Source organism: Platichthys flesus, chromosome 6 (genome assembly GCF_949316205.1).
Source record: "Platichthys flesus chromosome 6, fPlaFle2.1, whole genome shotgun sequence".
Classification (NCBI taxonomy): Eukaryota; Metazoa; Chordata; class Actinopteri; order Pleuronectiformes; family Pleuronectidae; genus Platichthys; species Platichthys flesus.
In genome coordinates, this window is record NC_084950.1 from 27,985,888 (window position 1) to 28,115,231 (window position 129,344).

At 41.8% G+C, this 129,344-nt stretch overlaps 1 protein-coding gene across 2 annotated transcripts; it reads left to right on the forward strand.

Moving 5' to 3' along the window:
* The first annotated feature begins 4,505 nt into the window (after positions 1-4,505).
* Positions 4,506-119,286, forward strand: bcar1 (BCAR1 scaffold protein, Cas family member). 2 transcript variants are annotated; one of them, XM_062390317.1, is made up of 8 exons: positions 4,506-4,675; positions 94,337-95,077; positions 108,658-108,807; positions 111,874-111,969; positions 113,275-113,658; positions 113,995-114,876; positions 116,261-116,350; positions 117,772-119,286. In XM_062390317.1, the coding sequence occupies exons 1-8, from the start codon at positions 4,664-4,666 to the stop codon at positions 118,315-118,317; spliced, it is 2,901 nt and encodes a 966-aa protein (XP_062246301.1). In that variant the 5' UTR covers positions 4,506-4,663; the 3' UTR covers positions 118,318-119,286. The 2 variants fall into 2 exon arrangements, with proteins under 2 accessions (XP_062246301.1, XP_062246300.1); XM_062390316.1 differs by lacking the exon at positions 4,506-4,675 and adding an exon at positions 63,653-64,000.
* Positions 119,287-129,344: the final 10,058 nt, after the last annotated feature.

The following is a 129,344-nucleotide window of genomic DNA, read 5'->3' on the forward strand; positions in this document are numbered from 1 at the left end:
ATGTGCTTGAATGACAGAGCCGAGGGAGTTGGTGTAAAAAGAGAAGAGGAGAGGACCAAGGACAGAACCTTGAGGGACCCCAGTAGTGAGAGGACAAGGTTCAGACACAGATCCCCTCCAAGTTACCCTATAAGTGCCTTCATTGACGTAGGAAGAGAGCAGGGAGAGAGCAGAGCTTGAGACACCGAGGTCCTGAAGGGAGGAAATGAGGATCTGGTGGTTCACTGTGTCAAACGCAGCAGAGAGGTCTAGAAGGATAAGGACAGCGGAGAGAGAGGATGCTCTAGCAGTGTGAAGCTGCTCAGTGACTGGGAGGGTTGAGGAGTTTGGAAAAGATGGAGAAGAGTTTTTTGGGGTTAGAAAAGGAGGCTTGAATTGCAGTTTGGTAAAAAGTGCTTTTTGCTGTGGAAATAGAGGTAGAAAAAGAGGAAAGAAGAGACTGATAAGCAAGCAGGTCATCCAGGTGTTTGGATTTCCTCTATTTCCTTTCTGATGCTTGCTGCATCAGAAAGGACTGGGGCTCCACCAGTGCAGAGGTTGCTCAGGAATGACAGCAGGCAGGTGTGAGTGCATCTGCACGCACAGTGAGGCATGGACTTTTGGAGGATGGCCTGGTGTCAAGAAGGGCCGCAAAGAAGACACTTCTCTCCAGGAAAAACATCAGGGACAGACTGATCTTCTGCCAAAGGTACAGGGATTGGACTGATGAGGACTGGGGTAAAGTCATTTTCTCTGATGAATCCCCTTTCAGATTGTTTTGGGTATCTTGAACAAAGCTTGTCCCAAAAGAAAAGGTGAGCGTTACCATCAGTCCTGTGTCTTGCCAACAGTAAAGCATCCTGACACCAATCATGTGTGGGGTTGCTTCTCACCCAAGGGAGTGGGCTCAATTTTGCCTAAGAACACCACCATGATTAAAGAATGGTACCAAAACGTCCTCTGAGAGCACCTTCTCCCAACCATCCAAGAACAGTTTGGTGACAAACAATACCTTTTCCAGCATGATGGAGCACCTTGACATAAGGCAAAAGTGATAACTAAATGGCTCGGGGAACAAAACATCAACATTTTGGGTCCATGGCCAGAAAACTCCCAAGACCTTAATCCCATTGAGAAAGTGTGGTCAATCCTCAAGAGGCGGGTGGACAAACAAAAACCCACAAATTCTGACTCCAAGCATTGATTATGCAAGAATGTGCTGCCATCAGTCAGGATGTGGCCCAGAAGTTAATTGACAGCATGCCAGGGCAAATTGCAGAGGTCTTGAAAAAGAAGGGTTGACACTGCAAATATTGACTCTTTGAATGAACTCAATGTAATTGTCAATAATATCTTTTGACACTTATGAAATGTCTGTAATTTTACTTCAGTATACCATAGTAACATCTGATAAAAAGATCTGAAAACACTGAAGCGACAAACTTTCTGAAAACCAATACTTGTGTCATTCTGAAAACTTTTGGCCACGGTTGTATAGTGTCACAGACGGGGCGTAAACTCAGGTACACAGCACGATACACAAATTCTCCCTTAGTTTTAAAATAGACATTTTATTTTAATCTTGGTAAGTTATAGAAACAGTAAAACCTGCAACAGGGCATACAATAATTTGTCACCCCAACCGGTTGAGGCAGATTGCCGCCTACATTGAGTCTGGTTCTGAATAAATTTCTTCAAGTTAATGAGGGAGTTTTTCCTCTCTCCAAAGTGCTTGCTCATTGTGGGAACAGTTGGGGTTCTCTATAAAAAATGTAAGGTCTTGACCACATTACCTCAATGTAAAATGCCTTGAGATAATGTTTATTATGAATTGGGACCAAATACAATTGAATTGAATTAAATCTGTGCTATTCATGGGAAGATGGTGATGATTTTTTTTCCTAACTGGTTATAATTTTGTTTTTAAAGAAGGTCATGAAATCATTGCTTCTCAGAGTTAGAGGAATATATGTATCAGGAGAGCTAAGACTCTGTGTCACCCTGGCTACAGTGCTAAGAAGGGGAACCTGGGGTTGTTCTTATTTTCTTCTATTAATAATGAATAATAAAAGGTTCTGGCATTTCTGAGTGCTTTCTTGTAATTTATCCAGATATATTTCCAGGCTAGGTGAAAATCACATTGGCTGGTAGAATGCCACTTCCTCTCCAGATTCCATGATGTTTTTTATAAAGTAGGTGTTTGAGAATTATACCATGGAGCTCTAATCTTATCTGACTTATTGACTTTCTTCTTTTTTTTGTTTTAATAAAGACTGCTACACTATTAACATAATTATCAACTTGTGTGGGAGTGAAGTTTTGATAACTTAACTTTTATTGAAATGACACGAGTGTGAGGTTAATGTCAAACATTCTTTTAATTTGACACCCTATACCAACTATACTATACAAACTATACTATAATTTCTGTCCAGAATCAGTGTAGTCAATAATTGTAAATTCAATTGTATTTAAAAAATTGTTGGACAGAATAGTGTTTTGGGGATATATTATTACATTTTCAGTTTTATGCCATATTTTATAACGAGTGAGTGGGTTAATGCCAGTTCAAACAGACTGGAGTTTTTGATTAGAGCAAGATACCGGTGCTAGTCTAATACTGAGTTCTTATTTGCGTAAGAAATACATTGTTTGATAATTGCAACCAAGAATAACTTAGCTTCCAACCTGCTTTAAGCTAACTTGCCTATTGAACGTCAAACATGTACAGGAGGGGAAACCTTTACTTTACCTTAAACCCCCCTGTGATGACTTTATTTTATTGTGCCAATCCGTTGTCTAGTGAGGCAAGGTGAAGGTGTAAAACAAAGTGCTACAGGAAAAGCTTTGTTCCAGCTCCAATTGTTAATATCAATAAGTCCCAGTAACCTTTAGCATAGTTATGGAAAGTCTATTAATTTGCCTTCCTTGAAAGACACATACACCACCCGCCTCACCCGGAAAGCTACCTCAATTGCGAGTGACACAAGCCACCCCACACACAATCTATTCATCTTCCTACCCTCTCGTAGAAGGTATAGGAGCCTCTGTAGCCGCACCACCAGACTCAGAAATAGCTTCATACACCTAGCTGTCAGGAAGCTAAATTCTCTCCTCTCACTCCCACCAGCCAAATCCTCCAGTCTGACAGGAAGCTGAAATCCCCCCCCCCCCCCCCCCCCCCTAAAAACACGCTGGACGCTGCAACAAACTGTCTCTTGCACTGTTGCACTTTTATCACTTTACTTTTAATACTTTATCACTACGTTTACACTTTAGAGAAACTTACGCTACTGTGAGAAACTGTACGTAAATCTGTATGTTTACTTAGTATTAGGAAATGTTTCGTGTTATCTGTTGTGCCTGTGCACTTTATATGTTTCACCATGGGAGAGTGGGAAACGTCTTTTCAATTCCTTGTATGTCTTGAACGTGTGAAGAAATTGACAATAAAGTTACTATTACTATTACTATTCCTTTTATTTTTTTGTTTAGCTGAGTCCTGACTATAGATTAGCCCTTGAGACACCTTAATAGATGGTTTTAAATTAATATTATAGTTTCTTTATTTAGACTGGGGTTATTTATGAAAGAAATTGTACATGTTAATATGAATTTATGAAAATATACATTTTGTTATACATTTTCTAAGTAATTTTTTCACAATGCTCTATAACAAATTGGTAATGTTAAGCTTGGCAAGGTTAAAAGCAAGGTTATTTAAGATTTTTTAAATGCCAAATACAAGGGTCACAGATTACAAAGTGACAGTGTGATATCTCAATTCTTTCTTCTGGTTTGGTTTGAAAACATCTTAAGGATTACAGAAAGTTATAATAGGTTGTTCTAACACGGAAAACAGATATCTGAATAAGTCATAAGGTCAAAATTACAAAAACGTATAAATATAAAAAACACAAAAAAGTGATAGAACTGTAAACGTGTGACCTGATCTCTTTAAAGAGGAATGAAAGATATTTTTAATTTTCATAATGTCCTCTGAATCGAATCTACAGTCTTCTGTTTTTCAAATTTTTTTCTCCTATTTATTATATCATTTATTTATGTACTCATATGTGTCATTCTTTGCACACATTTGTTTTGAGCCCTTGCCTTCACCCGTTAACACATTAATGTTTTTTCAATAAAGCATTAAAAAAGGTCTGAAACTGTGGTTCTATGACTCGGGCACGCGTATGTTTGAAACGGGGGAGGGGGCTCTCCAGCGCTGCAGGAGGATGTTTCTCGCGTCAACAGACAGAGGCACAGGTAGAGCGATTATCCCGTGCGTGGTATGAACCTGTCAACGTTACATTGGAAGACAGTTGACCTCTCGGACAACCGCTTCTTCGTTGACTGGCTTTTTATTGAAGCGTTTCCAAAGAGAGAGGTTTAACCCGTGACAGAGGAGAGGGCGGAGTAGAGAGAGTCGGCCCTGCTGAACATTCAGGCGTCAACGCTCCTGCCGCTAGCACTTTTTACCGCAGATACATTTTCAAACGCTCACACTCCAAACTGAACGGAACGCCGACCACGTCTTCTTTCCTGTAGAGCCCAGCATGTCGTGGACAGTGTGGATGATGGAGGAGTGACTGGAGCCCATAAGATAAGCTCGAAGCATCTCTGAAGGAGACCACCGTGCGCATTCATACCAGTATACGCGGACAGTGAAGGCATCAGCAGAATGTCTGTGCCGGTAAGTAAAAAAAAAAAAAAAAAACACATCAAATTCTCCTCCAAGCAGTACCTCTAAAATGTAAACTTTCAGTAGTGCTCTCACAAATATAAATAGTCAGTGAGTGGCGTCAATATTTGTATAATATACATCATACTGGAATTAACAGCTAGTCGTGTGTGTCAGAAATAAGTCGAAATTGATTTAGGAACCCATAGACTAAAATGGTTGAAAGCAGCTATAACTGTGCAGGTGTGCTCATTCACGAAGCAGTATGGCCACATACGCGGTCTGTAGTACCAGCTATTCACAGGCCTGGCCTGTCAACACATTTCCATCTGGTGTGCGTGGACAAATGGACATGGGCTTTACATTCTTTGTATAAATTATATTAATAGGAATACACAACATTGGTATTGCTAATTACATCTGGTAATTTTCACAGATATACACAATAAGGATAATGATAATATTATATTTAATTTCATTATCAGAGCTCTACATCTAATTTTGCAGTCTACTGTTGTGTTATAACTGTCAGGCTATTAGGGTTGTCACAATACTAGAATTTCAAACTCGATAACGATACCCAGAAAAAATACTCGATAGTCGATAACATTTTCTAAACCAAAGGGGAAATTTTGTTTAAAAATATAGATTTTAACAATACAAACAATAAAATCAACATCACTGTTTCTGCCTAGTTAATCGATGACTTTTCTCAGCTTCAATCTGGGACTTAAAGAGTAACATAACACTTTTCAGACACAAACAAGTTTGTTTACCTGTTAAATTATAACTATCTATAAATGTTGAATACGGGCAGGACTGTAACTGCTCCCACATTAACGTGCTTGATTACATTAATGACCTTATTCACCTTTCCCTGGTTGTTTGCCTCGTATGAAAAATGCTTACAAACCGCACACTTACTTTTTTAATTTTCCACTAAAACAGCAACACTGGCCATGTTAAGTTAGCTTTATGGTAGGGATACAAGGCAACTCAGTGTAGTGAAAGTCAACTAGCGTTCATGTGTTCAGCTGCTTGTGAGGGGAGGTGCTGCGTACCTGTCTGTCTGCAGCGGTGCCTTGTGAAGTTTTGTCTCCCGGAGGAGGCGAAGATGCACTGTTGGTGTCGATGCTGTTGAAAATGAGCACCCTATCCGATACACATTTTTTGTATAAGTATCTGAGTTTCAATTTTTCTAGATATATACAATGCTGATGTGCGTCACAGTTTTTCAATTGTGATTTCACTTACATTCACAAGAAACCGCATATTTGCTCATTCAGTTTTTGTTCTGTAAGCTTTTAATGGTTTTTTGAAACATGGTGTCGGTAAATGTCAGTAAAGGGCTGTGATTTATAACCTATTCAGGGCTGTAGTGGTAAAAAAAAAAACAGCTGGGCAAATTATAATTTTTTGGCAGCTCTCTTACGCCGTTATAAAAGTTGTATTCATAATTATAAATATGAATAATTATCATATTAACTAATGTTAAATCATTATTTAAGAATAATTCAGTGATTTAGCTAGTTACCCTACCCAATGTATGGGGGTTGTTGATAGTCTCTCAGCTACAGAATCTGTATTTGACAGGAGTTTTACATGGATGGCAAAAGAGGTTTGTGGTGTCTGAGACTGTTGTGCGGAGACGTTAATGCCGCATTATTTTCAAAGGAGTTTTCTGGGCCATGCCAGACTTTTAATACCCAGATCACTTCCATGGGAGAGAAGTATCCCCTCTTGAACTCCTCATTTTGTCTTGGCAGGTCAGAGACCTTCCAATGTTCTGTGTCACACTCGCCCTGCTCCATTGTAGTTTGTGTTGCTATCATGCAAATTTCCTACCAAATCTGCACCATGTGACAAAACACAAAGCGCCATGCAAATATAATATATTACCATTAAGAATGTGATTTATGTCACAAGGAAATAAACAACTCTAACCAAGTCTGTAATTTGCTTTTTTGTACTCCATCTTGTTCCCTGATCGAAATGAAAGAGACCGAGGACGCAGCATCTGACGTATGTGACCGTTCATCCAGGGCTTATGGTTTGGAAACTTGCTGACTTGTTAAGTGGGCACAATGTTATCAACACAGGTGGTAATGTACCCAGTCACCCATTCAGCATATACCTGTATGTTGATGGAAGAATCCTTGAGTGTTGCTGCAGCTTTAAACACATCCGAGTCTGTCTGTGAGAAACAGTCGTGCTCTCAGTTTCTGAAGAACAGAGTTTAACTTGTTTAGTCACTGGGTTTGTTTGTTTGAGTCTTTGTCTGTAGGCTGGGTACAGGAACAGGGAGATGTGGTCTGAGAGTCCAAAGTGGGGGCGGTGGGCAGCTTTGTATGCACCAAGGATGTTGCTGTAAGCATGATCCAGTATATTCCGATATCGTGTGGGAAGATTAACATGCTGGAAGTATTTCGGGAGCACAGTCCGTAGATTGCAGTGGTTGAAATCTCCTGTGACAATGAAGTCAGCGTCAGGGTGAGCCGTTTCAGATGCGCTGATGACGACATGGAGTTTTCTCACATACGCTCCTGTTATTTCATATAATGGCCTGATATGATGATTTTTTTAAGAAATGAATGTGAACATGAGTGACATTCATTCTCGCTGGAGTGAACGTCAATCCCTTTCACGTTCATTATATGAAAACTGGTCCGTTCAGTTCATCGTTTGACATGTCTTCCTTAAACCATTAACAGTTGGCATAACCTTTTTATAGATGAAAAAATAATTACACAATTACCAAAAAATGTATTCAATCATTACAATAACTATTAACATTATATTTATCCACCATTTGTTCACTTTGACCTATCAGTTGTGCCTCTTGACAACTGACAAAATTGTGTCTTTTAAGTTAAAAAAATGTTTGGGAGGAAAACAAACTTTTAGATTGAAAGTAGTACCTCTATCAAAAACCGGACACTTGACATTAGATCACAAGTGTTTGCTTGCTCTGGGAACAGTTTGGTTTCCATATAATATTGCAAGGTCTTGACTAGAGATGTCTTGATTAAACAGTTTTACTGTAACCACTGTTCCAGAGCTGTTTCGGGTCCTCGGCAGCCAGTCAGTTTCGTTCTCAGTGGGTGCTGGTCCCCGCCAGGGCTGCGCCTTGTCACTAATCCTGTGTGTGATATACATGGACAGGATATCGAGGCATAGTCGTGGTGGGGAGGGGTTGCAGTTCGGTGGTCTGAGGATCTCGTCACTGCTTTTTGCGGATGATGTGGTCCTCATTGGATCATCGGCTTGTGACCTTCAGCACTCACTGGATCGGCTGGCGGCCGAGTGTGAAGCGGCTGGGATGAGGATCAGCACCGCTAAATCTGAGGCCATGACTCTTAGCAGGAAACCGATGGATTGCTTACTCCGGGTAGGAAATGAGTCCTTAGCCCAAGTGAAGGAGTTTAAGTACCTCGGGGTCTTGTTCGCGAGTGAGGGTACTATGGAGCGTGAGATCGGCCGGAGAATCGGAGCAGCGGGGGCAGTATTGCGTTCGCTTTACCGCACCGTTGTTACGAAAAGAGAGCTGAGCCGCAAGGCAAAGCCGAGATGAGTTTTCTCAGAAGGGTGGCTGGCGTCTCCCTTAGGGATAGGGTGAGAAGCTCAGTCATCCGTGAGGAACTCGGATTAGAGCCGCTGCTCCTTTACTTAGAAAGGAGTCAGCTGAGGTGGTTCGGGCATCTGGTAAGGATGCCCACTGGGCGCCTCCCCTGGGAGGTTTTTCAGGCACGTCCAGTGGGGAGGAGACCTCGGGGAAGACCCAGGACTAGCGGATGACGATGAGTGTTGAGTGAGTGACTGTTCCATAACGTCCCGGTTTTATAACCGTAGGAGTTTGAAAAACTACGAAATCTAGCTTTGGTGTCCTGCCTTTCACAAATAACAATTTGTTCCTGCAAGCCACTGAAACGTTAGTTAAGAAGAGGGAATTGAAGTGAGAGCCTTATTTCCACCAATGCTGGTAGAAGAATGCCCGTTTACTTTTTCACAACTATTCAAAACTTCGCTCCCAAAACAGAACAACTTCCGTCTGTGACCCTTCACATTAAAGGTCCCAAACACATACCCTGATTATGATGACAGAAAACACAAATTCCCGGACCCACCTTCAACAATAAGGACACAGAAATGGCAAAACATTACACTGACAGGATATAGTTGATGATAATAATACATATTTTAGTTCATTAGCTATATTATTAGCTATATATTGCTTGTTTGTGTCTTTTTCCTTCTATAGTATTGATAATCATAAAAAAATTGGTTTACAAATTACTTTCAAATAAGACATGTCAATGTATTCAAATAGTAATTCAGATGGATAATGTGCATTAAAAAACTAAAGGCTATTATAGAACTGAAAGCCTGATTTAGAAACTGACATAATCCCATGTAATATTATGCTCAATAAAGAAAAGGAAAAAGTTTGAGAATCACTTTTGTACTTTTAGTGCATGAGAATAAAGAAGGTTTCTCTATACTTTGGCCTTCATGTAACATAAATCTTATCAAGTGTTTTGCATAGAAACTCTCAATAAATGAAATGCACTGACAATATCTCTGAACAGAAATGTCAGTTATTATACACAATTAGCAAAATTATTGTAAAGCATAATATAAACCTGCGCCTCCGGAGCCGCATGGGGCTCTTCAGCCTCTCTGCAGTGGCTCCCTGTACAATGCTGTGCATGTTGCGCATATTTTTCGCGAGCAGTGAACTTTGACGAATCAGTTTTCATATGGTGAACATGAGTGAACGTCACGTTCAGGTACATTTTCCAAATCACCATCGCATCAGGCCGTCATGAAATACCAGGAGCGGGCGATGTGTGTGTGTGTGTGTGTGTGTGTGTGTGTGTGTGTGTGTGTGTGTGTGTGTGTGTGTGTGTGTGTGTGTGTGTGTGTGTGTGTGTGTGTGTGTGTGTGTGTGTTCGCGCTCCCAGATAGCGCACTGGTCCGGGGCTCCGCCCCCCGCCCTTCTCACTCGCCCAGAGAGACACAGTGAGATTAGAGGACGTTAACGTGAAGCAGCCGCTCAGTGACTGACCGGCTGCTTCTTAACAGTGGAAACATTGAAAACACCGAGTTTCAATGGTCTCAGCTGATCAGAGATCAGCGCCGCAGCTTCTTGATCAGAGCAGAAGCTGCAGGTGGTTTGTACCTAGCTTCAGTTCTGTGTCCACAACCCGGCCTGACCTGCTCTCACGTTTTGTTTTAATATTTCGTCAACTAAAATATGCGTCACATCCTATTACGTCCCGGCGCTCTTCCCTGCAGGTCGCTAATCTATAGGGCTTTCACTGCCAACGATGCAGGTTTACCTGTATGCTTGATATGTGGCGAGGAATTAGCAAACAATAAGAAATATAATGTTTAAAGATATTTCCAGACAGAGCAAGCACACAGGATCTGCTGAAAAGTACCCAGCTGGAGATGAGAAAAAAAAAGCATATTTCTGTTTTTCATTTATTTCAAAGTAGGCCTACACATGTATTTTGTTCTCCTATTCATAAGAGTTTGGTGTTTTCCTTTTTTGTAACAGGTTAAAATAGCAGTTAAATGTCAACAGTTTTTTTTATTGTCGTTCTATAATTTAAGAAATGCAACAAACTATAGTTTTTATATATATTGTATATCTATATATATAACTTTATAACCGGTGTTGTCAAATGTGTTGTATATGGCTCCAGACTTACAGAATTTGGGGGAAGAGGGGGGAAAATGGCTCTTGCGATAGTAAAGGTTGACTACCCCTATCTACGCAAACTCAATGGTCTGACACCTGAGGTCCATATGTCTGTGGTAAAACTTACGTAGCATATGTTGACGTTCTGTGTTTATCGGACATTTAATAGGCTATAATTTCCGTTCCGATAAATAAATAATAATATACTATTCCTATTATCGGGCCGAAAATATATTGGGCCGATATATATCGTGTATCCCTAAATTGTTCCCCTGAAGGTTATCATTTTGTTAAGAAGCTCATGAAATCATTACTTCTCAGAGTTAGAGGAATAAATGGATCAGTAGATCTATGACAGTGCTGATGAGGAACCTGGTGTTGTTCTTATAATTTTCTATTAATAATGATTAGGAGGTTATGACATTTCTTTGTACAGTGCTTTGATGTAATTTATCAGGCTTTCTTTCCAGGTTAGGTGAAAATCATCTTGGCTTCTGAAAAGCCACCTCCTCTCCAGCTTCCGTTAAGTCTGTTTTATAACACTTGTTTGAGACTTATACCATATCGCTAATCTCCTCTGATACACTTTCTTTTTTTCAGCAGGGCAGACAGTGTCAAGGGTGATTTTTAATTAGGCTGCTGTGCAATTAACAGATTTATCAACTAGTGTGGAAGTGAAGTTTTGACAACTTTCCTCTATTGTAATGACACATGGATGCGAATTAATTGTCAGAGGAATTATTTCCTTAGATTTGTCTCCAAATTGAATTTCAGTCCAGAATCAGTGTAAATTCAAATTCAATATATATTCCCTTTATCATAATTTACTTAATAGTAGTACTAGACTAAACATTTTGTATATGTAATGGATGATCTGAGAGCTTTGATTAACAGTGTTATTTCATAAGGGTCCTTTGGCTGATAAAATATCTTGTTATTACCTCTTCACTTCAAATTTTACGTAGATTAAGCGAACCAGACATTTAAGAAATTAAAATTGTTGGACAAAGGTTTGTAACTAACAGCTTTAAAAGTAATTGGATTTGGAAAAAATTGGATCTGAAGAATTTCAAAAATGTAATAATTCCATATGAATTTGTTTAGAATTTATTGTAATCAAAGTCACTTTTTTGATTGCTCTCTTAGTATACACATTTGCTGGGACAGTTGCACCCTCAAAAATTAAAAGCCCACAATGTAAAGAATATTATTAATGGAATGTACTGAAATTGTGTCTAACTAAATAGATTTATAAAATAAAACAATGGATGTCAACAATTCATGATGAAAAGGAAAGTAATGCACTCCGAGGTGACAATATCCATGTCATGTCATTGACACATGAGTTTGAACCATATCTGTACGAGTCAGATTCTCATGGAGAGGACTCAGTGATAGTCAGGGCTTTTTTTCTCCGGCTGTGTTCTAACATTGGCTCATTCATATATTCTCAGGAGGTATTATAAAGGGGCTGGCTGGAGAAACTCAGAGGGCACTGTCTCTTACATTTGTGTCCTCACATACAGAGAATGTTAGATTTTCTGGAGATCAGTTCATGTCTCAAAAGGTTATTTTTAACTAAGTTTTTGAACAGGCTTCGAGTTCTTCTCAAGAATTCACTAGTAATTTAAAGGGGCTGGAACTTTAGCTAGAGTTGAATGGTCACATGATGGCAAAACTTCAGCAGCTCATGAACAGCTATTTGATTATAAAGATAGCACAGTTTTAGGGGACTTTTTTATATATATATAAAAGTCCTCTACAACTTCGCTATTTATATATATATATATATATATATATATATATATATATATATGCTCCTCTGGATGGCTCTCATCTTTAGAAATGTATGCTGGTTGCCTGTGATTCCACCTTTTGAGATGCAGATGCAAGGCTGCTGTTAACAGCAGCCTTGTCACTCACTCAACACTCATCGTCATCCGCTTATCCGGAGTCGGGTCGCGGGTGGAGCAGCTCAAGCAGTCATTTTGCTAGAATGTGCTCTGATTTTCTGGCATTAACACACAGACCTGATGCCTCTTCTAATTTAACGAGACATGCTGGAGATTCAGATGTGTGTGTGTGAACCTGATTTTGTTACCCTGATAAACAATAGGGTCTGGGCTTTATTGGCATACTGTGGGTGACAAAGATCTTGTGGGTGACTCCCTCGGTGCATCCCAACTTGATAGTACATATTTTGCTGTTTTCTTGCAGCTGAAGGAAGAGGCAACTTTTATCTGCTGCATCCATTTAGGCTCCCTCATTTACTTATTAATGCATGAGCTCTGCATCAATGCTGGCCTGGGTTGACAACCACAGTCCACAGGGATCAATAGCAGAAGAAGACCCATCCCAATCACCCTTGTCCTTTTTCCTCATGTCAGTGTCATCTGCCATCCTAAAGGCCTGGACTGCAACAGCCTGTTTGGAAGCAGAGATCGAGCTTTAACTATGCAAAAAAGCAAAGTCATGATACTCTGGCTTGAGTGGACTGCAGGCAGTGAGAATTAAACCCCAACAGAACAGGTGGACCAGTCAATATGGGGATACATTTTAAGCCAGGGTTGACCAAACACTCTAGGGGCATGATGTGAGGGAATGACAAGTCATTTCCACAGTGCTTGTCCGACAAAAGATGAAACTGGTCTGTCTTGTGGGTGACTGTGTCCCTTTCTCACTCAGAAGGCAGAGCAGGTTCTGGTGCAGGCTCATCTTATTGACTACACCTTGGATGTGAAAATAAATTATTGAGCAAGAGTGAGGAGGGGAATGGTGATCCCATGAAAAAATAGGCTGGCTTCAAATTGCATCCAGGAATGATAGAGTGAAGTAGTCGAAAAGGTTTGGCAGAGCCGGATAGGCAGCAAGTAAATGGCCTGCCATACCACAGTAAATGCACAAGCCGGCCACCTGCAATGTCATAACTTAGCTAAGGCAGTGAATTATGATTATCTTTTGCTAATATTGGGGTCCAGAACAGTGACAGTAAATATTGGAATTGAAAATAAAAGTTCTTGGCAACAAAACCTAAATGGTCAAATAAAACATTGCCATTGAAATACTGGTACTGAAAAAGTCTTATTGAAAAATGGAAAGGTAAGATATCTCTAGCTCCATTCTGGAGCTATCTATTGATCGTACTTATTGTCACATTTATGGCATACATTGATATTACAATATGAAATAACACATACTGTGAAAAATATTCTCTATCGCTGATTTTGTGGACTTTGTCAAAGGGTGGTGAGAAAGCTGTTGCCAAAAGCATCTTGTTGAGCTGCTTTGAGCAGCAGTTAGGTGGAGGCGATATCAGAGTTTCTGCTGAGTGAAGCTTTAACAAGGACATTTTTGCTGACTGCTCAGACAGAGCATCACACATTATTAAGATGTGTTAGTGTGTGTGTGTCCTGCACATGGATAATAATTAACCTTTTGAGAGGGGAAGAAACAAAATGAGTGCCTGTGTTGACAGAATGTTGACTTAGAGAAAATATACTGTGTCCCTCCTTCCTGAATCCTGTCTGCCATTTTCCTCCTGAAGCAAAAGGGGTCGCCCTGCTGTCTCGCTGCTGAAATCTGCCACACTATGTGGCACACAAAGCTGCACCAAACACGACATCCATGCCAGAGACATTCTGTACCAGTACCATGCTTAATTTGATTATACAGCCAGAGTCGTGCATTTGGGTCCAACTCCTGTTCCACCAGTAGCAATTGTCAGTTCTTAGCTGAAGTTCTTATGTCATAATAACCTATATGTGTGTAGGAGGGATGTCACGATATGAAATTATGGCGCCACATTTATTGTCAGTGGAAATATCATGGTTTCATGGTTTTCAAGATTATTTATATTATAAAAGGAAAAAGACACATGAAAAACAATATGTAATAAGAAGTATTTTATTTGTCCCACTATGGGTAAATTTGTAGTATATCAGCAAGAGTCCCCGTTGGAATGTAACTCATAGTGGCAGGGAGGTTGAGTTCATGTTAGTCCATTTTGGGTAGCTCGCCATCACTGTCAGTGTTTGGGTCCCTCAACATCTGACAAAGGGTGTGGAAAATACCAGGAGTCTCATTTATAACCGTTTCGTACGCACAAAACGGGGCCTGAAAGGTGCGTACGCCACTTCTCACGCCAGCGTTGGGATTTATATAAACAAACTTGACGGGGGAAATCAGCCTTTTTCTACCCAAACTCTGACCCATGTATACGGACGTTTTGGAGACGGGAAAGTGGCAACGCAGACGTGAAGTGGTGAACTGAAGCAGATTAATGATCCAATTCATAATTCACATCAAAACTAACATCTTAGTTTTACTTGCGCGACCTATCTGCTCCACACAAGCCTTTTAATTAAAGAATATATAAAACAACTTAAAGCAAATTACGTTCAGATTCGATTTAACAGCCAAGTTACGGAGCCAAGTCATTAATCGTTTTTAATACACTGTGCGTGTATCATCAAATCACTGAGGTGAACGCGACTGTGCCACCAGGCGTACATAGCGCACAGAGCGCACAGGAGATCACTTACAAGAAATGAAGAAACTTTCCAAATAATATCACAGAGTGGAGGAAAGGATCCACTGATGTGAGGGTTTATAAAGCGAACATTGCGTTCAGGTTTTTGTACGTACATACACTTTTAGTATGAATCTTATGCACTCTTTTATAAATGAGACCCCTGACCTTTAAAAGGTCATGATGAAAAACAAATAATTTCGGTTTGTTCAGTTCAAATAATTAAAAATATAAAAGTAAGGATTATAGATACAACATGCAAACATTTGGCCAAGGCTAAAATGTTTTATATGAAATAACCATTAACAAAGACGAAAACATTCAACCGAAATGCAAACAAATATGTCCAGGGTTATTACGGACAAGTCTTACAGAATGAATGCATGTAAAACATACACGCCAACATCATCACTAATTAATTGATTTCCTTATGGGGGCTTTGTTATTTACATTAGCATTAAGCTAACAGAAGCCAACTGAGGCAACGCTCACAGGTTAAATTTAAAACACGTTATGCTAGCGAGAATTATCTATCGTAAAGATCACACAAATAATGCAGGCATGGCTTAACTCAACAATGATTTGATAAACGTTTACCGGAGACTTTTCACGCCAATGCTTGCTGCTGCACACTGCTCACCATGATAGAGGGTAAAAAGGAAGTGACCCTCATGAACCGGATATTTATAGTTGAGCATCGGAAAATTATAATATTATTATAAAATTCCTTTTAAATTATTTGAAACCTGGGTTACATATAGAAGCATATTAGTGTAATAATATAGCTAATGAACCAAAATATTTATTATTATCATCAACTATATCCAGTTTGTTTTTATTGTGTAACGTTTGGCTATTTCGTTAACGACCTTTTTTCCATGACGAAGACGAAATGAAAACAAATCTTTGAAAATAAAAACTATGACGAAATCTATTTTAATTTTCGTTGACGAGACGAGACAAAATGTTGGTGGTTGACTAAGTCACAATAATTTTTAAAACATCATCGTATCAGGCCGTCATGAAGTATCAGGAGCGGGCGAGTGAGTGTGTCTGTGTGTGTCTGTGTATGTGTGTGTGTGCGCCCCAGATAGCGCTCCGGTCCGTAGCTCCGCCCCCGCCCCACGCACTCGCTCAGAGAGACACAGTGAAAGCAGAGCGCGTTCTCGTGGAGCAGCCTCTCAGTGACTGAGTGCTTCTTAACTATGGAAACAGTGAAAACCAGAGTTTCTCTGGTCTCAGCTGCTCAGAGATCAGCCCCTCAGCTTCTTCATCAGCGCAGAAGCTGCAGTTGGTTTGTACCGATGTTCAGTTTCTGTGTCCGGCTCCAGTCTGACCTGCTCTCCCTTTTTGTTTTCACATTTAAAATTTAATATATATTTTTAAGCTATTAGGCTGCAGCTATATGTTTTTATAGAAAAGGAGTTTAATGTGGCTATTAAATGTGACTAAAACTAGTCTAAAATGGAATTAGTTTTCGTCGACTAAAACTAGACTAAAATGGAATTTGTTTTCGTCGACTAAAACTAGACTAAAACTAAGAAGGATAAAAATGACTAAAAGGTGACTAAAACTAATATGCATTTTCATTAAAAGACTAAGACTAAGACTAAATCAAAAATAGCTGCCAAAATTAACACTGGTGTATTTAAAGACATTTAAGATGTGGGGAAAAAATTGGTTCGAAAATAATAATAAAAAAAATTATTAAAAAAAAATTGTCTAATCAATCAAAGATTTCGCGATCTCGGACCCCCTGTTGAAGACCTCTGGATTAGATAAATTGGAAAAATCTGATATCGACAAATTTGCACCAAAAAGTGTCATTTTAACAATTCCGTTTGGAATTGTTTTACTTCTGAATGAAGCAATAGTGAAAACAAACACACAAACAAGCCTCATAATGACGTCAACGCCAGTTGTAACCCGAGCTGTCAGGTCCAACTGGCCTTCCCCAGATAGCTTCCTCACTCCCAAATACCCTTTTTTAGCCACTAGACGGCAGACAAATATTTTCAATTTATTTCAATTTTCCCACTGGAGTTGGAGTCCTTTTTCTCTGTCAGTTGTTTGACCTTGACTCTTTTTTATCTCCTCCTCTCTTTTTTTCAACACACACACACTCTTTCATTCACACTAGTTCATTCACATGAACTCCCTATATAATATAATCAATAGTAACTTCCTTTTCAAAAGTCTTTAATCCTAACAGACTTCCGTTACTTGTGCCTAATTGAAACAATGGTGTCTCTGGCTTAGGGATGGACCTGTGTAAAGTTGCCCCCCCGTCTCATTCAAAATATTAAAATGACACTGCTGTTCGTTTGTGCTAGGTTTGTGCTGGTTTGTGCCGTAAAAATTATCGTTTGTGCTGGTAAGGATTTTGAGTAATTCAAAATTGCATTTTCTGGCATGTGACGTCACCCAGCCCCCCGTTCACGCCCAAATCTCATCAAAATAGTCCCAAAACTAAGAAGGATAAAAATGACTAAAAGGTGACTAAAACTAATATGCATTTTCATTAAAAGACTAAGACTAAGACTAAATCAAAAATAGCTGCCAAAATTAACACTGGTGTATTTAAAGACATTTAAGATGTGGGGAAAAAATTGGTTCGAAAATAATAATAAAAAAAATTATTAAAAAAAAATTGTCTAATCAATCAAAGATTTCGCGACCCCCCCTGCAGTACCTCCGCGGACCCCCTAGGGGTCGCGGACCCCCTGTTGAAGACCTCTGGATTAGATAAATTGGAAAAATCTGATATCGACAAATTTGCACCAAAAAGTGTCATTTTAACAATTCCGTTTGGAATTGTTTTACTTCTGAATGAAGCAATAGTGAAAACAAACACACAAACAAGCCTCATAATGACGTCAACACCAGTTGTAACCCGAGCTGTCAGGTCCAACTGGCCTTCCCCAGATAGCTTCCTCACTCCCAAATACCCTTTTTTAGCCACTAGACGGCAGACAAATATTTTCAATTTTTTTCAATTTTCCCACTGGAGTTGGAGTCCTTTTTCTCTGTCAGTTGTTTGACCTTGACTCTTTTTTATCTCCTCCTCTCTTTGTTTTCAACACACACACACTCTTTCATTCACACTAGTTCATTCACATGAACTCCCTATATAATATAATCAATAGTAACTTCCTTTTCAAAAGTCTTTAATCCTAACAGACTTCCGTTACTTGTGCCTAATTGAAACAATGGTGTCTCTGGCTTAGGGATGGACCTGTGTGAAGTTGCCCCCCCGTCTCATTCAAAATATTAAAATGACACTGCTGTTCGTTTGTGCTAGGTTTGTGCTGGTTTGTGCCGTAAAAATTATCGTTTGTGCTGGTAAGGATTTTGAGTAATTCAAAATTGCATTTTCTGGCATGTGACGTCACCCAGCCCCCCGTTCACGCCCAAATCTCATCAAAATAGTCCCAAAACTAAGAAGGATAAAAATGACTAAAAGGTGACTAAAACTAATATGCATTTTCATTAAAAGACTAAGACTAAGACTAAATCAAAAATAGCTGCCAAAATTAACACTGGTGTATTTAAAGACATTTAAGATGTGGGGAAAAAATTGGTTCGAAAATAATAATAAAAAAAATTATTAAAAAAAAATTGTCTAATCAATCAAAGATTTCGCGACCCCCCCTGCAGTACCTCCGCGGACCCCCTAGGGGTCGCGGACCCCCTGTTGAAGACCTCTGGATTAGATAAATTGGAAAAATCTGATATCGACAAATTTGCACCAAAAAGTGTCATTTTAACAATTCCGTTTGGAATTGTTTTACTTCTGAATGAAGCAATAGTGAAAACAAACACACAAACAAGCCTCATAATGACGTCAACGCCAGTTGTAACCCGAGCTGTCAGGTCCAACTGGCCTTCCCCAGATAGCTTCCTCACTCCCAAATACCCTTTTTTAGCCACTAGACGGCAGACAAATATTTTCAATTTTTTTCAATTTTCCCACTGGAGTTGGAGTCCTTTTTCTCTGTCAGTTGTTTGACCTTGACTCTTTTTTATCTCCTCCTCTCTTTGTTTTCAACACACACACACTCTTTCATTCACACTAGTTCATTCACATGAACTCCCTATATAATATAATCAATAGCAACTTCCTTTTCAAAAGTCTTTAATCCTAACAGACTTCCGTTACTTGTGCCTAATTGAAACAATGGTGTCTCTGGCTTAGGGATGGACCTGTGTGAAGTTGCCCCCCCGTCTCATTCAAAATATTAAAATGACACTGCTGTTCGTTTGTGCTAGGTTTGTGCTGGTTTGTGCCGTAAAAATTATCGTTTGTGCTGGTAAGGATTTTGAGTAATTCAAAATTGCATTTTCTGGCATGTGACGTCACCCAGCCCCCCGTTCACGCCCAAATCTCATCAAAATAGTCCCAATCGTTAGTGCTACGTTTGTGCTGGTTTGTGCCCTCAAAAGAAATTGTTTTGCTATTATGGTTTCTTAGTTTTTCCCGTTTGATTTTTCACACATGACGTCACTCAGCCCCCCGTCCTCCTTCAAATCGCGTCAAAATGGTCTCTATCGTTAGTTCTACGTTTGTGCTGGTTTGTGCAGTCAAAAGAAATATTTGTGCAACTATAGTTTAAAAGATATTCCAGTTTGATTTTTCTCACGTGATGTAACTCAGCCCCCCTGTGCATCTTCAAATCGCGTCAAAATGGTCTCTATGTTTAGTGCTACGTTAGTGCTGGTTTGTGCTGTTAAAAGAAATGTTTTTGATACTTTACTTTTTAAGTAATTAATAAAACTTAATTGCCCTCTTGTTATGCAACACAGCCCACCGTCAACCTTCAAATCGCGGCAAAATTGTCTCCATCGTTTGTGCCAGGTTTGTGCTGTCTTGTATTCTTGTTACTCGTTGCGTTTATATTAGGTGTTTGCTTGTTTTTTGTGCGTTATTTTCAAATACATTTGAGTTTGGTTCACTTCAGTCTGGTTTTGATTTAGATGTAATATTCTTTATTAGCCACTTGTCACGGTATCTGCTGTAAGTAGCAGGGTCATGAGATGAAACACAAACAAATAGATGCACAGAATGTGCACTCAGCCAGAGCAGCAGGCAACCATACCACTGTACCACTTGACCGGCAAAGCAGAAGAAACTGCCTAGGTATCTATTTTTACCACTTTTCACTCGCCACAGGAAGTTTTTTTTTTTTTTTGTATAGGTAAGACCTTGTGAGACAGTGTTTGAACAATTAAAATACAACCTCATGACATCGACGCATCAATTCTTAATAGGTCTATTCCAATCAAGGCTTTCCCAAATACAAATTTAAGTCACCCATCTCATTTGTATGAACCCAAAGGATTAAAGGTATTCGGAAATGTGATAAGAGGAGTAAAGAGGCAATTTCTCAGGTTGGCAACGCAACTGCGTGTGCCATTTATTAATCAACAAACAAAGTGCAAAAATAGCAACAAATCAGATTTTATAAAAATAGCATCTCTTGCTGAACATGAAGCAGAACATGAATGGAATGTTTTTACTGCTCTTTTGTGTAGAACAAAACATGAGGTTGCACGCTATGTGTTTCCTGTACTGTGGAAACCCCCTTGGTCAGGTCATCATACCGCTCCCATGCCGAGAACGTCCTCCTGCTGAATGCCACATAGTGTCCCATAGCTTGCCAGTCATGCCCTGGAGTAAAATGAACAACGCCCCTAAGGAGGAACTGCTCATTTCCAATGGTGATGTCCATGGGAAAGTCTTGGAGTCTGTAGGTGCACTCTGCAGCAATTTCGACCCACAGTGCTGCACCTGTGGAGTAACCATGGTCAACCATACCAATGCAAAGGGGCGCTGGCATGGAAGGGTCCACTTCCATTGATGGCTTAGCTGCTTCTGTGTTTAGAGGTCTTAGGCATATTGAGGGTTGCAGTTCGACTCCCTCTTTGGGGAGAGCTTGGCCTAGGGGATAGAGCGGGTGCTCTGCAACAAGAAGGTTGCTGGTTTGAATCCCACTCTTTCCCATCTGCATGCCTAAGTGTCCTTGGCAAGATACTGAACCCCTAAATGGCCCCTCATAAATGTTGAGTGTACTTAAAATGTAAGTCGCTTTGGACAAAAGCGTCAGTTAAATGACATGTAATGTAAAGTGCTGCCTGGAGACCTTGAATGCCCTCTCTTTCTATAATGCCCCCATCAACAGGTACTAGGGGAACTGGCCTCCTGACAGGCAAACCCCTCCTGCAGTCTGAATTTGAGCACTGGGTCTCTGTCACCATACTAGGAGCATGGTTCATCAACCTTGTGATGATATGGGCAATGTTACACACAGAATGAACCTGCTTTGCTCCTGAATGCAGTACTTTGTGGTCAAAAATGTTCAGGAGGATTTCTGCCCTCTGTCTGTAGGCATCATTGTTGATTCCCTTTGTCACAATGCTTGTGACTAACTTGAAAATTCAGCAGAGACACTGACAGAATGAGTCAAATGCACATGTGTTTTGAAGACTGACCTGTGCCTTGCCTATCATAACAGGTTTGGTCAGATTGCCGTTTGGTAGAAGGCCAATTTGCATTTTTTGTTTTTTAAGGAGCTGTGTCAACATGAAGCCACTCTGGGCATGGGGTTAGATAGCTTTTTCTCTTTTTAAGTGGTACAGCAAGGCCTCTCCAGTTTTCCATGGGGTTGTCTTCTGCCTCCCCTTCAACCGGAGGTGTGTCCATTTTATTTGGCTCTGTGTCCTTTGAATGGACTGAGAGCGCTGCAGAGGAAAGCCGCATCTGTCCTTCGATGTAACCAAGGTGTGTTCTAATGAAACGGTCCAGGCGTATGGGCAGGTCTTCATGTTTAAATAAGCCACGTTTCAGATTTTTGAATTCCGCCTCTACATGAGCAGAACTGCCGGTGGCCGTGCTGCCTGCAAAATATTTGACCATCACACCAGTCCATATTGGCAGGTATGAGCACATCCTGATTAAGTGAGGAAGCAGCTCAGGAAGGAAATGCAGATTATCCCGGTCACCCCCATGTGATGCAAGTATTCTGCCCTCAACACAGATTTCGGCAACCCAGGATCTTGCATCCGTGTTGCATTCAGTCACTGAATGGCTGGATGTTTCAGTCACTCCGCTTTGGTCCATTACATCATCCAGGCATATGTCAGGGTTGTAGCCCTCTGCAATTCTTTTTTTGAGACCTGTTTTACAGATTTCGGAGTTGACTGGTCTGCCATGTTCATCATTTCCCTCTGACTCGCTAAGGGCCACAACTGCAATTGACTGGATGAGGTGTCTTGCATCTTCAATTGAGTGGCATTGCAAAAGCTGTGCAAATGCCCTCACATAAAAGTCCTTCACTCTGCGTCCCTTTTTTCGTAGACATTCCCATCGAGTGATGAGTTTGATGCAATGGGCAACATCTACTCGTATGAAGCAGGGAGGTAACTGATGTGAGTCTGCGTGACCCAGTAGTACACCAAAGCAGGTATTTATGAAAGCCCTTAGGTCGGGCTGAGGTGTGAAGGCCTTGACAAGAGCCCCTAATAATGCCAGTGAGAAATCTGACACAGCCTCTTTTGGAATTGGTGCCCCTGCTCTATGCCACTCAATTAGCCAGTTTGCAATGCTGTCAATGTTGTGCTTTTCAGACAGCATCTGTACTACCGGTGTGTGTATAAACATTTACTAATTGGTACAAATATTAATTTTGACAGCAGAAAAAAATCACAGACGTAGGACAAACAAATGAGACTATTTGTATGACATTTTGACATTGATAGGGGGCTGTTACATAACAAAACAACATAGCAAAATCAAGTTTTAATAATAACTTGTCACATGAGAGAATTCAAACGGGAATATATTTTAAACTATAGTGGCACAAACATTTCTTTTGACTGCACAAACCAGCACAAACGTAGCACTAACGATAGAGACCATTTTGACGCGATTTGAACGTTCTAGGGGTGCTGGTTGCATAACAAGTGGTCTGTTTACATAACAAGAAGGGAAAATAAAGTTTTATTAATTACTTAAAAAGTAAAGTATCAAAAAAATCTATTTTAACAGCAAAAACCAGCACTAACGTAGCACTAAACATAGAGACAATTTTGACGCGATTTGAAGATGGAGGGGGGGCTGAGTGACGTCACGTGAGAAAAATCAAACTGGAATATCTTTTAAACTATAGTTGCACAAATATTTCTTTTGACTGCACAAACCAGCACAAACGTAGCACTAACGATAGAGACCATTTTTACGTGATTTGAAGGAGGACGGGGGGCTGAGTGACGTCATGTGTGAAACATCAAACGGGAACAACTTAGAAACCATAATAGCAAAACAATTTCTTTTGACAGCACAAACCAGCACAAACGTAGCACTAACGATTGGGACTATTTTGATGAGATTTGGGCGTGAACGGGGGATGGGTGACGTCACATGCCAGAAAATGCAATTTTGAATTACTCAAAATCCTTACCAGCACAAACGATAATTTGTACGGCACAAACCAGCACAAACCTAGCACAAACGAACAGCAGTGTCATTTTAATATTTTTGAATGAGACGGGGGGCCAACTTCACACAGGTTAGGGATGGTGATTCGATTAAATTGTCTTAATGGATCATCAGGAGAATTAACGATCGATTAATGATTAATATTTTTATATTAAAATCCACTATTTATAGGCTATATTCAAATGCAGTGAAAATAAAAAAAACAGCGTGTTTTCTCATTGAGATCTTTATTACAAGATAAACAACTCTTGTGGCAGTTAAACAGGATCCGTTCAATGGTTACACTTGAAAATATGCGCTGCTGTACTCTTAAGCCCACTGAGAGAGCAGCTAGCCGCTGAGAGCTAGCTTGATTTGACGGTTCTCAACCTTTCAGTCCGGTTGTTGTCACGCCCTCACTCCCGGTACCCATCACACAGACCCGGGTCTGTCCGGGTACCCTACCCGGTGGACTGACGGTCCGTGTTCGAACATGAAGCCGAGCAGCGGAGGCTAGCTACGGGCTACTTCCTCCAGCTGCTAACATCATCGATGTGCTGCGTTCAGGGCAACTCGGATATTCCGACCTCCTGTCACATAGCGAACATTCAATAGTTTTATCAATGAAAAAATAATGTCTTCGACGAAATTCTTAATGATCAATTGATCGATCGTCGATTTATTATACCCATCCCTAGTCTGGCTAGTAATGATGCTGTCTCGTAAGTCCTGCCCCTTCTTCCAGAGTCACAATAATATTTTTATGATCTCTGTGTGTTTAATTTATGACCGATTTAAGCAACGGTGGTTGTGGCTAGTCCAGCACCTTACTTCAGTGTAAGCTGCTTCTTCTTCAAACAATCCCACCCTAACAAACTTAGGCTGTAGAGATGCAATAATTGCTTAAGTAGCCTATCTTCATTTAGGCCAGATCAACAGTGTTTCTCTTCTCCAATCTGAATTTTGTTGTGCCAAGATTCTGCATTGTTAAAACTTATTTCTGTTACAAATGACATTGTTTCTCCTCTGCGCATACTCAATAATCTATATCAATGCCTATATAACTAATAAAGAATTTGTTTTAAATGGTTTCTGCCTACCTTTTGGTTAGAGTATGTGGAGAATCGATCGGAGCAGCCACGACCTTTGGGTCTCCGGTAAAAATTTCTCTTCAGGATCACGTCAGTCAAAACTTCTCTTCAGGATCACGTTGTTGCATGTTCGTTTATCCTTAATATGAGAGGAGCCGGTCTCGTTTGGCTCAATCAACTATTTATTTAGTAGCAATGAAAAGGTATTAAAAGTTACAGCAAAGCAAATGGGCACCCAAAGCACAGCCCCGGCACTTAAGCAGCACCGGACAGTCACGAGACTCATCAAACAGACAGCGTCTGTAATATTTTATAACAGTAGGTATAATTTGATCAATAATGAAGGGGAGTCGAGACCTGGTTCTTCCTCGATGGTGCGTAGGAGTAGTCTACCCTCTTGGCAATGGAATCAGGAAGTAAAGAGCAGCTCCGTTTTGCTCCTCCACTGCGGTTGCTGGCCAAAAATGTTCACTTGACAAGCCTTGACACAGCTGACGCCTTGTGGGTTGATGTTGTTCATTGAAGTAAAGAATATTGTGTTCCTGCTCTATCGGCTGTATGTCTGTTTGTGTAAACATTCGAAACAACTAAACAAAAACAACACCACTCTGTCTGTCCCCCAGGACTTATCAGACCTTTTATCAAGTCAGGTGTGAGACTGACCAGCATTGTGACTTACACACATTTCTAGCTAACTTCAAGATCAACACTAAGCAACAAAGGTTATTATAAATCATTTGTGTGAAGGCCTAATATCTTCCCAAAACTGCTCCTGCCCCCACCCTCCTTTCTGTATTATATAGAGTGCAGTTCCATAAACATCTTGGCAGACACACACACAGACAAACTAAAATTTAAAATCCCAACAAATGAGAAGATAGCAGTTATCCGCATCACAAAGACGTGAGTTTGGCTTAATACCTGGAGGAGATAAAGGACTTTCGTAACGAGACAAAAAAAAAATTGCTAACTGATGAGCTCACCAACGTTACTCAACAAATCGCAGAGGATAAGAAAATGTTGAGAAGGTGCTGACTAAAGTCATAAAAGTGCTTGACCAATAGGCCAGATCTAGATGAGAGTACATATAATTTTCACGAAGGAGTGGAAGGACCGGTTATGTTGCACTTTGTGGAAAAGTTATTACGGGACACACTTGGAGCTCCATATCAAGAGAGCACACCGGGCACTAGCCCTGAATATAGATAAAATATACACGTGGTATTGGTACAATAGATTTAAGTGAGCTAAGCGAGATTTACATCTTATTGATAACGGAGAGGTAACCCTACATTTTGAAGGCTGTATTAAGAGGGGAAACTATAGCTATAACTTTGCATAAGAAAAAGTTAAGGAATAACAAATTTGAGGACCTACAGAATAAATTAAAAGAATAAGGGAGAGAAAATACAAACAGACATTGGCACAGGATACATTGACATCAGGAATAGGGCAGAGCGGGGTAATGTGAGACATCGGGTAATGTGAGACATCCCCTGTATCTAGGCAACGAAATTGACCACAAGATTTGCTGTGAAGCTGATAGGCACCATAATGTAGTTCCCAAACTTATGCAGAGCTGATCTTTTCTATTGTGTTGTCTGTAAATTCTAATATTCCAACAGCATGCAGGGTGTGTTGCTGGTCTATATTAAGGCTGAATGCTAATTAGCCTACTCTACTTCTGGTGGCCTATAAAACACACTAGAGCCTCATGCTTTCCCTCTACAATATGATGATATGCATGGATCTGTGTATTAACTGTAGTTAGACTTCCAGCACATTGCTGTAGCTAGGCTTTATGGGCCGGGATGAAAATGTGATGTGCTTTCAGATAGACTGTGGCATTCAAACAATGACTGATTGGAGTTCTTGGCCCAAAGTGTAACAAGAAAACATTCCTCTCACGTTCACACTACTAACAGCAGCCTGGACTGTTGACCAAAGGCATGTTGATTCCATGTATTCATAATGTTGACTCCAGACACTGGCTCTGCCATCTGCAGCCTCAGCACAAATCCACATTTATCAGACCAGGCTACATTTTTCAGTCTTTATCTGACCTGGGTTAGTGAGTCTGTGTCATGCAGCCTCAGATTCAGTAATGGAAATAATCTGAAAAGCTTTGCTCACTACAGTTGTAAGAGTGGTTATAAGAGTAACTGTTGACTTTCAGTCAGTTGCAAACATTGCGATTAGTCTCCTCTGACTTCTCTCAACACAGAACTACTGCTCACTGGTGTTTTCTGTTTTTGGCGTTTGGAAAGTGGGAGTAAAAACGTCAGGTCAACAGTTTCACAAACACACACACATAATATCAGTCAAAGTCACTGAGATCACATGTTGCCATTCTGTCTGATGTGAATATTAACTGGTGATTCCGGTCTGTATCTGCATGATTTTATAGTCTTCACTGCTGCCAAATGCTTTTCTGATTAGATAATTCTATATTTTAAACAGGTGTATCTGTGTATGCTGAGCTTATCTGTCCTTTTGTACATTTGTACAGTTTTCATGCACATATTTAATTTCGATAATTTTGAAGGAGACTATCCAGGGGACGGTTGCTGATAATATTCATTGCTGGTATGAATCTTTATGTATTCTTGTGTTAAATTATTGAGCTAATTCAAGTCATGGTGTCCCAATAAACCAGTGTGATGTTGATAAATGCAGTGAATATATGTTACAGTAAACCTGTGTCTTGTCTGGTGTTGGGAGTAACGCGTTACAAAGTAACATTACTGTAATTCCACTACTTTTAGCGTAACGAGCATGTAACAAAGTATTTTTTAAATCAAGTGACGCAGTTACAATTACTGAAATATAAATGAGTTTGTTACTCTCTTTTGTGAAAAATTAACACTTGCAGACAAGAAGACAAGATAGGCCTACTTTAGATAGATAGATAGATAGATGGATATTTTATTAATCCTGTGGGAAATTCAGATCATCCAGTAGCTTGTACATTTAACACATCACTGACATACATAAATCACATACGGAGAACAAATTTACAGATAGAGGAATGGAATGCAATGATGTGATTGTGATTGTGTCAGTGTCCAGTAGGAAAGTGTCCTTGTGCTGCTGGAGTGGATAGTACAGTAAAATATAAAATGTATATATATATATCTAAATATATAAGAATATGTAGTTGTAAAGTCTGTGCAGGGGGCTAGTATAGCCAGTGAAGGGATTGGATAGTACAGCCGTGGCCAAAAGTTTTGAGAATGGCACAAATGTTCATTTTCACAAGGTCTGCTGCCTCAGTTTTTATGATGGCAATTTGCATATACTCCAGAATGTTATGAAGAGTGATCAGATGAATTGCAATTAATTGCAAAGTCCCTCTTTGCCACGGAAATGAACTTAATCCCCCAAAAACCATTTCCACTGCATTTCAGCCCTGCCAAAGAAGGACCATCTGACATCATGTCAGTGATTCTCTTGTTAACACATGTGAGAGTGTCGACGAGGGCAAGTCTGGAGATCACTCTGTCATGCTGATTTAGACAAAATAGCAGACTGGAAGCTTTAAAATATGGGCGGCTGAGGGGTAGAGTGGTCGTCCTCCAACCTGAAGGTCGGCGGTTCGATCCCCAGTCTGAACAATCTGCATACCGAAGTGTCCTTGGGCAAGATGCTGAACCCTGAATGGCCCCCATAGAATAACTAAGTGCTGGGATAGATGCACTGTATGAATGTGTGTGTGATTGGGGGAATGTGAAACTGTAGTATAAAGCGCTTTGAGTGGTCATCAAGACTAGCAAAGCGCTATATAAATACAAATCCATTTACCATTTAGTGGTTAAAATTATTGTTCTTCCTCTGTTAACCATGGTTACCTGCAAAGAAACACGTGCAGTCATCATTGTTTTGCACAAAAAACGGCTTCAGAGGCAAGGATATGGCTTCTAGTAAAATTGCACCTAAATCGAACATTTATCTGATAATCATGAACTTCAAGTAGAGAGGTTCAATTGTTTTGAAGACTGCTTCAGTGCGCACAAGAAAGTCCAGCAAGCGACAGGACCATCTCTTAAAGTTGATTCAGCTGCAGTATCGGGGCACCACCAGTGCAGAGGTTGCTCAGGAATGACATCAGGCAGATGTGAGTGCATCTGCACGCACAGTGAGGCGAAGACATTTGGAGAATGGCCTGGTTTCAAGAAGGGCAGCAAAGAAGCCACTTCTCTCAAGGAAAAACATCATGGACAGACTGATATTCTGCCAAAGGTACAGGGATTGGACTGCTGAGGACTGGGGTAAAGTCATTTTCTCTGATTAATCCCCTTACAGATTGTTTTGGGCACCTGGAAAAAAGCTTATCTGGAGATGAAAAGGTGAGCGTTACCATCAGTCCTGTGTCATGCCAACAGTAAAGCATCCTGAGAACATTCCTCTGTGGTTGCTTCTCAGCCAAGGGAGTGGGCTCACTAAGAATTTTGCCTAAGAACACCGCCATGAATAAAGAATGGTACCAAAACAGTATCTGAATGCAACTTCTCTCAACCATCCAATAACAGTTTGATGACGAACAATGCCTTTTCCAGCATGATGGACCACCTTGCTATAAGGCAAAAGTGATAACTAAGTGGCTCGGGGAACAAAACATCAGCATTTTGGGTCCATAGTCAGGAAACTCCCCAGGCCTTAATCCCAATGAGAACTTGTGATTAATCCTCAAGAGGCGGGTGGACAAGCAAAAACCCACAAATTCTGAAAAACTCCAAGCATTGATTATGCAAGAATGAGCATCCATCAGTCAGGATGTGGCTCAGAAGTAAATTAACAGCATGCCAGGTTGAATTGCAGAGGTCCTGAAAAAGAAGGGTCAACACTGCAAATATTGACTCTTTGCATGAACTCAATGTAATTGTCAATACAATATTTTGACACTGAAATGCCTGTAATTATACTTCAGTATACCATAGTAACATCTGACAAAAATATCTGAAAACACTGAAGCAACACACTTTCTGAAAACCAATAATTGTGTCATTCTCATAACTTTTGGCCACGGCTGTATAGTTTCTTGGCATGATGTCTTTTCTAAAATGTTTATGACAATAAAAATAAAACATATATAATGTAATTTAACGCAAAAATATGTTTAAGACTAAACTTAACACTTTGTCCCACTTTACCCGACAGCCACCGTTTTAGAAAAAACATCTCTTAGCAATTCAGCCTAATCTTCAGCTAGCATCAATCACATGGTTTTATATGTTTGAAGTTCACCTACATGAATGATATACATTTTTGTTCCTGATTCAATTTGTTAGGACCAGTGTTAATTTCGTTAACGAAAACGATGACGAAATATATTCGTTAACTACCCTTTTTCCATGACGAAGACGTAACGAAAACGGATCTTTGAAAATAAAAACTATGACTAAATCTATTTTTAACTTTCGTTGACGAGACGAGACGAAAATGTTGGTGGTTGACTAAGTCACAATAATTTTTTTTAACATCATCGTATCAGGCCGTCATAAAGTATCAGGAGCGGGCTAGTGAGTCTGTTTGTCTGTGTGTGTGTGTGTGCGCTCCCAGATAGCGCATCGGTCCGTAGCTCCGCCCCCGACTCGCGCACTCGCTCAGGAAGACACAGTGAAAGCAGAGCGCGTTCACATGGAGCAGCCGATCAATGACTGACTGCTTCTTAACTATGGAAACAGTGAAAACACAGAGTTTCTCTGGTCGCAGCTGATCAGAGATCAGCACCTCAGCTTCTTGATTAGAGCAGAAGCTGCAGTTGGTTTTCTACCGAGCTTCAGTTTCTGTGTTCGCCTCCAGTCTGACCTGCTCTCACTTTTTGTTTTCACATTTAAAAATTAAATATATATTTTTAAGCTATTAGGCTGCAGCTATATGTTTTTATAGAAAAGGAGTTTAATTTGGCTATTAAATGTGACTAAAACTAGACTAAAATGTAATTCGTTTTCGTCAACTAAAACTAGACTAAAATGTAATTTGTTTTAGTCGACTAAAACTAGACTAAAACTAAGAAGGATAAAAATGACTAATGTGACTAAAACTAAAATGCATTTTCATCAAAAGACTAAGACTAAGACTAAATAAAAAATAGCTGCCAAAATTAACACTGGTTTGGACACAACAGTTGATTAAGTTCAAAGCAAGAAAATTTACTTTTAAATGCAAAAAAACACATTTTGCTGAAAAAACATACTTTCTGAAGCACCAGCACCAACTTCTCCTTCATGGTAAGGGGGAAATGGGAGTGGCTTGAAAACATAATGGTCAAATGACCACAAATGTGTTCCGTTGCCTAGATACAGGTGGTGTCTAACATTACCAGATGTCCCACTTTACCCCGCTGTCCCCTACCCTACCGTTAAAGAAAGAAAACCCCACAATGGTCACTGAAATAACTTGAAAGTGACAAAAGTAATAATAAATACAAATTTACTGAAAATTAACTAATAAAAATCAGACATTGCTTATGAATTGTGGTTAAACAGAATCATTTAAAACAAAAATGATTGAAAATGGACTGGACAAAAATGATATTACCCTTGGCAAAGATTGAAAATAAGTTGATCATAGGGACATGTTAAACTAAGGTGTTTCAGGCTTTTGTAGGCTAATCAGACTGGGGTGACCACTACTTAAGAGGTATGCAGACTGGACTCTGGTCTCTCATTCACCGGGTCTACCTCCACATGGACATGTGGAGGTTTTCTTGATATTTGTTCTTTGTAGTATTATTCTTTGAAGAAAAAATATTATAACTGCAGAACTTTGTGGCCGTAAGTATTTCTTGTTGCACACATGAGCCAAGGTGTAACAAGTGGGCGTTGTCCGAAATCCAGATCCAGGTTAGTTTCTCACTCTTTTCTGTACTGAGCTTACATTGGTGGTACTAATTGCATTCATTATCAGGCACTAAGTAGAGGTTTTTACCTTTGGAGTTACCTTTCCTGGTGAAATAAGCCGCAGTGTCTCTCCCGGGGACTGTTGGTTTGTTTTTTTTGTTTGTTATTTTTGTGCATGAACAAGATTTGATTTTGTGTCTTGGGTACACGTCCATGTCCGTCTGGTGAGTAACAGCATAGCTGGGGCTTTACCTGGTCATTGGTTTTGTGTTTAAAACACCTGTCATGAAATGCATTTAGACTAAGGTCTAGAGAAGGTAGTTAGCATTGGTTAGGCAGATAGTCAGGGGGGAGGAATTCCAAAGGTGATGAAATGTATATAAATTAAAAATAAAAAAAGGATATCTGGGTTGGTTCTTTTGAAACAATTGCTACCACAGAGGAGGTGGACTAGTGGCAGAAACTTGGACTATGGGCAGAAAAGTTCTCTGGTTTGTCTCTGGTTCGACTCCACGGAGAAACAACAAAAAGACGAACCTGGATTGATCTGTCCAAGAGGATTCTCCTTACCCTGTCTAGTGCCCTTGAGCAAGGCACCTTACTTACCAAACATCTGCTCCCTGTGCGCCTTACATGGCTGCTCACTGCTCTGTGTGTCCTTCACCAGATGGGTCAAAAGCAGAGGTTAAATTTCCCTATCTGCATGAGTGTGCCTGTGCATGTGTTTGGGACAGATAAAATGTATCTCTATCTTATCTCTTTATCTTACCATGGCGGATTTTGTGCAGTGTCCAAGTGTGGAGGGGCTAGGAAAATCCACCAGGGAGCAGTTGCAAACAATTGCAGAGCATTATGAAATAGAGCTTCCTAAAACAGTTCGTAAGGAAGTCATGTACTCCACTTTAAAGCCCAGTTAGGACAGGTTGGTGTTTTGCCAGTGTTTCCCCCTTCTGTTTGTTCCAGAGATGAGGTTGTTGTTGATGAGGAAGTAGCTGCCAAATCAAGGTTAAAGGGCAGTACAAGTTTTTTCTTTTCTGATGTTCAGAAGAAATTATGTTGCTACATCACCAACAGGAAAGTGAAGCATGTGCCTATGAAGAGCGTGTTCATGCCAGGGAGCAGGAATGGGAGTTTGAACGATTAAAGGTAACTACTAGGCTGCATGAGGTTGAACTGGAGCTGATTAAGAGCGAAAGTTGTTTCCAGTTTCGCCAGCAGTGTCAACAGACACTTTTGATGTAGTTTGTAATTTAAGGTTACTGCCAAATTTTGTGAGAAGGATGTGGATACTTTCTTTGGTCTTTTTGAGCGGTTAAGTCAAGCACTACAGTGGTCTGATGTAGAGAAGATGTTGCTCTTAAAATGTGTGCTCACAGGTAAGGCTCAAGAGGCATTTTCTGCCCTAAGTCTAGCAGATAGTCAGAACTATTTCAAGGTTAAAGCTGCAGTACTCAGGGCCTATGAACTTGTGCCGGAGGCGTATGGCCAGAATTTCAGGAAACTGAGAAGATCAGAAGGGTTAACATATTTAGAGCTGGTGCGAGGACTGACCACCCAATTTAATGGCTGGCTTTTAGCTTATGAGGTTAATGAAATGGAAGGTCTTAAGGAATTGGTTCTGTAAGAGCAGTTTAAAGATATTCTTCCTGACCGAGTTACTACTTACCTAAATGTTAGAAAGATAAGAGAGGCTGCTGAGTTGGCTGATGAATACTTCTTAACCTATTAGACGTATGACTGGGGGTACAGGGAAGATCTATCTAGTGTTCTTCAGTATGGGAGGGACACTGGAAGAACGAGTGTCCTGCCCTTAGGTCCCAGAACAAGGTTCCCCAAAATAGCCGGGTACCTGAGCCTGCTTCCCCTGCGGCTCGTGCCCACCATATTAACAGGGAGAAGGCACTGGCAGCTGTAAAATGTCATACTAACCCAAAACTTAATGTAAGAGAATGTGATCTGGGTTATGCACCTTATCTTCATTAGGGTTATGTGTCTCTGCTGGGGAGTGACACTCCAGTTCCGGTTAGGATACTTAGGGACACGGGTGCTTTAGAGTCCTTTGTTGTTGAGTCTGATCTTCCATTTTTCTCTGAAACTGACACAGGGAGTTGTGTGCTGGTTAAAGGAATTGGTATGCAACTGTTTATAGCTCCTTTGCATCGTTTTTTGTTGTCCTGTGTTTTAGTTAAGGGACCATGGTGTCCATGGGAGTCCGGCCATCATTAACGGTTCCAGGAGTGGTGATCATCCTAGGGAATGTTCTGGCTGGAAACAAAGTATTGCCTGATCTACTGCCTTCACTGGTAGTTTGTTCTACCCCAGGGGTTAAGTTATTTCTTGTGTCGCTGCCTACTGTTCCTTTGTCTGTCTCTCGTAGTGATTTGATTAACCAGCAGCAAGAGGATCCTTCTCTCAGAGCTTCTCTCTCAACTTTGCCCATCATGTGAAACGTCCAGTTCAGCCCAAGGTGAAGGGTTTTCTGGTAAGGAAATATTTCAAATTGTAATACCTAGCCCTATAAGAGCAGGTGTGTTGCAAAGTGCCCATGATGATGTTGCAGGTCACCTGGGAGTGCAAAAGACGTTTTTTTTATTGCCTAGGTTAAAAAGGGATATTTCAGTATACATCATAATGTGTCAGACTTGCCAGTTCACAGGTAAACCAAACCAAACTATCAAGCTTGTTCCGCAGTCACCTATTCCTACAGTGTCTCCCCATTTGAGGGTTTGCTGATAGACTGTGTAGGCCCTTTACCAAAGACTAAGAATGGGAGTTTGTAACTGCTGACGGTGATGTGTAAATCCACTCGATACCCTGCTGCCTATCCTTTGCTAAATATTAAAGCAAAATCTGAGGGGAAGGCGTTGAGTCAGTTTGTGTCTTTTTTCGGCATTCTAAAGATGATACAAACAGACTGGGGTACAAATTTCACATTTCAGCTGTTTGGGGAAGTGCTGAAACAACTTCATGGGAAACATGCAACCTCTACTCCATATCATCCGCAAAGCCAGAGGGCTCTGTAGAGGTTCCTCTAAACTCTAAAATCCTTGTTACGGTCTTACTGTACTGAGTTAAATCATAATTGGGAAGAAGGGTTACCTTGGTTGCTTTTGGCTGCCAGGGTCGTAGTTCAGTCCAGTACAGGTTTTAGTGCAAATGATTAGGTGTTTGGACACAATGTCAACGGCCCGCTAGCGGTCTTACAGAAGGACTGGGAGGTACCTGACCCTCCCATCAACCTGTTGGATTACGTGAACAGTTTCAAGTGACACCTTTTTGCGGCAGCTAGACTGGTCAGAGGAAAGTTGGAGGAGACAAAAAAAAATGAGACGAGTATATGATAGGCGAACAGAGACGCGTATCTTTAGTCCAGGTGATTGGGTACTAACTCTGTTGCCTGTGGTTACCTTTCCTTTTCAGGCCAAATTTGTTGGGCCCTATACTGTTGTGCGGCAAGTGTCAGACCAGAATGATGTCATCTCCACCCCACATAGGAAAAGGTCCACCCAGCTTTGTATTAATATATATATTAATCTTTTGAAACCTTATTTTTTCTAGTACTTCAACAGGAGCAGTGTTCAAACCGGCGACAGTGGCAGTACTTTTGAAGTAGTAGACTTTTCCCTAATCCGGGGGGATGAGCAAGCTGATGACATTAATGTCATGGCTGAATGACACGAGGCCGTTTGAAAATTCAGAGGCTCTGAGCAAACTTGAGTCCGTAAATGGTCACCTGTCCGCAGATAGATAAGTGGACCTTTGCACTAAACCTATAAGGATCCTGTTTTTATGGGGGAAATTTGACAACCCTAGAGTTGTCTGCTGTGTTTGTGCTGTGTTTGTGTTTCAGGCTCCTGTAGGCGGAGTCAGACCCTAGTGATCAGCAGGGATGTGGCACACCTGGGGTGACCACTACTTATTTTTTCTCTGTAGTATTAGTCTTTTTAGAATAAAAGGTCAAGGTCCATCAGTGTCAGAGTGCAACATCCTTCATTGTTTGAGCTATAGTGGACTTCATTAGGGACGACCAAGAACGACACTTGACATTTGAAAGCAAATAATACAAAACGAGACTGGATTTGCCAAAATGCATATTGACAAGCCACAACGCTTCTGGGAGAATCTCCTTTGGACAGATTAAACAAAACTGGAGCTTTTTAGCTAGTCACATGAGCTCTATGTTCACAGACGCAAAAATGAACCATACAAAGAACAGAACACTGTACCTACTGCGAAACATGGAGGAGGCTAGGTTAGTTTCTGGGGCTGCTTTGCTGTATCTGGCACAGGGTTTCATGAATCTGTGCAAGGTACAATGAAATCTCATGACTATCAAGGCATTCTGGAGCGAAATGTGCTACACAGTGTGGGAAAGCTTGTGGTCAGTCGCAGGTCATGGGTCTTCCAACAGGATAATGACCCAAAACACACAACTAAAAACACCCCAAAATGACTAAGAGCAAAACATTGGTATATTCTGAAGTGGTCTTCTATGAGCCCTGATCTTAATACTATTGAACATCTGTGGAATGAGCTGAAACATGCAGTCTGGAGAAGACAGCTTGAGCAATTTGCTCACGAGTAGTGGGCCAAATGAGAAATGGCCTATGTACGTTTCAGGCCCCGTTTTGTGCGTATGCAACGATTATAAATTAGACCCTAGATCAGTGGTTCTCAAAGTGGGGAGCGTAGACACTCTCCAGGGGGGGCGCAATGTCACAGACAAAAAAAAAACATATATATATATATTAAAAAAATAAAAATAAATCACCTGTCACTGCCAGTGCTTAATTTGTAAATCACACAGTGCCGGAACGCAAAGTAAATATGGCAGCGCAGGGATGACGAGACGGGCACAGGTCCCGGAATGCCTACAGAAAACGGTGCTGAAAAAAACATGCAAATGCCCACTGACAATGCTGTGGGACATGCGGCGACGGCCCACACTGCCTTCGCGATCGACGTATTAGCCACTTGTAAGAGATCACATTTTTTTTTTGTGTGACAAATTGGATATGTGTTACACGCCGAAAGCGTGAGAGTTGGCAGCTCTGTATTAATATTTTTTTCTATACAAGAGGTACCGGATCAGCCCAAATAAGTCCCGGAACACGGGCAGGCCAAAACCAAGAGGTGCCGGATCCTGTTTCGGCAGGATCCGGCACAAATTAACCCCTTGTCACTGGTTAGTGAAAACTCCCTTAGTGGTAAAATGCTAGGAGCTGCAGCTAGCCTTTTTCTCCTTAACACCTACCTTTACATCTTCAATCATCCACCATGTTGCAACTACCCCTAATAATTTGAGGGAATATGTGAATATATTTCAAATGAGAAGTGCAACTTCTATGTGAATCAGTTTTTCCTCAGCCCTTTTTTTAAATAGCTTCAGATTTCAGCCGTTTCACAGCTTTTGACCTAGCTCTGGTTGGACCAGAGCCCAGTGTTAAAATCACGGAGTCAATGCACACAACCAAAGGAAATGTATTTCATATCTGGAGACACATTAATCCTGTCATGCTTTAGAGCCTATGTGTGTTGTTTTGTATATATTGCAATACTGCTTTTGTTCCAACAATACTGCTTGTGGCAATTTATGGCAATGTTTGGCCAAAAAGGAATAGTATCAAAAGTGCTAAACTATGCATGAATGTTGGCAATGTTGAGTGCTTCTCAGTTGTGCCAAGATGACTGTAGCCTGGTTTCAAGCCTTTGTTTAGAACTTCAGTTTAGGTATTAGCAAGGGTTTGAGAATGGTCGTCATTCTTATCTGAAAGCCAGAGGAGAATCATCTGGGACATGGGTATTCAATTAAAATTTAAAGAGGTCCAGTTAGAGAAAATTTCTTGAAGCAAAGGTCCGGAAGATCATAATTTCTTACTATTTAGTGTGATATCTATTTTAGTGGCCTAGTAGTTGTATCATCAACTGCATGTACTCACTACCTGACTGTCAAATCAAATTAATTCAGTAGATCCAAATACTTGGAATACTAGAGCAGGGGTCTTCAACGTTTTTCAGGCCAAGGACCCCCAAATGGTGGAAAGATGGAGCGGGGACCCCTACTATATTTATATTGTATAAAATTGTGATTTATATTAAACTGGGCCTAGTGCTATGTATAAACATAGCTACCCTGTTATTGTGCATTCAGTACTAAGCTATTCAAATATTACACGGGTTCATATGTTCATGTTTTTAATTTAAAAACATGTGCAAGGTATAAGGTGGCCATGCCACTGCCATTTATAAACATATACATCTTGCATACAACACTGAGCTATTAAAGTAATTCACAGATTCATGTTTTTATTTTATACATGCATGTAGAGACAGTGAATCCTAAAGCCATCTGTGGATGGCACACATACTCCGACATTAGTGAGATGTCGGACCCTGATGGATAGCAAACAACTTATCTAACCTTGGACGGATGGATGTTGTCAGGCAGAGGGTCAAATCAGCCTCACAATATGTTGGATGCATGTTAATGTGTATTTAAAGACATTTAAATTTGTTGAAAAAAGAATTGTTAGAAAATAAATAAATAATTAAAACAAATAAAAAAAATTGTCTAATCAACCAAAGAATTTGTGACCCCCCCTGCAGTACCTCCGCGGACCCCCTGTCCGGATGGAGGGATCAAGGATCAATGACCGGGAAATCCATTGTCTTTCCTCCGGCCCATATCCCTCCCAATCCACCAGATATTGGAACCCTTGGCCTCACCGACGTACGTCCAAAATCGTACTCACCATGTAAGCCGGGTGGTCGTCAATGTTCAGGGTGGGAAGAGGGGGCTCGGCTGGAGGGCACAGAGGACTTGAAGACACTGGCTTGAGGAGGGAAACGTGAAACGTAGGGTGAATCTTCAGGGACGGTGGAAGCTTAAGTTTTACTGCACAAGGATTAATGATCTTATCTATCTCAAACGGTCCAATGAATCTGGGGGTCAATTTACGGGACTCTATCTGTAGAGGCAGATCACCGGAAGACAACCAAACCCTTTGCCCTGGCCGGTAATCCGGGGCAGGTGTACGATGACGGTCGGCGATACGTTGGATGCGGGCAGAGGTCCGGATGAGGGCTGCCCGGGCCTCGCGCCAAACCCGACGAGCGCGTCGAAAATGTTCCTTGACGGAAGGCACCGCTACGTCAGTCTCCTGGGAGGGAAAGAGCGGAGGCTGATAACCATTAATAGCCATAAATGAGGACATACCTGTGGCGGAGCAGATCAGGGAGTTGTGTGCATATTCGATCCAAGGGAGGTGTGTGGACCAGGAAGCCGGGTGTTTCGCCGTCACACAGCGTAGGGCTGCCCCCAGATCCTGGTTAGCCCGTTCTGTCTGGCCATTTGTCTGCGGGTGGTACCCAGAGGAAAAGCTGGCCGACGGCCCCAAAGCCTGGCAGAACGCCTTCCAAGTTCTGGCGGCCAACTGCGGACCCCTGTCAGAGACAATGTCAACTGGGATTCCATGGAGGCGAAAAACGTGAATCACAAGAAGGTTGGCGGTCTCGAGGGTGGACGGCAACTTCACCAGGGAAATGAAATGAGCCGCCTTCGAAAACCGGAGTGATAAAGTCCACAGCAATGTGCGACCACGGGCGAAGCCTTGCTTCTGGCGCAGACAGAACAGGCTGAGACGAAATCCCTTGTATCGGCAGCCATGGACGGCCACCAAAAACGCTGTTGGAGGAGGCCCAGGGTCCAACGACAACCAGGATGGCAGGCGATCCGGGAAGAGTGCCCCCACTGAAGGACTGGGGACCTGACCACCTGGGGAACAAACAGCCGGTTTGGTGGACACCCTGGTGGAGCTGGCTGATCCCTCAGGGCCCCCTGGACCACACTTTCGATATCCCATCCTGCTGCTCCCACCACACAGGCGGATGGCAAAATGGTGCTCCCGGATGTGTCCTCCACAGGAGATGCAAACTGACGTGACAGCGCATCCGGCTTAATGTTCTTTGACCCCGGTCGGTAAGTGAGTGTAGTAAGTAAGTTGAATAGCCCCAGGAACAACGCCCATCGAGCCTGGCGCGAGTTGAGCCTGCGGGCAGAGCGGAGGTAAGACAAATTTTTGTGATCAGACCAAACTATGAATGGGTGAGTGGAACCCTCAAGCCAGTGTCTCCATTCCTGTAGCGCCAGCACGACCGGCAGCAGCTCCCGATTACCCACGTCATAATTCTTCTCCGCAGGGGAGAGCTGGCGGGAGAAGAAGGCACAAGGATGCATCTTCTGGTCAGAGACGGTGCGTTGGGAGAGCACAGCCCCCACCCCGGAGTCAGAGGCATCCACCTCCATAACAAACTGAACAGCAGGGTCAGGATGAATTAACACAGGTGCAGAGGAGAACAAAAACTTTAGACGAGCAAATGCCCCCTCAGCTGCCGGTGACGGTGACATATGAACGGCATCTTAACCGAAGTCAGCTGGGTAAGCAGTGTGGCAACTCGGCTATAGTCCCGGATAAACCTGCGATAAAAATTGGCAAACCCGAGAAATCGCTGAAGTTGCTTTCTTGATGTTGGAGTGGGCCATTCGGCCACTCCCCTTCTCCACAATAAACCCCAGAAAACTAACCGAGGGAACATGAAAATCACACTTTTCCGCCTTAACGTAGAGTCTATTCTCCAGGAGCCTCTTTAACACAATGTTTACATGTTGTTCATGCTCCTGGAGGTCACAGGAAAAAATCTAAATGTCATCCAGATAAACAAAGTTTTTTACAGTGATGTCATTAAGGCCCCTAAAATCGATGCAGGGGCGAAGTGACTTGTCCTTCTTCTCAACAAAAAAAAATCCTGCCCCCAAAGGTGAAGAAGAGGGGCGAATGAGTCCGGTGGCCAAAGAATCCGTAATATATTTTTCCATGGCATCTCTTTCCGGTTTGGACAAGTTCTACAGTTTACTGGATGGGTAGGGGGTGCCAGGGATCAAGTCAATGCCGCAGTCATACGGTCTGTTGGGCGGAAGAGATAGAGCTCGATCTTTACAGAATACTTCCCGGAGGTTGTGTTAAACAGAAGGAACTGGACTGAGATCAACTGGTTTAGGTGGAGATGGTGTGATGGCTAATGTGGAAGGAATGGCAGAACGTAAGCAGTGTGAATGACAAAATAAACTCCAATTAGTGATTGAGACGGTAATCCAGTCTATGTGGGGATTATGCAGTTTTAACCATGGGAGACCCAACACAACTGGGGAACTTGGAGAAGGGATAAAAAAAAAAAAAATAGCCTGATGGTTACCCGAAAGTTGCAAAGAGACAGGGATAGTGTGATGAGTGACATGGGCAAGCAGCCTACCATCCAGTGCAAACACCCTCCTCGGGTGAGGAAGGAGCTGAGAGGGGATTCCTGACTGGGCAGCGAAATCAGAGTCAATGAAACTATCGAAGGATCGATCCGCGGGGGAATCCTACTGGAGCCTGCCTGAGGCAGCGGAGAGGGGGCAAACCCCCGATAAAGGGGGTTCATTGTCCGAGTCACGGGAGGGGCGTGGCCAACCCTCCCGGATCTCTCCCTGCGCCGCTCATGAAGATGATTATCTAGCCGTATCAATAAAGAAATAAGATCGTCCAGCGAGGTGGTCTCATCACGAGCGGCCAGTTCATCCCTCACTTCATCTCTGAGCCCCCTGAGAAAAACCCCCTGTAGTGCCTTCTCGTCCCATCCGCTCTCTATAGCGAGAATACAGAAGTCTACTGAGTGCGCCGCCACGGAGTTATTCCCCTGGCGAAGAGACAGGAGCCGGCTACTGGCCTCCCTGCTGCGCAGCGGGTGGTCAAAAATCTTAAGGAACTCCTCAGTGAAGGAGGAAAAAGAAAGACAAGCTGGAGAATTACTGTGAGCGATGGCAACAGCCCAAGCCGCGGCTTTCTCTGACAGGAGACTCATTACAAAAGCAATCCGCGACTTGTCCGTGGAGTAGGTGAACGGCTGCTGATCAAAAACAAGATTGCACTGATAAATATATTCCCTGCCTGAACCTTACTGTCCCGAAAACCTGGCGGGCGTGGGGATGAATGGCTCCCGCGGCTGTGTGGGAAGAGCGCCGGAGGACACAGCAGGTGGAAGTGTTGGAGCGGGGTCCGGAGCCGGAGCGGGAGCTGGGACCGTCAGCGTGGTGAGGTGAGTCGTCAGCTGTTCCATGCGGCCCCCGATCTGCGCCACGTTGGAGGTGAGGGTTTGGAGAGTTTCCATCACCTCGTGCAAAGCCTTCTCGTGGATTCCCACACGGGTTCCTTGGGACGTTAGAGCCTGTTGGAATTTCTCCCCATCTGCGGGGTCCATTTTCTTGGCCAGATTATTCTGTTAGGGTTTGTGGTGGTGTTCGGACCCCAAAGCAGACATGGAGGAGCAGGTAGTGAAAAAAGGTAACAGTTTATTGACTGTGTAGGCAGGTGCAGGCTGGAGCGGCAGGGTGCAGGCTGGCTGGAGGATCCACGGAGAGGCGAGGATGACAGCCGAGCGAAGAGGCACACGGAGGTTCTGCGTGGAGCAAGCAAGAAACAGGAATTAGTCCACAATATAACACAAGACGTGAAGGTCGAGAGCATCAGCGAGACAGCTACCCAATCTATGGAATAATCTGGCGCCGGCTTGTTGAGCGGACCAGATATTTATAGTGGGGATGATTAGGATTGAGTGCAGGTGCGCCTCGTCCGCTGCAGGGAACCAGCAACGCCCCCTAGCTCTCACAGCACCTGCAAAGGGAAACAGAGAAGGGGAGGAGGAGAGACGAAAACAACAACAAACAACTAAACAAATCCTCACACCTTGAACGTTATTTTATGTTGATTGTGGAGAAAGCTGCCAAACATGGTCAAGATGTACAGGGCTACTTTCCTCAGACCTTAGAACGCTGTCTCAGAGACAATTTGGAGCCAGAAAGTAGAAGGGTCAGTTCTTGCAAACTGCTCTTTCAGGGCCAAATCTGCTTGGAGATCAACCAATTGCATCTGGAGAGGCTCAGCGTTTACCCATTTAAAGTGCCTTGTGACTTCCTTTGAGAACACCCTGACATCTGTGATGAGAAATGGGTTCTGAATGAAAATGGTGAGCGGCTGTCCCAAGCTGAAGCTGTCAAAATGGTTGCTGAAGTTTACAATCAGCTTATCAATAAAGTCAACAAAACCAGATACATCTCTCTGTCCCTGAAACTGTTTCTGCACTGCTGGGAGGTGTGCACAGTCTCCCTGCAGGTCGTCCTTGAACACCTCAAGTTTCCTCTGAAAGGAGCGGACAGCTGTCATCAGTTCAAAAATTGAATTGTCCTTGCCCTGTAGCCTCAAATTCAGTTCCTTCGGATGTGAAGTGATATCAACCAAAGGGCCACATTATCCATCTGTTTCTCATTTTCTAAAAAGAGAGAAAACTGAGTTGCCTTCTGACTTCTTAGCACTGCCAAAAATCTCACATTGTTGTGCAGCAAAAGATCATCAGCATCGGCATCAACATCTTTGAGGAATTCCCTAAGCATGCGATGCTGGTAGGAAGGGGATGCCCTGAGAAAATGTATAATTTTCATCATTGTATTCCTCACCTCAGCATGCTCATCTGACAGGAAGGCGCAGAGGACAGATTGATGAATGATGCAATGGTAATCTATGAGCTCAGGATTGTCCTCCTTCAGTCTTGCTACAGTTATTATACCGCTGTTCGTGGGATAATTTAATTAAAATTGCTGATCATTTCAAGATAGATGTTGGGGATAAACGTTTAAAGGACAATGTCAGGAGTATCCTGGGTGATAATCTGCTGGAAAAGGGAGTCATTAACACTAAATTCAGGGCTGCTGTTTCTCCAGAGCCTGGTGTTGCTGCTCAGTCTCTGTGGCTGCTTTAACGTTTTAACAACGTAAAGAGCTGCTGTTACAGCGGGCTGCGACTCATGGGGAAATTAAATGAATGGAGCTGGAGGTTCACAGTCTGAGTTTGTCTCATGTTGGACGCCAGGTCCCTGTTTCTCCTGCGCTGTCACACTCTTTTGATGTGACAAGTTGTCTGCATCTCATTCCACAGTTTGGTGAACTGGATGTAGACACGTTCTTCTCTCTCTTTGAACGCATCACCGACAGTAGAGACTGGACGGATTCCATGCAAACGTTATTGTTCCAGTGCTTGTTATGAAGTAAGGCTCAGGAGGCATACTAAGTATTGCTGATAGTAAGATCTATGAGATGGTTAAAGCTGCAGTGCTAAAAGCATACCAGCTTGTGCCTGATGCATATCGCCAGAGATTCAGATCATGGGACTAGTCAGGTAAACAGACCCACATGGAGTTCGCCAGAGAGCTAAATATTCATTTCAATCGTTGGTGTAATTCACTGAGCGTGGACAATTCTGGCGATTTGTGTAATTTAATCGTTCTGGAGCAATTAAAAAATACTGTACCCCCTCAGATAGCTATGTATTTAAATGAGCATAAAGTAAAAACTGCGACGAAGCCCGCTGCTCTTGCTGATGAGTACGTACTGACGCACTGCGGGTACATGGCTCCAGATGATACAAGCTCCCGAAGGGACGAGCGTAAATTCCTCACGGAAGGTAAACGTTGGCAAGAGGCAAGCAACCCGCGTACTTATAAACCAGAGAGGTCCGCAAGTTCTCAGCTGCAGTTTGATCCGAATAAAGTGTGTAATTAATATAAAGGAAGAGGAAATTAGAAAGCCGAATGTCCTATTAAATCAGGGGCTAAAGGTGGTTCTGGTCGCAGACATGTAAGTGCCGTTACACTGACTGCTCCTGTCAGAACACTAAGTCCAAGGTTTTTAAAATGTATTAACCATTGGCGTAGGGCAAAATCGCGCAAGAAGGTGGGGGGCCCTTTCGCAACGTTAGGGGCCCCCAGGATGCAATCTCTCTCCCCCAGTGCGTCGCTTGCGGGCCCCTCCCCTACACCACTGGTGTTAACGCTCACTGTGCTATTCCTAGCTCTGTTGGTGCTCAATGTGAACAGGTGAAGCCTTCAGTAGAGCTTACCCGAGAGAAATCAAATTTTTCTGCATTTGTGTCTGATAGTCAAGTGTCCTAAGTGGGCAGTAGTGTAAAGGACCCAGTGAAAATCCTTAGAGATACTGGAGCTTTTCATTCATATATTCTGAGCTCTGTGCTGCCGTTTTCTCAGCACACTGGCACTGGAGATTACATTCCAATGCAGGGAATGGGTTATGACTGTGTTGCCTGTTCCAGTGCACAAGTTAGAACTGGACTGTGGCTTGGTACAGAGGGAAGTAGCCATGGGGGTGTGCCCTGCATTACTAAGATTAAGATTAAGATGCATTTATTAGTCCCAAACACATGCACAGACATGCAAAGGCACACTCATGCAGGTAGGGAAATGTAATCTCTGCTTTTGACCCATCTGGTGCAGGACACACAGAGCAGTGAGCGACCATGTACGGCGCTCGGGGAGCAGATGTTGGGGGAGTAAGGTGCCTTGCTCAGGGGCACTAGACAGGGTAGGGAGTCTCTTGGATTTTTGGACAGATCAATCCAGGTTCGTCTTTTGTTGTCTCTCCGTGGAGTCGAACCAGAGACGAACCAGCCGTGTGTGGGCTAGCTGTCCGCGATCTCTCGTGGGACATCCTCTCCTTCTGTCACTACAGGGCGTAACTGTTTACTGCCTGTGCAGTTACTAGAGCTAGGTGCCATGAGAAGGCAGAACCTGAAGTTCAACAGAGCATGACAGAGGGGACTGGAACCTGCTCTATGTCAGTGCATGATACACACCATACTGGCAACTGAGCACCAAGCTTGTGATGGCCGCACCAGCAACCACACACACTGAAATTCGGTAACATTGTGGGCACCTCTCTTAAATTCTAATTTGCCTAGTTGTTTTGTTTTTGCAACCGCACCTACTTCATTTATTAAATAACTGGACACATTTTGATTTCATACAAAATCTTTTTATTTGTTAAATCTTTTTTTCTGTGATAATTAATCAAGTTTTCTTTGAGTTACCAGTTCCTGGGGGTTATTATATGGTCTTATACTGGAGTGTTATGTCACAAACTTCTTGTTCGTAAGTCCGACACTCTTAACATCCACCAGCGTATTCTTCACTTCACTCATTCACCCTTGACCCGTCCACTCATCAGCCAATGAGAGCCTGCCATCCCACACAACCCCACAGTCATTGGTCTAGAACTGTCACATGCCCCAACCCGACCTATTCACTGACCCTCAGGACATCTCAATACTTATTTAACACGGTGTACTTAGCTGAACATGTGTAGTCATTACAAACACATAGCAGTCAAACAGAACATAAACCTAACTTCCAGTCCGTTACAATATTATCTGAGGTCTAGCTAAAACATTACGGAATGTGTTCCTTCTCCTGAGGAGAGACGCTGTCTAAATCGAATGCTTGCTCAGTGCCCGTAAAATCTCTGTGATGTAGCCTAACCTAAACCAACCAACTCGACTTTGCACTATGTTACCCATGATTCATCCCACACAAATGTAGACCAAACAAGCAACGTATTCCAAGTTTTTTCTTCTCTGGCCAGTGTCTTGGCTCAGAACCTAAGTTGGGAGCTCAGCTCACTGGTTATTCTGGCTCACTGTCTGGCTGGTAACCAGCCGTCCGGACCACTCAGTGAATAAGGAGGAGGAGGAGTGGTCGTTCACATCTCGTTATACACACACTTTTAGCGCCTTTTCCCACAATACCCAGGTGCACTAAGTCACACACTAAAAACTTTCCTTGAAGGGGCAGGCCATACCTGCAACACAAGACAACAGCTCTCGGTCTGATATAAAAATGGCAAGAGAAAGCAGAGACGCAGACTCAGCGACTACATCCGATGCACCTTATTATTATCTGAGGGATTTTTACACCCTGTCTGATAAAGATTCCGACAGTAAAAATGTCACCTTTCTGTGCAAATTGTGTCCTCCTGCACTGAAAAAGCTAGTCCGAACGGCTGCCTCATCCGCATCTATTTTAAAACGGCATGTGGAGCTGAAGCATCCAGTTAGCCTAAAAGGTTATCTCCAAGTAATTGAAGACCAAGACCCTTCCAACAGCCCCAAACCACATTGTCTGCAGCCTTCAAGGGTATGATTTCCCAGCAACAGGTAGACAAACTCGTAATTGACTACATTGTTGGAGATTTAGCCTTTAAGTAAAGTGGAAAAGCCCTCCTTCATCAGACTAGTGAATGGTTTGCAACCAGGCAGACGTGTGCCTTCAAGACGGCAGGTTCCGAGACTGTTAAATAAAGAAATCAGTGATGTTATCATTAACCTTAAAGCTGAACGTGCTGATATTGACTATGTTTGCACAACAGCAGATTGTTGGTCAGCTGTCAACAAAGGATTTATGGGCATTACCATTCATTGGCTGGACAAAAATGATAAATCACAGAGAAGGTCAGCAGTCCTTGCATGCCGCTGTGTCAAATTTGGCCCTGCTAGTTCAGATTAGGATGATGGGATTGAGCCTGCACCTCTCTCAGATTTAGAGGATCCTTGCCTTCCACCTCACAGAAGGTGCATGGCTCACATATTGAATCTGGTTACCAGAAAAGGTATCTGATGGACAGTACAAAACGCGAGCAAGGCCCATCTTTTCAAAGGCATCTGCTCTATGGAACAGATTGAAAAGAAACATGATACAGTCACTCTCTACAAGAGTTGAAGGCATGCTCGAAAAGAGAGAACACATACTGGCAGCTATACTACTACAAGCATTCAAGATGGACTGGGTGGAGGATGAGATTAAGCGCTCACAATATCGCGTGATGTTGAAGCAAGAATTTCAATCTGTTGACATAGCTAATGAGCAAAAGGTCCTCCTTTTTAAAATTTAACCGCCCATCAAATGTCAACAAGTCTGAGGTGGACATCTACCTGGATGCACAGACCAATGATAACTTCATGGAGTACATAGTCTTGTCAAAACTGACAAAGCTGTTTGTCAAATACAACACAGCACTCCCTTTGAGCACTCCAGTAGAGATGCTATTCAGCATTGGTGGCCAGATCTGTAGTCCCAGGAGAAACAGGTTTGGAGATGCAAACTTTGAAAAGCAATTGCTTTTAAATGCTAACAAAAAGCAGTAGTCTAGTCTGTGGACTAAGCAAGCTTGTGTGATTTTTCACTTCTTCAGAAGAAGAAGTGAAAAATCAAGGTGTTTGTTAGTAAGGTTGAGGTAAAGAGCAATTTTATGGGACAGCAGCACTTTTCTATCGTGAGAACGACAGAAAAGATAGATTACTACACATCAGATTACCACACATCAGTGGGATCTTAATCTCCACTCTTGGATATTATTTGGAAAAATAAGTTTGAAAGTGAATAGTTTTTCTTTATTTTTTCATTGTAATCCAGATTGATTACTTCATACATCAGTGGGATCTTAAACTCTACTCTTGGATGTTATTTGGAAAAATAAGTTTGAAAGTGAATAGTTTGTCTTTATTTTTTCAGAGTAATCCAGATTGTTCACCTCAAGACCAAGGCCCAGGAACCAAGGCCCAGGTTGTCACGTTTGTTGACCAGTCTGTTACATGCTGAGCTAAAGTCCACAAATAGCATTCTCACATAACTGTTTGGCTCTTCCAAGTGTGTCAGGGCGATGTGGAGAGCAGGTGGGATGACATCCTCTGTGGAGTGGTTTACCCAATAGACAAGTTGGTGTTTATCCAGGTCTGGTAGGATTATGATCCTAATGTGAGAGTGATGCCTCTTCACATTCTACAAGGGTTGTTATTGTCTAATTGTTCCTTAATCCGCTGTTTGTGTCTGGGCTTAGTATCCCTGATGCCCCTCTTGAGTTTCCCCTGTGCTTCGCTGTAGGCCTGTTTGTCATTCTACCAGGAAGCATCCTCACAGTGCTGTTAATCCATGGTTTTTGGTTGGGAAACACCTTCATTGCTTTTTGTGGTACCACATTTTCTGTGCAGAAGGTTATAATTTCAAGGACTGACCTGGCATATTCCTTAAGGTCTGCTCCTTGTGCAAACAAATCAAAGTCTGTAGTATAAAAACAGTTTTACTGCATTCGTGTGGCCTCCTTAGACTAGGTTTTCTTCTGGAGATCGGTGGTCCGACCGCTGGGGTTAGAGTTAAGGTAAACAGCAGAGTAACCGTGCCGATCAACCAGGAATGTAAATTTGATTGGTCAGTTTGTTGTCAGGTGATATCAGACTGTATTTTAGCAAGAGCTGAGCCAGGTTAAAAATGTTGGTTAAAGGACTGCCTGCCAGACATAACTTATTGGCTGTCTGTTTTCGAGCAGTGACTACAAAGGGACCAACAAGAGTCGTTGAAGATAATAGACACTTGTGGCAGTTGTGACTGAAGACACAGAGACCGTGTTCATGAAGCCACTTTCCCAGCAGAGTCCATTATCCTATTCAGATCCACATTAACCAAAATGTCTTAATCATCAATGACTGCTTTCTGCTCTTGCTGTGTGTAGGTCATTGAGACAGAGGCAGTAGTTGTCGAATGTGGTGGTCAGAGAGGACAGTGCCTAGGTCATGGAGGGTAAAGTGTATGTGCGTAGGTGTGTGGAATGCTCTTTTGGATTGTTGCTCTGCATCACACACAATGTACCGAATGTTCCTCAAACATTAGAGCAGAGGGCCAAAGGGTGAATGGTCAAAGTTGGACATCCTACATTTGATGTAAGCCAAGCTTTAACTAGAAATATATAAATCATTTGCCAGACATGTTACTGACAAATTGTGAACTTGAAATTAATAATAAAAGTTAATTTAAAGGAGCAGAAATGCAGTGAATAGAGAAGGTGTTGTAAGGTGACATAGGCAAAAATAAGGCCTGAAATATGTATTTCTAACCTTGGACCAATTTTTTATATTACACATAATTTCCATCTACATTACAGCAGACACACATTACCTCTGTTGGGCTATTCATGATTTATGTACCATAACTGATTCGATCAACATGGATCAAATCAGCTCCGTGTATTAGAGTTCCATTGTTTTACAAACATGTAAATGCTAGATTTAAAGTAAGCAAAGACTTTAAAAGCTCATGCAGAAACTGACCGGCTGAAATAAAAGGCAAGCAGGCAGTAATGCTGCATACCCCACTCAAAGACTCCTCCACTTTCGTACAAGATCGTGAGCAGGGAAATTGATTTCCCCAGAACTCAATTTATATGTATAATGGGGGAAAAGGCATTTTTTCGAAAATCCCAGTTACAGTGGTCGAAACAAGGCTTTGATCAAATGTCTCTGTAAAGCTTGTAAAGTCTGTTAAATAACTCTAAATCTAGCATTTTAGGTGTTATGAATACACTTTCAACTGCAGTGTACAGCTATTTCTTTTGTTTTCAAACATTTTTGTAAAATAATTTAGCTTAAATACAGAGAGCTGATTACTTCAACTTTAATCCTTTTTTCAGAGTGAGGCGTGCAGGTGGACCCAAAATGCAGAAGCAAAGTTCAGGTAACAAAACAAAAAGGTATTTTAATTTAAACAAAGGGTTTTGCAGAAAAGCAGGGTAAAAGCTGATATATGCTACTCCGTTTGGCCGGAGACAGACACATGGGAATGCCTTCGCCGACGTGGAACGCCCCCTCCGAGCACCTCAGAGAGCTTTTCGTGCAACTCTGATTTTTCTAACTATACGTCGGCATGTAAAAGAGCCTAGGGATACCCCCTTAGCTTTGATTAGTCCGCTAACAACATCATTTTTGAACGACGTAAGCAAGTCCTCTTCCATGGCAAGCAGCTCCAGCTCCATCAACAGCCTTTGTCTGTTAGTTGCCATTGTTCACTGTGTGTGAGGAAAGCTGGGAGGAGGTAAATAAAATATCAACGACTTCTTCTACATGCAAAGGACGTCATGAGGTAGGCTTCTCTAAGCTTGTCTTCCGTTAACCCACCTACTATTCTGGCGGTGAATTGGTTTCAGCACCCACAGCCTTCGGAGAACCATAAATGAAAAAGAGTCCACTGTATCCGTCCGTCCATAAAGTAGTCGGAGTAGCATATTTCAGCCTTAAGAAGACTAAGTCGAAAAATAACCTAAATAGGAGAAAAACTTGGAGTGAGGTGGTGTGGCGAACAAGAATAAGCTAGGAAACTACATGTTCCAGGTAAAGACGATGAAGAGCGAAAGACGACTAACTGACAAACACAAAGGGAAGCACAGAGACTTATTTACACAATGGAGGCAGGATTGATGAACACAGGTGAAACACCTTTGTCACACAAAGTGTACGATTCTAATTGATATCAGCCGAATTACCACTGATAAAAAACTAAACACCAGGAGAGCTTAAAATAATTTATTATGCTATTAAAATAAGATGTCTCACATCATGCTGTTCGGGTCAAATTTGACCTGTTTTGACATTTGATTGGAAAGCAGTAAAATACCCTAAATATCCATATTTTTGTTCGAAGTGAACCCACATTTCAAAAACGAAAAAATAGTTTTATATTCTTTTGTACATGTGCTAAAGATTTTTGTACATTGAGGCCGTTTCGGGTCAAATTTGACCCGTTTATATTGAAATAGATATAGATCCACCAGTGTGGGTCAAATCAAGGAAAATGGTGGATTTAGGGAATCTTGAAACTGTGAAACTATTTATGCTATTTCTGTGTGTATTTTTTAGGGAAGAGTGGTCACAGACATCAAGGGGGACCTTCACACTGGAATGAGAACTGTCTGTGTTCCAAGCGCATTTTCCCAGGTTCCCAAAGAGACAGGCACCTGCTGGTTTTTGAATGGTCATGGGGGAATCCTGAAACAGTGAAAGACTAAAACAGCATAGGATTGAATACAGGTGCATCTCAATTAGAATATCATAGAAAAGTTCATGTTTTTCGATAACTCAATTCAAAAAGTGAAACTCATATATTATATAGATTAATTACACACAGAGTGAAATAAATTTCTTTTAATTTTGATAATTATGGCTTAAAGCTATTGAAAACCCAGCCACATTATTAGGTTGCTAGTAATGGGTTTGACCCCCTTTTGCCTTCAGAACTGCCTTGAAGGGGACATATTATGCCCATTTCACCACAGTTTATATGGTTCCTTGGGGTCTTAATGAAATATCTGTAAAAAAAATTGGTAGAAACCCCTCCCCCTTCTCACCCCTCCCCCCTCTCATGGAGGTGTAGGACATAACGTTTTTACCTCCATTAATTAGCCTGTGTGTTTGAATGTATTCTCACTACAGAATGCATTCAACATCTATAGGGCAGATTATGGGCCTTTATGTCTAAGAGGACTAGAGCAGTAAGTTTTTTTTTTTATATGCATTAGATATCAGTCATTTCTGCAATACAAATATGACTGAGGAATAAAATACATACATTACTCTTCCCTCTGTATTACTTTGCTAAATGCTCATCTTACACGAGTCAATTGTTGACATGTTACATATCAAACATTAAAAGCACACAACTGTTTCTATAACCTTTTATTGTCAGAAAGATTGCCACAGAGCTTTTTAATCATAGTTATTAAATGTACTGGCTGGGACAGAGGTAATAAATATAAAAAATACCAAGTATAATAAAAACATTGATTACAAAAATACAATTTGTGCCATCAGTAGCCATACTGTAAACAAAAGAACACTTTATATTTGTGTGTCACCTTTTATTCTCTAAATACTAAATATGTGAACTTTGCTCAGCCGTTACAGGTATTTGGCGTACAGAAGCTTTGTGAGCTGGTGTTGAGGCCCTCTGGGCCGGAGAATCAGGGTGGTCCTGCCCTCCTGCTCGGTGCTCCAGATACGCAGAGTGTTCCCTGATGCTCAGGGAAGTTATACAGGGTTCAGACCTGCCCTTGATTGAAACTCGACCCATAGCTGGCTATAACTTCCTGCTTGTCAGGTTTCGCATACTTAGCAGAGAGATCCTCAGGTTTTGAGATCTTCAGCACCTCATTCACATATGGGGCCGGGTCCTGAAAAACCTCTTGAAAGATGAGGTCCAACAGGTTATCCACGTAATTTGTATTACAAATTGGTGAAAAAAGTTGGACATTTTGCACTTTTTTGTATTTATTATTTTCTTTTTATAATGATTTTGTAATTATATTATTCTATTTATCGTGAAGACGATAAATAAATGGTCTTTAAATCGCGAAGACCATTTAAAGACAGCAGTTAATTCATATGTTATTTATGTTTCACATACTGTTTGTACATTATTTGGATTTTAAATAGAGCCTGTGAGAATCACGGAAGGCTGCATCTGCTTTCACCGGCTTTGCTGTGCACTCGCCCTTCTTATATATTTCATCTGTCCCCCGCCGACAGACAGGACACTCCTCAAACAGCTCCAGGAGGCAGTTTTCATAGACAATATATGTGGGTGTCTAATGAACAGGGTTGGAAGATTCCATTCTATTAGAAAGACAAAGATATCACCAAAAGCCTGCAACAGCTAAAAAAGTGTAGGATGGTAATCCATCTGATTATTGGAATGTTTAGATTAAATATTGAGTCACTCACGTCAGATCTGCTTACTCAGTCAAGACTGTGATCGAGTCATCAGGATCATAGGTAGCATCCTGTGGCTCTCCGAAGTCCATACTTTAAACAACTTGGGTTGTCCCCTCCCTCCTCAAAGCGAGGCCTCTTACAGCTTAGGTCCCAACACCAAAATCAGTGCAGCACAGTTTTCTGTGTGCCTATGATAAAACAGACATTCAGTATCCATGGAGTCACAACAAATGAGATGCTGTTACAACTTTAACACGGAGACACAATCGATGACATGACGAACTAACTGAGGGTAAACAAACCTGTACTTTTGTAGTGAGGTCGCAGTGTTTTCATAGAAAGCTGCGTTCCATGTGTGCGCATCTTTGTTGGGTCCGTCTGGCATGCTACGTGATGTAGCCTAGCACCGTGAACAGATGTGCTTGCCTGAACACCAAAAGCAGCAATGTTATTCATGTTTGTACTACTGTCATGCATACAAGGATACAAGGACACATTTCCCCAAACTAGGGCTGGTGATGAATAATCGTTCTAGTCCCGCACATTATGACAACAACATACTTGTATCTTGAACGAGCGCCCGTAGCAACAGCTGTAGCTGGAAGTTAGGTTTGTGAGTGTTGTGCTCTCCATGCTCTTTCCCCCCCTCCGCTCGCGTGTCCTCCCGTTAGTACTGTGCCGCTGATTTTTTCCCACGGCAGCACTGGGCTGGAAGTTAGCTACGGCCGGCGCTCGTAGCAGCTACTACAAGCATCCGTAACTAACTTCAAGCTACAGCAGCTACAACCAGAGCTCGTAGCAGCTGCTATGGGCGCGTGTAGCTAACTTCAAGCTACAGCAACTACGATCGGCGCCCGTAGCAGCTACAGCCGGCACTCGTAGCTGCTGCTACGGGCGCATGTAGCTAACTTCAAGCTACAGCAGCTACTACCGATGCTCATAGCAGCTACTACCGGGTTTCGTAGTAGCTGCTACTAGTGGGGCAGATAATAGAAAAATCGTGCAAAATATAATACAAGCACCAAATTTGGTTCCCAAGGGTTAACTTAACAAATCTGCCTGACGTGCCATTCAAAAATCCGAATGCGTCTGCCGAGAATGGTTTTGCTTAAAGATATGCATGTACTTGTTGGATTTGAATGATCTTGGTGTTGATTTCTATGTTTTCTTGCATGCTGAATCTAATTTTTTTACTTTCATTAGCATTAAAATACTGTAAATGGTAGAAAATGAACACTTTATATAAAATAACAACATAACACCTCAAATAATACTCCTAATACTTTATTTACACAATATAAACATTAAATATACACATTTTGCATTAATGTACTTTGGATACATTTGGAACATGTTATTCAACAAAATCAAAAATATGATCAAAAACCCTTAATACTGTAAAAATCGTCCTTCCATAGCAAACTATTACAGTGGCCCACACACTGGCACCAGCTTTCACTGCTGTATATGCATCACTACAGCTGACATACACAGCTGCATAGTGCAGTGCAGGTGAGCCCTGAACGAAAGCATTTGCATATCCGATTGCAGCCTTTCTTGCAGGAACACTGGGCCAGTTCCTAACAGCTGGCTGCAATAGGTGGCATATGTCTCCGTTCCGATTCTATCCCCAGTCGGCAGGACTGACAACTTCTGGATTAGTTACTGTTGCTTGACCCTATATGATACCAGCCTGGTAAGCGGCGCGTTTTGCGTGTTCCATGAAGGCTGCACTGGTTGGTGGGATAGCATCATAGGACCTCTGCTTACAGGCAAAGAGATTCAGCCTTGCCTTGTCAACACCGGTGGCTGCACTTGATCTGTCATACATGACAACAACAAAGTTCTCCAGCTTCTGCAGGTCATCTTCAGAAACCTCTTTTGGACAGTTGCTGAGTTTTGTACAGGTTTCAGAAACCTCATCACAAACTTCCCAAGTTAGCCATGCAGATTTCTTTCCCTTCCCATGGAAAGACAAGACCACGTCACAGCCCGTGAATGCATGGAAATACAGGATCCCACTGGCTTTCTCTGGTCCTATTGCAGAAACTACCTCATGGACTGGTATCCATCGAGCATTGGCTCCCTGCCCAAAGACAATCCACATTTTTTGAAGACCAAGCCTCTGCAGGGATGGCAGCTTAGATACTGCTATAATGACCACGTCAGTGTCATTGGCTTTGATGACAAGTGACTTGCTACCCTCTGCAGTTGCATCTCTTCCATGTACAAATATACGGGTATCAGCTTCTTCATGACTGCATGGGGCCACAGCATCGATGGATTTGTTTGTGTTGCTGATGACATCTTCTCCTTTTGTCACAATGACCATACTTGTTGTTCCAGCCTGACATATTTTATCTGCGAGAAAGTGGAAGAGCTCAGTTTTGTTGTTGTCATCCCGCAAAAAGCTTCTCCAGTTTGTTGGGGTCATGCTGGTACCAGTCACTCTTCTTCTGATCCCCTGACCTCTTTTTGAACTGGTTTCAGGTTTCAAACTAAACTTCTTGTACACATCAAAGATGACATCGACTCGCTTGAATTTGATGCCAAAGGATTCCACTTTTGGAAGGATGTCTTCTTTTGCATAGTCATCGAAAGTCTTTGGGCTGCGTGGAGGCAGGGAATTGATGAGCGCTGATCCATCAATGATGATGGTGTCTCCCTCTGGTAGCTGTCAGCTAATGTCACCAGTGCCTGAAGAATTTCAGTTAGCTGTGACTTCTGGCACATACGAAGCCTGTCATTGTCACTGAGAGATGCAGGTGCTGACTGGTTCTCATACTTGAAGAATTCTTGCAAGTCACACTCTCTGCCTGGATTTGGGACTGGCTGCAGATTACCTTTTACGTAGCTGGATGATGGTCAATCTCCTCCTCTTCTAACCCAAACTCACTGTCAGACTCTGAATTGACAGAAACATGATCTTCATATTCTCTAAACTCTTCCCCTTCATTGTCTTCCAAAGATTTTCTCTCTTCAAAAATAATTTATAGATACTGTATCTGTTCATTGGGGCTTGTGTGTAGACTGACATGAGTGTGTTCAATTTCTAATTGAGTTCAATACTGATGAAAAACCTTGTTTCATATTCATTTTTTCAAATCATATCTTGATTGTTATTTATGTTTCTTTGTTTCTTTGTTTAATTGCATTTTATCACAAAAAACGAAAAGCACTTTTATTCATGAATGTGATTTAACAGGGGTAAATGACAAATATTAACCATATTTGCTGTTTATATTGCTTGTTTTTGGGATAAAGTTAACATCTGTTAAGTGTTTTTACATATATTGTTGTAGCTGTATTGATTGAAGACCGAATAATGCGGTGGGTCCACCAGACCCACGGACATTGGCTGGGTGACCAAAACATGAACACCACACAAGGGTTAAACAACATTTGGGATACTAAGTATGAGATGCACTCCTCCTTAGCTGACATTGAACCCCATGCTGAGTTTCACAGCAGTAATTGTCACCTGTGTGCCACGGTAGTGCGACAATCACTCCTTTAGAAAATGGCTTCATGTATTATCATAAAAAATAGCAAAACGCTCATCAGGCAAGCGAAAATGCAGATAAAGAATGATCTCAAGAGCCAAAAAGTGTAAAGTTAGTCACTTGTGTTATTTGAAAGTATAAAAATTTGTATCAGCATGCAGGAAAACATAGAAATTGACACCAAGATCATTGAAATCCATCAAGTACATCCATTTCTATGAGCGAAACAATTTTCGGCAGACGCATTTGGCGTCCATCTGAAAAATGGCCGCCATCTTGGATTTTTTGATGGCACGTCTGGCAGATTTGTTAAGTTGACCCTTGGGAACCACTATGCCAAATTTGGTGCTTGTATCACATTTTGCACAATTTCAGTGAAAAATTGCTGTTATCTGCCCTACTATACGGGGCTCCTAGTAGCTGCTACGGGCCCCTCGAGCGGGGGGGGGGGGGGGGCGTGGAGAGCACAACACTCACAAACCTGCCGTGCGATCACCGTTCAAAAGTGGGCCCAAAGTGTCCCAAGAAAATATCCCCCACACCATTGCACCACCACCACCAGCCTGAACCGTTGATACAAGACAGAATGTATACAAGGCAGGATGGATCAATGCTTTCATATTGTTTTACACCAAATTCCGACCCTACCATCTGAATGTCGCAGTTGAAGTCGAGACTCTTCGGAACAGGCAACTTTTTCCTATCTTTTCCAAACAAGCCTGTGTGAATTGTAGCCTCAGTTTCATGTTCTTAGCTGATAGGAGTGGCACACGGTGTGGTCTTCTGCTGCTGTAGCCCATCTGCTTCAAGGTTCGATGTGTTATGCGTTCGGAGATGGTATTCTGCAAACCTTGGTTGTAACGAGTGGTTATTTGAGTTACTGTTGCCTTTCTATCATCTCGAACCGCTCTGCCCATTCTCCTCTGACATCTGACATCAACAAGGCATTTTCGTCCACACAACTGCTGCTCACTAGATATTTTCTCTTTTTCGAACCATTCTCTCTAAACCCTAAAGATAGTTGTGCGTGAAAATCCCAGTAGATCAGCAGTTTTTGAAATACTGAGATGGTCGTCTGGCAGCAACAACAATGACACGTTCAAAGTCACTTAAATCCCTTTTCTTCCCCATTCTGATGCTCGGTTTGAACTTCAGCAAGTTGTCTTCACCACGTTGAGTTGCTGCCATGTGATTGGCTGATTAGCTATTTGTGTTAACAATCAATTGAATAGGTTTGCCCAATAAAGTGGGCAGTGAGTGTATATATGCACTCAGTACTTGGTCTGAGCTCCTTTTTCATGAATTAATGCATCAATGCAGCGTGGCATGGAGGCGATCAACCTGTGGCACAGCTGAGGTGTTATGGAAGCCCAGGTTGCTTTGATAGTGGCCTTCAGCTCGTCTGCATTGTTGGGTTTGGTGTCTCTCATCTTCTTCTTGACAATACCCCATAGATTATTTATGAGGTTCAGGTCAAGCGAGTTGCTGGCCAATCAAGCTTAAAAAAGGTATTGGTACTTTCGGCAGGGTAGGCAGGTGCCAAGTCCTGCTGGAAAATGAAATCAGCATTTCCATAAATTATGTCAGCGGAGGGAAGCTTGAAGCGCTCTAAAATGTCCTGGTAGACGGCTGCTTTGACTTAAGACCTGATAAAACACAGTGGACCAACACCAGCAGATAACATGGCTCCCCAAATCATCACTGACTGTGGAAACTTCAGACTGGACTTCAAGCAACTTGGATTCTGTACTTCTCCATTCTTCCTCCAGACTCTGGGACCTTTATTTCTAAATGAAATGCAAAATGTACTTACATCTGAAAAGAAGACTTTGGACCACTGAGCAACAGTCTACCTTTTTCTACCACACTTTTTCCTTCTACTCAGCTTTCTATGAATATGCTTGGATACATCACTCTATGAACAGCCAGCGTCTTTAGCAATGACCTTTTGTGGCTTACCCTCATTGTGGAGGGTGTCAATGTCCCCATGATTGTGTAGCCTACTGAACCAGCCTTATTGACCATTTAAAGGCTCAGAAAACCTTTGCAGGTGTTTTGAGTTGATTAGCTGATTAGAGGGGGACATCGTGACTCTACGAAATATATATTTTTCACAATATTCACATTTTCTGAGATACTGAATTTTGGGTTTTCATGAGCTCTAAGCCAGGGATGCCAGGGTGAAATTGGACAGGGGGCCAGATTTTTTTCTAGCAAGACGTGAGGGGGCCAGATTACCTACACATCAATAAGAAATTGCATTGGCACCAAAATAACGGCACAATGAGGCTTACTATTACATAGCCTAAGTAGGAGAGAGTTATCCTCTAAAAACGTAACATTTTCCTATCAATGCAAGTAGCCTATATTTATAAATTAGAAATGCAACCAAATAGACTAAGTGCCAACAAAACACATTTCCTATAAATAACACAAGTGTAAACTGTTAATTACATTATTATATTTATTGAAGGCTTGCACATGAAACCACGTCAATGCATAGTTAGGCCAATTAAAAGTCCAGGCCAAGTAGGCCTAAACGAGTCACACAAAGTAAGCGCCAGAATAAAGTAGTCCAACAATAGGCCATGTGATTGAATATCCAGTAGGAATTACTAAAACAAAAAGGTTCTTGAAAAAATAGTCAAATATGAGCTATCTAAAAACATTAAATTGGCTCAACAACAGATGAGGCACCTTAACTTAGCCAGTCATCACCAGTCAACCCCAACCCTTTTTTCCACACACCCATATGCCTATATGGCACTAGCCTGGCTATCAGTCAACCCAAACCCCTTTTATTCCCTCCCACCAAAATCACACTTGTAATATTTCACTCTGTTTGTAATGAATCTATATGATATATGAGTTTAACTTTTTGAATTTATCGAAATAAACAAACTTTTTCATGATATTCTAATTTATTGAGATGCACCTTTTATAAAGGGTGCACATAAGGAACAGATGTTATACAGAGGTCAGAGGTTGCATTGACACAGACACATGATCTGCACCTGCAAGTATGAGCAATCTATCAAAATAATCCAAAAATAACCAAATTACAAGATACTTATTCTGAGCTTACTGAGATCAATAAATCGATCAAAAAAGGAGTTGTGGTGTCATAATATAATAAAGGTAAGTGAGCTGCCATTTCAGTGACTGAGTTAAAGGAAACTATAGACATACTGTGTAAGATGCCCTTCATCTGATCTTCCAAGATGAGGAAGCAGATAGTGATTAGGGGGAGGAGGAAAATAATTATTTAGAATAATTTTTCAAAATTGTTATTGCTGTTATGTTTTCGTGTCTTGGCTAAAAAAGGACATGATATTGTGTGATGATATATGTTTTACTCTCAAAAATACACTCTCAAACATTAATTTTAGGATAAATATAAACAAATAATTACTCATCGCGTTACATAAAGGTATAGTTTGAGAAATACCTGCCTAACAACGAAGTCAAAATGAAGAATGCGAAGTGGGGGAACAAAACCAAATATGAATCAACAACTGGAGAGGTGGTGAGTCACTCTGGTCAACACCCAGTGAATGAACACGGAAATATTACAGCGCAAATATACCCTTAACATTTACCCTTTCACAAATTTTTCTCTTACTCAAGATTATTCAACTCCAGAAATTGGATGTGCAGTGTCAAATCTGGTGTTCATATATCCTTCTCCCTCTCCCATCATTAATACTTACCAAATTACAATTCTCAAATAGTGTTTCTATTATTTCCCCATTTGTGGCTCTCAGTCTCCAACCCAACAATGTGCTATTTGATTTAAAATCCCCACACCGAAAGATATGATTCCTAGTCTGTCCTTGTATTGGTTTGAGTTTGTTGATTTCTAGCTTTCTGCATGGGTTATTGTAATTTATGGTGTTAAACTTCATTTGTCTATATCCCTGCTAGAATATTTCATTCCTCTTTCCCTTTCGGACAAATCTGAATGCCTTATTTTCCTTGATGAATGTGGTGCACCTTCCACCTTTCCCTCCACCCTGTCGGTTTCTTCTGGCAGACCCAAAGTGCAGAACAGAACACAGACACAGTACATCGATGATAGTAGAATTTTTTTTATGGCTGAGGTGAAGATTGACTTAAGTGGTCGTCCTTCAACTGATGGTTGGCGGCTCGAAACCCAGCCGATGCCAAAGTGTCCTTGGACAAGAAGCTGAACCATGGGTCTCCACGCAGCCTGAACCGTGGACCTGCAGGCGGAGATGACGCTGGCAAGAGTGGCGAAGGAGTACAAAGCCCTGTTCTGGGAGCAGGCAGCAGAGAGCAGACGGCGGACAATGCTGGTGGAGTGTCTTTTGGCCTGGTCGGGGGCCGTTTCTATTCCAAAACCAACCTAGAATAATGTTCTAACACCATCACTTTTTCTTCCCGTAGTTGAATTTGTCTGTTTAAATATTAATTATACATTGGACTAATTGGTTATTGGTGGCTCATTCTGTTCTCATGGGGTTTGGTAGTTGCTTAATGACACAGCCCTAATCCATGTCTACCAGTGTGTTGTTCTGTGTGATAACCTACAATCTTTTTAGTAAGTTTTTCTATAGTTAAGCACTATATTTTAAGATGCCTTTTTTTAAAGCCCTTTATTTTTATTTGAGTTGAAATGAGAAAAAAATATGTTATTATTAGAGTACATTTCGGTTCAGTGTGAAAATTACAATAAACAGTTGAAATACTTTTGAATTATACTTTATTTTATTTGTCAGTATTTTACATCATACAGACATTGATAGAACTACAAGGCTACTTCAACAACTACATTAATCAAGTAATACAAATTAGTCAGATTAATTGATTAATCGAGAAAATAATCGCTAGATTAATCGATAAAGAAATATTCAAAATGTGCGACCCTGTTTTGCACAGCCTCTTCACGGCCTGTGTGTGGCCATGTTCAGACCTGGTATTAACATTTGCCCTGAATGTATGTCTTGTGACCACTTGTGTTTGGATCTGAATCACATGCTCCATGTGCAAATAATCATGTATCCATGTGTGCGCGAGTGATCCTTTTTCAACCTAATCTGAGTTTGAAGATGTGTCTGATGGCATTGTTTGTGTGTTTTTGTGTGTGTCAGCGCAAAGCGTGTGAGAGATCGAAACGGGGGCTGATGAAACAAGGAGCTGCAGGTCTTCTATGAAGATACAGAAGAACTAGTGTTAGTAGTATTGTGTCAGTACCATAAGATATATTTTATATTCCTGTATGGAAATGTATCTTGGACTCGCGCTGCACAGATCGATGCCTCAACAGTAGAGTTGCGGAAAATGTCCGGTAAATTTCCGGAAACTTTCCATTGGAAGTTAAGCTTGGGAATTTTGGGGAATTTTGAAGAAATAAAAATATGCGAATTAATAAATAATCCGTGGCCCACTGATGAGCCTACACACCCGCGTGCCTATGTGTGTGTGCGTGCGTGCGTGCATGTGGTTAGAAGGAAGTTTTAACATTTGGTTTTCCATGTTGGTTTTATTTAAAAAGCTCAAACAAATCTAGAAAAATCTGTGTAAAAAACAACAAAAACGGTTAATTTTCAGATGCTTAAGAATTGAAAACAACATGTACTGCAACTCAGAACCATATGTACATCAATATATAACGTTCATGACTTAAATGTACGGACATGTATCTGACATGTTGAGAGAACGTTAAAGTAACGTCGATCAATAACAATCAACATAAGCTAGGGCTACAACTGAAGAGTAAGATGACAAAGTAATGCAGAATATGTCACAAATGTGGTAAAGTTGACTGTTATTGCAATTCATTGTTTTGGCTATTATGCCAATTTATGTCTCATTAAAAAAAAAAATTCATTATTAATTCTGCCCCTTTGGGCTTCTTACAAACTCTTTTATTCCCATCATACAAACTACATCTCCAAGACCTCCTGAGAGTTTTTCTACCTATTTCAACCGCTCTTCTAAATCTACCTTTAACACACATGCCCAGGGGAAAACTACTGGCAGTTTCTAGCCCCAAGCCAGTTTCAAGGTTTCCCTCTTCATCTTTATTTAATTTTAGACATATTTTCATATTATAGATATTTTTCACGAAATTCAAGAGTAATCTGGAAATGTGTTGAAATATCAAAGCGAATTTCGCAGACCCCCTGCAATGCCGTCCGGTTGAAAACGATGATATTACTGGGGAAAATATATAAGCATGCTGATTGAGGATTGTTCATCAGTTCATCTAGCCTACTTCTATTAATTTCTCCATCAATTGTAAAATATTTTAAAGCCGATTCCAATTGTTTGGCTAACTAGTTATATCTCTGGCATTGCATTAGTGTTTTTTTACAAGCTTTTTTCACATCTCATTCCACAGAACAATGCCACGTGCACATTTGCAAATACTGTGCAAAGACCTATGTTAAGAATGACACAAAAATGCAGAAGCATATTTCAAGTCTCCTCAGGGCTCAAATCAGCCTATGAAAAAACAAAATGTTTATATTTATGTCTGTGTATGACAAGGTTAATACAGTTAGTATAAATTACCCACACAATGTTCATTTTTTTCCTGTTATTCCTGTTAATTCCCTTGGAAAGTTTCCAGCTTTGAATATTCCCGGAATTTTGCAACCCTACTCCACAGTAACAGTAAAAACAACAATTTAATTAGAACAACATCAGGTCACGACATTGCACATAATCCCATTGCACTCAACAAAAATATTGGTCCTGCATTGCACATAACACTCTGTGATCCGCCTCCGGAGCCGCATTTGTGCATGGATCACAGCGGACAATTCGACGAAAAATATGTTCTAATGAACCCGTTCCTAAATCACTATGGACTTACAATTGATACATTAAACAAAAGGGACCATGTTAAAAAAACTATAGATGTATTATAATATGATGATGGCAGTAAGCGAGAAAAACTGCTCAGCCTGAACTATTGCAAAGTACAGTTTAAAACAGAAGCGAAAGCAAGATCATTATAAACTTCATAAAAAGCGCTGGCATGCTACAAACACCCAACCAAAGCAAGACTGTAACTTCAAGATGAGTTACAATGTCTACAGGCAGTGTAAAAAAGAAACACCAATCTGAGTTTAAAGGCAGTGAGAATGGTAATAATGCTTTATAATCATGTGTGCACACTGTGTGAGTGTGTCCTTAAAGCATCCTGACACACTGACAGCCTCTCACAGCCAGGGGGACCCAGAGAGAGATTTAGGGGGTGGGGGCGGTTACACTGGAAGGGCAAAGCTGATTTGCATGAGCTCCTAAGGCCAATGGCTAGACTTGATAGGGAGACTACAAGATCCAAAGGAAGTGATGTGTTAGGTTACACGCTCCTCCCTCATTTCCGCTGCAAGAGAGAGGGAGGGGGAAAAAGACACCCAGTGAGAAAGAAGGGAAGAGCAGGGCTGAAGTAAATGGGCCAAGTGGCAGTCTCATTCTTGCTGTGTGAGATCATGGGGAGGCATAATGTGCTTTGATCTGCTTCTCTACAAAAAACAAGACTGAACGATACAATAGAAGAGACACAGAAGAAAAAGGAGGGAGGACAGGAGGATATAGGAAGGAAGGCTGGCGGGTGAAAGAGGGGACTTTTTTTGGATCTACTCTAAGTACCAGTCGGAATCTAGTCGGAAAAGTGTGTCACAGGGGCTGAGATACTGCCCTTCCTTGGAGTACACACAGCTGTCTTGCTGCAGAAGGGAGAAAAATGAACTATCTGGTGAGTGAATGCGTGTGTTTGTGTGTGAGAAGGATAGATATTTCAGTGTGTGCATGTACATAACACTGCCTTTGGCGTTTGTCTTTTCGTTCATCCTCTGGGGTTCAATTTGTGTGCTGTGTGTTTGTGTGAGAGAGAGAGACTTAAAGCAGGACCTGCTATACCAAGCTGTGCATGAATTGAGTAGGGGGGTGAGAATGAAGAAAATAAAAACGAGAAGGGGGGAGGAGAGGGAAACGAGTCAACATTATCCTCTGCGGATTTCTACCTTTTGTAGCAATATGTGGGGATTTTGTGTGTGTGTGTGTGTGTGTTCGGGGCTAAAGGTTTAAGGTCAGTTCACACAGGAGACTTCACTGCCCTCTCATGTGCAATGAAAAAGAAGACTTTGAGGCCAATGAATATACAAATGTTAGAAGATAAAACATCCAAAGTAACATTTGAATACTTGAAGCAAAAATGTTACCTTCCTTGTTGAAACACATATAAAATTGAGTTAAAGTTTTTCACTTGCTGCTTGTAATCCTTTTGAGAGCTTTCCTTACTGAATCCAAATGATATACAGTGCATGTTTTCTCTTAAACTTTGCTATCTGAATACATCGCTGCAGTACAGATGAGAACACGCAACAGATTGCCTTAGCCCTCATCACAGTTAACTGTTCGGGTTTGGGTCTGCTATCTGCTTGTTGGGAGGAGGGAGTTAAGACGGAAGGAAAGAAAGAAAGAGGGAGGCAGTGGCTTGGTTTGTCTTTGTGCTGACTCAGAGGAAAGTGGAAAAAATTTTAGGTTTGATGGCCAGGGGACAGATTGGTTGGCTGAGAGAGAAAAATGCTACATTAGAAGACAAGCAGAAAGAGAGGCTGGATGAGTAGGAAAGTGATTTAGTAAGTCAAAGAGGGGTGGAGGGGGTACACTTTAGGAAGATAAATAGTAATGATAGAAAGACAAAGAAACAGCCAGAAACAGTCCTTCCCTGTTATTGTGTGAAAGGCCTCTACATCAGTTTTGGCTCACTGCACATGTAATACCACACTGTGTGTGCGTGTTTGGGGCAACTACAGTCAGGAATGTGGCAGACAGTGAAATACTGTGGAGCAGATTGCTGTGTATACAAGTAACTACATGCCCGTAATTAGTGTGCAATAAAACAACATTAAACTATTGTGGAACTCAGAGATGGCTGTATCAGAGCTTAACACTGACTAAATAACACCACCGTGTTGTGTCAGCTTACTCTCATGTAAAGTCAATTTTTTACTTTTTGTGGAAAATATATCTTTTTAGCATCAAGGCTCTGACACTCAACAACAATTGGACTGAGTTTGTGTTAATCTGTCCCTGTGATACATGGTTATTGCTTGTTTTCCCTGATTAAAGACATGTGTAATGTTAAAATCAGGTTCTGAGGTAAAACCAAACCCTTAAAAAGAATTCTCTATGTTTCCTTCGGGAGCTCTGTAGATTCCCTTACACCTGCGTAAAATGGTAAAACTTGATTGCAACAGGCAGGATATGTGACAGATGGTCACTAGACATGGGTTCGATCCAATATTGTCATCGGGTTCCGCTCCTTACACAAGTCAATTATCGGACATCAGACCGGCTTCCTCGAACGTTCTGATCCAGATTTTATAGTCGTCTTTATGAATTTGTAATAATTACATTTTATGGCCATATCCGAAAATGTTTGGGCACAAATTCATGAGTTAATTACAAAGTTCTTTCAAAAATAGTCATTGGTCCTCATATCTTTAAAGGCGGAGCTGGACCGGAACCATAATGTAATAAGAAGGGCTGCAACTGAGAAAGCGGTTACCTAACTCAACATGTCGTTTGTTTGGAGATCTTTCAAACTTGAAACTCAGATATCAAAGACTGCCAGTTGTAATGTGTGTAAGGGGCTGGAGGATGTGTCGCATCGTACAAAACAACCAATTTAATCCAGGTATCGGAATTGGATTGGAAATGAAAAAAAAACGTATAGTGCATCTTGCCCAAGGACACTTTGGCCTGCAGATGGGGAAGACTGGGATCGAGCCGCCGACCTTCTGGTTGGAGGAGGACCGCTTGACCCCTTAGCCACAGCAATGTAGCCAACTATTTTGAGTGTTAGACTCCCTAGATTTCTAAAGTTCAGCTTGTTTAAAAAGGTGAAAGTTGGCATACTTCTGAATTTATGGCTGGAGATTGGGTGCAGATTCAGAGAGAAGAGCGATCTAATTCAATGATTTCCCTAATCTGAATGGCTTGTTTATATTGGCAGTGAATCAATTTTTGAGCTGCAGTGATATTAATAGCCAGGAAAGAGGCCCAAATGATATTCAAAACCATTGAAAAGTGAGTTTTTCATAAAATGTCCCTCTTAAGGAGCTGTAACATCCATATATTCAATTAAATTTCTTTTGTGTAGAGCCAAATCATAACATAAATGAAACACAGGCCCTTAAGGCCCTTTACATAGTAAGAGACCTAACAGTTCCCCCAATGAGCAAGCGCTATGGCTACTGCGGAGAGAAAACTCCCTGGAAAACTGAACCAGAACCAGTGTGCGGTTGGGGTGAGTTGAGACAAGAGAAAAAGAGGAGAGGTGGGACAGAAGAGAAGGGAGAGGGCAGGGGGAGACCAAGAACAGTTGATGATGGATGAATTGCGCAACATTGGAATCCGGTTTTATTGCAGGTTTACACATACAACATGGTGTGGCCTATTTGTTCAAGTATAAATATAGAAATTCAAAAAATAGGGGAAATAATTAAATATTAAATTTACTATACGCACCTGGGGATGGTATGTCATCACGACTTTGTCTTTCACATTTGAACAACAGTTGTGTTTGTATTATTTTGTTTTGTATTTAGTTGTGCATCTGTTATGTATTAGAAACATCATCAACACCTCTTCAACAAACCCATTTAATTCTCAGGAAAATATTGCTGTATTCTCACATTGGCTCAATCAGATATTCTCCTGAAATGTGAGTGTCAGTGCATGTCTGAAGGCAGATAGTGAGCCATCTTGAGGGTTGGACTAGTGCAGAGAGACAAGGCTTAGCCCTGTTGGGGACTGACTCAAACCACAATTGGCATGGAATTCACATAATGATAAAGGTCCCATGCATTCTTCAACTACTTTCATCTCGCAGCATATCTTCTTCACTCAAAAACATGTCAGAGTGCTTCCCTAGAAAGATTGACTGTGCTGTATGCAGAATTATCTTTCAAAATGATCATGGGTGCTGCAAAATGTCAACAACAGTGTGGCATGGTCAGGTCACAGCAACAAATCTCACTGACCTATTTTCTCTTGTTCATGTGTGTGTCTACAGTCCAACACTACAAGTCAATATCAAATTATAAACTGAAACTATTAAGTCCACTTTGTTCACTTCCTGTCTCTGCCTGCTCATCTGGCTGCCCCATCTATCGCCTGGATTATGCGGAGCATTTTTGCAGTTGTGAACGTGTCAGTGCAGAGAGCATCCCGCTGTGTTGAGCATTTGGGTAAACTCATAAAGCTTTTTTTTTTATTTTTACGTCTGTCGGGTGTTAGAAACATCATCAACACTGCCATTTGCTTGCAAAGGATCTCCTGCATTGTTTTCACATCAGTTCCTCCGGGATTTCTGCGGCCTTTATTCAAGGGGTCAGGCAGAGAAAGTACACAAAAACTCTGTAGGCTCTCTCTCTGATTTGCGTTCTCTCATAGGAGTTAAGATTGCTTTCATCATCTATTTCAATGCATAACTCAGTATAAATTTGAGTTTGCTTGAATTGTTTAACATCATTTCTCAGTCACTGAGGATAGGCTGTGGGTATAAGCCTATTATTGGCTGTTTCTCCGGCAGCATTCTCCTCCCTTTCTGCTTCTGGCCTCTTACTGTTGGTAAAAATCTCCTTCAACATCCTGTGAGTTTCAGCCTATATGCTGCTGTTTTGATGAGTATGTGGATGTGTGCCATTAGAAAATACACCTTTAATGTTTTTGGTGCAGGCGCTGCCCAACATGAATGTGATTGGATTTCAATTAATAACCTAGATTTGTATTTACTCAAAGAAATACAAAAAACTTTATAAACCAAAAATGTAATAACTAGGCTTATAAAAGAGGTAAACAAAAGATAACTAAACTCAATGTAACAACTAAAGACCGTGGAAACTTAACAAACTGACCATCGGCGATGAGACATGAGGCCACATAAATAGAGGTTTGGCCAAACCAAATAAAAAAGAAAAGATAAACAAGATGGACAAAAACTGAAACTAAAAACAAAGCAAACTAACTCAGCACACCCCCCCTGATATAGCAGCACTTGGTTCAGCCTGATGAGTTGGCTCCAGGATTAAGGAGTCCTTAGCCACACCTTTTGCCACCAGGAAGGGACTTCCCCCAACAACCACAGTAACTCAAAGAAATAAATGATTAATATAGCAAACTGTGATGTTAGGGTGTGGCTGACTGCGAATTAAATTAACCTGGGTGTGGGTGTAGTAGGTTGGAGGTATTTTGACATCAAGCAAAAGTGAATTAACACAATTGGGTTGTGTTTTGACTGTATTCATTGGAAATAAGCAGAGGTCCAGCTCATTTCATAGGCTACACTGTAAAAATATCGCTAAGATGGCCATATTTCTTAGCAGGCTGTCTAATATTTCTTTGGAAATACATCAAGGTAGGGTTGATAATAAACAAGAACTCTAGACATACACAGCTAAAGCAGAGGTGATAGTTAGAAATTAGTGAGCGAATCATGATAAGTGGACAGTGCCCACGTGTTTTGGAGAAGTAGCTTTCCTGAGAGGGCCGATTGGAGGGGGTGGGATGTAACAGTTGCATATTTTCAAAGTGTTGCCTTTTCTTGCTAGCTTTTACAGGATTACTATCTCTAGCTTTTAGGCAGAATGTGTTTCTCAATGTATGAGCTGATATTATAAATCAATCCATAAACCTTACACAATGATTGAATAAATGTGTCCATTCAATTTGTATCTTGTTGGCTCTCTTCCTGAATCACGCATTGGTGATGATTGGATCTTGAAGCATTTAAAAATTAATATATTCCAACACAGTTAAATGAACTGTGAATGTTCCACTCCCTCCATGTGAAAGAGAGGAACCAGCCAACCAGGGTTGTCTGTCAACACATTAAGCAACTCTCAAGCTACGCTTGCTTGAGTCTACCCTGTGCTTAGGGCTACACAATCCCTGCTGTTGTTCCTGCTGTTACTCATAGCTTGAGGGCAGGCATTCTTCAGCTGGGATCATTACTTGCTAAAGCAGGAGCCTTAACCTGTATTTAGCCGGACACATAATGGTTGGGCTGTTTGTAAAACCAAGAAATAGTTTTATTTCTCAGCACCAGCGGGCTAAAAAGGCTTAAAAAGCTCATCTCGCAGAACAATTTTGCAAGCTTGTCTCTTTTGTCGTTTTTTGTAATTATTCATTTGTTCTTTGCTCTATGTATAATGCCCTTGTCATGCTGATTTGACACAAATATTTCCCAAATTAGGATCAATGAAATACATCTATCTATATATTCAGCTTAAAAATACCAAACAATAAGATTTTGGTAAGGTAATAGGTTTTTCCATATTTTATTAGTGTACCCCTTTTATGTTCAAAATGATGAATTCAAAATTCCCATGGATTAACTCAGAACTGTATTATTGTTTCAAAACTAGACCCTCAAAGCAACATTAGACTATAATTAGTCTAATTACTATAAGTTAGATTACTAATATATACTAAATGGCCTCCACCTACTCTGGGCCTTTAGATGTTGAATGTCAGTACCGTACTATAGATGTTCCCTTAGGTGCAGGATCCCTTCCCTAAGTGTTTTCATAACTGTTGAGTTTCTTGGTAATTTTGTAAGATCTCGACCTCACTATTTAAAATATGTTGGGATATACCAGTATGTATGTTGTGATTTGGTGCTATGCAAATAATATTGAATTGAATTCCGCTGTTGTATAAAGCAGCTGTGCACCCACAACTATTTCTCAAGAACAGTCTTACAAGCCAAAACAGGAAAAGAAGGAGGGGGAAGGGAAGGACAGACTGAATGAGAAGGAGAGGTAGGGAAGAAGTAGAGGGTGGCTCATCTTTGTGAGGAAATGCAAGAATCTGAGTGTGTGTGTTGTGACACCTCTGGAATGTGAAGTGGTAGGAGAGTTGTGTGTTTGCTGCGTGGAAGCATAGGAATGCCGTAGTAAGTTGGACTAAAAGGCTGGGCTTGCTTCAGAAACACACCCGGGCTTTACAGCGATACGCACACATGTTTATTAAGACTCATGTCCTTAATTCATCATGTTAGCTCAACCACAACTTTCCCGAATGTTTTCTATCACCTTTGTGAATCTATGTTCTAATTACAATTATAAATTAGTTTTTTATGCTCTTATTCTTTAAAAAATGGCCCCTTATGTATATCAGACCATGATATTTTGTAATATAAAGGATTGTGCAACCAGTCAAGAATTAAAAAAATAATATATGGTTATGGTTATATATGATTTCAGGAGTCAAACTAAGTTTATAAACAAAGAATTAACCATTTAAAAAAAACTTATATAGCAATAATTGGCTGTATAAACTTAAAGTTACCTTACGTTACAAGCACAAATTATTACTGCTTCATATGTGAGGTAACACAACCTGAGGACAGGGATCTTGGTGAGCCACTTATTTTTCGGCACACTAAAGGTTTTTCGTGTTGTATTTTTCTCAAACAAATTTAAAAGCTTTGATTGACATTGTGAAGGTTTCGCTAGCTCTGGCACAAGCTATCCAACCAGCTACAGGCTCTCCAAAAACTCCACAGCAGAGATGTCAACTTTGACGAAGTTTAATGAGTTTGTGAAAATGTATAAACAATAAAGACATGTAAAATTACCATCTGGCTCACAGAGCTACTTCAATAATAAACATCAAAAAAACTTATAGTCCAGGCAAAGTAATTCATTTTGAAGCCCAAAAATAGTAGTTATTGTAAAATAATTTTTTTCAACATAAATCATTTCTATGAGGTGTCCAGGACAACATACTAAAAGATGGATCGACAGCTGTTATTCCAGCGGCTTGTAGCAGTGAGAGACCGTTGTGAAGATTTGCCATCACTGTTCTAGAGTATGAACTCTGAAGTCACCCGCCTGCTTTGTTTTAATCATCCTTCAAACAAGGCCATTCTTGTCGATGTCCTCAGGAAATCTATTGGGCAGCAGCAAAGACAACCCAGCAGTAATGTCCAGGATGTCCTTGATGGGGGTGCATTACTACATCGTCTACCATGGCCACAAGGGTCTACTTATGACTGTGTGAAATGTATGTCAGATATGTCACACAGAAATATGGTAGTTTTAATTTTACCACTTTTACCGACCACATTCTTAAATGTCCCCCTCTGCCCATCCACTACACCCACACAAGCAGTCATGAAGATAAAAAGAGAGAGAGAGGGGCGGGGGCTACGTATTCTCCACATATGTTTGAGTGGAGAATACGTAAATTACCCTCGACACCCGACATTTAACGGAGCAAACAGCTGAGAACATGGATGACACAATGGCAGAGACCATTCGACCCACCGGAGACGTCACAGAACTGCAAACTGAACCGCAACATCTTTTCCTTTTCCCTCGGACTGGTAACAATCTGGCCATATCATTATACATGCTAAGCAAGACTGTTTATTTGATTCTTTGATTGTTAATAAGTTTGATATGTGGTGTGATATTGTGGCAACAAGTTTTTTGAAAGTTAGTGTTAGATATGCTCTTCACAGACTTTCTCTCTGACTCTCATTATCTGATTAACATATACACAGACACGCATATCATTCCACCTAGTTAAACCTACCCCCACCACCAGTCGTAAACGATTTCAGAAGGGGGGGGGGGGGTGTGCTATCTTAAGGCGTTACTCTTTTGGTCAACCACCATTTTGAGAGCCCCTTATTTGCATACACACATACTCATTTACACCTCTTTGTTAGTTAGCTCGATTGTTTAGTAATTTGTTTTTTTTATAATTTATAATGTTCATAATAAATGTTCTTCTTTCACAAATGTTCTGACATTAATGTTGCATAAGTGAACTTTGCCAACCGTTACACTGTTAAGAACTCCATAACCTTCACTGTTCATTATATAATCTTTAATAGTAAAATATTGAGAGTTCTAATTGAACTAGATCTAAATGAGACTGATCTTATGATCTTATTCAATAAATTGGCTCTTTTCCCTTCTTTGAAGGGTGGTGCCCCGCGAGAACTTTAACCAACCAAAGTTATGATCTAATATCTCATCTCATCTCATCTCATCTCATTTTCATCCGCTTATCCGGGGTCGGGTCGCGGGGGGAGCAGCTCAAGCAGGGGGCCCCAGACTTCCCTTTCCCGGGCCACATTGACCAACTCTGACGGGGGGATCCCGAGGCGTTCCCAGGCCAGTGTTGAGATATAATCTCTCCACCTAGTCCTGGGTCTTCCCCGAGGTCTCCTCCCCACTGGACGTGCCTGAAACACCTCCCAAGGAAGGCGCCCAGTAGGCATCCTTACCACCTCAGCTGACTCCTTTCTAAGTAAAGGAGCAGCGGCTCTAATCCGAGTTCCTCACGGATGGCTGAGCTTCTCACCCTATCCCTAAGGGAGACGCCAGCCACCCTTCTGAGAAAACTCATCTCGGCCGCTTGTATACGCGATCTCGTCCTTTCGGTCATCACCCAGCCCTCATGACCATAGGTGAGGATAGGAACGAAGATCGACCGGTAGATCGAGAGCTTTGCCTTGCGGCTCAGCTCTCTTTTCGTTACAACGGTGCGGTAAAGCGAATGCAATACCATCCCCGCTGCTCCGATTCTCCGGCCAATCTCACGCTCCATAGTACCCTCACTCGCGAACAATACCCCAAGGTACTTGAACTCCTTCACTTGGGCTAAGGACTCATTTCCTACCCGGAGTAAGCAATCCATCGGTTTCCTGCTAAGAGTCATGGCCTCAGATTTAGCGGTGCTGATCCTCATCCCATGATCTAATATTAATATTTTAAATATTAATGTTTATATTCTATTTTGAAATTTATTGAATGCCTAAAGGCACACCATTCGATGGTAACACTTTTTAAGCACTATTGCACAACATAAATGGTGCAGCCCGTGTGAGGCAGAGTACAGTTGGCAGAAATTCATACTTATACAATGTTAATGTGTTTTTCATTTTTGGAAAACGCCAGAAATAAGTGAATTTGGAATTTTCAATCAAGCCAAAGGTTTGAATTCAATTCCACTAGTCTGCCACCGGAGTAGACATTCAACCGTATTTACAAACAAGTGCATTGTGGTGAAATTTTATTTACTCATAAATTAAATGTTAATTAATAATTACTTATTAGGAACTACCATTTTAAGTCGCCATAGTGTTTCTCTAAAAGATTGCTATTGTTTCTAATAATTCTAGTTGAATGTTCCTTGTTGAAATTTTAATAATTTCTTTTGACATTTGAATATCACATATTCAATGTTAAAGCCACTAACACTAGTCGAGGATTTTTTTCCTATTATTCATAATAATAATGGCTTATATTTATTTTTGGCTGGAAAGTTAAAGAATTTCAGGACATTGTGAAAAATAGTTGAGAGAAGAGTGTTGATAACACAAGCAGTTCCAGTAGTAAAGCCTCCTCAGTTGTAACTATGAGGGGCCGTGAGGGACATTATTCAGAATACCCTCTCACACACACTACTGAAAAGCTCTCACAAACACATATGAAATGCTCTCACACACAGTACTGAAAAACTATACGCTCACACACACAACTGAAATGCTCTCACACACACTACTGAAAGACTATACTCTCTCACACACACTACTGAAATGCTCTCACACACACCACTGAAAAACTATACGCTCTCACACACACTACTGAAATGCTCTCGCACACACTACTGAAATGCTCTCACACACACTACTGAAAAGCTATCACACACACTAGTGAAAAGCTCTCATACACAATAGTGAAATGTGCTCATATACACAACTGAAATGCTCTTGCATAGTATTGTGGAATATAACTGTGAATGATATTCGTTCACAAGTAATAATGACAGGTTTTGTTATTTTAACTTTCTTGTACTTTACTTACAGTTCAGTGAAGCGTAATTGTTTGCACTGATAATTAAATGCTAGTGTGATAATAAATGACCATTTCAAATCATCCAAACTGATGGGCATTTATTTGAATTCTTGTAATAATTTCGCCCCGACATGCTCCGCGGCAGGCACATGCACAGATACACCCCTAGTGATGCTCAAGCACTGGCCCTATTGCCCTGGATGAGAAAAGTGCCCTTCTGCTGGAGCAAATTTTTTCTTCATTCATCAATATTTAAGAATAAAAATGATTCTTTCTTTCATCAATTCCCCCTAAATGTGTTCTGATATCTGACAGGGCATTTATTTGAGTTCTTGTGAGAATGTCACCCCGACATGCTCCGTGGCACTCACAAGCCCCCAAAGTACATCACGAACTCTAACCCCAACATATTATTTGGTTATTCAGTATGGCCTTGTTTTGTCTGTTTTTGCCTGTTATTCATTCAATTTGATAATTTGAGTTAGTTTGTTAACAAAAATAAATATATCAGTTGGAAATATCCTACTGTGTTTTTTATTTATTATTATTATTATTATTTTTAATTTCATAAATAATTTTGGGCGATGGGTGCCCTTTTTGGGGGGTTTGAGCCGCTGCCCCCCAAAATGTCTGTGCACGTGCCTGCTCCGCGGAGATGTTGACGGTGAAGCCTGTGGAGCTTACCGGCCTCCCCTGAGGGGCCGGCCGGCACCGCGGCGTGGTCAACTGAAATGCTTGTGGGCTCCGCGGAGCAGTGTTTCGGGTGCGGAGAGGAGGGACACGCGGTGAGAGCCTGTCCGAGGCGGAGTGACCCTGCTCCTCCCGGTGATAAAGCTACGAGTGCTGGGGCCCCCACTGGTCCTCCGGCTGGTCCTCCTGCACCGGAGCGACGTGACCGGCCAGCACCGCGTGGGGGTCGACCGGCTCCCAGAGGGGGCCGGCCGGGCAGCGGGTCCCCGCAGCGGGTCCCCGTCGCTCCGGTACCGGAGGAGCAGCAGGGGACCCGCCCTAGCGCTCGTAGCCGCATCAGGACTGGGCTGAGCCGGGTCACTCCGCTTCAGACCGTGTGTCCTTCCTCACTGCAACCGAAACACTGCTACAAGCCCCCCCTCCTCACATAACTGTCCTTGATCACCTTCTGTTTCAACTGAAATACCTTCCGTTTCAACTGAAATTTTCATATATGTGTATATGTGTGTATAATGCTACGCACCTGAATTGGTGCCACGTAGTTTGTTCGTAGTTTGTGGCACCCCCCCTCTCTTCATCTCATGGGCCCACCACCTGTGGGAAGACCCGTTGGGGTCGGGTGCGCAGCCACATGGGTGGCAGCGAAGGTCAGGGGTCTCGACGGACCAGACCCGGGCGGCAGAAGCTGGCTCTGGGGACGTGGAACGTCACCTCGCTGTGGGGAAAGGAACCGGAGCTTGTGAGGGAGGTGGAGCGCTATCAGTTAGATCTGGTGGGGCTTACCTCCACGCACAGTCTCAGCTCTGGTACCGTACTCCTGGATAAGGGTTGGACTTTATTCTTCTCCGGAGTTGCCAAGGGCGTGAGGCGCCGGGCGGGTGTGGGGATACTCATAAATCCCCGGCTGAGCGCCGCGGTGTTGGAGTTTACCCCGGTAGACGAGAGGGTCGCCTCCCTGCGCCTAAGGGTTGTAGGGGGGAAAACTCTGACTGTTGTTTGTGCGTATGCACCAAACAGCAGTTCAGAGTACTCGGCCTTCTTGGAGACCCTGAATGGAGTCCTGTATGGGGCTCCAGTAGGGGACTCCGTACTTCTGCTGGGTGACTTCAACGCCCACGTGGGCAATGATGGAGACACCTGGAGAGGCGTGGTGGGGAGGAACGGCCTCCCTGATCTGAACCCGAGCGGTCGTTTGTTATTGGACTTCTGTGCTAGCCATGGATTATCCATAACAAACACCATGTTCGAACATAAGGGTGCTCATAAGTGTACCTGGTACCAGAGTACCCTAGGCCGAAGATCAATGATCGATTTTGTGATCGTGTCATCTGATCTGAGGCAGCATGTTTTGGACACTCGGGTAAAGAGAGGGGCGGAACTGTCAACCGACCACCATCTGGTTGTGAGTTGGATCAGGGAGTGGGGGAAATTTCCGGATAGACCTGGTAAGCCCAAACGAGTAATGCGGGTGAACTGGGAACGCCTGGAGGAGGCCCCCGTCCTAGGTATCTTCAACTCACACCTCCGGCGGAGTTTTTCTGGCATTCCTGTGGAGGTTGGGGGCATTCAGCCGGAGTGGGCGGTGTTCAAAGCCTCCATTGCTGAAGCTGCGGCGGCTAGCTGTGGCCTCAGGGTCTTAGACTCCTCAAGGGGCGGTAACCCTCGGACACCGTGGTGGACACCGGTGGTCAGGGAAGCCGTCCGATTGAAGAAGGAGGCCTTCCGGGATATGATATCCTGGAGGACTCCTGACTCGGTTGCAGGGTACCGACAGGCCCGAAGGGCTGCAGCTGCTGCCGTGTCGGAGGCTAAGCAGCGGGTGTGGGAGAAGTTCGGAGAGGCCATGGAGAAGGACTTTCGGTCGGCACCAAAGTGTTTCTGGAAGACTATCCGGCACCTTAGGAGGGGGAAACGGGGAACCATCCAAGCTGTGTACAGTAAGGATGGGACTCTGTTGACCTCAACTGAGGAGGTTGTCGGACGTTGGAAGGAACACTTTGAGGAACTCCTGAATCCGAATAACACGCCCTCTATGTTGGAGGCAGAGCTCGAGGTTGATGGTGTTTCATCGTCAATTTCCCTGGTGGAGGTCACTGAGGTGGTCAAACATCTCCGCAGTGGCAAGGCCCCAGGGATTGATGAGATCCGGCCAGAAATGCTAAAGGCTCTGGGTGTTGAGGGGCTGTCATGGTTGACACGCCTATTCAACATCGCGTGGGAGTCGGGTACAGTGCCAAAGGAGTGGCAAACCGGGGTGGTGGTTCCCCTGTTCAAAAAGGGGGACCAGAGAGTGTGTGCCAATTACCGGGGCATCACACTTCTCAGCCTCCCTGGTAAAGTCTACTCCAAGGTGCTGGAAAGGAGGGTTCGGCCGATCGTCGAACCTCAGATTGAAGAGGAACAATGCGGTTTTCGCCCCGGACGTGGAACTACGGACCAGCTCTTCACTCTCGCAAGGATCCTGGAGGGGGCCTGGGAGTATGCCCATCCGGTCGTGTGTTTTGTGGATCTGGAGAAGGCGTATGACCGGGTTCCCCGGGAGAAACTGTGGGAGGTGCTGCGGGAGTATGGGGTAAGGGGGTCTATCCTCAGGGCCATCCAATCCCTGTACTCCCAAAGCGAGAGCTGTGTTCGCGTCCTCGGCAGCCAGTCAGTTTCGTTCTTAGTGGATGCTGGTCTCCGCCAGGGCTGCGCCTTGTCACCAATCCTGTTTGTGATATACATGGACAGGATATCGAGGCGTAGTCGTGGTGGGGAGGGGTTGCAGTTCGGTGGTCTGAGGATCTCGTCACTGCTTTTTGCAGATGACATGGTCCTCATTGGATCATCGGCTTGTGACCTTCAGCACTCACTGGATCGGCTGGCGGCCGAGTGTGAAGCGGCTGGGATGAGGATCAGCACCACTAAATCTGAGGCCATGACTCTTAGCAGGAAACCGATGGATTGCTTACTCCGGGTAGGAAATGAGTCCTTAGCCCAAGTGAAGGAGTTCAAGTACCTTGGGGTCTTGTTCGCGAGTGAGGGTACTATGGAGCGTGAGATTGGCCGGAGAATCGGAGCAGCGGGGGCGGTATTGCGTTCGCTTTACCGCACCGTTGTAACGAAAAGAGAGCTGAGCCGCAAGGCAAAGCTCTCGAGCTACCGGTCGATCTTCGTTCCTATCCTCACCTATGGTCATGAGGGCTGGGTGATGACCGAAAGGACGAGATCACGGGTACAAGCGGCCGAGATGAGTTTTCTCAGAAGGGTGGCTGGCATCTCCCTTAGGGATAGGGTGAGAAGCTCAGCCATCCGTGAGGAACTCGGATTAGAGCCGCTGCTCCTTTACTTAGAAAGGAGTCAGCTGAGGTGGTTCGGGCATCTGGTAAGGATGCCCACTGGGCGCCTTCCTTGGGAGGTGTTTCAGGCACGTCCAGTGGGGAGGAGACCTCGGGGAAGACCCAGGACTAGGTGGAGAGATTATATCTCAACCCTGGCCTGGGATCGCTCGGGATCCCCCCGTCAGAGTTGGTCCGGGAAAGGGAAGTCTGGGGCCCCCTGCTTGAGCTGCTCCCCCCGCGACCCGACCCCGGATAAGCGGATGAAAATGAGATGAGAGATGAGATGAGACCTGAATTGGTTGCCGCAACCCACTACTCACTATGGCTCTGGTCTGGCTGCCCACTGAAACACATGCGCTAGCTAACGCTACCAAGAAGCTCTCTCGGACACATCAACTCTCCGGCGCCTGGTGCTATTGGCAACAGATGTCGCGGGGAAGCTTATGGAAAAACCTTCGAAAAGCAGAGTTCATGTCTATCGCTGTGGATGAATCGACTGACTGTACTGACCTGGCCCAGCTGTGCATGTATGTGAGGTTTTATGATGGAGTGCTCTTTCGGGAGGAACTACTGGGGCTCGTTCCGCTGGAGGGACACACTACAGGTGAAGTGATCTTCCAAAAGATTTTCACGCTTTTTAATGAGCATGAACTGGATATACAAAAATTCTGCTTGTTGGTTACGGATGGAGCTCCAGCTATGATCGGTAGAGTGAAAGGGCTGGTGGCCAGGTTGGCAGCCGTGGCCCTGCATATGCAGTTTTTACACTGCATCATTCACTATTCCTATTGAAGTACTGCAGTTTGCTCATGGCCCATTCTCCATCAAACCTGAGGCAGACTTCTGTGTAAAAGCAAAAGAGGGAATGTCTTGCATTGATGAGAGCATCCTTCAGATGGAAATGGTTGATGTCCAGTCCTCATTTGCTTTAAAGCAGCACTTGCTGTCTGAGGGTGCAGTGAACTTTTGGTGTAACCATGTTAGCCAATACCAGTACCCCACAAACAGGAAAGTGGCGCCGCTAATACTAACAATGTTTGGATCCACCCAGTGTTAATTTTGGCAGCTATTTTTGATTTAGTCTTAGTCTTAGTCTTTTGACGAAAATGCATTTTAGTTTTAGTCACATTTAGTCATTTTTATCCTTCTAGTCTAGTTTTAGTCGACTAAAACAAATTACATTTTAGTCTAGTTTTAGTCGACGAAAGCAAACTCCATTTTAGTCTAGTTTTAGTCACATTTAATAGCCAAATTAAACTCCTTTTATATAAAAACATATAGCTGCAGCCTAATAGCTTAAAAATATATATTTAGTTTTAAATGTGAAAACAAAAAGTGAGAGCAGGTCAGACTGGAGGCAAACACAGAAACTGCAGCTCGGTAGAAACCAACTGCAGCTTCTGCTCTGATCAAGAAGCTGAGGCGCTGATCTCTGATCAGCTGAGACCAGAGAAACTCTGTGTTTTCACTGTTTCCATAGTTAAGAAGCAGTCTGTCACTGAGAGGCTTCTTCACGTGTACTAGCTCTGATCTTGTGTCTCTGAGCGAGTGAGCGGGGCGGGAGGGCGGATCCTCGGGACCTGTGCGCTATTTGGGAGCGCACAGACACACACAGACACACGGACTCATTCGCCCGCTCCTGATACTTTATGACGACCTGATACGATGATGTTAAAAAAAATTATTGTGACTTAGTCCACCACCAACATTTTCGTCTGTTCTCGTCAACGAAAGTTAAAAATAGATTTAGTCATAGTTTTTATTTTCAAAGATGCGTTTTCATTATGTCTTCGTCTCGTCTTCGTCATGGAAAAAGGGTCGTTAACGATTATATTTCGTCATCGTTTTCATCAACGAAATTAACACTGGATCCACCTACATCAGTGTTCTGATAAGTTAAGCTAGTTGTGTATTATTAAAATACTCTGAGGCATGTGATGCTATCAAGCTGTAAATGCACAGACTACAAATATATGTTATGGTTTAAGAGGCTCCATTTTGGTTTGACTGGAGTTTTAGTTTTTACCTTTAACAAATATGGACATGAACCTGCTATATGCAGCTTATTTTTGGCTTGTTTATGAGTCGGCCCAATTTTTTGTTAATATGGTGGATCCTATTTTACCAGATTCATCTGGCTGTTTGTGTTCATGGATATGAACCTGCAAAGCACCTTATTTCTGCTTGGAAATGTTGTTGAAGACTTATTTACTATTATTGTGATGGATACTGTTTCAAGATGTTCAGTTCAGATTATGCATTTTGGGATATGAACCTGCTGTAACTACATCATTTCTGCTTGGAATTGTTTTTCTTTCCTCAACAGGCTCATTTATTGTTAATCTGATATCTGAATACTATTATACTATTTTCAAATTGTTTTTTACATTTGTGGATATGGGCATGTCAGAAAAACACTCTCTGTGTAACTTTTGCACTTCTGTATCAAAGCTTGATAGCCTTCCTGTGTTTTGGAATGGAATGCTAGTCTGTTACTGACTATAAAGTGAAAGAAAAGAGATGCGTGTGTGACTGTTTACCTGTGGAAATATACATTACTGTTTTTCATTTTTAGCCATTAATTGATAAATATTCTGTGCGGCCCTCACACCCACCGTGATTTTCTGATCTGGCCCACTTGCTACTGAAGTTGAATAGCCCTGGTGTATGTGCATTGTCCAGCCTCCGCTCAGAAAAGGTCCTAACAAGGATAATCACTGAAAACAAAGGACAAAATGAAAAGAACAGTCTCACTTCTTCCAACAAGAGAAGTTCCAGTTTTTCATGGAAATCCGCTGGATTACTAGTCCATCATGCATACATTGTAAACTGCATTTGAAGCAAAACTGAGAATGATTGTGATAGATGTTTTTCCTGGAGCAGTTCACAAGTGGACAACTAAGTGTTTGTCAGAAGTTGCATTCATATGGAACCCAAAAGGGGATTTAAAGAAATGAAAAACTATTCCAAAAGGCATTCTGAATTGAGATATTGATCGCTTCAGTTTATCAAGAGAAAGCTCTGAATCGGAGTGCACTCAGAGCAGAGGATAGAAAGGGACTTCAAGATAATTTGTTGTTCTTATGAAGCTGTTGTAATGTGATGACTGATGTTGATATCGTGCAAGACATGAACAGCCCAACACACATGAAGACGATTATTGCAGAACTGCCATACAAACTTATAGAAAGATGGCGCATTGTTGCTTATGATTATTACGAACATGCAAGAAAAAGGTCCAAGTTTAAAGGGGACATATTATGACAATTCCACTTTTGTAGTGCTTCTACATGTTAATCTGGGTATCTGGCATGTCTACCGTACCAAAAACTCTGGAAAAAAACAACTCCCGCGATTTGTTGTGGTTCCTGTATGTCAGAAACTATACGCTAGAGTGCGTCGAATGGGAATACGACCAGAATTGAAGTCACAGTCGGTCTACCTGGCAAGACCCTAAGGAACCATTACAACTGTGGTGAAATGGGCACAATGCAACCCCTTTAAGCAATGTGTGAATTTTTGGAAAGTCAAGCAAATATCGCCTGTGACCCATTGTTTGGAGACATAAAAAATGCTGCACCAAGGAAGGACAGAAATGTAAGCATCAAAATCTGCGATAGATTTTCTAAACAGTCTTAAATCCCAGGAAAGCAATTTAATGACAACAACACAGGAATCAAGCTCAAGGTGTCAGAGGCACAGAAACACAGAACAACCTAGTGATAAAGTGTCTATATTCTGCAAATGGCATCACAATACTGATGCTTGTGAGCAGCTTGATAAATAAATGTTATTTGTTTTGGATGTGTGAATAAAGTTCATCCAAATTGTAGAAAAGGCTTAAGCTGTACAATATGCATGTTGAAACCTCCCACACTATTGGGATACTGTGAATAAGCAAACAGAGGTTATTAAGAAAGACAATGTAAACACTGTGAGCAATGTCTTTGTCTTTGGACAAGCCAACTTGGTCAAGTGCAACCAGACACTTTTCATCGTTCCTTTCCAAGTAAAGCTGTAAATCAGTGTTATCTGTGTGTCATCCTACATCTTCCTGGACCCAGGAAGCACTGCAAGTTTTTGTACCGAATATCTTAGGAAACTATTTCATGGAAGGAGAAGAAAGATAAGAATCCAGTTGAGAACCTTAGAAGAAGAAGAAGATACATTTATTGGTCCCACACACACATGCACACACACAAACGACATGCAAAAGAGGGGAAATTTGTTCTCTGCCTTTGACCCATCTGGGTAACACAGGAGGACACACAGAGCAGTGGGCATCCATGCACGGCACCCGGGGAGCAGGTGTTGGGGGAGTAAGATGCCTTGCTCAGGGGCACTTAGACAGTGGGGTGGGGTAGGCACTTAGACAGTGGGGAACAGATCCAGGTGTTGCCCATGCAGGTACGTTTTTTTTTTGTTGTCACTCCGTGGAGTCGAACCAGAGACCACCTTTGGATTTTCTGCCCGTAGTCCAACTTTTTGCCACTAGTCCACTAGTACTTTCAAGAGAAAGTCACCAATATCAACATGATATACGGTCTTGAAATCTAAAGTATTGATGTAAATTACTTCATGAAACTGTCTTAGTTGTACATCCAAGATTAATTTTCTACACATGAAGCTATAAGCAAATGGGACAACCTTGAATTTTTATAGTGTCTTTCAAGAGACCCTTTTGGCTGCAGTCCTGTAACTACTTACATGAATCATTGGTCTTCTACTGACTATATTTAAATGATCAGTTGCAAGGGCCAAATCTCACAAGTACGTTTTCTGGGAGAGACGGTGGTCTAGTGGCAGAAACTTGGACTATGGGCAGAGAAGGTCTCTGGTTCGTCTCTGGTTCGACTCCACGGAGAGACAACAAAAGACAAACCTGGATTGATCTGTCAAAAAATCCAAGAGTCTCCCTACCATGTCTAGTGCCCCTGAGCAAGGCACCTTACTCCCCCAACATCTGCTCCCCGAGCGCAGTACATGGTCGCTCACTGCCCTGTGTTACCTGCACCAGATGGGTAAAAAGCAGAGATTAAGTTTCCCTACCTGCATGAGTGTGCCTCTGCATGTCTGTGCATGTGTTTGGGATGAATAAATGGATCTTAATCTTAATCTTAATCTTGGTTTTCAATTGAGAACCAGTGGCCATGATGGCGGATTTGCATGCACAATAGTCTTAGAACACATGGATATGTTCCACAGTCCTGCAGTTTTTTAATCTGATAAGTTAAAATAAAGTGTCAATTTCACTGTTGGGTCAGCTATGATGGGTTGGCCCAGGAATATAGCAGTCTGGGAAAGTGTCTGTTAAATTTGCAACTCTAAATACTTTAATGTCTGCTACTGATAACGGCATAGGCTAATGCCTAATGGCCCAATAGGTGTGTGTGATAATGCAGGTAAACCTTGGCAAATCAACAAATCAGTAATGTTATGGGCAGTACTACTGAAATGTAGCCAACCTACATGGCATGTAGGTTGTTTCTTTTGTTTCTGACACCAGTTTACAAATTGTTACAGACATCTAGCTGTGTTGTGATTTATTTATGGCCAGGGTGCAGTCTTCTGTTCTGCATGTTTTAATTTGATGAGAATGTTGTTTATACATGACCAATACACTTTGTTTTGGTGACTAGGACAAAACCATGGGGTTGATGGCCAAACTACAGTTATCTCTATCACAAGTGTTATGTTAATATGGAAAAGGCATTGGTTTTCATCAACATTAGATCTAGAACGTTTCCTGAGTTGCAAGTGAAGCACTTTTTTTTTTTTCAAGAAACAATAGAATTGGGACCACAATTACAAGGACTAATATTGTAAGTCAACATGTTCCTCCAATACTACAACCTGTCCCCCTAAATGGGAGCTGGAGTCTGTTGTCAGGCATTGATCATTTTAATGTTATAATCAATCAATCATTCAAATTGTATTTGATTAGCCCATATTCACAAACCCTCAACAAGAGTAAGGAAAAACGATAAAAAAAAACTTTCAACAGGGTAAAAAGAACGTAGAAACCTCAGAGAGATCTACATGTGAGGGAGCTCTCTCCCAGGACGTACAGAAATGTAAAGGAGAACATAATCAAAATAAAGGTTTTAGCACCATTGATAAGGGTAAACATTTTGAAGCATGACTGAAGGTCAATGAATTGATGGATTATTGTCAGTAAGGGTCAAGTATCTGAGGAGAAATACTATACATCAAGCTCCACCATCAGCTGCCACCTCGATCGTGGTCCACCACCACTATCAGATGCCAACACGATACAGGATCCGCTATTATTATCACAATCAGCCAGCACGATACAGAATCGGCCATACTGGATCAACCATTACGATCTTTGATACACGATCCACAGATCGTAATCCATGATGTGGCCACAGCTGCTGCTCTGGATCTGCGGACAATAAGGCAAAGGGACTCCTGGGAAAAGGTCAAGCCTAAAAAAAAAAAAATATATGCTTTTTCTTTGATGTGATATCGATTCAGAATAGGAAGGAGAAACTGGAAAGAGAAGCTCCGTGTGTCATGTGTCCCCCGACATTCAGAATCAGAATTATTATTTTATTTGCAAAGTATGTTTGCACATACAGGAAATTGCTTTGGTGTCGTGCGTTGGTGCACTCAACATAAAACAACAATATAGAACTAAATATATACAGTAACAGAGTTATGGGCACGTGCAGTGCTAAGGTACAGAGATTGGTGATAGTGCCAATAATATATCAAATATAATTATGTGCAAGGGGGGGGGGCAGAGTCAGTGTGATGCAGGGGAATTGTTTGTGAGCCCCACTGCCATGGGGAAAAAACTGTTCAGATGGTGCGAGGTTTTATTCCTGATGGTCCGGAACCTTTTTCCAGACGGGAGTCTCTGGAATAGGTGGTGAATGGGATGGGAAGGATCAGCAATGATCTTGAATGCTCTCCTACTGGTCCTGGAGTGGAACAGGTCTAGGAGGGCTGGCAGGTCACAGCCGATGACCTTCTAGGCTGACGGAATGATCCGCTGCAGTCTGCCCTTTTCCTTGGCAGTGGAGGCAGCAAACCAGACAGTGATTGATGAAGTGAGGATTGACTCAATGATGGCTGTGTAGAACTCAACCATCACTTTCCTTGGCATGTTGAATTTCTTCAGTTGCCGCAGGAAGAAACATCCTCTGCTGGACCTTGTTGATGGTGGAGGTGATGTTCTCCATCCACCTCAGGTCCTGTGCAATTATAGTCCCCAGGAATCTGAAAGATCTCACTGTTTTAACTGGGGAGTCGCACATGGTGAGGGGGGCTGTTTGGGCTGGGCTCCTCCTGAAGTCTGCTACCATCTCTACAGTTTTCAAAGTGTTCAGCTCCAGGTGGTTCTGGCTGCACCAGGAAGCCAGTCGTTAACTTACTCTCTGTAGGCAGCCTCGTCCCCATTGGAGATTAATCCAATTAGGGTTGTGTCGTCAGAAAACTTCAGGAGTTTGACAGAGGGATGGCTGGAGGTACAGTTGTTGGTTAAGAGAGAGAAGAGTAGAGGGGAGAGCACGCAACCTTGTGGGGCTCCAGTGCTCATGGTCCAGGTCTCAGGGGCGAAGAGGTGTGATAGCTGTTTGTGTGTGTGTGTGTGGGGGGGGGGGTTGAGAGTGTCTTTCAAATCTACAGTAAAAGTCATTCAGTTTGTTTGCAAGTTTCAAGTCTTCCAAAGAGTGGGGGGATTTAGTTTTGCAACTGGTGATCACCCGAAGGCCTTTCCAGACTGACGAGTCGCTGGCTGCAAACTCTTGTTCCAGCTTCTTTGAATACTGTCGTTTGGCCTCCTTAATCTCCATGCCAAACGAGTATTTAATCAGTCTGAAACTATCCATTTTCTAACTCTTGAAGGCCACCTCTTTCTCCAAACAAAGCTGTTTGAGTTATGCTGTGAACCAGGGCTTGTCGTTGTTATAACTCACCCTGGTGCGTGTCGGAATACATCTGTCTTCACAGAGGCTGATGTAGGACGTCACAGCATCTGTGAATTCGTCCAGGCTGTTAGAAGCAGTTCTGAAAATGCCAGAGTCAGTGTTTTCCAGGCAGTCACACAGCTCCTCAACAGCTTCTCTGCTGCTCCACTTCTTAGATCTCAGCACAACAGGTTTAGAAAGTTTGAGTTTCTGTCTGTCAAAGCCAATATATGCTTCTCCGAGTCCGTTAGGGACGGACGGACGGATCGGACGGACACTTTTGATTTATAGTTCTACGAGCCTTTTTGTTCTGAAAACAGTTCACCGCCAGAACAGTAGTTGGCGATACGGTAGTCGAGCTTAGAGAAGCTTACCACATTAGGTATATAGAAGAAGTCCACGCTGGCTTATTTACATCCCCCCGGCTCCTCACACACAGTGAACGATGGCAACTAACATAAAAAGGCTGTTGATGACGCAACATTTTTTTTGCTGAAATAAAGTGACTCCCAGCGGGTCATAATGCTTATGTTATCGTGTCTTAGCGTAGCGGTACCCTGGTCTGGTTTCCAAACTGCGTTGCTAATTCAACAGCTGCAACAGCTTGAAGCTACACGGAGGCAGCGGTCTTCACCCCCAGCTTCCACACACAGTCAGCACGGACACCCGATACTAACTACTACCAAGTGTTTGCTTCTAACCTGACGGTGTTTGAGGAACAGTGTCATGACAGCCGTGGAATTAAAGTTAGCGGGTTTTTTGCGCTGTTCCCACCGCAGTTAGCATGGTGGCTAGCCCGCTAGCCCCGTTATGAAAGTTCGTTATAACCGTATGTGACCGTACACACATCCTATAAGTGCTCTAACCAGCCATCATCAGCTGGACAACGCCGCTGGCTTAACACACATTAATCGTAGAGTAGTAGTTGTGATTTAGGTTTATTGTGATTTAGGGAATGAAGCAGGAAGTTTGAGGTCCGGAAATGATGTCGTCCCGAAATGCTGGCTTTAGCGGACCAATCACAGCCAAGGGCTATCCGTGGGCTCTCCGTCATGCCGACGTGTAGTTAGAAAAATCAGAGCTGCACGAAAAGCTCTCCGAGGAGCCCCGGAGAGGCCCGGAGAGGCGTTCCACGGCAAAGAAGGCGGTCCTATCTGTCCGTGTCCGTCAAAACTGAGAAGCATAAATTGGCCTTAAGAGACCCAGGGCAGCGCGGGAAACTGCATGATACGCCTTGCTGTAACAGTGATCCAGAGTATTCAATCAATCAATCAATCTAATTTTATTTGTATAGCCCATATTCACAAATTACAATTCATCTCATAGGGCTTTAACAGGGTGTGACATCCTCTGTCCTTAACCCTCAGCAAGAGTAAGGAAAAACCACTAAAAACCCTTTTAACAGGGTAAAAATATGTAGAAACCTCAGAGAGAGCCACATGTGAGGGATCCCTCTCCCAGGACGGACAGAAGTGCAATAGATGCCATGTGCAGGAGAACATCATCAATAATCAAAGTCTCTAGCATTGTCCCCCCTGGTCGGGCATATGATTAACTGTTTGTATTTTGGGAGTTCCTGAGATAAGTTCTCCTTATAATGGTCCCCAAGGACAATAACAGGGGCATACATGTTCTCTCTCCTTCTCTCCACTCCTAGTATATGCTCCGCGAGTTGTTGTTAAGCCTCGCGAACGTCAGCTTGCGGGGGGATGTAGATTCCAGCCAGGATAAAAGAGGTGAATTAACGGTGAGAGTAGAACTGTCTGCAGGTGATGAAAAAAGTTTCCAGATCTGTAAAATTACTTTCATGTCGCTGCACATGCCATGGTTTATATAAAACACATCTCTCCGCATTTTGTCTTGCGTGAGAGGATTGGGTCGTGGTCCGCACATAACAGCTGAAAGCCTGTCAGCTGTGCGGTGGAGTCCGGTGTAGTTTCGGTCAGCCATGATTCCGTGAAACACAAGACAGAAGAAAGGGAAATGTCTCTATTTGTCCGGATGAGCAGTTTTTTTACTTATTGCACAGCGAGCGAACATATGCTCGGGAGAGGTGAGCGAAATCCTCTCTCCCTGAAGCGCACCAGGGCCCCAGCACACTTTCCTCTCAGTCTCGCTGCGTGACCGAGAAACACTGCACCTTTGATCAGTTAATCCACTAAATCCGAAGAGGCGAGGAAGTTGGAACATAAATCGGATGGTGTTGTGTCCCTGATGGTAAAAAACTTGTCCATTGTGAAAGTAATCCGAGTAGGGTCGCAGTAAACATAATTAAATACTAAAAACAAACAAAGAAGTGCGCAACAACACATTGTGGCAACCGTACGTGGCGCCATCTTGTTATCTTGTTATTCTATACCTATAGAAGCATAACTAAGAGCAGCTCTAAGACAAGCCTGGACCGGCTCTAACTATAAGCTTTATCGTAAAGGAAGGTTTCAAGCCTACTCTTAAACGTACAGATGGTGCCTGCCTCCTGAACTTAAAGTGGGAGATTATTCCACAGGAGAGGGGCTTGATAGCTGAAAGCTCCGGCTCCTACTCTACTTTTAGAGACTTTAGGGACAACAAGTAAGCCTGAATTCTGGGAGTACAGTGCTCTAGTGGGCTGATATGGTACTAACAGCTCTTTAAGGTATAATGGTACCATATTATTATGGGCCTTGAAGGTGAGGAGTAGAATTTAAAATTCTATTCTAGATTTAATTTATGAAGTTCCTTCCGACTTCTTTCTTCTGTCTCTTCCTTGGTCTGCAGCATCGGTTGGTTCTCGTGGATTTTTAAACCTCAGTGAGAACAGCATTATTTCGTCTGCTTCTCTTCCTCGTCTGTGAGTGGAACAGGATTCTCTCCCTTGGCCTCCGTCTCCATTGGTTGAACATTTCTGTAATGGCTTGCGTGTGACCAGCTGGTTGTTCCTTTCACCTTAACTGCCGTAGGTGTGGTCAAAACGATTGATGGGGTCCTATCTATCTGGGTTTTCTCCAGTGCTTCCTCTTCAGGTCCCGTCTCCTGGTTTCATAATCTGAAACCAGGAGACGGTCTTCTGGCTGTGGGAGTGCTGCTTTCACCTGTTTGTGTAAAAGGCTAGTGGTAGTGTTGAAAGTTGATTAATTGATTTATTTACTTAGAGAGGCTAGAGGAGTGTCAATCAAATTGACATTTGCAGTATGTCGGTTTGTTTTGCCTCTTCCTTTGATGCTGTATCTGCTTGCACATTACCTGTTACCTGTCCAGCGTGCTGGAGACAAATTAGCTGTTTTTGCTCTAGCAGAATAGAAGAAACAGAATGCGGCACTAACGCCGGGTTTACACTGGACCCGGAAGCGGCGCGCAGCCCCAATGAAAAACAGGCGCCTCCTTTACGCCCCTGTTACACAATTGTGATGTTCACATGGGCTGCGATATTTTAGCATTGTTACTGTGTCAACTTTACAGGCCTGTTTTGTTGGTAAATTCTTTAAATCCTCAACATACCATGCTTCCAGCTGGTAACTGCAAGTCCTCAAGATTGCAGGGCATTATACAAAACCTTGGGACATACATGTGAATTTATATTATTTGCCCTGGGATGTGAAAGCAAACCAATACTGAGAGTCTGGACTAGCCAAATCAACAACTGAGAACCACATGCTTTCTGGTGGAACTTGTGAAAGTATGTTGGAAAAAGAGCTGTTCTTACTGGTGACTACTGGTGAACGAAGACTCCAGTTTTTCACAGGTTTTTAATAACTGGTGTTATCCCTTCTACTGCCTTTTGTTTGAGTGGGTATTGTGCTCGACATGGGCAGTATGGGCTTCTAGGCTTCACATGGAGAGGTTCAGTCCCTTTAACTAATCCTACATCATACTTATCTTTAGTCCACAGCTTTTATGGCACTTCTTGTAACTCTGATGAGCCAAGGATTAACTGAGAAAAATGTCTTTAACCCTTTTTTTAAATTTAGCAGTTTGTGCTAGCTGCCCAGCTCTTCTCTGAAGTGCTCTGAAATGGGCATTGGTAAGTTGCATTTTTTTTCTTTTTTTTTTTTAAACTCCTTCACTAATTGTGGCTGTGCATTTAATATCAGAAGCTTGCATGAACATTTGCTGTGACGTCATATGTGTGTGCGCTATTTCAAGCAGATCTGAGGTTATGGACTTGGGCTCTGAGGGTAACAGGTCCCATTGGTATATGTACAGTGGCTGACCATGTTCTAGTCGTACATATTGACCTGGGATATCTGATCTGGTGACTTTCATGCATTCCTCTGTACAATGCAAAATCAAGCCTAAAGCATAGATTAGGTCTAATGTTAACAACTTTTATTTTATATTTTAGATCCCCATCTGTTGTAGGTACAGACATTGGTGTGGTATATGATTCTGGTATTGTGGAGCCTGGTGCCCTAATAGTGTGGATATATCTACCATTCAATTTTGGAGGATTTGGAAATTCACTTCAGCCATTCTCAGGAAATCAAAAGTTCTCTATCCACGACGGAACCTGTTTACAGGAGTCATCACCATGATTCTCACACATTGCTTTTGCACATCCCATAAGATTAGACTTGTCAGTCAAAGATTTGCTTTAAATTGTTCCCATTTTGATATTAATTTGCCGTCTCTCACTTACCAGCCATCACAGATGTCTCTCAGACCTGACATCATTATCATCGATATTATTCAATATTTCTTTTATCAATGGGTCCCCCCACACACACACACACGTGATGTCAATCCTTACCTTAGACGTCTCTCAATAATAATAATGTATCCTCCTTAAAAAAAAATGATGCCGTATCAAACTCTCTCCAACCCTTACACATAATATAATATACCCCTTATAGGGCTGCATAATATATTGAAAATCTATCTTCATCACGATATCAATGTGTGCGATAGACTCACTACTGTTTATATCAATACTGATCTTCATATAAGGATCGATATGTTTATTAATTAAATAAATCTTTATTCAGAGCAGCTCATTCATCAGCTGCTCGCTCAGTCTTCCCCCCTCTGGCTCTCTCTCTCTCTATCTCTCTTTCTCTTCTTTGCTTTCTCACCCACACACGATCAGACACATATGTAAACTAAGTCTGGGTAAAAAAAAGACTCTAAACATAGGAAAAGCATGGTACGTTACGGTTTGTTTGATGCAGTCTATGCAGCGCACAGCACGAATGATAGAGACACAGAGGAGCAGTAAATTACAGGCAGAGCCACTAAAAACTATAATTTTTATTTCTTATTATTTATGGTTCTCCAAGGGTTGCGCGTGTTGAAAACCAATTCACGGCCAGAACACTAGTGGAGTAATTATTTTTTGTCGAAGATGACCTTAGAGACGCCTTCTTTGTGTGTGGCAGTCGTCGTCGGTAGCCAATGTTTATTTATCGCAGTAGCCTATGTTTATTTATAGAAAATCATATCATCATCGCAATATTAAACAGCGTTATCGCACATCGCATGTTGTGCAATCCTACTGCTTTTTTATAATGTTGCATAAAGCATAAATAAAGTCAGAAGTACTGTGCCAAGTAGAGAACCTTGTGGGACTCCATGAATAAAGCTTTTTTCAGACATGCAGACTTGATGATGCTTCGTCTTTGGGCAAGATAATGATCTCCCAATTTGTCCCTGGGGGCTCTGTATGAGTGATGTGTGAGAGAGAGAAAGTGCTGAATTAGTGGATGGCAAAGCTGTAGTGTGAAGCACTTTGAGTAGTCAGTAGCAAAAAGCATACTCCTGCCTTATAAAGCAGGTGACTAAAGGCATAGCACTTGCTTGCTTACATCACAATATAATTGTGGAATGCCTCTTGGTCTGCAATTTATCTAATTGAGACATTTACATTTGTACAATTTTTATAATAAGCACAACTATAATTTGAAAAACAACAATGTTCCAATAACTATTGATCAATAGATTGTCGATTAATAGATTATGCTTTCTTTAATGGTCTTCCCATTATGTTAGGCCGGAACACAAAGATATGACACAAAATTGAAGTGAACTACGTTCACAAGATTTAACATAACAATAGAAGAGGAAAGACTAATCAATATCACAAGATATAGAAATCAGAGCCACCATCTCTCTCTTTGTCATCTTTTGATAAGTCTGTCAATTCTGTTAGGAAGAATATTAATCAGGAAAGACTTCTTGAAGAGATAATTGAAATGTCCTTTCGAATTTGTCACAGACATTAACTTGGACTGAAGGATTAACTGATTTGAATTTGGTAGCCCAATATTGACCTCCTAACAGTCGGTTGAAATTCACCTAAAACGCCTATCTGAGGCATACCCAAAGTAAATTGAAAGCTGTTCTTGAACCATTTGGAGTACATGCATGGTTTTGGTGTGGGACTGATGAGCTGGAAAACACAATGGAACCACAGTATGAAGTGTTACCTAGCCCAAGTTCAAATTTGATAACAATACCAAAGTAAATTCATATTTTACACATTCTATTTTTACACATTTTCTAAGGGTATGACGAGGCGGTTTCCAATTGGAGACACCAAAGGACCCTTGGTAACCATTGTCACACACTTTCACAGTGAAAGAAAAAGGGCACTCACACACTCTCCCCCAGATCAGAAGTAACTCCTAAAGATACACACACTGTGAAACAGATAGCCATACACAAAATCAACCAAAACACTTGTTTGCCTTTTACGCACAGCTGTTCGTCTTTATGCAGTGATTTCCCCGCCGTGGCTTTAACTTTACCCCATGTGCATGTTGGAAATTTCATTGGCTAAATGAAACGCTAGTTATCAGAACAATCGGTTGCAGTTAGCTAAGTCTTTACACGACAGAAGAGGGGCAAGCACTGTCCTTCAACAAGGTCTCTCGTTGGCTATTGTAGGCTGTGGAAAAACCCATGCCAGCTCCTATTGGGTCAAGTTATCAAGATCAGCTTTGTTTACATGCAAATGGGAGTTACGAGGGAAAATACATTAAAGGTTACACATAGCTGCCAGCTTCTCTGAGATGAAGCAACAACAGTTTGTGGGTATTCTTTGATGTAATAATGCGTTTTGGACTGAGTATGTTACTGGATTGGATCGTCTAGACAAGGGGTGTCCAAACTTTTTATCAAGAGGGCCACATACAGAAAAAAATTCTAAGGTCTGGGCCACTCACGCCTCCACGCCCCCCTGCCCTGGAGCGGACTGTTGACAGTGTGTCTCAATCGCGTCGCTCAGGATAGGGGGCGTGGCTGCATTCTGATCGACAGCTGGCAAGTCAGGGGTGAGTTGGGCGCCACCTACTGTCTAAACTGAGAAGTACAATACAGTGGACCATAGTCTATTACATTACAATTCATTTTGCTGACGCTTTTATCCAAAGCGATTTACAATCACTGCATTCAAGGGTACCCAAGGGTACAAACCCAGAACAGCAAGAATAATATTTTTTTTAAATTTAATTAAATTTTTAGGGGGCCAATTTAAAATGGATGGTGGGCCGCAGGTTGCCTCCGGGCCGTAGTTTGGACTCCCTGGACTAGACCTTTGGCAATATAATAAGACCTTTTTTGTTGGAATGTTATCGATCTCTGGATATGATGAGTGAGTGACCACCATTTTGTTTGTTTGTTTTGTTTTTGTGGCTGGTGGTGAAATGGTTTACATCGATCGAATCACAAGAATCTTAGCTTTCCAAAGATATGTTGCATCAGTACCTAGCTATACGAAGCAGTTTTGTAAATAACGAAGTTTGAAACTTAACAGTACGACGGCCTGCAAAAGGTCAAGGTTCTGGTGGCCTCGCAAATTATTATTCTACTTCAACATGACGTTTTAAGATCAGCTTAAGGAAATGTCTTCAAATTTGGTACAAACATCACTTGGACTCAAAGGTGACTGATTGCATTTTGTAGGGCATAGAACATAAAGTCAAAGCCACATTGCCTGCGTTATTTTGGACACGATATAGGAAGGCCAAAAGTGAATTTCATTACTTATGGCAGACACATTCTATTAGACTCAAGGACGACCTGAATAGAATTAGGTGGTACAAGGTCAAAGGTCAAGGGTAGTGCGACCTCACGAAGCACATTTGTATGTTTGTCTTCTCAAAATCAGGGAATGTGTTTAAATTCGATTTTTATTTCCTTTCTGAATTTTACTGGAAGCCAATGCAGAGAAGCTATGACAGGAGTAATATGATCTTCTCTTCTAGTTTCTTTGTGATTGTGATAACAGTACATTGGATTATAGAGAATGTGTGTAAATATATTTATATTTCCATCTTTACTCTATCTACAGAATGTGTTGGCAAAGGCGTTGTATGACAATGTGGCCGAATCACCGGATGAGCTGTCCTTCCGGAAGGGAGACATTATGACTGTGTTAGAGCGTGACACACAGGGGCTGGATGGCTGGTGGCTCTGCTCCCTCCATGGTCGCCAAGGCATCGTCCCCGGCAACCGTCTCAAGATACTGGTCGGCATGTATGACAGTAAGCAGCAGCAACAGTCCATGCCTTCTACACCAGATCCAGCCGCATGTTCCACCTCCGTTGTGCAGCGACCTCTCCCACCTCATAGTGCTTACACCCAACAAACCCTTGCTCTTTCTTCTGCTGCTATTGCTACATCCTCCGGGTTTGCCAACAAGCCCCTTCCCTCAACTCAGTACACGTCCATGCACCAAACCTACTGCACCCCCAGTCCTTCACAGCCCAACCTTGACTCTGTCTATATGATGCCCCCCTCTCACAGCCCAAAACCATCCACAAGTACCCATGGTCTTTATCAGGTCCCCTCTGGCCCAAGCGGACCCAGGCCACTGGCCATGCCAGGACCCCCTAGTAAGGCACCAGCTTTAGCACAGAGAAAGTACCAGCTGCCTGCAAAGGACATCTACCAGGTGCCCCCTTCTCTGGGCCCAGGGCCCGGCCAGGGAGCAGCCCTGACTGGCAGTACAGAAGCAGGGCAGGATTTGTACCAGGTGCCATCATCCCTTGAAAAGAGGAACTGGGAGAGCAGCAACAAGCCACCGGGGAAGGTAAGTCATAGGTAGACATAGGAAAAAGGGAAGAAACAAAATTAAGTAAAGTGGAGAAAAATGCTGCCTCTAGATGCACTGAATAAATATGTGTGTCAATGGGTGAATGAAAAAACTGTACTTTAAAGTGCTTTGAGTGATCATCAAGAAAAATACTATAAATACTGACCATTTACTATATGGCATTCACCAGCCACTCCGAAATTTATGTTATCATTGGTAGGCAGGAAGAACTGAACATAAGAGGTTATTCCAAAATAAAACAAACAAAATGATGCCCTTGTAAGAGTATCTCAGAGCAGATCTTGTCTTCACACTGCACACCACGATGTTTGATACAATTTGCTGATGTTGCGTGTTCTCTTATCCCAAATATGAGAAGAGCAGTTCTCGTTTTGGTTCAACAAGTATTTATAAAGAAGCAATGAAAAGGTATGAAAAGTTCAGCAAAGCAAAGGGAACCAATGCACAGCCCCGGCCCTCTAGCAGAACCGGGCAGTCATGAGTCGTGCTGCAATGACGGCGGTTGTAATACTTTACAACAGTAGGTATAATTTGATTTGTCAATAATGAAGGGGAGTCGAGACTTGGTTCTTCCTTGATGGTGCGCAGGCGTAGTCCACCCTCTTGGGACTGGAATCAGGAAATGGCAACATTTCCTGATTCCAACAAATGGCAGCTCCCAGTCTCGCTCCTCCTCTGATAGGCGCTGGGCAAATCTTCACTTCATGACAGTTTTAGTTTTGTGTTTCATAAACAAGCCTTTACTCAGCTAACGACACTGTTGTTGTGCATTGGAGTAAAGAATTTTGTGTTGCTGCTCTATCGGATGTATGTTCTGTTTGTGTAAGCATTTGCATCCTCCAAACAAAACAATGCCACTCTATCTTCCCTCCAGAACCTGGGGCAGCTAATTTCTAAAGTTTATAAGCACAGTGCATTCATGTATGTGTGATGTTTGAATAAGCTAAGGGAGATATGCTTTTATATAGAAAGGTTAGGTATGAGAAGAAGCTAAAATATAGTGTATAGTATGCCACAGATTCTGGGTAGCGCTGTGAAGCCCTGTGAACGGCTCGCGATCGACAGCTATGGTGTCAGGGTCCGTTCTATCTATCGGGTCAGAAGCACACTGAAAATTAATTTTAAACGATATAAGTGATATACTATATTTTATATAAACGATAAAATAAGCATACTATACTTTCAATTTCCCCGATTTTTGCCCCCACATGATGAAATTTCCCCATCTTTAATTGTGTACTTAATCCACAAATTTGTCAGTTGTGTCTAAACAGACAGAAACACACAAGCACATTTCTCTTGTGGGGGCGGCTATAGGCTTGTGTAGACCGGCGTGGAGAAATGTGCTTCCTGTGTGAACAGCCAGACTCTTTTGATATTTTTTATTAAATATTTGCATTGTTTTTTTAAATTCTACATCCAGTATATTTTAGCAATAAAATAAAAATATTTTTTTGTTGACCACTGGAGTGAAGGTAGCAATTTGCATTTGTGTATGTTTGTGTGTCTGTGGGCACCAGCATTGCCAGGGCCGGCCCTGCCTGTCCTTAACCTTCAACAAGAGTAAACTAACAAACCTTAGTAACCAGGGGAAGAATGTAGAAACCGAAAAGAGAGCCACATATGAGCAATCCCTCTCCCAGGATGGACAGAAGTTCAATAGATGTAGCTGAACACATCAATACAATTAAAATATTAAAATAGCATTGATTAGAATAAATGGTTTTCAGCATAATTGAAAGGTGTGTCAATATTTGAAGTATTAATACATAAGGAAATGTTGGATAGAGATGAAGGGAGCAGTAATGATAATTGAAACGGAGGAGGTTTTGCTGGTAATGGTTGAACAACAGCAAACCCTGGTCACTGCAAAATTTACAGATTAACAGCTACAGCAAATTAACGACCACCTCAACCAGCTGATCGAGTTCTAATCTGGTTTTTAAAGACAATGGGACAAACCTGACACCATCGCCCACGACGACCAGCCCCTATCCGAGAGCATCACCAACACCAGCTCAGCAGGGGTCTGTGACTCTCGTATGCAGAGCATGAAGCTGGGGAAACATGTCTCTGACCCCCGGACTATCAGTACCGGATGGCTGCATTCTTTCTCCTCTGCTCTCCTCCCTGGACGGCTTCTTGAAGGGCTATCCAAATTTGTATGGGACCCTTTGTGACTCCGTTTCAAGGGGCAATATAACCCCCAAAAACAAGGGGTAGGGCCAAGTGGTGAAATCGGATTGGGCCTAAATCAAAATAATATTTTATCAGGTTTGTGTGGAATTCTCCCTCGGATAATTTTTGATTTAAATCATTTTATAGGGTAGGGGGCAGACACAGTCTTTATGGAGTTGTGGCTGTGTGGCTTATCTAGAGGTAACACAAAGAAGTGTGTAGGACTGCATCTCTGCCTCCTAGTCCGAACTCTGGGTTGTCAATTTGGATTTATAAACTGAGTTATATTCATACATAATAGAAACTCTCCATCCAATACTGTCTCTCCTCATAATATCAGGTTGCCTATAAAAAGTTTCAGAATTGTCCACAAAGCTCACATGGTTTGCAGGACACAGCCAGCAGTTTAACATTGTGGCTGAATATGTCATTACTGTTCAAAATAGCTAGCGGTCCAGAGAATACTATTGAGTCTGACATTGTTTTGACATATGCACTGTTAAAACCCTGAGGTTGTGTGGCTCTCTCTCTCTCTCTCTTTTGTACCAGCCCGTTCTTAGTAGGAGTGGGTAGCATATCTGTTTAAGCCATGTTTTCTCCTGTTTTGTTTGGTTGAGGGGTTAGGTCAGTACCATGTCTTTTTTTTCCTTAATTTTGTGTAGGGAAGTTAAGGTTGTCTGGCCTTAGGGTTGTTTTTTTGTTTATGGTTTTGCTGTTAGCCCACCCTGAACGAAAAGTGTCAATAAACACAAACAGGCTGTAAATTGATTGTTGCTGGTTCTTGGGAGCGTGGAAAGGAGGGGGGAACTCTTGTATTATGTTACGACTGTATTTTCCCCTAGGCGGGTTGTAAAAGCACACAACAATAAATGGAGCCAGAGAAAGTCTTCAGGTTCTTGGGTGTGTTGTTTGACGCTCAACTAAAATGGAATGAACACATACCCCAGCTACTCTCCAAATGTAAAAAGAAATGTAATGTGATAAGATGTCTTAGAGGGTTAGAATAGGGACTGAGCAGGTCATCAATGATAATGATTTTATGAAGCATTCGTTAGATCTGTTCTAGACTACGGTTTTAACAGTTATGGTTCAGCCCTAAAACATTGTTAAAAAGTGGGAGGTTGTGCAAGCTCAATCTTTATAAAATCTGGAACAGATTTTGTTTCAACAGAGATCAAAAATAATTACAAGCCTTTGGAGACAACTTTTTTGGGCCACATGCGACTGCTCGGACTGAAAGCGGCCATCTTGGATGAGTCCAGTGAGGAAGACGAAGGCAGCGATGATGGTGATATAAAGAAGAGGCCTACACCGTGTTACTCTAAAAGGACTGATGGTAGACACTGGAGCAACATCAAGTATTATCACGGATATTGACAAGTTTAAGAAGTTTGATGAGACTTTCCAGCCAAAATAGCACTTTCTGGAGTTAGCTGAAGGAACAAGAACGAGCGGTGTAGTCATCATGTGACTACAATGCTGAAGGGGGCGCTCCACAAGACATATTTTCTGTCAAAGCGCCTACAGCCAACAGAGCTGAGGATGTAACCGACTCATACACAAGAACGGTACAAAATTTGCCATTGAAGAGTATGATAGACTTACTATCTTAACACTGAAGAGTTATGATGTTTATACCTGTGACTAAATACTTGGTCACTGCAACTATAATGATGTGTCACAGGTAAGAGAGGGAATGAAAATCAAGGGCAAGATCGATAAGTCTAACTTGAAATGTGAAATCTGTACACAAGGGGAATTTGTTCAGAGTAAGAACAGAGAACCCTATGAAAGAGCAAAAGCAGCACTTGAGCTTGTGCTCACTGATATTTAGCTGGCCCTATTGAGCCAGAGGCAAAATACGGATTCAGATACACATTAGCATTTACTGATGACTATTTAGGTGCGGTGTTTGCTTATTTCTTGAAGGCAAAGAGTATTACTACCAAAGCCACAGAGAAGTTCATTGCTGAAATGGCACCTTATGGAAAAATCGATCGTATCAGATCAGACAATGGCACTGAGTTTACGGCAACAGACTTCAGTCGCTACTCAGTAAGAATGTGATAAGACCAAAATCTAGTTGTCCAGGCTTGAATGTGTGGTTTTGGCAAATTGGTGCCTGTATAGAGACACAAGGGGCCCGGCGAGCAATCTTTTCTGGTTTAATATTCGCAAATAATTCTTTAGGGTAATGGACTGGAAAACAAAAGTGCAGGAAGTGAAGTCCTTCTCCGCCTCTGCACCGCTGCAATTCCAGTATGTAAGAGCTCTTGAGTTAGCTGCCCAGTAGTAGTGTTTCAGAATTGGCAAACCGAGACCACGCTTTTTAGTGGGCTTATATAGGTGAGACTTGGATATCCTGTGTGATTTGTAACCCTTTTGTGGCAATTTCTACAAGCCCACTTTAACAACGAGGAAACGAGACTCAAATCTATTACAGTATTGTCACACTTTAATGCTCAGAGCATGGTGCATACAACAAAGGTTAGTTTGTAATATGCAAACCGATGGGACACAGTTCTTTGTCTTTATACATCTGGCTCACCCCTTCCACTCTGGTTGGGGTTGTTACAAAGTCAAAGGTTGAGATTTTCTGATGACATGAAAACAACAATGCCTTGTTAAAGCAATCAGGCCAAGATTCATTCAGTAGTACAGGATACAGCATGATCAAGGTTGCAATGTATGATATTCAATCATGATCAATCAAAGGGGAAATAAACATTATCATATTGTGGTCAAATGTTACATTTCCCTTACGTTATATGAAAGAAGCTTTGATAGATTCGAGCGTTGAGCGTCTTAATAAAGAATGCATTTAAATATATGGTCAGGTTCTAAAAAAGATATAGAAACCTAGTTAAGCTGGCCATTTTGACTGCGTTTTCCCGTCCTATCATGGATAAGGGCAATATTCTCCAGGAGTCAATATTTTCTTAGATTTTTTCTATTGATTCTGTAGAGTTACATTTAAAAAAATGTTTTGGATCTCTCGTGAGATTAAGGCCAAGATACATGAAACGATCTTTCACTACACGTAAAGGCAGTTTTTCCAAAAAGTCGTTTTTGAATTTATCTACCAAAGGCATAAATTCGCTCTTTGACCCATTCTTTGAATGTAACCCCAAATCCAATCTTCCTGAGAGTCTCAATCAAATAGGGCCACTTTGTCATTTCAAACGCCTTGTGCGCATCTAAGGATAGTATAGCAGGGTTATCATCAAAACATTTAACATTTTGCAGACATTACATAAGGAGTACCTGTCTGGTACAAAACCTGTTTGGTCTGGGTGGATTATGCTTGCTATATGGTTGCCCAGCCTTTTTGCTAATACTTTTGTTATTATTTTTAGTTAAAAATTTAGCAGGGCAGTGGGCCTGATTGATTCAGGTAGAAAAACTTATATCATACATGTTGATGAACTTCCAACATATAAAACCATGTGATTGATGCTAGTTGAAGATTAGCCGGAATTGCTAAGAGATGTCGTTTTTTCTACAATGTTGGCTGTGGGGTAAAGTGAGACAGATGCTGTGGGGTAAAGTGAGACATGAAGCACAAGTTAAGTTTAGTCTTAAACATATATTAGTGTAATACACAACAAGAGATGGAGAGAGCAGCCGCTGAGGTCATGCAAGGAAACAAGTCCTTAAGAAAAGCTGGATGGGATAGAAATATTAACAAGACAACCCTCAAAAGATTCATAAAGACAAAAGAGAAAGGGGAAGTAAAATCAGTAGCCTGGGGTGCAGTAGCTGAGGCAAAGAGAATATTCACAGATGATATGGAGGAGGAGCTTGCCAAACACTTCAACAACCCGCTGACCAGTTCCATGGCCTTGCTCCAGTTAAGTGCCGTGAACTTGTATTTGAATACGCAGAGAAAAACAATATCCCTGTCCCTGCCAATTGGACAGTGAAACAATGTGCAGGTAAGCTAGGGTGTGCAAGAGATCACATGAATCATAATAATTATTAATGCGCTTAATTGACCAATCCCCATGATTCTGTACTAGTCCGATATTAGTTTTGTAATGTGTGGTTGTCAATCTAGGTGTCAGGATTTTAACTATTACAACATGTGTTGTTATGGTAGTTTTAAAGTGGAAAAAGTAATTGGATCACTTTACCACCTTGATTTTTCTGGTCTGTCTCACTGTACCCCTTAGCTGGGGTAAAGTGAGACACAAGACCACTTTTTAAAAAACAATCATATTTCCACTCCGCTTTGTCCTGAATACATTCTGATCATTTCCATTGCAAGGAAACATCCTGATTTGATGGGAAATTTGTAAATTTGACTGATATATCGTCTTAGCTCGCCTAGAGGGGAGCAAATGTAAAAAATGTCTCACATTACCCTGCTCTATCCCCTATTGGTGTGAGAGGATTTTGAAAAGCCTTGTAAAAGTAGGGCCCAAACCTATCCGGTCCGGCCACCTTTCCAGAAGGGAATGCTTTTATTACCTCCTGTACCTCAGATGCCAAGAAATCCAAGTCCAAATTTTCCCTGAAGGCGGCATCCAATTGTGGGAGTTGAAGCGGTTCGAAGAAACAATTTAAGTCTTCCTGTGCAGCTGTCGATTTGAATGTGTAAATCTCTGAGTAAAACTTCTGAAATCTATTGTTGATATCTTTCAAGTCAGTAAGCATCAGGCCAGATTTGGATTACATATTTAGAGATGACTAGTTTCGCTTGTTCTCCCTTTAAATGATTGCCAATAACTTTTGTGGTTTTTCACCAAACTCAAAGTGTCTGTTTAAGTTTGAGAAGTGTTTTACCAATCTGTCCCTCCTTAATATAATTGTATTCATATTTCAATTTGAGGATATAACTATAATCTGATTGGAGCAAAGAGCTTTCATACACCTGTTCAGCAACCAGCAATTCACCATCAATCTCCTCCATTCTATTTCTCCTAGCCCATTTCAATGTAGCTCCATAAGAAATAATGTGACCTCTAATATACGCTTTTAGTGTTTCTCACAATGTTGAGTCACTCACCTCCCCGTTGTCATGGATCTCAAGAAACTGTTAAATATTCGTTGTTGTGTATTTTTTAAATGCTTGGTCTTGGAGTAAGAGGGGATTGAAACGCCAGGTATAGGATTGTCTGGGGAGGGACATTCGGAAGGTCAACTCAACCGGACTATGGTGTGTTATTATTATATTGTGATTTTTGACATTGTCAATATTGGAGATTAGTCTAGAGTCAACTATAAAATAGTCGATCCATGTATAGAACTTATGGACATTAGAATAAAAAGAATAATCACGATCAGATGGATGTTTCAGTCGCCAAATATCCACCCCCTTCTGTGACATCATCAAATTATTGAGAGTTTTAACAGCCACAATACTGGGGGGAGGAGCTGAGGATAGTCTGTCCAGATATGGGTCAAGATAAAAATTTAAGTCACCTCCGATCATTATATGACTTATATGACATTTACCAGTGCAACTGTGAGTAGATTTATATATCCAGTTGGGATTAAAAACCTGCCATTTGGATCAATGATGGATGACTGAAAACATAAAGGTATAGTCTTATGGAAAAGGATGGCCACGCCTCTAGCCTTTTATTTGAAAGGAGATTGATAGACCTGTGTGATCTAGTTAGCCCTCAGTTTCCTGTGCTGAGTGACTTTAACATGCGTTTCTTGTTAGAAAATTATGTCGGATTTGCAGTACATGAAAAAACAAAACTCCCACCCAGCCCCTCGTTGTCACACACGGTACAGATCAGATTAAACATTAAGGAAAGTAAACAAAAATCGCCCTGGGAACAATTCAGTGATCAGGGAGCGTATTCTACGTTTGCATTTCGCATAGTAGCCTTTCTTAGATTTTGCTCAATGAAGTTCTTCGCTTCAGCCGGGTCGTTCAATACCTTCACATGCCCCTGATGATGAGCGTGGAGTTTGGCCAGGAACCGCAGCCAGTGCCGGATCTCCTTCTCTCTCAGCAGCTGTTGTACTGCACGGAAGCCCCGCAGTTAATCCATCACCTTCGGTAAAAATCAAGATTCGGTTTACTTCGTATTCCGTTGACTGCTGCCTCCAGAGCATCACCCATGCTATTATCGTGCAGGTTTGAGAGCCTTCTGATGGTCTGGGTTGTTGTCTGCGGTGCGCCCTATCAATAACTACCGGCTTAGGGAAGTTGTCGTTCCCTAGCAACTTGGGAATCAAATTGGAGACAAACTCGATTGGCCTCCCTTTCGTTTTTTCGGTGGAGGAAAATATAAACTGACCGTAAAGATTCTTAGAGGAAAAACGTAGAGTCTAGCATTAAAGAGGCGATTATATAAGTAGAACTGTGTGAGCCTCGAGAAAACACGTCTACACTGCACTCATCTCACTAGCGCCACCAGCGATGACGCTTGTATTCCCCATGGCAAAAGATATACGGTAGCAGACCGAAGGGACACAGGAAGCCCACACTGAAATAACACACACCCAGACAATTGAGGAAGGAGATAGTTATAGTATCAATGATATCATCATACATATTTTGTTACCGCAACTTTCCTTGAAATATCGTGATATAATTTTCAGGCTATATATTGATTTCTTCAATGATTCCTTTGGCAGGTCAGTGGAAGTGACTGATTACTTTTCTGATATTAAACTGGAACTGTTGCACTGACGTCACTTTAGACTGGATAGGACAGGAGCTCCATCCTCTGTCATCGTCTTTTCTGTCTCAGATGTTAAAGGAAGGAGATTTTGTTGATGTGTGGAGGATGAAGCATTCTTCAACAAAACAATACAACTGGGTTAAAATTACAGTTGACAGGGTTAGTGCTGCTGGTTTTAGAGACCATCATTTAGTTTTAGTAGAGTTGGTTTTATATCCTACTAGAAAACCTGGGTGTTTCTGACATTTTAATGTTAAACTTTTTCCCCATTTAATTTCTGTGAAAAATATTAACAAATTTGGCCTAACTGGTGATCCAGGAAAGAGGGTTTTCCCTCACTGAGTCAGTGGTGGGAAATACAGCTGAACGAAATACCCTGAGCTCTGACATCTCTCTGTAGGAGCTGACCACTGCAGTCTCACATGACCGCAGGCAAGGCTCCAGATTACCTGCAGACTTCCTCAAACTTTTCTGGGGTATTTTGGGACATGACCTGCTCGATGCGTTAAGGGAGTCTTTTGGAAAAGGGACTCTTCCATCCTACTGTAGACACACTGTAATTTCCCTGCTGCCTAAAAAGGGGGATCTAAGACCTGTGGCTCTATTATGTACAGACTAAAAACTACTATCTAAGGTTTTAGCTACTAGACGGAAAGTTTTTATTTAATTATTAGTTGGTGCTGATCAGTCATACTGAGTCTCTGATAGATCCATGCTGGACAATTTGTTTTTAATGACCGACCTTTGTGATGTATGTAGATTGTACAATAACAATATTGGCATCATTTCCATTGGTCAGGAGAAGGCGTTTGATCTCACTCAAAAATAATTTGAGTGAGTGTGGTGTATAGGGCTCGAAAGGGCACATGATCTCCCTTCACTTTTTCGCTTTGTCCTGTGAGCCCTTCTGTACAATGAAGGAATCTAAAAGTGGACAATGAGTGCCGAGTGTTTAACACAGAGTGGACAACAAAATACTTTGTCACTGAAATCCAATCGAAGGCTGAATGCCTGATATGCCGAGAAACTGTCGCAGTTTTCAAGTCAAATCCTTTCATGTAATGATTTTTTCATGTCATTTATATTAGTTCACAAAAATACTCCATCCATCTGGTCCTGGGTCGGCCCCTCCGTCAAATTTTAGAACCCATGGTCGGCCGCGAGTCAACAAGTTTGCCCACCCCTAGTGTAGAGTCTTTAACGACTTACTGCTGGAGCCTGATAGTAATGAATTACAATAGTCCAGTCTCGATGTAACAAAGGCGTGGACTAGTTTTTCTGCATCTTTTTGTGAAAGGACATGTCTAATTTTGAAATATTATGCAAGTGGAAAAAGGCTGTCCTCGAAATTTGTTTGACAGGGTTCCTGCAGGTTTTAACAAGATCAATTTAAGACTTTTTAAGACCACTTTGAATAGAATTTAAGACCTATTTCACGACCATACTGACAAAACGTATCAAGGAAAATTACTATGAAAGAAGAAATAAGTCAGAATTACTTACAAAGTAAATTTATACCCATTCAACATTAAGAACAATGACTGAACATAACAGTACACAGAAATTTTTGTGTTTGTGTGTCTTTAGACGTGTTTAAGAAGGAATACAGGTGACAGCCATAGCTGGCCCTGCACTGAGGCAAAGAATGTATCTCTTTACTTACAGCAGTTGGAAATCAAACAAGTCACAAAATGGTTACAAATAGAATCAGAGATAAATGAGCCTTCTAATCAATAAGGATGCTTTTTTTTTCAAACAGTTATACAGTATGAGTTCAATCAACGATTCTTTCAGCATTGAAATAATAGGATGTTCCAGAAAACATGGCCAGTGAAGGAAATTAAACATCTCTCATTATTCACATTACTCTCAGGAAATTCTGATGTGGAAATATAAAACCTTTTTCGAACAACTTTTTTTGACATTTGCCACTTTTTTCAAAGAATAGTGCAATAACTTTGCTTAAATTCAACTTAATTGAAGTACTTTTGGTGACATTTATAACTACATTCCTCCATCAGTCTGTACTTTTTTCAAAAATAGAGAAAAAAATTATTAAATTATCACCTCGTTACAACGATGACAATGCTCAACCAAAAAGAACACATGCACGTGACTGGGTTGTAATGTTTCTAAGTGTCTTCTTAATTTGTTGGGTCTGCCAGAGTTTTCAGACAGAGTTTTCAGACCTAAAATGCACACTGGTCTCTCCTCATGTCCTCCTTCATTTACTGTGAACCCAAGAGCAAGACAGGCTTCATCGTACTTTCTTTTCAACTTGATTTTTGAACACTGTTTGTCACTGACCGGCTGCTTCACGTGAACGAACTCTGATCTCACTGTGCGTCTCTCTGAGCCAGGGGTAGGCAACCTTTAATATTGACAGAGCCATTTTGCCCCCTCTTCCAATAAATTAAATCTGTCTGGAGCCGCAAAAGATATTTGATAACACAGGTCATAAAGTGTTATATATAGTTATACAATATATATAAAAACTATTGTTTGTTGCATTTATTAACTTATAGAATGACAATAAAAAACTGTTGACATTTAACTGCTATTTTAATTTGTTACGAAAAAGGAAAAGACCAAACTCTTATGGAGAGGAGAACAAAATACATGTGTAGGCCTACTTTGAAATAAATGAAATACAGTATGCTTTTTTTTGCTCATCTCCAGCTTGGTACTTTTCAGCAGATGCTGTGTGCTTGCTCTGGAAATATCTTTCAACATTACATTTCTTATTGTTTGTTAATTCTTCGCCACATATCAAGCATACAGGTAAGCCAACATCGTTGGCAGTGACAGTAAATGAATCTGTCCACACAGAATTAAACTCTCTATTTTCTTCCCAGACTTTTCTTTTTGGGGATTTATCCATGGTTAGTTTACCGAGGCCGGGTCGGACACTGAAGAATAGCAACAAAACATGAGAGCAGGTCAGACTAGAGGCGGACACAGAAACTGAAGCTCGATACAAACCAACTGCAGCTTCTGCTCTGATCAAGAAGCTGCAGTGCTGATCTCGGAGCAGCCGTGACCAGAGAAACTCAGTGTTTTCACTGTTTCCACTGCTAAGAAGCTGCGGGTCAGTCGGTCAGCGGCTTTTTAAGACCCAGCCGAATCACGATTATTAAATTTAAGACTTTTTAAGACCGTCATCTAGAAAATGAGTTTGTTATTAGTGGCATATATTCAGTTATTGAAAAATCAAAGGTTATTATTAAATGATGGTCTGATGGTCGTGGGCGGCTGTGGCTGAGGGGTAGAGTGGTCGTCCTCCAACCTGAAGGTCGGCAGTTCGATCCCCAGTCTGACCCATCTGCATGCCGAAGTGTTCTTGGGCAATATGCTGAACCCCGAATGCCCCCCCATAGAATAACAAAGTGCTGGGAATAGATGCACTGTATGAAAGTGTTTGTGAATGGGTGAATGTTGAAGTGTACTGTAGAGCGCTTTGAGTGGTCATCAAGACTAGAAAAGCGCTATATAAATACAAAACCAATACCAACCACTTTGGGCCTGATCAACTAATGTTTGTGTGTGTAAAAACATGTGCAAACTTGATTTCCCCCTCAAAATTACATGCCAGCGGATCTACTAACGGTACACACTGAAGATTGGATGTAAAATAACAAGCGTTGTCGATATAGTACGTTTGCATTAATGTATATGCTAAATCTGGAATTTCTACCCAAATGTGCAAAATATAGCGCGGAGTAGATGCAAATTCTTTAATTCACACACTTTCTGATTGACAAACCTTGAAGAGTGCGGGGATTGTGACGGCGTCTATATTTGATACGTTGGAAAGATAGGTGCTAAATCGGCACAGTGTTGGGCACAGATGGCTGCAGCCAAACATTGAGCATTCACAGCCACTAAAAAACAGAAAAATTACATCAAGCCTTAATAAAAATGAACGTTGACATTCATTATGTCTTCTTATTTCCCTTTTTTGTCAACATTACATTTACATTTTTTAACTAGGGGTTTACTTTTTCACAAGTTGCTCTTGTCCCTGTGCATTCATCTCTTCGAGGTGCACTCTTCCCTCTCCATTCATTAGCTGCTCCGTTGTCGGACCACTAGGTATTGAGAGACCTCACCGCTGCCTGTACCCCATCTTGGATCCCTCTTGCCAGGGCACTGATGGCCTCTTCCACTAACAACTCCAATTCCATGGCATTAAATTTCACTTTGCCCTTACAGTCACTGTTCTCCTTAACGCTCCATGGCTGAAACCAGTTACACACGCAAAACAGTCATTTAAATACTACTGACCTTACCATCTTTGCAGCTGTTATCATTTGCACAATTATTTTTAGAAGATCACCTGCCAACCAAACGTGCAATCTGTTATAATGCACCCGCAATTTAGCACTCTTTATTTGGTGTCTTAATAGATCAGGCCCTTTATCTTTATTACCTTCTCATTAGACTAGATTGTAGTGTGACTGAAAACTGATCAGCCACAATATTTAAGACTTTACTGGTCTTAATGTTGTGACTGATGGTTGTATATACTGTACTACATTCTGAACAGTCAGTTGTATCACCAAACAGTTAATTTAGTTATTAAAGTCATTTTCCATGGCCTCTCGACTTGACTTAGTCAAAAATACATGATGAAACCACAACATAAATACAAACTCAATGTGTTTATGTTGTTTCTGATAAGTGTATATCTTGTGTGACTCTTGTTTTGACTCTTGATTGTGTTCCTGTGTCCAGGTGGTAGTTCCTACTCGGGTTGGACAGGTGTATGTGTATGACACTGTGAAACCAGACCAGGACGAGTATGACATCCCACCCAGACATTCGTCTTCCATCCAGCAGGACATATATGATGTGCCACCCACCCGCCAGCAGTCCAAGAAACAGGTCAGTGTGTATGTATGTGTGACAAGGAGAGAGTGTCCATCCAACCACACAATACAGTGCCTTGCATAAGTATTCACCCCCTTGGACTTTTCCCCATTATGTACTGTTACTAACTGGAATTCAAATAGACTTAAATAAACTTTTTCCCATTTGATCAACACAACATGCATAGTACTTTGGAGGTGCAAAATATATTTTATTGTGACACAAACAATAATGAGAACAAAAAGTTGTCGTCTGTTAGGTGCATAAGTATTCACCCCCGTGACTCAATACTTGGTAGAACCCCCTTTCGCTGCAATTACAGCTGCAAGTCTTTTGGTGTATGTCTCTACAAGCTTTGCACATCTAGAGATGGAAATGTTTGTTCTGATGCCACTGACCTGAATAACATTTTCCATTCTTCTTGGCAAAAAAGCTGAAGCTCAGTCAGATTGGATGGCGACTGTCTGTGAACCTCAATTTTCAAGTCTTGCCATAGATTCTCAATTGGATTTAGGTCTCTGCCTTGGCTGGACCATTTTAAGACATGAACAAGCTTTGATCCAAACCATTCCTTTGTAGCTCTGGCTGTATGTTTAGGGTCATTGTCCTGCTGGAAGAGGAACCTCCGTCCCAGTCTCAAATCTTTTGCAGACTGCATCAGATTTTCTTCAAGGATTTCCCTGTATTTAGCTCCATCCATCTTACCCTCAGTTCTGACCAGTTTGCCTGTAGCTGTTGAAGAGAAGCATCCCCACAGCATAATGCTACCACCACCATGTTTCACTGTTGGGATGGTGTGCTCAGGGTGATGGGCAGTGTTGGGATTCCGCCACACATAGCGTTTTGCATTGAGGCCAAAAAGTTCAATTTTGGTCTCATCTGACCAGAGCACCTTCTTCCACAAGCTGGCTGTGACTCCCACGTGGCAAACTCCAAATGGGATTTATTATGGTTCCCTTTCAACAACGGCTTTCTTCTTGCCACCCTCCTTCCATAAAGGCCAGATTTGTGGAGTAGACCACTAATAGTTGTCCTGTAGACAGATTCGCCCACCTCAGCTGTGGATCTCTGCTGCTCCTCCAGAGTAACAATGAGCCTCTTGGTTGCTCCTCTGATAAATTTTCTCCTTGTCCGGCTTTTCAGTTTGGGTGGACGGCCTTGTCTTGGTAGGTTTGCAGTTGTGCCATATTCTTTCCATTTTCTGATGATGGATTTTATGGTGCTCCGTGAGATGTTCAAAGCTCTGGATATTTTTTTATAACCTAACCTTGCTTCATATTTCTCCACAACTTTATCCCTGACCTGTTTGGTGATCTCCTTGGTCTTCATGATGCTGTTTGTTCAGAAATGATCTATAACAAACTCTCAGTCCTTCACAGAACAGGTGTATTTATACTGAGATTAAATTGCAGACATGTGGACCCTATTTACTAAGTATGTGACTTGCAAATGTGACTTGTGAAGGCAATTGGTCGCACCAGATTGTTTTTAGGGGTTTCACAGTAAAGGGGGTGAATACATATGCACTCAACACTTTTCAGATTTTTATTTGTAAATAATTTTGAAATCCATTTAATATTTTCCCCCACTTCCAAATGATGGACTGTTTTGTTTTGGTCAATTACATAAAATCACGATGAAATGTTAATCTGTGGTTATACCATGACAAAATATAGAAAAGTACAAGGGGGGTGAATACTTATGCAAGGCACTGTTTGGGTTATCACATATCTATTCTATGACATTAAAGAACTATGATTGAGTTTGATTGGCTTACACAGTAATAATAGATTAATGTTGACTTTGTTGCGAAAACAAGCATGTTTTTCTAATTCTGATCTTTTAAACCCAATATTAGGTTTGTATTGACACTGAGTGTAAAACATTAAAAACATCACTCTCCACCATAGCCAACTTATATTAACATACATTTCATACATTTACATGGTTTGTGGAATTGCATTATTAGTAACTGGAAGGCCACTCAGAGTGTATTCTTCTGCCAAGGTTAACGCTCTATCCTGTCATGTACAAAATTCCTCAATCTACTCATTTATCTGTATCTGCTCCAAAATGCAATAGGCTCTTTCATGGGTCATGTCAAGGGCTAGAGCGATCATCCTTCAACAAGAGGCCGGCGACCCGATCCTGTCCCTATCTGCATGCGGAAGTGTCCTTGGGCAAGATACTAAACCCTGTATGGCCCCTCATAGAAAAAAGTGCTGCCCATAAATGCAATGTATGAATGTGTATGAATGACTTAATGGCCAAACTGTACTGTAAAGTACTTTGAGTGGTCATCAAGAATAGAAAGTGCTATATAAATATAAACCATTTACCAAGTCTTACACCTCCACAAAAAAAGCAAAAAAAGTAAAGTGATGCAGCGATTCATACTGGAACATATATGATATCACTAGAATTCCCACTATACACACTTTCTAATATATATGTATAGGTTATACATTGTGCCTATATTTGTTATTTGTATTTCCCTTGTGTGCTCTGTTTGGATGTTATGTGTTATGTTTCATAGCATTTTGACAATGACAATTTGACTTTTAAGGATGGAATGATAAGGGAAAATATCTGTTTTTGTTTTGAGTTTGAGTTAACATATGCAATCATGTTATTGGTTATAATTTGGTTATAATTAGTAGGAGCTGCAGCAGTGTAAACATTTACCCAGACCATACTGCGAGGGAATGTAAGGGTTAAAAGTGGTAGGATTGTTCCACATCATACACTCATTCCATTAATAACTGTACAAAAACCCTTGAGCTTTTAATTTTTCATTACGCTTGTGTAACCCTAACCATCTATCACTTCAGTTCCAAATGGCCAAATTGGAGGTCATCAGCTGGGTGGTCGATGATGTCTGATGATGTTTGAAATAATGACCACATCTGGCCCAGGCAGCTACACTGAGTCATTTATCTCGCTCACCTTGTCTGTTATCTAAACTGTGGTCAGGTGTAATGCTGAACACTTAAATCCAGGGCTTTATGGAATTGCTGCCTGTTGCAATGATTTGTGCATATAACAACATGTTATTAATGTCTGTCTTGTCCTTTTTGTTAGGTGTATGACACTCCTCCCATGGTGGTAAAGGGGACCTCTGGTGGTCAAGAAATGTATGACACCCTAGCAAGTACAGAAAAGAACACACAACAGACAGTGAGTCTTTGCACTGAAAAGTTTTTCTGAATGTATATATGTCACACTTATGGAGTATGGCAATATTGTTACAGTTCTGATGTGGTATCCTGTAGAGTATATACTGGAAAACTGCAACATTTCAGAATCAGAGATAGAATGAAAAAGTCCGGCATTTATCGCTATAAGAAAGAACAGTATCAAAATGCAGATTTTTATTCTTGAAGATGCATATAAGATACAAGTTATACTAGAAAAAAAATTATCATGAAAGATCATTGTTTAAAACTCAGTGTAGTCAGACTAGTCTCAAACAGCAAATGCAAGGTGCTGCTCTTCAAAAATGAACAAATTATCTAAGAATACCTTCACACAAATCAGGTTAGATCAGTTTACAGCAGTTCCGTGGTGAGATTACTAGGTTTATTGTCACCACCTTGAATAGCATGCCAACATTTGCTTATCAACTCTCAACACAAAATATATGTTTGCAGGCATTAGTTTGTATGTACATTTAAATTAAAATGTTATTCAGGTCAGTGGCATCAGAACAAACCTTTCAAATATCTAAATTCATTCCACATCAATATAAGCAAGTGAGACCATAAAGCACAATGTTCAAACATTTTCTCTGTTAGCTCTTTAAAGCAGCCGTGTGGTCCTTGAGAGGCAACATATAAATCATTATTCTTATTATTAGTAGTAATGGTATTAGCAGTTGTAGGTTAAGTAGTAGTTGTAGTATTCATTTATGCATTTTTCTGGTGCCTTTTTTTAAGTAATTATGATGATGCTGTGACTAAAAAATCAAATCAATAAAAATTGTATTTCTAGCCCATTATAACAAATCACAAGTGTTTAGCTTTATAAGATGCCAAAATGTTCCCTTTATAAAATACAGTTGTGTTGCTGACTCAGCAAACTAGGGTGATCTACGACCTCATTTGGCAGCATATTACTAGAAGCATATTATCAGCAGCATATATTGGCTTCCGATGTAATACCATTTTACATATATGTATAAATATAAATAGTGAAAATAATGTTTTCAAATCAACTCATGCGTACCATATTTCCTTATATGAATACAAACTGTGTAACAGAATTATTCAAATATTGTGATTACAACTGATCAGATTTACATACAAGCAAATACACAGTTCTCAGTGATCAATAGCCTGAATTTATTCCAAACATGATGAAATCCTGGTTGATCTGTCTAGCAACTAAAACCATTCATCCTAAAAAACAAGTGAGTGACTTTGCTGTAAAGTAAATCAAAAACTTAATGTAATTCAGAATGTTTCTTTCCCATTTTCTCTTTAGGTCTATGACTTCCCCCCATCTGTCAGTAAAGATGTCCCTGATGCCCAGCCAGTCAGAGAGGAAACCTACGATATTCCTCCCCACTTTGCCAAACTCAAACCCCAAGTCCCCGTCCCTCCTAGCCAGTACCTGCACAAAAACCTGAATGACCATGAGCCACCCATTCCAGAGGACGTGTATGATGTCCCTCCCCCCATTCTGACTGAAAAGCATTATCACAGAGATAGGAGCGGGGTGAGCCAGGCTCCACAGGAGATCTATAACATCCCAGCCAGCCTGCGGACTGAAGGTCACCCCATCCAGGATGTCTACGACTTCCCCAGGGAAAGAGAGGAAAGAGGAGGAGAGAGGGGAGATCACTATGTCTACGATGTCCCACCACAGGTAGAGAGAGATAAAGGGACAGGCCCACATTTAAGGAGAGATGTTAGCAAAAAAGTTACTGTTCACCTGTTTTTGAATTTACAACAGTCTCCTCTGACCTTTATCTATGTTACTGTACTCCCTTAGGTTTACTGAAATATCCATTCTTTCATATTGTAGTTTGTTTTCTATTTGTTTATGAAATTTGTAATCGTTTTTATTCAGGTTTCGTCTTCATATTTTACATCCTAGCTTTTGTTGATTAAATATACACTGCTACCTTAGCGCAAAGGCAGGAAATTGGGAGAAACTGCTCGCTAATCTTCTGTGCATCCTGCCTGGTTATCTGTTTTCCAGGTTGTGCGTGAAGCCCAGTCTACCAGTGAGGAGCTAAACATGTCCTTCAAGCGGCTGTCGGCCTCGAGTACTGGAAGTACACGGAGCAATCACTCTGCTTCATCCTTAGAAATCGTCTCTGTCCATGACACCTCAGCTTCCTCCTCACTTCCTGCTCCTGGCTGCATTTCAGGGAAACCCCTCATCTTGGACCTGGAGCAGGCCATGGAGCGTCTCTCTCGCCTGCAGCAAGCCGTTGAGTCCAGTGTTTCCCTGATGATGTCATTCATCACAGGTAACTGGAGAAGCCCTGCTCTCCTGGAAGGGAACATTTCAGCCATTCATCAGGCCGCAGACCGGGTGCGTGCCACTGTCCGAGACTTCCTAGAATTTGCCAGGGGGGCTGTGGCAAATGCCTCCCAGGCCACAGACCGCTCTCTGCAGTCTAAACTGGGCCGTCAGGTGGGGAAGATGGAGGAGGTCTTCCAGAGTTTGGTTCAACACAGTCAGAGCTTAGACGCTGTTTCCTGGTCACACATGGCACTCACAGCACCGCCACCGGGAGGGGATGATTTAGATCGAATAATCATGACAGCACGGGGTATCCCAGATGATGCCAAGCAGCTTGCCTCCTTTCTCCACGGTAATGCTTCTCTTCTCTTCAAACGGACCAACCGGCAGCAACAGCAGCTGCCACTTCCTCCAATCCCAGGGGAGATCGGCAGTCAAACGACAGGATCAGGTAATGGGAGCAATCAGGGAGGGGAGAAGATGAACATACAGTCAAGACCCCTCCCCTCACCACCAAAGTTTACAAATGGAGAGGAAGTGGAAGGTGTGAACAGACCATATGAGACTACAGAAGAAGGCTGGATGGAGGATTACGACTATGTGCATCTACAGGTACACACATTCACACACACAGCAACATATGAGGAAAATGACTGACAGAGTGAATTTGCAACTTTGTTGCTGTGGTTTCCATTATGATAAAAGTGTATTGTTACTACCAACTACCATTGACCATGTAGTTTCCGTCAGGATTAAAACCATTCATTGCATCATTAAACTCATAGTTTAGCAGTGTGTCAGCGTCTCTGTTACATGATACCCTGCAAATGTGAGGAAGTGGTGGTTATATGAGACAGGTTGCTAAACCTTGTATGGAATAAAGAAAGTATTTATGAGAATATTGATAACTGATATCCGAATAAAATATATACCTTTTTTTTCCTAATTGTCATTAATGAGATTTTAGTTTTCCATTGGTAATTAAAAATTTTAAGCACTCACACCTACACACGCATTAACACAGTAGTTATATAATTTGTCCATTCGTCTGTCATTTCCAGAAGCATTATGTTTTTGGGTTGTCCGTCTGTCCCATTGTCATGAACGTGATTTTTCAGGAATGCCTTTAGGGAATGTCTTCAAGTTTGGTACAAACATTCACGCTGACTCCAGGATTAATTGATTTAATTTTTGGTAGCCAAAGGTCAATGGTAAAGAAATTCATATACAGCTAAATTCACTTTGACTCATGGATGACTTGATTAGAATTTGGTGGTCCTATTAGTTTTACTATGTACGCGGAACCTGAACTGGTTAAAATAGGCCTATGCCTATTTTAACCGCAGTGCTGTAATTGTAGTTATTGATAAAAAAAAAGTTTTGATTTAAAAGCTTAGTTAAACTCATTGGGAAAACAGCAAGGCAAGAGTGCTTTGAAACAGGTGCAGAAAGTATTGCAAACTGTATTAGTTTGTGACATATTTGACAGATGGACATTAAAAGTATGATGAATGATCATTTTTGCTGTGAACCGTGTGCAGTATAATTCTATTGAAGAGCAGTGTGGCTCACGTGCCTGATGCACTCTAATAGCACAGGCAGTGTGGCCCAAGCACTGCCTTTTCATTATGAAAGTAACTTAAGTTTTAGTTTTGTTGAGAAAAACATCTTTGTCTGCCTGAATAACAAAGATATACTCATATAGTCATGCTTTTTACAAAGTGTCTCTGTGAGGGACAAACTCACTCTCCCTAACATACCTATCATGATGAGTCAGTACATGTGCCTGTTAAGAGTAACAACGTTTTTTTTTAAGTCTATGCATGTGCTTTGTGAGGAAATAGTACCAGTGACTGATGTTGCAGTTCCACTTAACACCATTTGAGGGAGACAGAGGCAATATATTCATGACACACCTATTGATCAATGAAGATTTGTTTCAAATTAAGCAGCACAAGAGGTGTAACTGCTGTGTTTCTGTGTGTTGATGTGTTAGGGAAAGGAAGAGTTTGAGAAAAACCAAAGAAAGCTGCTGGAGAAAGGCAACATCATCCGCCAGAACAAGACACAACTGGAACAGCCACAGGTATGTGTGTGAGCAAGTAAACATAGAAGCTGCTTTAATTGTTACTTGGCCACTCAGAAACAAACAAAGTCCACGATAAAATAACAGGTGAATATGATGTTGTTATGAAATTGTTATGAAATTGTTATGAGGCCAAAACTATACCTGAGGAGGAAGTCTGTAACAATCAGAATTCTTCCTATAGTTGGCTGCCAAACTGAGCAATAAAGAGAGACGCACCTCAGAAACAGAGGGGACCAAGAACCTGATAATCGTTCTGACTTAGCTCCAGAGATCCTGTTTGAATATGAAAGAAACTTCCAAAGACACAACAATAACCATAACAGTTCACCGAATAGGGGTTTATAAAAAAAATACTAAACATAATCATGAGCAACTTAAACTGTTTAAATGTCAAGCAATCAATAATCAATAGTATATAAATGCAGAGTTTTTTAAGATACCCTCTAATAATGTCAATCCAAAGTTACAAAGGATAAAAATTACCCAAGTAAATAACACAAACAACTGAGGGAGGCCCTCTACCAGATCATATAAAGAAGATGAGGAACTGCATAGTGAGGTTTCTGTCAACGAGCCAAAGTCCTCATCATTAAGCAAGGTTTCTGATATCATGATAAAATAAATTTAGTTGTTTCTGGAGAATTTGATAATTTACTGATTGTGACATTTTAACTGCTCAATATAAGGTCTCTGAGTTACCAGTTGGAGTTCAATTTAATGCAATTTATTAGTTAAAGATATTTAGACATGCTATTTTAGAAGACAGGTATATTATAAATAGGTGGTTTTATGGACATTTCTAAAGTTACTTTTTGTCTGGGCACTGTTATTGTGGAAACTGTCTTAACCACCTTAAGGGAGAGTAAGATCTGTGTGCAAGTAGAGAGAGGTGGGTGGGTTTCAACATGCAGCGGTTAGTCAGGGTGAAGGAGGGTTCAAGACAGTAGAATGCTGAAGGTTTCCAAAAGAGATTATAGTTGTCCACAAAAGCTACATTGCGGGCAGCAGGTGTGGAAATGGAGTATGGTTAACAGCTATAGGTTTCCAAAGAGATGTTGGAGAGTGACCTACTGCGTAAGTAGGTTTTAAGAATAATTTTCTTCTTAATAGCGGTTTGTGAATGAGGCTCATTGTTTTTGATTAATCAAATATCACTATAAAATGTCCAATTTACTTTTGGATGCACATCAAAAGTTCCCAGACTCATGGATTCAGTTCAGAAACATACAGAGCAGAGACAGGCATATAGTCTTGGCATTTGAGAATCAGAATCAGAAAATCAAGAATTATCTTCAATATTTAGACATTGCATATGATCAAAATTGTAGATTTTTTTCAAACAATTGAACAACTGGCTAATCCTAATTGATCTAATAATATAACTCTTTATTATTCACTGTCCCCTCCTCTTATTCCAGATTAAACAGTTTGAACGGTTAGAGCAGGAAGTCAGCCGACCTATCAACAATGACATGACGGGTTGGGTCCCGCCCCCCCACCACCTTCTGGCTGACCAGCTAGCCCAGAATGGCCCTGGAGGCCTCTCTTCCTCCAAGCTCTGCCATGGCGACCAGCAACTCCTCCTGTTCTACCAGGAGCAGTGTGAGCAGAATGTAACAACGGTGACCAATGCCATTGACGCCTTCTTCACCGCTGTCAACTCAAACCAGCCGCCAAAGATTTTTGTGGCACACAGCAAGTTTGTCATCCTTAGTGCACACAAGTTGGTGTTCATCGGTGACACACTGTCACGTCAGGCCAATTCTCCTGAGGTTAGGTCAAGAGTGGCCGAGAGTAGCAACATCCTCTGCGAGAAACTCAAAGACATTGTGATCAGTACGAAGACAGCTGCACTTCAATATCCTTCCCCTGGAGCAGCCAGAGACATGACTGAGAGGGTGAGAGAGCTGGCTGGGTATACAGAGCAGTTCAGGATGGTGCTGGGACAGCTGCTGCTTATGTAGGGGTTGACAGGGGAGAAGAAAAAAAACAATAAAACAAAATAAGTTGTCCCAGGTACATGGGGTAATAAATGCTCCCTGTAACACGGCGTGGACGACACTGTGTACACCCTTTCAGTGTGAGGTTGGAGACCCTCGACCGGAAGAGGATTTCCATTCCTTCTGTTTCTTACATGAAGTAAGGGAAACCCTGAGACCCTGTCTTGAACTGGGTGGTTGACCACATATCCATCCTCTGCTCCCTCCCTATCTCGTTTTACACATTAACCATTCCTCTTTCATTAGAGCAAGCATTTTATTTTAGACAAATAAAATAAAAAAATGATCATCAGTAGGCTGGACTAATGGTTGTAAAATAATCATTGTAATTATTAGGGTAACAAATTAGGCAGCAATCAAGAACAATAGAAGTCTACAGAGCTGCCAGTGTATGAATATAAATATTCGGCTCGTTTTTCCATATGCTGAATATATAAATGTAGTTTTTGACACTATTGATAATAATTATATGATAATATTGCTATACCATTGATTATGGCTCTGATTCTTGATCCTTGTATCTTTATTGTTATTGACATGTTATTTCCAGATGTTATGGAACTATATTGTAATACCTTTATGCTCTTCCATCCCTGACAAAGGCACACTTTTCAAGAAAACACTGGCACACACAGCCATCTTTACAGTTCACCTGATGCAAATCTGACAGCTCTACATGTTGCCATGTTGCCTCAGAGTTTGAGCAAGGTGTCCACATTAAGTCCACTAGTGCAGGCAACCCTGCTGCCAAAAGATGTCAACATAGTTGTACAGTTCCATTACTGTAGTTATTGAAGATTATCTCAATGCTATGCTTTTTTTGTAAATCTATATGTCGGTTGTTTTGTAAGAGGCATGTATCAGAGAAAAAGCGTGTAAAGGGTTAAGGATAAACAAATGAAATTAAACCAGTTTTCTTCTTCTTTTCTCTGACACTGATTATTTTGATGTATGTTCTGTCTGGAATGAAAACCAGTGAAAAATATTTGGTCCATTTACAGAAGAAGTTTTACATTAAACATAGATTCAAAATCACAGAAAAACTGCAGCTAAATTGGGTTTTATGTTTGATTGTAAAATTCTAGGAGTAGAAACACAGTCAGCAGTTGTTTAAAGACGTTTAAAGTTAAAAATGTCCCACTGAGCAGAGTAACTTTTTCAGGCATGGTTTTAAGTTAGTTCCACATACTGCTCAATTAAAAATAAATACTTTAAAAGTTAAACGATCAATTAACACAGTGCGCTACATAAGCAGTGCATCTGAAAAGCTGATAGAACCCGAGAAGAATCAGTGTGATCCACATCATGGCTTTGCTAAGGAGTACCTGTGGGAGAGGTAAAGATGCAGTAGACCCAGCGAGTAGGATTTGCCGAAGTCAAGCTTTAACAACGGTGCAGTCAGTCAGAATAATAACTAAAGGCTGATGCATGCTTCCGCGTTTTCACGAGCCCGTAAGCGCAAGAGCCCTTCCGGGCCCCTTAGGTGCTTATGTATCCCTTCTTAAGTGCGTCGCCCAATTTTTCTAACTATAGACAAAGCTCCGCAAGCCTCCGCCAGCCCGCAAGGCTGTGATTGAACTGCTAACTACATCCTTTTCAGAGTCGCATTTCCGGTTTCATGCCCCATTATACTGGCAGAAACAACGGTAGATTTACAAGAACGAATATGGACCAAATAGAAGAGCGGTTGGCAGAAGAGATCTGAAAGTATGACCACTTGTATAACCCATCACTGACTGGCGGTTTTGTCCGCCAGAAAAAGGCTATGTGGAGCCGCAGTGGCGATGTAAATAAACCGTCAACGAAGAAGAAAGAAGTCGTCTTCGACAAAACACGTAACTCCGCCTAGCGTTCTGGCGGTGAACACGCGCAACGGTTGGGGAAGCATGAATGACAACGAGTCCTGTGCCACAGCGGCGTGAAAAGCCGCAGATGCAGTTGCAGAAGCATGCACCAGGCTTTAGGGATGAACAGACTAGGGCTGTATATTCTATATTCTATATTCTGATAGTCGATGAGTCATCGATTATTTAAACGATTAATCGACTAAACAGATTATGAATGACACAAATTCTCAGCTGCTCTTATTTAGCCAACAGCTTTTAAATTTATCTTGAGGCTGTTCGAGGCATGTGATGACCGAAAATAAAGACAATAAAGATTGATACTTCATTAAAAAAAATGTCTTTTAATAAACTTTGCTGCATATAAGGGTACTGTTGACACAAAAGCCAAGAAAAATACATTTTTTGTTCATTTAAAACCATGACAGGCAAAGTGCTAATAAAAGCAGTATGCATTTCTCCTGTTAACAAAAAGGACAGGGAAAGAATCAGCAATAAAAACATCATCAAACAAAACTACAGTCTTCTTCAGACTGCATAATGGTAATTAAAAAAGACAGGAGTTTCAACAATATTTTTGTAATGGATTCTAGAATCCTGCACACAGGTTTATACGTTTATTTTGCAAGCAACAGGCCATCTTACCGAGTCAAGTCTGCATCGTCTACGTTACGATGTCAAACGTGCCTCCTCCTCAAATGTGTGTTCCCTGCTTCCATTGAAAGCAGGTCCGCCCTACAGATATTGCACATAGTTTTTTTTAGGGCTATGTTAAGGGTGAAATTCTCCCGAGCTATTGACTTCCTGGTACGCGATGCTGTTGCAACGTACCTCGCCATTGGTCCATGTTATGTCGCTTTTGCAGAGATAGGAAGGAAGCGAGATGGCTCACTCCTCAGCTATTTCCATCAGCACCTCCTGTAAAACAACGTTTAGTTCAGCTGCACGGCACGAAAACAAGCGCTATGACATAACCAATGAATCATCAACGAATACATTTGTCGTTGACTATTTTTTTCATAAATTTTTGTCGATGATGCCGATTAATCGTTGCACCCCTAGACCAGACGTTCAGACGTTTGTTTCTTCAGCCATCAATCTCGTGGCATTGTTCACTGCAGAACTTTGCACAACATGCTGCTCTCTGTGGGAGTCAGGTAGAGAAAGAAAAGGGTGGTAACATCCCCCGTATAAAGGCCTCAGTATGCTTCTCAGAGTCCGTTGCGGACTGACGGACGGACGGATCGGACGGACCCTTTTTGATTTATAGTTCTACGAGCCTTTTTGTTGTGAAAACAATTCACCGCCAGAACAGTAGATGGCGCAACGGAAGTCGAGCTTAGAGAAGCCTACCTCATGAGGTATATAGAAGAAGTCAACGCTGGTTTATTTACGTCCTCCCTGCTCCTCACACACTGAACGATGGCAACTAACAGAACAATGATGTTGATGACGCGACAGTTTTTGCTGAAATAAAGTGACACCCAGCGGGTCATAATGCTTATGTTATCGTGTCTTAACGCAGCGGTTCCCCGGTCTTGTTTCCAAACTGCGCTGCTTATTCAACAGCTGCAACAGCTTGAAGCTACACGGAGGCAGCTAGCTTCCCCCCAGCTTCAGCACACCGAGCACGGACACTAACTACTACCAAGAGAAACAGAGTCATGACAGCCGTGGGATTAAAGTCAGCGGGTTTTGCGCTGTTCCCACCGCAGTTAGCATAGTGGCTAGCCCGCTAGCCCCGTTATGAAAGTTTGTTATAACCGTATGTGACCGCACACACATGCCGTAAGTGCTCTAACCAGCCACCGTCAGCCGGACAACGCCGCTGGCTTAACACACTTGTCACATTAATCATAGAGTCGTAGTTGTGATTTTGGTTTATTGTGATGTAGGGAATGGAACAGGAAGTTTCCATTCCGAAATGCTGGCGTTAGCGGACCAATCACAGCCAAGGGCTATCCGTGGGCTCTCCGCCATTTCGACGTGTAGTTAGAAAAATTAGAGGGCGGTCCTATCTGTCCGTGTCCGTCAAAACGGAGAAGCATACATTGGCCTTAAGTTTGTGGTGTCATCAGTCACACGTGACTCCCTGCCATATTTGGCGCAGCAGCGCCTCCTCCTGAACAAATACAGTTCCATGCATTCATACACTTATCCACTCTCAATACTCCCACTTATGAATGACGTGTAAACTGTACAAATTGTACATAACCAAATCAATAAAACAAAACAAAAACATGGCATAGTCAAACGTCAAAATTTTATCTACACCAAACATGACTCCTGCAAATTTCATCAGCTTAAGTCTGGAGGTGGGCTTTGTCATAACATCTGGGACCATGTCGTCTGCGGGAGAGTAAACAAGTTACATCTTATCTTCCCTTATGGTAGACCTAATGAAGTTATATTTGATGTCCACATGCTTACATCTTTGTCTTAACACACAGGGTTCCTAACAAGCCAATTGTTCCCTGGTTATCCTCATAAAAAACAGTTTTACGATACACAACTACTGGAAGGTATCTAGTTTATCTAGGTATCTACCTTCCAGTAGTTGCTCCAAATGAATACACTGTATTGCTAGAGCTAGAGCCATGAACTCGGCTTCGCATGCGGATAGTGCTATCTTGGGTTGCTTCTTGGCTTTCCAAGAGACTAAGGAGCTGTCTTTACCCATACTCACACAATAACCTGTGGTACTGCGTCTGTCACTATCGTCCGCAGCCCAGTCTGCGTCACTTTATGCCTGTAGGCCTAGAGTCTAGGCCCTAGACTCTCTGCTCTTTCTGAAACAGAGCTGTTTGTTTGCAGTAGCCCTGAGATAATGCAAAACATGTTTCACAGTTACCCAATGTTAATCTGTAGAGTCAGCAAAATGCTGTGATAACTTGCTCACCACGAAACATAGGTCAGGACGTGTACAGGTGGTCAAGTAAATGAGACTGCCGACAGCCTCCCTGTACTTCTTCACATCAGACATTTAAGCCGCATATTCAGAGTAGTCTAACTTTGGGTAACATGGTATTTCTCTAATTCTACACTCCTGCATGTCGAAAACTTTCCATTATCTTAGCAACATACCTCTTTTGTGACACTTTTACACAGCCGTCAGACTGGCTGAAGTCCATGCCCAGAAAAAACTTCAACCTACCTAGGTCCTTCATCTTAAATTTGGTAGAAAGCATGTTTTTCACATTCTCTAGACTCTTGTTGTTGCTGGCTGCGACGATAAGATCATCCACCCTGATAATTACTATTACCTTCCCAGCCTCTGTAGACTCTTTTATTTGGTCTGTTGGGTTCTGAGTGAGGTTGTCATCTACTAGACATTTGTGGTGCATCTCATTCCAATTACGCCCCGACTGCTTCAGGCCGTAAATCTACTTCTCTAGTTTACACACTAGCGTCTCTCCCTCTTTTTCGTAACCTTCAGGTTGTTCCATGTAGATATCTTAATCAATTGGTGCGTTCAGATAGCTGGTAGGCATTAGCCTGACGTTGTCATATTCATAATTCTAGTCAGAATATGAGTCTGATAGGGGAGAGGGGGGTAATGTGGGACATTTTTTACATTTGCTCCCCTCTCGGCGAGCTAAAATGATATATCAGTAAAATGTACACATTTCCCATTAATTCAGGATGTTTTCTAGCAATGGAAATGATCAAAATGTCTTCAGGACAAAGGGCAGTGAAAATATGATTGTTTTAAAAAAAGTGGTCTTGTGTCCCACTTTACCCCAGCTCCTGTGTAAAGTGATCCACTTACTTTTTCCACTTTAAAACTACCTTAACAACACATGTTGTAATAGTTAAAATCCCAACAGCTTGATTGACACCCACTAATATCGGACTAGTAACAGAATCATGGAGATTGGTAAATTAAGCACATTTATGATTATTATGATTCATGTGATCTCTTGCACACTCTAGCTTACCGGCACATTGTTTCTCTGTCCAATTGGCAGGGACAGGGATATTGTTTTTCCTGCGTATTCAAATGCCAGTTCACGGCACTTAACTGGAGCAAGGCCATGGAACTAGTCAGCTAGTTGTTTCAAGTGTTTGGCAAGCTCCTCCTCCATCTCATCTGTAAATATTCTCTTTACCTCAGCTACTAAACCCCAGGCTACTGATTTTACTTTCCCTTTCTCTTTTTCTTAATGAATCTGTTGAGGGTTGTCTTATCAATATTTCTATCCCTTTCAGCTTTTCTTAAGGACTTCTTTCCTTGCATGACCTCAGCGGCTGCACTCTCCCATCTCTGCGAGGGGTGTTTGGCCCCACTCTCCATCTCTGCGAGGGGTGTTTGGCCCCAGGTGGTCTTCCTGGTGTATAGTTTCTTGGCATGATTGCTTTTCTACAATGTTTATGACATTATAAATAAAACATATATAATGTAATTAAACACTAGAATATGTTTAAGACTAAACTTAACTTGTGGATCATGGTGGGGTAATGGTGGGGTAAAGTGAGACTGTCTCACTGTACCGCACAGCATTTGTCCAACTTTACCCCACCGTTTTAGAAAAAGCAACATCTCTTAGTAATTCAGGCTGATCTTCAACATCAATCACATGGTTTTATATGTTGGAAGTTCACCAACATGTATGATACAAGTTCTACCTGATCAATTTGTGTTGACACAACAGTTGATTAAGTTTAAAGCAAGAAAATCGACTTTTACATGCAAAAAAAAAATTTTTGTGCAAAAACATACTTTCCACAGCACCAGAACCAACTTCTCCTTCATTGCAAGGGGGGAATGGGTGGGGCTTGAAAACATAATGGTTTTCTTGTATCCCTGTTCATCACGCCGACGGTAGAGAACATCCTCCTGGAGAAGACAAACTGGGAGGGTGGTCAAAAATATGGTGACGAATGGAAAGAGATGGATGAGACCGACCTCCATGCCTACGTAGGGCTGTTGATCTTAGCGGGCATGTACTGGTCGCCAGCATGTGGCTCACTGAGAACGGCTGGGCGATATTTCGTGCCACGATGCCCCTAAAACTATTCCACACTGATCTAGACTGCTGCGCTTCGACGACCGCAGGGTTGCCAACTCTCTGAAAAATAAATAAGGGACACCTCATTGGTAGGGCTGGCCGACCCGATTGCCTTCACCCTTCCTGGTGTAGTGATTTTTTTAGCCCCTTTTTTTGTCAGTGATACGATTTTTTAACTATTCGATCCTGAATTGATTTAGATGCATATTTTTTAGTGACATGAACACATGGGAAACAAGTTATTATCCAGCAATTCACTTTAATAATAAACTAAATTAACAAAATAAACTACAAATCTTTCTTAAACAGAAACCTGTCTTGCTTAACTTAAAACTGTATACATTAATATAAAACAATAGATAGAAATCAGAACATCCATCCTGAAATAGTGCATATTTTTTGTGCAATAACAAAAGTGCAAACAGAACGTGGTGGGGTGAATCAACCCACCATGGGGAACAGAAAAAGTGCGCCAGCACACCGTGCAGAGCGCTTTATAGATATTTTCGCGCATATTTTACACCCAGGTGTCTGCTTTTTCCAATTCCTCCCGGTATTTTTGCATCCTTTTCTGCTTTTTCCTCGGAGGAGTACGAGTCGTATTGCTGATCGAAGCTGTACCGCCCCGTAAAACAGTGTTGGCGTCTGTGTAACTGTCACCCATGCTGTTTTGTTGTCTTTCACTATCTTCTCTAGTGATGTCACGAGAACCGATACTTACGATACCTTCCGATACTAAAATAACAAAACACAGACGATGCCCATTTTTTTAAAGAACGGTGAGCGCCGTTGCCAGCTATTAGCATCGGTGCTGCGCCTCTTCTGGAGCTGCGACGCTGATCTCTGAGCAGCTGAGACCAGAGAAACTCTGTGTTTTCACTGTTTCCACTGATAAGAAGCAGCCGGTCAGTCAGTGAGCAACTGCTTTACGTGAATGAGCTGTGATCTCACTATGTGCTCCGCTCCCCGCTCACTCGCTCAGAGACACAGTCTCTATCTCGGAGCGCGCGCGCGCGCACACACACACACACACACACACGCACACATCGCCCGCTCCTGGTATTTCATGACGGCCTGATACGATGATGATTTAAAAAATGAACGTGAACGTGACTTTCACTCACGTTCAACATATGAAAACTGATTCGTTAAGTTCGCCGTTCGTGAAAAATATGCACAACACTGCACAGGGAGCCACTGCAGAGGGGCTGAAGAGCCGCATACGGCTCCGGAGCCGCAGGTTGCCGACCCCTGCTCTGGAGGATGACGTTTAGCGTTTTTTTACCGTGGTATAGAAATTGGCATAGAGAATCGTGTTATTTTACTGGTATTGGCACCGACTACGGGATACGGGATCAAGTCCTGGGTGACCTGCGATGCAAAATCAAGCTACGCTTGGAGTAACTTGGGGTTGCGAGTAGTGCTTGATGTAAACGAGGGACTACACGGTCGCAACGTCACACGCTTTTTGGTAAACACACTCCATGAGTATGGTTTTGCCTGTTCCTATGCTGATGTGATGAATTAATCAACAGAGTGCAGCAGTGGCACAAAGGACTGAGATCCCTGGATTCACAGAAGAGCCTCATATACAATATGTTGCAGACAACGTCGACCACAATGTGGCAACCATTGATGGTACTGGGACATTTCATGGAATGGGTATAATAACTTGTATTACACCAGGAATGCAACAAAACAAACCTGCTCCAAAGATCCAAGTGACTGCTGCAGATATTGCTGCGGTTTGTCGCATAAACATTCAGTACTTTAAGATTCCTCCTATACGTGAGCCACTGGCTCTGTTGCCAGTAGATAACAAACCATCACAGACTTGCATTTTAAAATTAATTTTCAAAGAAACTTGTAATACAATTGTATTTACTTTTCATGGCTACTTTCATTGTGTAAAGTTTCATTTTGATAGGAGTAAAGGAAAAAAATTGCCCCATTGTTGCCTGGCCCTATTGGCACACATCTCGGATTGATGAGAATTTAATATATTTCCTCAACCAAGATTTCTTAAGACTTTTAGTATGTTGTTCATAGAAATGATCTAAGCTGCAATGTTTTTTTTTTAATAAATAGTCTGTCGTAAAACATTACTTTGCCTGGACTATTTGTCCCTCATAGACAACATTTGCTACAATCTGCCCCAAAACAGGAATGTGACCCCAATTATAAGCTCTAAGAGTATCTGTAGCTGTGGTTACCTGCTTGTCTTCATCTATGTCATTGGCTTCGAAGTATTGTTCCAGCCGTTCAATGTACGATGACCATTGCTGGTTTTCTTGTCTGTTCTTCAAACCAGGGCCATTGTACTAGTAGTAGTATTTTGGTCTTGAATATGGGTGTGGATATGTGTGCAAAATGGATCAATAGCGCCCCTACAAAATTGCAATGAAGCAGCCGTGGTTGCACAATTAAGTAATATGTATTAACATCAGTACAATGTCCAGACTTTCCATGCATTGTACTTTGACGAACTCCTTCTAGACGATTAATCTGACAGCTGCATAATGTTAGTGTACTCTAAACACCTTCAACACCATCACTTTGAAAAGTTTTACACTTCGTGAGGTCTTGTTGAACGGTGTGTCCATGGCTTTAGGTTGTGTCAAAAAGGCCTGATAGTGTCCCCTACAAGTTTTGGCTGGCATATATGAAAATTGGTATGTAGACACTGTTACATTCAAACTCCTGGAATAAGATTTTGTGTGTATGGTTAAAACAAACCCCTCAAACATTTGATTCAGACAGCACACTTACAAAAAAAAAAAAAAAACTGAAGCCGGATTCAACTAGAAACAGCACAATACACAATTTGCCAATTCTGTAGCCTTGAGTTGTTTTTAGACTCGCAACCACATGGTTGCGAGTCTATGTAGTTGCTAGTAGACTACTACATAGTTGTCTACTAGCCTGGATGCCAGACGAACTTAGCCCTGCCCACAACATTTTAGGTCGGGAAGCTCGGTCTGGAGTCGCTCTGTTGAGGAGAAATTATGCCCGACCGGGCCAATCAGATTGTCAGGGCGGGCTTTATACGATGATGGACAGATGATCAACGGTAACGTTATCAACCACTTCATCAGCGTGCCCTTGGGTTGAATTCGTTTTCAACAAACATGCCTGCCGCTGGAGAGCTCAGATGTGTAGATGCTGCCATTGAGTCTGTTTTAGAAGACATCGACACCGCATTCATTTTGAAAGAGGAACAGAGAACGTGGCGGCAACGCCAAAGCACCGCGCTAATCCCTATCGCGCCTGCGCTTGGCTGTTCACACCGGACACTGAAGCGACGCTGAACCGCCGGGCAGCGCTAATAATATCACCCGTTGATCCAGTAGATTAAAAGCATATACTTACTTGTTGCTCCAACATTAAGCAACAGCGTCCCAACATGTATCCTCCTTGGTGTTGTCTTTATACAACATGTTCCGAGGATCATACAACTCACTGTACCTCTCCACTTCATTATTAATTTAATGTCATCCATGTTGAAGAACTTCGCTGTTTGCTCAGTTAAATGTCGGGTGTCGGGGGTTAATTGTGTATTCTCCACTCAAGCCTATGTGGAGAATACGTAGTCCCCCCCCTCTCTCTCTTTTTATCTGTATCACTGCTTGTGTGGCTGTAGTGGATGGGCAGAGGGGGACATTTAATAATGTCATTGGTCAAATTAAAACTCCAGGACAACAGAAGGGGACTTCAAAGTATGGGATGCATATTTGATCATTTATAGCATATAAAATATGTCATCAATATAGTTTAAAATCGTTTTTCAGTGTGTTTCCTGGTGCGATATGATCGCGTCAAGCGCAAAAAATAGACTCGACGCCGAAACGATCGCTGCACGGCTTTGTGCCGGTCACACCGGAGGCTAAAGCACCGAGCTGCGCCAAGGCTGCCTCGCAGTGCTTCAGCCTCCGGTGTGACCGGCACAAAGTTTTAACATGGGAGTGGATGGGAGCCAGCTGTAATTTAAGGCTTGGCACTGCGCTTCAGCGTCCGGTGTGAACCCGGCGTTAGTAAATAACTCACAAGGCGTTGCTTAGCATACGTCACATACTACGTTGCTCTGATTGGTTGTAGGTCTATCCGATTGAGCGAAGAGAAATTTTATTTCCTGGTCAGT

Excerpts from the sequence above, each read along its gene's own strand:
- bcar1 (XM_062390317.1), top strand. Across the intron at positions 114,877-116,260 it reads ACGACTATGTGCATCTACAG|GGAAAGGAAGAGTTTGAGAA; the intron begins GTACACACATTC and ends TTGATGTGTTAG. Across the intron at positions 116,351-117,771 it reads CACAACTGGAACAGCCACAG|ATTAAACAGTTTGAACGGTT; the intron begins GTATGTGTGTGA and ends CTCTTATTCCAG.